The sequence below is a fragment of the Equus quagga genome, chromosome 4, assembly GCF_021613505.1.
Source record: "Equus quagga isolate Etosha38 chromosome 4, UCLA_HA_Equagga_1.0, whole genome shotgun sequence".
In the NCBI taxonomy this organism is placed as follows: domain Eukaryota; kingdom Metazoa; phylum Chordata; class Mammalia; order Perissodactyla; family Equidae; genus Equus; species Equus quagga.
In genome coordinates, this window is record NC_060270.1 from 114,085,586 (window position 1) to 114,229,764 (window position 144,179).

The following is a 144,179-nucleotide window of genomic DNA, read 5'->3' on the forward strand; positions in this document are numbered from 1 at the left end:
TGAGGGAGTATTCTGGGCTGGGGACATAAGGTTCATTGCATATGAGTGGGGCTTAAGGTGAATGCAGAGAAGAGGAACAAGGCCCGAGCACCCTGGGGTTAAAAGGTCTCTGAGAAGGAATAAACTTTTAGAGAAAGAGAATATCAGGTTCTTCTCAGATGATAAATGCCCTGACGGAAAAAACCGTATCAGGTGATGTTACATAATGAAAGATAGGTAAGAACAAGCAAATTATGAACATAATTTAAAGATAGAATTTATTCTCTGATGGTTTACTCATGCAAACTGCACATAAAAGAAAATAGTACAGTTTGTGTAACATTGCAAATATAAGGACTCAAAATGCTAGGTACAGAAGTAGTGTGACATTCTGAAAGTCAAAATGGAATTTGTGTTTATACAACTAATAATGATTTTTATTTGCTGAGTACAGACTGATTTACAATGAAAGTTTTGCTAACCTTGGTAAGCTCATTGACCGTTTACATGACTTCTTACATCTATGTAGTTTTATTTTACAGTTGCAAGAATTCCTGTTACCAAAGAACTTTAACTTGCATAAATAATAAAATGAAAGAAAAATGCACTGAAGGACTTAGCAGAGTCAAAAATTGAGGCTTTTCCTAACCCATCCAAACTACAATAAAAAATAGTCTTCTTGCAGAATTCGTATTTTGTGCCTTTGAGATCAACTCCTTAGCATAACTATGGCAAAATCATGATTAGAAATTGATTACTTTAAAATTATAAAATCAGTTAAAAAAATTTTAGAATAGAATTATCAACTAAAAATGCTTTCATTTTTAATAAGCCAAACAATAAAATTCCTATTATTTTCATACTTAAAAGTCCTGAAATGTCATTTGTATAATTTGAATGTTTCCCAGGTTGGAACTTAGGCAGGTGGGATATATCCTTGAATTATCAAGGATATTCCATATAGGTTTTTAAATGTCAGTCTCATTAGGAGATGGCACTGAGACTTTAGCAAATAGTGTAGTATGGATGCAGAACAAACTACACAACTTATTATAAATGCGTTACAGATATTTACATAATGGAATCCTGCTTGAATGCCAGAAGTTGCTACTGGGTAGGACTCATAACTATTTTACAAAGTTTTCTTACACACATCTACTACTTTATTTTTAACAATTTAGTCTATTTTAAAATATTGTACTGTATTTTGAACATAATTGCTGAATAAAAATAGATAATGGCACATTAGAAAACTCAGTATCCCACAGATGATTGGATAATGAGAAAAGTGTACCTACAATCATCTCATCAGAAACAAACTACATCATGGAATGTTAGTTCTCCAAGCCTGCACAGTAATGACATTTTAAATTGCAATCATCTATTGGCCAGCATCACACTGAAGGCATCTTAAACATTCAAGCAAAGATTGCTGGCATAAACTATTGAAAGACACACACACACACACGCACACATACATTCTCTCTCATTCATTCTTGCTTCCCACATTATAATTACATTGTTCTAAAGATAGATACTGATTTTTTTCCCACGAGAAACGTTATCAAAATTTGCTACTAAAAGATGACAGTGCTTTCACAAGAATAAGTACAAGTTAGCTTGCAAGTACAAGACAATGGGGGTAAACAGTCTTAAATTTTCTAAGTAGTAATTTTTAGGCTTTTCTGGCAACCATACCATACTTGATTATGCATAAACTTCTCAGTTTGTAACCTGAAATCTGCAAAAAAACAAAAAACAACCTAATTTCAAAAAATTATTAGATATCTGATAACCCTGTATCATACATTATATAATTTCGTATTAGCCTCAAAACATAGGGTTTAAAATACTGAATTCAAGACTTGAAAAATAGTCATTTTTGAAATGATAAAGGATTTCAAAATTCATGTCTACTTAAAATCTTAAGAGAAAATGCACTAGTAATGATCTTGATTTCGTTTAAGAGTGTGCATAAAAGCACTGTATGTCATTTACCATGTTTCACTCACATAAAAAGTGTTCTCTAATGTTCTTCCTTTTGCATTATGTGCAAAATAAAACGCAAAAAGATTAAAAGCAAATTTCTATCTTTCTCTGGCTAGTGCTTTATGACCTTGTTAACATTACAAAGTCAACAGGGACTACGCAAAACTTTGGTTTAAACGATATAACAATACTACCATCACAGTTGAGGGTTAAGAGGTGGTCAAAAGAAATGGAAGTGGGAAAAGAGATTCAGTAACACCCCCATTTATTAAAACACCACCAAATTAAAAGTGAAATAAACCACAATGAATTATAATACAATTTACACATTGAGCACAGAAAAATTATAACAATCTAACAATATTTATAAAAAAAAAAGCAAAATCAGTCTTTTTCCAGAGACTAAAAACTGTTGTTCAGTCTGATCATCAACTGCTGCTACACCAACTTTAGAGCCAAATTTAATTTCAAGTAAAAAAAAAAAATTTACAACCACAGATTTCGCATAAATGGAAACTGGTCTTTCCTTGATTTCCCTTTGAAGTCACTAATGAGTATCTAAGACTGCTGCACCGCAGGGTTTTAATCAGCTTCCGGAGGGCTGCGACTGGGAGGGAGGGGCCATAACAACCTGCGGGAGCGCCGGCTCTGTACTCTGGTCCGCCATCTGGGTGAGGACTGACGTGGCCACAGCTTCTGCCTTGGAGGTTGAACTGACGCCATTGGATGTGCTGACAGAACTATGCTGTATCGCTTCAGCGTGGGGACTACTCGGCACTGACAGGTCTTCTGAACTGTCATCTTTATCAGCAGCTGAGCGGAAAAAAGAAAAATTACTCAGTTTCTTAAAATATCTGTAAGAATGTATCAGTAGGTTGAAGTCAATATAGAGAGTAAAAAGAGGGCATTTTACAAAATCAGTTATTTAGATAAATGAGTATGACTGGAACTGAGGAACTGAGAGGTGGCTCTAAGTCCTGAAGTAGGCAATTTTACCCTCAACAGCTCCAATGAAGGCACAACCATGCACATGGAAACATCAGCGTGCTCAGTGCCTCACAAAATATGGCTGAAGAAATATTTGCTAAATAGTGTTAAGAAAGAAAATGGGTAGGAATTTGGGAGATAGCTTCTTATAAATATAACAAAACACTTATCAAACAACCCATTTAACAAAACCAGTCTCTTTGCCTACATGCCATTCTTATTAAAAGATAAAAAAATGTGTAAGCACATGCATAAACAAAATGAATTCTTACATACAAATTATATCTTCAAATTATTCCCTCTGCATTTTCCAGAACTATATTCTGGCTGACTTTCCCTCTACTGCAGCAATGGATGATTACAACACCTGATTCTAATGATGTACACACAGGAGAATAAGCAATATTTAGACTCTAAATGCCACCAGCTGTTATAGTTGCATGAATTAATTGGGATTCAAATAAAAATCCATATAAAACTCTAGACACTGCAATTGAAAAGATATTCAGGAAAGGGCATTCTAAATATTTATGAAAATAAATCTACCAATTTTTAGGCGTGAACAATGAATCTTCTGCATCTTAACAGAATAGAATCCAGTAATTTCATTTAGTGAACAATCTGACATTCACAACACACACACACAGTTATAGTGTTCGTAAGATACGAGACACAATGGCATGAACACCTGTGAACCCAGCCCCCAACTTGAGAAGACTGCCAATGACACTGATGCCTCCTGGAAGCTCCTCTCCTCACCAAAGCTAATCACCATTCTGATATTTCTTTAACCATTCTCTGGTTTTTTTCTTTGAAGTTTTACCAAATAGATATGTATCCTAAACAATATCATTTAGCTTATTTTTTAACATTCTAAAAACAGTACCATACTGGATGTATTCTTTTGCGCCTTCCTTTTTTCACTTGGCATTAAAATAATTTTTACTTAGTGTTTAGAAGTGACAATAAGCAGGCTTTCTATCAAATCTGAGAATGCATACTGGCCTGCTTACTGATGGCTAAGTGCCTACTCTGAGAGTCAATTATTAAAAGACTGTGGACTCCATGAAGCAGGACTTATCCTATGAATTGAATTGTAGAAGATGAAGGGGGAGGACCCTGGCAAACACGACTTTAGCTCAAATAAAATTCCTCATTTTGAGGGTTTTCTGAAATATAGTAGTTCTTACAGAATTTTGACACATTTGCCTCAAATGCATGCATGTTTTAAAATATATTAATGAGATAGAATTCCATCTTCTCTATCAATCTGCTACAAATGCAAAACCACACCCCTGGATAAAAATTTGACCTCAAGATATAACAAAAAAAACCCCTCAATCAGTAATCCTTTTAAAATTATATAAAGGAAAAAGAATACTTTTCTGATCAAGCAATACTGAATGTTATAAAATATTTACAATTCAGTTAAATATCCAATACAACAGTTATATGTTCAAAGAAAACACTGGCAATGAGAGATTAACTGGAAAAAATACTAAAAAGCAGTCTTTATTTCACCACTGTTCTTCAAGAGGACAACAAACTGACCTTTCTCTCAATGTGAAGTTCTATAGCTACACCAGCTTTCAAAAATAAAAAGGCTGATCTGTGATGAGTAGTATAAGGAAATGTAAATATATAGTTGAGGCAATGAAACACTAAATTTGTAAGGGACAAATCTTTAGGCTGTACAAAGAATCAGGTACTCATAAATTATGTAACTAGAAATTTCACATATAAAATACTTTTATAATGTGATATATCCACACCTACGTCCACTTCTAGAAGGTGAGGGGAGAAAAATTACTAGTATAATCACAAGCACTAGAAAGAAAGAAGAGATCTTACGGCACTCAAAGAGCCCTTTTCAGCCCTACTTAAGCTGAAAGAAACCAGCTGTTTGACAATTCCCTCTCTCTGAAGTTCCCTACCTATGTTTATACATATTTTCATTAATGAAAATATAAAGCTCTCAATTACATTTAGAGCCCAAGAAGCTTTCATTCTCACTTATGATTACAGAAATGACTATAATAATATAGTTTTAATTACGCCCAGCAATCTAGAGAATATGAATTAATGGCAACAAAATCACTCTTGTGCTTTATTCTTCATGGAGCCCAAACATTAAAAAAGTGTTTGCATTTTCATTCATATTTTATACGATTTGACTGTTAAGGTGACTATTTGTCATGGTTTTCCTATGACTCAGGGGATTCCTAGGATGAAAGACTTTCAGTGTTAAAATTAGGGTTTCAGTGAAACCCTAAGATGGTGTGACTTTATACTGTCACCTTTACCAGCAAGATTTTGTAATAACCTTTAATTTCTACTAAACCTTAGTTTCCTTTCACAAATGTTTTGAAAGAGTCAACCAGTATTATAGCTTACTACTATTAGCAATTGCTGTGTGCTGTAACATGATGAATAGTGTTAGGTATCTGTGAATTTCCCCATATTTTCTCCAAGGTTTAAATATTCACTTAGTCAATCTCTATATTTATCTTTCCTGTTAAACAACAAAGAAGTCAGTATTTTTCCAAAGACTTCAAATTTGGAAATAGAAATTACTTGAAAATTTCTACAAAATCCAATTATCTCCCAAAAGTCCAATTAATTCCCAAAAGAGAATTAATTTTATGCTAGTCAGTCAATTTGATTATCTAGATGACTAGACAGGAAAAAAGGTAGGAATAGTTCCAAACCCCCAAAATGTCTAATTCATTTCTTGCAGTCTCACAATCTAGTATAATATATATATTCACTAAACACTTATTAATCTAGATTTTCAGTTTATTTAAACCCATACATCTATGCACTTAAAAAATATACATTATTGCTTAAAATGAAAAATTGGCTTGCATTTGCTGAGCATACACTGCCTCGATAATAGAAATAAAATTGTTGGAATTATCCAATGATTATACAAGATTAAAAAATTGCAGATAATTTTTAATTAAATGCAACTTAAGAGTTAATATTCCTTCTAATTTTATAGACTCAACTGTATGTTTCCTTTTGAAGCTATCAAAATTCAAGAGAGCTCTCTTGTTAAGAAAATCATGTATGCATAATGCTAGACTCAGTAGCTTCTATAGGAAATTACGTTGTTAAGTCAGATGGGAGCCATAATGGCCTCATCCCTGCAGCAATCATTGTTAATACGAACCCCAAACATATTTCTATACGGTTCCAATTTACTCCACAATGTGTTTCACTATCTTGTCAAAATGACTAGATATCAAAGGACTGAGATTTATTTGCTCAAAACTGACAAAAATCAATGTTCTAAATATATATGGCAATAGAGAGTTGCTAAATCTACTGAATCTTTTAAATTAAAAAATATTGCCCATTCTGATGAAACTGCTTACAATGGCTACAAGTAAAGATGGTGGCCATTAAGTTTTATTGTGAGCACCTGAGGAACTGTTTGCATCCAATAGAAAACGTTTCTTTCTTTTGAATTACTGACACTGGCAAATTAAAATGAAGTGGATACATATGGTTGAAACAATCTTCACATTTACAAATATCCTGAAATATCACTAAATCATAAAAATGAAAGCTGTGGGTTATATATTATGAATGTTGCCTAATGCATTCCCAGCTCTGTTATTTGTTACAAATTTGTGTACGATGGACAAAATTGGCCATTTATTCAAGAGTAACAGCTGCTTCCAACATTGTGCATCTTATCAAAAAAGAAGGACATTACAAGAAGGAAAAAGCACAATTAACCTCTAAAATGCTGAAAAGAGAAGAATCTCATTTTGGGGGGAAACCATTTAAAGGAAACTTACAAGCAGATAATTTAAATACTCTTCTATTTTAGCATTTTTATGACTAACTAGAAGACTCAACATAAAGGTTTACAACAATAAAAAAAATTGCACAATGCTGATATCTAAGAAAAAATAATAGGATCTGATCCTTAAACAGACACTATATATTATTAAGTGAAGACACTTGATTTAAAAAAACTCATTACCAATTGGAGGCTAGAAAAGAAGCAGTGTTTCACCTGTCAATTTAAGATAAAGTGTTATTCTGGGAAGATAAAATATCATCAGTACTTACAGTATATTTTAAATTATTAACTAACCCATTTTGTTGATTTATAGTAATCCCTAGAAAAAAGCTAGAAATAGGAAAATTCAAAAACTCTCTAGATTCTAAGAAGCATACCCCCTATTCCACAGTAACCTTGCAGAAGTTCTGATATTTAATATTAAATATTAGAACTGCAGTCTCTGTTTCTTTAATGGTAGCTTGGATCATTCGGGCAGTATTTCACTGCTGTAGCCTGAGGCTATAGGTAATGGAACATTACTCACTATGATAGCCAGATTTCTTCTGCATGGCGGTTACAGGGCAATCTTTATGAGCCAGAAGAAGCTGTTTCAGCTGTGCCACTTCATTTCTCAGCAGGGTGACTTCACTCTGGAGAAGAAACAACTTATGTACCTTACCAGCTTCACACTAAACGTTTCTTACTGTTTAAAACAAGCGAAGATTAAGATATGAAAATCAAACATCTATAACAGAATATGAGGGAATAAACAAAATATGCTGCTTAAATATGTTTAAGCCATACACAATAGTTTTTATATTTTAGCATTTGTTAAAAAACTGCAACTTTTATAAAAATTTAAGAGATAACACCATGACTGGATAGCATATTTCAAAGTTTTCCCATTACCATTTGCCTTTGGACTGCTTATATATTACAGGTTTCCTGCCAAAGGTTTTTTCATTTTACATACGTTACCTGGTCTTTTGATTATTTGAAAAATTACAAACATCAAGGCAGTCAGGATAAATTTTCACTGACTCTATTTACTTGAAAATGAAAAATTTATCCTGGAAACTCAAGCAAGTTTCTAGAAACTAGGAAAACCTCCATAACGGAAACCACAATAACCAAAGAATAATGGATACCTAAATGCATTGCAAGACACTGTGTTGGACATGGAAACAATGACAGGAGATGTAATATCTAAATAGCTTTGTTGCCTTTGACCTAGGCAATCTGTATACATCTAAATTTAAATCTGACAAATAAATGGTGATTTGTTCTACCCTTTATTATAGAATGAGCACTTCGGCCTTTGTTTTGGATGCATTAATCTGGTAGATTCTATGTAAAAGGTCCAAATTGAGAGAGTCCAACTAATTCCTTTGAGTCATCCCCAAATATTAAAGACACAAATTAGTGATTATTACCAATACTCAAGAGTTAGAAATAACATGAATTTAATAAATTGCTAACAAAAAAATCTTAATTTACAAACACCTCTACTTATTTGGACTTACTTTAACCTTTACTCAGACTTCATCCATGAACTCAAAATTAAATGAAGAAATACAGCAAACACCTGTATATAAAAGCTCAGGCACTTCATTTTCCAGCCCTCAGTCTCTTAACCAGAAAGCTGAATGTAAAATAATTCAGCAGAATAGGCTCATCAGGTTCCCTTAAGTGACCAATGACAGAAACATAAAAATCAAAAGAATAAAAGTTAAGCAATCTAAAGGTAAGTGTTGGGGCAAACAGTTCCTCACACACTGACACCAACGAATGGCAACGCTGTATTAAAGCACACAGAAACTGACACTCACAGTAACTCTTAACTGTTAATGAAAAGGGTAAACTGTGTTTAAAACGTTGCACTTGAGACAAGAATGGGAGTATAGTGATCAAAATACAAAAAAGAAAATATAAAAGTTTTGCTTTAAAAATAAAGTCTTATCTCGAAAATACATTTCTATGGAATACTGCTGTCATTAGTCTCAATACTGCTAATTATAGCTGTTTATTAATGACACTACTAAAGAGAAACCATATTATGAATAATCCAATATACATTATCCAAAAAAGTTTCTCCCTCTTTCTGCCTCAGTAGCTTGATTTTGAGATTCACTTCTACAAGTTTCTCTCATTAATTTCTGTAATATGAAATAGGGCTAGATATGTATTTTTAGTCAAGAATACACAATCTCTTATAATCTGCTACCTGTGACCACCCTTCACATTAGTCTGAATCTATGAAATAACATATAATCGTTTTGACATATAAAAATAGAAATTTTGTATGGCTAAATACATAATGTCTCTACCTAGAAAAGTTTTCCCCTCCTTTTTGCCTTGCTAATTATTTTACTCATCTTTAAGAGTTAACTTAGTACGGTACAAATCTGCATAGGAAGACAAGTTAGGTGTCCATTTCTGTGGTCCCACAGCCATAAATACAGTCATGAGTCGCTTAATGATGGGGATACTTTCTGAGAGATGCATCCTCAGGCAATCTCGTTGTTTTAAGAACATCAGAGTGTACTTACATAAACCTAGATGGTACAGCATACTACACACCCAGGCTCTATGGTACTAGTCTTACGGGACCACCATCCTATATCCGGTCCATCACTGACAGAAACATCATTATGCCACACATGACTGTATATGTGTGTTGTGTTTACTAGTTTGCCACCTCTGCCAGATTGGGAATTTCTCAAGGGCAAGGATTATCTTGCTCTTTGTATCCCCAAGGCATAGCACACAGCCTGGCGTAGACTGAGTACATGATAATATTTTAGAGAGGATCATGGTAATTCTATGTCCAGGGGGTGAAAAACACCAAAGAAGGTGAAATGAAATAGCTTAAATAATATAAACCTGGTCAGGTCCTAATTTCACTATTTATGCCCAAAACCTCACCAACATAGCTACACTGTTAATCTTCTGAGTCATGAATTGAAAACTGGCATATTTTACAGCATCATCTCAATTACAGAATTTAAAAACTCAAACTGTCTTCTTTCCTAAATACACTAGACATTCACCATAAACCATATTATGAAATAAATGTATAGGATAATATTCCTGAAAGAAGTTATGACTTGATTATCTAATTGATACAAAACAGTTGATTTAAATAATTCTGAGGATTAACAATTAAAACAATATTCTTATGCACTCAAAATTAAATATATATATATATTCAAAATCTCTGTTTAAGGCAGATTTGCAACTGATGAATGGAATATCAATTTCTGTATTTCAAACTTAACAGTTGGTGGTATTATGGCTGTTCATCTAATTGGAATGCCCCGTCCATTAACAAATGAACAAATGTGAAGAAGCCACTAGCTAACAATGGGTAAGGACCATTAACAACTGATGAGGTAAGGCATTCGATTCCTGTTACAAAACCTATATTTGTGTTAACTGAATTTTAATCGGAATCACATTCAACAGAGCAAACAACTGAAAAGACCAGGAAGAGAGAAGAAAATTAAAAATAAAAGCTTTTGAACATTTTAATGTAATTTACATTTACCTAAAAGATGTAATACACAAGTATGCTGTTCTTTATCCAAAATTCAAATAATCAAATTTTCCCCTAACAAATTCAAGCTATGCTCAATACAAATTCAGTCCAATCTTTTATATCATCCTGATCTAAAATGTTTTACAACGATAAAAGATTTTCTTAATGATGATCTTGATGCTCAAAAATGATTTCTGATTGAAAAGTTAAATTAATAGTTTGTATTGTTACTATATCCTAACATTCAATTTCTTTAGAGCTGGTACCAGCATTAGACTGGAAGCAGCAAATGGGACGTCATTACTAGCAAGGAATTGGGACTGAGACAAATAATGCAAAGCAAATGTAGTTGGAGTGCTGACTGGGAATTAGAGTGGGCCAAGCTTTGAAGGAAGTGGATTTAGAGGAGCTAGAGAGCCCTAAGTGTAAGTATATGCTACTGGTCAAGAACAGGTCGAGTAGGGGCTGGCCTGGTGGCGCAGCAATTAAGTTCACATGTTCCGCTTTGGTGGCCCAGGGTTCGCCGGTTCGGATCCCGGGTGTGGACATGGCACCGCTTGGCAAGCAATGCTGTGGTAGGCGTCCCACATAGAAAGTGGAGGAAGATGGGCACAGATGTTAGTTTAGGGCCAGTCTTCCTCAGTAAAAAGAGAAGGACTGGCAGCAGATGTTGGCTCAGGGCTAATCTTCCTCAAAAAAAAAGAACTGGTCAGTAGAGGTTGACAACAGGAGGCTCATGGAGGTAAAGATTATATACAACTGGATTAGGCAGAAGAGGTTAAAGCCCAGCGTTTTTTAAGACATTTATGATAAATGTAGTAAAATTTGACAAATTAATCCAAACATTCAAGAACTACAGTCACATACCCATATGTAAAAAGGAAAGGACTTAAACGATAGGCATGACTATACTAACAACCAGTGGTTGTATAAATCATGACTTTAATTCTGAGATTTTTCTAGGAAGGTCAGAAAACAGGTAGAATCAGAGAGGAAGGCCTACATACGTATAATAAGAGGCCTGAAGAGTCTATACAGAGACCTTAGAATGAAAAAAAAAAAGCAGTTAACAGGGGGCTGGCCCCGTGGCCGAGTGGTTAAGTTCGCGCGCTCCGCTGCAGGCGGCCCAGTGTTTCGTTAGTTCGAATCCTGGGCGCGGACATGGCACTGCTCATCAGACCACGCTGAGGCAGCGTCCCACATGCCACAACTAGAAGAACCCACAACGAAGAATACACAACTATGTACCGGGGGGCTTTGGGGAGAAAAAGGAAAAAATAAAATCTTTTAAAAAAAAAAAAGCAGTTAACAGATATATATATAACTTGTATTTATTTGTATATAAGTAATTTGTATTTAAATACATAAAACCAGTTTGCTTAAGCCAAAGTGAATCTGAAGGGGATAAATGTTAAGCCATAAACGGATTTAATACTAAATGAAAAAAGAATTATTTATACCTCTACCATCTACTCTGTGGATTATTTTAGAGTGAACATTAATTGGATTCAGCCTCCAAAGCCCATCTACTATTTGTTAGCATATTTGTAGAATATGTTAATTATCTTCCTGAGTCATTCTGAAGATGAAATAAGGGACACGAAAACATTTTGAAAATGTAGAAGTTCCACTCTAGAATATCTAAGAAATTATTGATTTTTTTTTTTTTTTTTGCAAAGTAAAGTGTATTTGGTAAGATAAAGGAGACTCAGAAAAAAATTATTATTCCGGTTTCAAATAAAATGTAAATTGGGGCTGGTTCTGTGGCCTAGTGGTTAAGTTTGCCCCACTCTGCTTCAGCACTCCGGGGTTGGTTCCTGGGCACAGACCTACACCAATTGTCGGTGGCCATGTTGTGGTGGTGACCCACATACAAAATAGAGGAAGCTGGCACAGATACTAGCTCAGGGCAAATTTTCGTCAGCAAAAAAATAAAATAAAATAAAAAATAAAATGTAAATTATTTTGGCATTGTCTGTACCATTGCTCTACTCTATTTGTTTGCCACTCAAAGGTTAATTACATACTAATGAACAATAATATTTTTTTACAGTTTATTTGAAGCAGATCATATTGATAAAATCATGACAGAATAGTCAATTGATCAATCAATCAAAACTTTTCATTGATATTTGGCCATAGATTGATGACCAAGTATAACATAAATTTATAATCTTTTGACGAAATTTCTAGTTCAGCCACTACCCCCAAAATTAAAGAAATAATTTTGGATAGTTTCTTCTTTGGGGAATTTCTCATTGCTAATATTTCATGTTTAGTCTTCACAAAAATCAATGAGTAAGTATCAAGATTCCCACCAGACAGTTCCAAGGGTTGTCATGGATGCAAACCTTAATCTGAGAACAACACAGTTCTTTAATTTATGTCTGTAACAATAGAAAAAAAGAGGACAAAGTTCTTAATATTTTGGAAATACTTTGCAAAATGAATGGGAATGACCCTTTTCCTATTCTCATATTTAATTACTTGTTTCATGTCTGTCTCCTCTGCTAGACCTCAAATTCTCTAAGTACAAGGACAATGTCTTTTTCACTGTTATAACCCCTGTGTCTAATAACATGCCCTGCACACAAGAGATGCTTAGTGACAGAATGAATAATAAATAACTAGCATTTGCAGAGTGTAGTTACAACACACTTTTCTGTACCCTCTCTCATTTGATCTTCATAAGAGTGCTTATTCTATGAGTGTGACAGATGGGGAAGTAAAGACTCAGAAAGATTCTTAGTAAAGGCTAGTAAAAAGAAGCACCAGGTCTCAAACTCATAATAAAAAGCATGAAGGAGGCCAGCCCCAAGGCCTAGTGGTTAAGTTCAGCATGCTCTGCTCTGGTGGCCTGGGTTTAGTTCCTAGGTGTGGACCTATGCCACTTGTCGGCGGCCATGCTGTGGCAGCAACCCACCTACAAAATAGAGGAAGACTGACACAATGTTAGCTCAGGGTGAATCTTCCTCAGGGGGAAAAAAAAAGAGGTAAAAGGTGGCATCATTATTACCCTTTTTCTCCTCTAGAACATACTTAAAAACTCCAGAGCAAAAAAGGAAGACAGTTATATCATAGAATAATATTTTTTTAAGAAATTAAAACAAACAGGTATTATATAGCATCTTCCAACTGTTGCTATTCCTTTCTATTTCAAGTGATAAATATTGAAATAAAATATTGTTAGGTACCAGGAATAAAAGATTTGATCCTATTCCTTTAAATCCTATTCCCTAATGGACCAATAAATAAAACCTTTTCCATATCATTAACCTATGAGTGAAAACTCTTTATGTATCCAGCTATCAAGATTGCTTCCATTAATTTATTGAGCTTCCACTCTACATACATTTTGCAATATCTAAATTTTAAAAGCAAAATCCACAACAAAATCTCCAAATTTTATCCACAGAGTAATTATTAAGGCCCTACTGTTAGCAAAGAGAAGAGTCTACCTTTGTTCATAAAGTTAACATGCTGAAATTGTAAACTGAAAACTAACCTCCAAAATGAGTGGAACTGAAAGACAAAGCCATAAAGAGGTTAAAACCATTTCAAGTAAAAGACAACAAAGTCATATATTGCCTTTAAAAATATAGCAGTATCCAATTCTAGATTACCATAAATGTCTATAACACAATTTGAAGAAATTGCTCTTTTAGCAATGATTTTAGAAAGCTAAAATATAATTAAATTCAGTGAGTGGGGCAATAAGGTTGAAAATTAATATTTTCTTTAAGCCTAATATACATTTGGTAAAACTATGAGCAGTCACACCTCAACGCTCGTTAAACCTTTTATTGTATATAAGTAACCATGGGTCATTACTGCCCACTACACTGATCAGCTAAGCCTGTATGTCACGTGAAGGATTATTAAGGAAATGTAGAACTGATGAATGTTTTCACATAAAGCACAGTTTAATTATTTCTTTGACATTCAATTTTCTTTACAAGTCATCCTGTTCTTCACAGTTAATGGTTTTGCTGTTGGCAGACTGAAAGAAATTTTTTCTTCCTGAATCTACTATAAGCAAGTTAACTCTTCACACTCTGAAAACTAGAACCTGTCACTTACTTTTTAAAAACTGTTTTTATTTTACTCGACAAACTAAACAAAAAATAAAAATCATATATCCACTTGAAACAATAGAGAAAGTCAGAGTGAAGTACTCTTTCTTCCCAAACCATCCATGCTTCCCAAAACACTCTTCACCACTGTTACATCCTGGTACATCAATTCCTAAGATTTTACCTATATTTAGGGATTCATTTCTGTGCCGATTTGCATAGCTACACATTTATCCATTTAACTATAAACCTTTTATTAATGAAAAAGAATTATACTGTACATTTAAGTATGCAACTAACTTTTGAGTAATTTATTGATGTGAAAGTCCCATAATACAGAATTAACCATTTTAACGTGAACAACTCAGTGGTGTTTAGTACATTTACAATGTTGTGAAATCACCTTCCTCAATCTAGTTATAAAACACTTCTGTCACTCCAAATAAAACCCCTCACTCATTAACCAGTTTCTCCTTATTTCTTCCTCCCTGCAGTCCCAGCAACCATCAATTTGCATTTTGTCTCTGTGGTTTTATCTGTTCTAGATATTTCATATAAACGGAATCATATAATATGTGACTCTCTGTCTGGCTTCTCTCACTTAACCATAACATTATGAGGTTCATCCACACTGTAGCATGTACTTTCACGCCTTTTTATCACTGAATAATATTCCACAGTATGTATGTACCATAATTTATCTGTTCATCCATTGATGGACCTTTTCCCTGTTTCCAGCAACTTTTTTTGCCCATAACAATATATTACAGACATTTTCCCAGGTTAATACATACAGATAGACATTTTTTTTTTCCTTTTTGAAGAAATATTTTAAAAATCCCTGGTACATCATTTCACCTATCTCCATATTTTGGTATGCATCTCTAAAACTAAGAATATTTTCTTAACTAACCATGATGCCATCATCACTCAGTTTTTATTAAAAATACATATGTTACTTGTTCTATTTGTAATTTGAGGTATTAACTAAAATTATATTCAACTTTAGAGCTTAATTTAGTGATTTCTTGAATTTGTCTTCTATTTAAAAGTTTCATGTTTTGAAATTGATGTTAGCTGACTTTTACCTAGATGATAAATCTTGCCTTTATTCCTCCAATCAAGAAATTTCTAGCCAGGGGCGGGCCCAGTGGCGCAGCGGTTGGGTATGCATGTTCCGCTTCAGCAGCCTGGGGTTCGCCGGTTTGGATCCCGGGTGCGGACATGGCACCACTTGGCAAGCCATGCTGTGGTAGGAGTCCCACATATAAAGTAGAGGAAGATGGGCACGGATGTTAGCTCAGGGCCAATCTTTCTCAGAAAAAAGAGGAGGATTGGCAGATGTTAGTTCAGGGCTAATCTTCCTCGAAAAAAGAAAAAAAAAAAAAGAAATTCCTACCCAAATTAGGAAATAGAAAAATGTAACACATTTTACAATAATGACATTTTAACCATAGTTTAATTTGTATGGTGGAAAAAACATAAGGCTAATGAAGTAAAGATTATGTTTATTTTGAATATTGAATTTTCCAAAGTTTTCTGAAATAATAAAGTACTATTGCTATTAATAATGGTGACCAGGGCTTCAGTATAATTAAGCCAACAGCAATATCTCATTAAAAGCTGTTAATATTGTTATAACTTGGGTCAAAGCAGAAAACTGGCCCAACCTAAAGTCTCAGAATACCTTGTAAATGATACCATATATTTACATACCACTTTTTAGTTTTCAAACATTTTTACTTCTTAAAAAAGTCATGATAAGCCAAATTACAAAGGAAAAATACTGATAAATTTATCCTACTAAAATTAAAAATTTATGTATTTAAAAATACTTGCATTCATTCTAATTCAACTGAGTTATGCAATAAGCCAGAGAAGTAGGACCAGCAGGTGTTATCTCTATCCTGTGGGTGAAACAATCAAGGCTAACAAAGAATGATATGTTTACTGTCATACTACTATAAAAGAGCCAAGTCCTTTGGAAGAATGATTTTGTTAGGAACAGAAAAGAAAAAAATAGATACCTAATCACTTTGTTAATGTAATATGAATATTTGAAAATTTAAACAGTAAGAGTTAATATTCTAACAGAGAGACCTGGTAAAGAATAGCCATTTTTATAGTATATAATCTTTTTCATTTTGTTTAAGTGGAAAAAATTCAGAAGTTTTTTCTAAAAAATTATGAAAATAGTTCTTGAATAAGAATTCATTTATCAGCTGATAACTGTATTATAATATTTCTTAACATACCTAAGTATATAAGTATATTTGAAGTCTCTGTGATATGGTAAATCATATTTAAATTAATGATTAAAAATAAGTTGTGCCAGACAATTTATTTGTTCTAAAGCTAACCTGTCAATATTCAAAGCACAAGATAGAGTTTTATAAGATATCTGTCTCACATATGAAAAAATTTAAGTTATAAAAATCTACATTAAGTTAAATGCTATGCCTGATGCCAAAAACTGTTTTCTAAGCATTTACAGACATTTATATAGGTGACATCTTTAAAGATGGATTTAGGAAGACAGCAAGTCTCATCATCAATTATGATTATTAACTGGGAAAGAATAACTCAGAAAATTGACCAATAACAACTTGAAGATATTAACATCAATCTTACTAGTTGGCGCTCATCAATTGGTAGTTTAGAAGATTTTACTGGAGAATATTCACAACATTAAAAAAACCTAACAAAAACAAAAGGAAGGAAGAAAAAACAGAAAGAAGGAAACAGACTTGGTGCTGCCCGATACCATCATTGGAAATCTCACAAAAGCTTGAATGGGAAGATTTAAAACCTTTATACCCATGAGATTCCTAAGAAATGTATCTAAGGCACATTGGCAGGGCAGTATGAAATGATTTCTACTGCCACTGGCCATATTGTACCTGTTCTCTGGATAATTAGAGTCCTTCAGTTTCCAAAGCTGTCAATGTGGCATCTTTCACGAGCACTATATTCACTTCAAATAAAACAAACAAAACAAAACAAAATTTGTAATTCAAAAAACAAAAGAACTTAAAAACAAAAACTGTTACTGAAGCAACTTTATAGTTGTGATACAAACAAAAAGTAACTAAGTGAAATACCAGTGATATTTTTAATTTTAAGATTCTTTCTTTGAACTTTATATCACAATTTTATAAAGTTTAAGCCAGGTAGTTTAGGTACTTTTGTACTACACGAGTAAACACATATTTAAAATTTCTTCATTCTATGAGTGTTGAAAGTTTTATATTACTTCATCTCAATATTCAAATAGGTTTATAAAACTATGCTTCACTAAAGATTCCATACACACCCAATATTATGTCCTAAAATATCTGGATAGCTAACTAGAAAGACAGGGAAGAGCCTATTTCACAATTATTAAAAATAAATAAATAAAACAAAATTAACATATATGTACCATACCTGCAGTTGACCATTTAATGAACTCAAGTCTTCTGCTTTCTTCTCTAAAGACTGAACCCAGACTTTCCTTTTTTGTCGGCATCTTGAAGCTGCTGCTCTGTTTCGCTCCAGAAACTTCCTCCTTTTTTCATCAGGATCTTCATTAGCTGCTCTTCTTCGACGACCACTTGTATTTTGGGTCTGTGGAGCTGTGTGAGCTGGAGAAGCCTAGAATAAACACAATGGGAGCTTCTTACATTTGTATCTCGTGAAGGCACATGGGCAGTGCAGGTGGCAGAAGGAGAGAACTACTGTTTTCTAAGTCAGCACTGTATATATCAATATTCTGGGGCAATGTGAAAATCACTCTGTGGTTTAACAAATTCCTTGAAATAAATGAGCATTGCCAAAACAAGATTCTCACTAATTCACTATCATAGTGAACATATTTTTTAAAGTTTATATAATATTTTCCTTTATACAGAAGTAAGAAATTGAAAATGCAATACAAATGATCATGTATATATCATATTTTTCAAGTGTACTTTTCAACAAACACCATATTATTCAATCCTTTGAAAACTAATTATAAGGTATTAAAGTAAAAAATTTAATAACTTACTTAAATTCACTATGGGAAACCATGTTTTCTATGCTATTTTTGAAATAAAAAATAGCATTAATCTGTAAATTTTCTTTAAAAATTGGTTTCTCTAAAATTAAGGAGGGAAAGTATGTACATACTTAGGTAAACTCAGCTTTTCTTCAGTTTTTGAAATTTAGGGTCAGTCGTTTTCTAAGGGTCAGGTTCATGTAATTATCAGTGCTCATTTTTCTGATGGGTAGAATCCCACAGGACTCCAGATCTTCACTTTAATTGGTCCCCCCACCCCTCAATGGAATGGCCTGGTTATCTCAGATCAGCCAGAGGCAAAAACCTTCAGCCACTAGTGATACTGTCTAGCGCCTAGGACTAAAGCACAGTAAGTCTCTTCAAGCCTCTCACAAATCCCAAAACTGTGCCACAGAACACCTGAATATGGGAGACAGGAAATGAACCCTCAGAAATAGTGCAAAGGAAACAGTACTTTATGGCCATAGGCACTTGATCCAAAGAAGCAGCCTGAAAACAATATTTTATCTATAATTAATTATATTTTTAAATGGTGTGAACAAAGAAAACTTCTATCTTCTCTTAATATAATAAGCAAAAGTCTTATATATAAGCTCAAGATAAGTTCTGTAGGGAAATCACCAAACTAGTTCTCACTCTAAAAAATACAGTTATCGTTTAATATTTTCCAAATAATTAGCAATAAAAATTATGTTATTTCATTTATACTTTAATTGTAATAAAGATCAATTATTAAATTATATTTTCTTTTCTTCATTCTCTTTACTTACTGATAATAGTAGGTTTTTTTCTTTAATTCATTTGGCTGAATAGCAGAGAATAATTTTTTTTAAACTGACAACTCAGTTATTATAGCAAATGCTAAGCACAAGTATTAGAAGCAAAAACTATTACAGTTATTATTTGTATATTTTAACTCCTAATAAGGATTTGAGGCTATTTAGCAGCATACATTCCTCCTTCCATTAATTCACTCATTCCACTTCATTAAAAAAATATAGAACTAGTCTAGAAACTAGAGATACAGCAGTGAACAAACAGATAAAGTCCTGGCCGCATGGAGCTTCCATCCAATACAATAAAATATAAAGATAAAAAATTAGATCCAGGGAAACTACAGTCAGTATGAGAAAACAAATTATATTCATTTCTTTTAAATAAACTTTTAAAGATGTAAAAAGCATGCTTAGCCTACAGACCATACACAAAAACAGCCATGGCATTTGGCCTGTGAGCCAGTTTGCTAACCCCTGAGTTATGACATTAAAACACACTCACTCACTCACTTTTTCTCTCTTGGTCCCAAAGTAAGGCTGTTTAGTGGATGATAACCACAATTACATTCCACTTTATCTTAAGTTTTGTAAAGATAAAATACAGTTATCTAAATACCTATGCTTAGGAGGCAATTTAAAATTTCCTGTTTACATGTGTTTATTTAATTGGAAAGTTTTGCTTTTTAATGCCAATGCTAATATTTTTTAAGTAGAGAAGACAAAAGGTCTAGATAGAGTTCTGAAACATTCAACCGAAATATAGTAATCCTTTACTGCAGAAATATACTGTAGACACAGAAATGTCAATCATCTAACAGGCAGTCACAAACTAGAGACAAGTGCAAAGGGGCTCTAGTATAGCAGCTGCTATAAAGCATATCTACTCCTTTTGTGATGTTTCACAGATTTTAATCCAAGAACCATTTGATTCCTGTTAGTAATGTAATACATATATACATTAGTTGTTGAATACAAAAACAACAAAAATGCTTTATTTAAAAAGTATTGATGGATACTGTGCCACGTCAGACCAACATACGGAGACACCCACAGAAACACTTACATGGTGTCTGAGCAGTAACAACTGCTCGACTATTCATTTTTTAATTATTTTAATTAATTTATTTATATCAAAAAATAGAAATATCAATGCTTTTACACTGAACTACATTTTCCTAAGGCTTTTGAAATAACAGTATGACCAGAAATAATTTTGTTCAAAGTATATGAAGTAGTCATTTAAGTTACACTGTATTTGTTTTTTTAAGGATGATAACAGAGTGTTGAACGATAAAAGCAACACACATACCGGAGTTTCTGTAGTGGATGTGGCTGGCTGTTGTAATGACTGTGGTCGAGATTCCTCTGACTGAGTCCTAACCAATCCACTACTATGACCTTTGACAGCATCACCATTGGTAACTGGAGGATGTTGCTGAGTCAAAGCAGCTTTTAATCTCTGAAATGCAAACATGAATTGAAAAAAAGCTCCCTGATTTCCACCCAAATCCAACTCCCAACATACTCTTTGGTTAACCAAAAAAGATATTTGTTAAGGAATGCATAAATACATTTGGTTTTAAAATTAGTTTTCATTTATCATATTCCATTGCATTCCTAAGATCATTATAAATACCATTAAGACAGACAATAGGACCTTTGGAAAGCTTCCCCGCTTTTGTCGTTTTATCTAGTACTACTAGAGGATTCTATACTTTGTTGTATCTAATCAATTCTGAGAAAAGAGTGAAAAATAAAAATACTGTTGACTAAAAATAACTAGCTTTGCTCAACTAAAATAAGTAACACAAGTTAATTACGTACACTTTCATCTATTTTCTTCCACCCCATCCCTATATCCCATATCCCAATCTTCTCAGGCTCTGCCTAGATCCTTAAACCTAAATCTCTTCTTTTCCAGATTTGGGCCCATACAATCTCTGACTGCAGGTGAAAAGGACCTCAGGGACTCTGAGAGACCTGGGACTATCATTGTTGCTATTGTTCTTAATAATTGAGATGTAGTCCTTGAGCCCCAAATAAAGGGTTTTTTTTTTTTTTTTTTTTTTTGGTGAGGAAGATAGGCCCTGAGCTAACATCTACTACCAATCTTCCTCTTTTTGCTTGAGCAAGATTGTCCCTGAACTAACATCTGTGCCAATCTTGCTCTATTTTTTTGTAGGTGGGATGCTGTTACAGCATGGCTTAATGAGCAGTGTGTAGGTCCACATGCAGGATCCAAACCTGTGAACCCCTGGCCGCTGAAGTGGAGTGCGCGAACTTAACCACCATACCACCAGGCTGGCCCACCAAATAAAGTTTTATCATAAAGTTTGATGCAAAGATATGTCTATTACATTTTCCTCAGATCCACATTCAGGTGCATATTTGAGGGAAGGAGGCTAAAATATCGATATGAGGACTGTGTTGCAGTCTATTCAGTCCTCCCCAAACTTCCTAGTAGTAAATAACTGCCTGGCTGTTACATGTTAAAAACAGATTCTTGGAAACCTTTACTCTCTTCCTTCCCTGGATATAACAGAAAGGGGTAGGTAAGAGAGAAGAGCTTTTAAGAAAAGTCCTCAAATGTTTCTAGTACAATTGCTTTCATTCACTCCATCTAAGAACAATTTAGAAAATTTTACAACTATTAAAAATTTGTAATTTCCCTATTTTCATCTATGCATATCTTCTTACAGTCTGTAAGTGATCCACATCCCTTGAAAACTGAAGCATATATGAATAGGTCACCAAAATTTCCACCAAGGCAATGATTATACCTGGACTAGTGTTAGTGGACATTCTCTCTCTACCGCTAATCGTTGTAGATTCTGGGTATGATTTTAAAAACAAAGTAAGTAGTTAAAAAAAGGTTTTATTGAGGTATAAGTTATATACAGTAAAATGACTTTTTAGTGTACAGTTCTATGAGTTTTAACAAGCACATACAGTCATGCAACCACCCCGACTACCAGGATACAGAACGGCTCTATTATCCCCCAAATTTCCTCATGCTCCTTTCCTATAACACTCTCCTCCCACCCCCAACCCCTGGAAACCATTAATCTGTTTCCTGATCCCAAAAGTTGTGCCTTCTCCAGAATATCATATAAATAGAATCATACAGTGTATATAGCCTTTCGAATCTGGCTTCTTTAGCATAATGCACTTGCGATCCATTGTGTCATTATCAGTAGTTTATCAATGAGTTTCTAACAGGACAGCATCTCTGTTTTACAGATTAGGAAACCAGAGCTCATTTGCCCAAGGTCACACAGCCATTAAGCTAGTTCAAATCCTGGATGTGAATCTGGATCTCTTTAATTTCGAACTGTATGATTTTTCCCTGGCATCACGTTACATACATTATCCTACCAAAAAACACAAGAAAAGGTCAAGAAAGATAATCTGAGGCTGGATGGCTTAATGATTCAAAAGACAATCATAAAAGATTAGGAATGCCAAGTCTGATACTGCATCTGCTAAGGCCAGGTCACCCCAGGATCAGGTACGTTCTTCCCCTCTTTTTTGGCAGAACAGTTCTTTATGAATTGCAAACAGCACCACAGTATGTAAAGTCCTAGTATCGTCACTGATTAGTATACAGAATGTATACTGTATACAGATTAGTATACAGAATGTATACAGCTGAGAAGACACTTTATGTTCAGACTCTACCTCAAAGTAAGTGTGTAACTCTAAACAAATCATTTAATCTCTGAATCTCAGTTTCCTTATCTGTAAAACTGGGAATAATGATAACTTCCTTGTAGGGTTGAGGTAAAGATTAAATATAATATGCAGAACTTCCTAAATCAGAAAAGCATTTTTCAAATGTTAGCTTCCGTATTTCTTCAAAAATAGCAATTGAGGTCTCTATTTTCCTAGCACAGGTATGGAAGTGGGGATGTCAAAGAATCAGGAGAGTTCCTACACTTTTGTATTTTCAAAATGTACTTAGGAAAAACATATACTTAGGGGTCATCCTAAGTGCTGGTTCAGCCTGAGACATTTTATTACGTAAAATATGTTCTCAAGACTATGTCATACACTGCATCTTTCAGAATCCAGATAAGATTCCTAGTTCCTTCCTTTTTTTCTTCTTTCTTTTTTAAACAAGCAGAAATAACCACATTAGTAGCTAAGACACAAGAAACTGAGACACTCCTAACTGACGGGATAACGTGGAAGAGGATGGATTAGAACTAAAGTCAGGTAAGTGACCAAAGCAGTAGTTGGCTGTAATCAGGGAGGAATACTTAAGCTAAATGGTCAAAGAACTGAAAGTAGAAAGACCGGAATTTGAAAGTGTGGGTCATTTAAACAGAACAAAAGAGGAGATTCTGGGGAGGTGGTCTGTCTGCATAATTCTATCTTTTAAAGACAGAATGTGAGATATCAAAATACAACCAACAGTATCCAGTCTGTTAGGTTAGGGCTTTCACTTCTGGATATAAAATGTGCATAAGTAAAAGTATCGGTTGAGATGTGAAGCTTGATAAATTATGTTTTGGTAAACCATTTTTAAGTCCTTAGGTGAAAAACATCATAGAATGGAAGAGCATTTAAAGTTTTATAGTGAAGAGCTTAACTCTTAGAATTAATGAAATACAGTAACTACACATAGGGGAGTCTGAAGTACATAAACATCACTCTCTTGAATAATCTTTAGTAGGGCAAGTTACTACCTTATAGAGCACTTAAAAGCAGCATCAGTATTCATTCATTATCCTCTCTTGACTGCCCTAGGGTATACAGTACTCATCCAGTGAGGAAACTCCAATGTGCTCCATGCTGTTACATTGATTACAATGGATCTGACTTGGAAAGTGTGCCACTGGGTACAAAACGTAAGAAAAAGATTTTTAAGGGTTAATTAACACTGCTCTGAACTGCAGACTTTTTCTTTTTAAACAGCAATAAAAATACATGTATATTAAAAAAATAGAATGGATTAGGTGAAAAAAGTTGTCACTAAATATGATTCATATAAATTTTACAATTAATATGAGGATATCTATAATCTACCCGTATATAATTGTTAGAGACATTTTAAAGAAGGACAAATAGTTTGATTCAAAAAATTAACAAAAACATAAAAATATAACGAATATTTATTTTACAATAAAATTTGGAAGCTAGCAGAGATGCTGGAAATCAATTACTAGTCCAATCACCATCTTACAGATGAAGAAACTAAGGCCCAAAGAGTGAAGTTTCTTCCCAAAATCATAGAGTGAGTTAGAGGCAGAGCTAGGAAGAGAAATTCTGTTGACTCCTAATTCACTGACCATATTATAAAGAGTTTTATCAAGCTAGAGTTTTTGTCTAGTATATTAGTAATCAATAAGAGTATCAGACATTGGTGAGCCCATTATTAAAATCAAAATTTCTATCAAGAGAGAAATTTAATGGAAGTGAATAAAGATTGAGTATGCAGAGGAATTACATAAGATTTAAAAGGTCTCGGGGCCGGCCCGGTGGCGCAGAGGTTAAGTTCGCACGTTCTGCTTCTTGGCGGCCTGGGGTTTGCCGGTTCGGATCCCGGGTGCAGACATGGCACTGCTTGGCAAGAGCCATGCTGTGGTAGGCGTCCCACGCATAAAGTAGAGGAAGATGGGCATGGATGTTAGCTCAGAGGCAGTCTTCCCAGCAAAAAGAGGAGGACTGGCAGTAGTTAGCTCAGGGATAATCTTTCTCAAAAAAAAAAAAAAGTCTATATTCTCCAACATGTACAATAAAACCTAGACATAATTTTAATTTTAAAATAAAGGTATACATTATTTGAAAGAGAAGAAACCTTTGTTTTCTTTATTACTATAAAATCTTTATTACTATATTTCTAAGCAGTCTAATGTTTAGAGTTAATTTTCAGCAATGTAAAATTCAACTACCATCTTGAAAACCTTTTTTCTTAGAGATATAGAATGTGTCAATTAATTAAAGGGTGAATAGTTTGTTGTGTTGACCAATCTGACATACGCATTTTAAGAGGTAATCTGCTAAAAATAATTTGCTATTCAAATTCTATGTTGTATGTTGCACCCTTGAAAACAAATTTCATCACATCTGTCAGAACTTAGTAGGAACAAACTACTCCATCATAGTTCAAAGAAAAAACATAATGTTCTCTAGAAACAATTTATGAAAAAGTCAGATCCATATTTCATATGTGCCACAAAAGCTCATCAGAGTAATAACCCTCCTTCTCCTGGGTGTTATCTTACCATCTGCTGCTCTATTACTTATCTTTATTTTGCAACTAATTAACAGCATAATCTTCTAAATTCAGCAAGTTAATTATCATTATTGTGGTCTTTGCAGCATCATCAGTCCTCATGAAGTCTTGTCTCCCCACCCCCAGAGAACATAGGAAAATGAAGTAGGTTGGAAGAGAGTCTGTTTCTTTGGAGCGGGCTCATTAGGTGTTCGCTGATTAGCTTGGCATGCAGAGGCAGGTCAGAAGAATTCTGCTGAACATGAGGTTCCACGCAGGGCTCAACTAAGTTAATGTAGGTTTCTGAACATTTGCCAAGATGCCCTCTGTCAGCTCTCAGTTGAAACCCCCTGCAGAAAACCTACTGGCTACCCACTGTGTACAAAGCTATTTCTCAGTTTGTCACACAAGTATTAAAGGAATGATTCTGGAGAATACTACTTAAATACTTCACTAAATCTTCTTAAACAAAACTCCTAGATGATTAACATTTTCTTATTCAGAAGAGTTATTTTTTAATGACAAATATTACATAAGAAAATTGTATTATTAGAAGAGCACCACAGATAACAAATATCTACGGTTTATGTTCTTAATGACAAACAGAACCCCTAAACCTATATTTGGTGAGATCTAGTGCAATGTTGTAGAAAATAGTAAGTGCTAGGAATTTGTGATTAGTATTAAAAAGTACTAGATAATACTGTATTTGTGTACCCCCACCTACACTTTTTTTAACCACCTTCTTACTTTTCCAAAGACAAAGTTCTTAAAAAAAACCTTGCTCTGAAGAAATTTCTTCAGCAAAAAGAAGGATCTTATTTCAATATTTATAGTAGATGCAAATACAGCGCATCTTCCTGTAAGGACTGGACATCTGAAAATCAGGCCACTACAAAAGTATCCTTGCAGGGGCCAGCCCAGCGGCTCAGTGGTTAAGTTCGCACGTTCCGCTTCATGGCGGCCCAGGGTTCACCAGTTCGGATCCCGGGTGTGGACATGGCACCACAAGGCAAGCCATGCTGTGGCAGGTGTCCCACATAGAAAGAGGAGGAAGATAGGCACGGATGTTAGCTCAGGGCCAGTCCTCCTCAGCAAAAAGAGGAGGATTGGCAGCAGATGTTAGCTCAGGGCTAATCGTCCTCAAAAAAAAAAATTAAAAAAAAATTTGTAAATAGAAATTTATAGCTTTAAATGCTTATATTAGAAAGGCAAAGAGATTTAAATCAATGATTAAGCTTCTACCTTAAGAAACTAAAAAAGATAAGCAAATTAAACCCAATTAAGTAGGAGAAAGGAAATAGTAAAGATAAAAGTAGCAATCAATGATAGTACAAATACACCATTAAGAAAAATAAAGGCAAGCTACAGATTGAGAAAATATTTGTAAGATATATAAATATATAACAAAAAATTTGTAGCTAGTGTGTGTATACACACACACACAAACATATATATAAAGAATTCCTGGGGCCAGACCAGTGGCGCAGTCCTTAAGTGCGCACGTTCCACTTTGGTGGCCCTGGGGTTCGCAGGTTTGGATCCTGGGTGCGGACATGGCACCTCTTGGCATGCCATGCTGTGGCAGGTGTCCCACATATAAAGTAGAGGAAGATGGGCATGGATGTTAGCTCAGGGCCAGTCTTCCTCAGCAAAAAGAGGAGGATTGGCAGCAGTTAGCTCAGGGCTAATCCTCCTCGAAAAAAAAAAAAGAATTCCTACAACATAATAATAAAAGACTAGTAACCCAATTTAAAAAATGGGCAAAAGATACCACAGAAAATGTCTGGCCAAACTGGAAATGCAAATTAAAACCACAAGATACTGCTACACACTCCTAGAATGTCTATAATGAAAAAGATAGACAAAACCAAATGCGGGTAAAAATGTGGGAACAACTGAAATTCTCATACACTGCTGGTGGGAAAGTAACCTCTGGCAAAAGATCTGGAAGTTTCTAATAAGTTAAATGCATATCTACCCTCTGACTCAGCAATTCTATGCTTTGGTGGACAGACCAAATGGAAATATACGTCTACAAAAAGAGTTATACAAGAATGTGTATAGTAGCTTTATTTACAATAGCTAAACACTGAAAACCATTCAAATGTCCATCAACAGGAGAATGGATAAAGAAATTGTATATGCACACAATGGAATACTACTCAGCAACAAAAAGAGGCAAACTATAATACACTCAGCTACCTGGACAAATCTCACAGACATATGCTTAGCTGCACACAAGAGTATATACTGATTCCATTTATATAAAGTTCTAGAACTAACTGCTGATAACAAATATCAGAACATTTGGGGGAGGTGGACTGATTGGGAAGGGAAATAAACTTTCGGGAAAGATGGTAATATTCTATACCATAACAGGGGTGTGAGTTACATGAATGCACTTATTTATCAAAACTATACAGTTAAAATTGGTCCTTTGCAGTCTATGTAAATTTTACATTAAGAAAGGCCTATTAGAGCCACCCTGATGGCCTAACAGTTAAAGTTCAGCATGCTCTGCTTCAGCAGCCCAGGTTCAGTTCCCGGACACGGAACCACACCACTTGTCTGTTAGTAGCCATGCTATGGTGGTGGTTCACAAAGAACTAGAATAACTTACAACAATACACAACTACGTACTGGGGCTTTGTAGTGGGAGGGAGGTAGAAGATTGGCAAACATGTTAGCTTAGGGCAAATCTTCCTCTGCAAAAAAAAAAAAAAGACTTCAAAACAGGCCTCTTAAAAAATAACTGAGTGGGGGTAGGGAGTGGTCTGAAGTATAGACAAACTAAGGAATGGCAGTTATATTGCTAATAATTTAAGATGAGTGATGAGTACATGGGGGTTCATTACACTACCCTGTTTACTTTGTACATGTGTGAAATTTTCCATAATGAAAAGTCAAAAAAAAGAAAAAAGGAAATAGACTAATTTCCGAGTCTTTATTTAATTAAAAACAGGACAATCTTATTTACTACCCAATTAAAATAGGTAATCAGCTAAAGATGGCTATTTTACATAAGCAAAATTCTAACAAGAAACTTCACTGGATTGTTAAATTTAAGCGGGGCAATCTGTGACTCCCCATACTATGCTTTGGGCCTTCAACAATGACTGTTTTTCATAAATAAATTTGTGAAAGTTACAGCTTTGGTATTTTTTAAGATACAAGCATACAAAACACTTATTCTTATTAATTTCCTGGTGAGCTTAAAGAAAAAAAGTTATTCAGAGAAGTGTTAAATTTAATAGTTTCTACAAATACGGCCTACCTCTTGTAGTCAAAAGTAGTTCTTTAAATCTGATTTGTTCCTTTTGAATTCTCTTGTAGGAAAAAAGTCCACTGGATATGTAAAAATATTTCTAGTTGCAGTGTGCAACAAGAGGATCTCTTTAATTCCTATTTCTATTCTACTCAATTCTAACTGAATTTTTCATTAACACAGTATGTTTAAAGTAGACGAATAAAAACCCTTCCCAGTGAAGCTCTTCTGCTATCAAGTGAAAAAGATTCATCTTAATATTTCCAAAGCTTTGACCTAAATATGCTGTTATGAGAAACATTCCCCTCAGGTTTTCAAGGTGTCTCACCACCATCAATAACCAGCTAAGTTTTATACTCCTCAACCAAGTGCTGTTCATTCAGACGGTGCGTAAGTTTTACTGTTAAAAAAAAAGTTACCACATGTCAATTTCAGATTGACTATTTGCACTAATGTAGAATAGCATTAAAAAATTTAAAGCCTTGTAATATATAATGGGTTTTATGTGTACAAACTTATATTGTTAGTATACTGCCTAGCACAGAACTAAAATACATAATAGGTGTCTAATAACTATCTATTGATTTCCTAAGGATACATTCATTAAATGAAGTTAAGAAGAATTAGCCCTGAAGTGTGTTAGACTGCAGAAGGGAGAACTGCACTGATTAAAAAAAAGAATGGGGACTGGCCCAGTGGTGCAGAGGTTAAGTTCGCACATTCCACTTCGCTGGCCCAGGGTTCGCCAGTTTGGATCCTGGGTATGGACATGGCACCGCTTGGCAAGCCATGCAGTGGCAGGCGTCCCACATATAAAATAGAGGAAGATGGGCATGGATGTTCGCTGAGGGCCAGTCTTCCTCAGCAAAAAGAGGAGGATGGGCAGCAGATGTTAGCTCAGAGCTAATCTTCCTCAAAAAAAAAAAAAAAAGGCAGTAGCAGATTCAGGTCTTCTACCAAAAAAATTCTCGTTTACAGGATTTGGGACTAAAAGAGACCCCAGAAATCAAAGTTTAATCCCTTTATTTTACAGATGAGGAAACTGAGACTCAGAAAAGTTAAAGTGGCTTGATTAAGGGTAGTGAATAGCAGAGTTAGGCTTAAAATTAAAAATACATGTCTCCTGAATCCTAATCTGTAGTTTATCCCTTAAATAATGCCAATTTCTTAGTGTCTGAAACACAACTCAAAAATATGGTTTTCCTTTAAATACTCCATGCAATGTTTACTAACTTTTACACTATATCAGAATTCTTGTTAATACTGTTCTAATTTGTATCACTGTTAAACCACTCATTATATCAGGACTGCCTTTAGTGGATTACATCTAGTTTCAGCTGTAATATTCCCAGCCTCCACCAGGAGGAGAGTTTGTTTAAAAAGGCAAAGCCAAAAACCAGACAAACCAACGACACGAACTAGAACTTTACTCCCAATCCATCCATTTATTTTAAAGTAACACTACTATTCACTGTGTTAATGGAAGCTTCTCTTTTTCAAATTTTCTGGTTCTTCTATAGTGTAGAACAGTATATAACTTTATAAAATGTGATCTAAATTTTGTGCATTTGAAGCAGGCTTTAATGGAAAAAACTAAAAATAGGCTCAAGGAATGTACAGAACAAATAAAATCTTGCTTACCATTTTTGCTTCTGACTGTACTGGTTGAGGGGAGGAAGGACCTGGAATTCCTGGAACACTAGGCACCATGGTGACTGGTCGAACAAGCTTTGCAAAATATATTGAAAAACAATTGCTAGAGAATATATTCAAAATGAGATTTGCACTTTATTTGCACAATGGCTGCTATGATAATTTGAGACTTCAGAATCAGAAAAACTGTATTTCTACCCTGAACCCTTATTGATCTTACACCCTGATTTATCCTTCAAAACCTGTCAATTTCTCCATGACACTGGCTTCCCTAATCTTCAATTTTCACAATTTCTTTTTCTAATGTTTCCTTCTTATAGAAATCCATAATATTCAAAGTGATTGAGGCAAAATTTCTCACAGATCCGTCACCCTTCCATTTTGAATGTGAAAGGAAAGAATGTCAAAACTTGTGACAACTAGGCATAAAAAATAATTTCAACAATGAATTTTGCTTTCCTAAAATATATATACATATAAAATTTCTAAACTATATAAATAAAAGTTCTCGGATATATTAGTATACTGTATAATAACAAAGAAAGAACCTGATTACCTCTAATAATAATAATCTAGAACACATTTTTCCATTTTGTTTTTTGCCTTTTTTTTAAACCTAATATCAACACTAAATGATTCATTTTTGTATAACTAAGGTATATCTCTTCTTTCATTTCAGTTTCTTTCATCACAGTTACATGTAACAGGATAACCGTATAATCTCAAATATAGGGCAAGAAGGTTTCCTCTTTCAAAAATATCCTAAGAAGTAGTTACCTTATATTTATCACCTTATATATAAGAGCCCTTATAGAGTCTCTCAAATAATGCATTTTGAACAGCAAAGCTCTGTTTGAAGAAGATACATTATTTTGAAATTATTTAATCAATGCTAATTTTGGATATTTAGAAAGGTCATTTGGAAGAATTGGTTAATAAAAAAAGCAAACAATTTTAGTAATATTCCTGGGGGTATAATCTCACACCAAAAGAGTTGGATGTTACTCTAAGTAGGCTTTTAAAAATAACTTTTAAAAGCTATACAATAAATTATTATATTGTATTGATCAGAAATATCTGTCTAGAAGGTAAAAGAAGAAATTATCTTTTTATTGTATGAATGAATATTAGCATTTGGGTTAAGATTTCCAAGAAGAAAATAATAGATTCAAAAAGTGTTATATTCAAATTAGGCGAAAACGAAAATGTGTTTTGGAAAACCGTGCTAGATGTCTTAAAAAGTGGTTCTAATGATGAAATCTTGAATGTTGAAGACACAGTTGATGAGTTAGAATAAAACTTTTATAAAATGTGAGAATACGAAAAAAGCATTATTTCTAACTTACATTATTCAAAAGAATGTGGTTTTAAATAGCCACTGTATTATTAAATATATAAATAGATATTTAACTATCGTCTATGTCTTTCAAAATGTATATATTTAACAAGTCCCTCAAAAAACTTTTCTTTTGGATCTTCCTTCCTGATTTATCCTTCAAAAGTTGTCAATTTTGCTGAGACACTTGTATTAGGAAAGTGGAGAACTCTCTACTGTTTTAAACTGTTCAGATTTTCATGTTTGCGCCAGCAAGGAATTCTGTAAACCCAAGTTGATCATAAAAGTTCACAGACAGTGTTTATGAACAACTTCTACAATAAGTGAAACATGGAGTAACCTGACAAGTATTTTAGGACAAATATCTTCATAAAGAATAGAAATCTGTGTTAACATTCAAATTCTACAAATCCAAATTGAAATGAATTGAACAAGGAATAAAGTTAATACTAAAAATATAAGGAAAATAATTAAGATTTTTGGAGGATGGAAAAATGTTTTCTATCCAGTTATGTTTGCCTTGAACGCTCTATGCTATCACTAAACGTCACTGAGTAAATACTACCCACCACTAATAAGTATTATGCTGAATTCAGTTTCATAAACCAATCAAGCAGCCACGAGTGTATTTTCTGACTACAGAGATCAGTTTTTCTATAAAGAAAAGATTTAAATAACCTAAATTGCAAACTTACTGGGACTGCAGCTGGAACATGCACATTAGAACTTGTAATTGACGCAGGAATAGCAACAGGCATAGTTTGTCCATTAGGCAGATGTAATAGAAGAGGGAATGGGCCTGGTACAGGACTAAGAAAAACAAAAGAAGGGAAATTTTAAAAATCCATATCAATCATCTCTAAAAAATATAAGAGTACTTTTATTCCTATTACCATAACATTTAAAAATAAATTTTCTAAACACTGCAAAGCAAATTGCAAAATTTAATAATTTTTAATTGTGTCCTAAATGCAGAATGTACAGAGCGGTGTGAAAAAAACAGTGAAAAAATGGAAAAAGTTATGGATTTACTTAGGACAATCTCCAATATGTTAAATAAGAAAAATTCTCACCAAAAAGCTCTTGAGAGCTACCTATGAGAACTGAAAGAAATGCCATCTGGTGATGGAGTAATTTTATGTTTTGTGTGAAATAGCATGAAAATGAGAAACCATCTTAAATTCACATCCTATTAGTTGATTTGTTTTTAAAATTAAGTTCTAGATATTTACTTTCTAATCTATTAGATAATACTTATATTTAAAAAAAAAGACTACCCAAGAACTTTTTCCAAAATTCAAAGCAAGTAGAATATGATTTACATACACACACACAAGGCCACAATTTGAATAATGAAATGTCTTAGGAAAAATCATGACAGGAAAACTTAACAATTCATAAACAGTTCAATGATTGGCCCAAATCACTTACACAATTGGCCTGTTGGAGGACGGTGCTTGGGTGATTACGGTACTTGAGGTTGGTGAAGGTACTGCCTGCTGAATAATTACGCTTGAGTCAGAACTTGTAAGCAGCACATTGGGAACCTGTAATGATGCGGGACGAACAATAGCTGATGTGGGCTGTGCGGTTTGCACCAATGGTACTTCCTGTTTAATAACGAGATAGACAAAGGGTGGAATTTTAAAATGCAAGTCAAGTCAAGTACCTTAGTGAACATATACACTTCTAAAAGCATCCGTAGGATAATATTAACACTCCCCCCAAAGTAAATTAATATCTAAAGTTATTTAAAAGAAAATTTTTGAAGCAACTGTAAAATTTCAAATGCAATGTTCATATTTTAATTTAAAAACATCTGAGTGATTTTTTTCAGTACAATTTGTTTTCCTATCAATCCAGAAATAAGTTAGACTGGCAACTTGGCTATGATTCCATGAGAATTTCAGTAAAAATATAATCCATTTTCATGGAATCATAGCACTTAAAATTCAAAGTGGATTGCCCAGTCTTACTCCATCATTATTCTCTAAGAAGGGGAAAGAGGTACAGGGAGACTGTATTATGGTTGATATAAATTCAGTAATACAAATGTTTAAAAAACTTTTAAAGCAATAGAAGTGTTCGCTAATCTCAGGTAGCTACCCCTCCATTACCAACAATTTCTCAGTACCAAAAGACCAAGTAATACTGATAACTTGAATGAAAAATAAATAATTACTGGAGTGAGATCTTTCCAAATTAAAAGAAAACAGAGAATTTGTGAATTACCCAAGACCTTAAAGATGGTCTTTTCCCCAGTTTTACAGAATAGTAAACAAAGAGTCAAGGGCCTTACTCAGAACTCCTTTACTAGTCAGTATAAAACCTGGGTCTACCATGTTCCTTGAATTGGCCTTACTGATGCTGCTTATTATCAAAATCTTATTAAGCAACATAGGAAGAAAGATAAACTAGTATTATTAGAACTTGATTTATTTAACAAGCTGGAGAATTTATAACATGCTCTCAAGAACTAATGGGAAGAGAGAGACAATAAACAAGTAAAACAAACAAGAACATTTCAGATTGTAACATGTTATAGAGTAGTAGAACAACATAATGAATCTTGAAAGATTCACTGAGGGAAGGTTGGAGTTGGCTACTTTAGACAGCACAGTGAGGTAAGGGGAGGTTCTTTGCAAAAATGGCATTTGAACTGATACTGAAAGGATCAGGAGGAAAGCATTCCAGGGACAAGGAAGCAATCCACAGAGTAATGGTCTTTGAGGCAGGAAAAAGCTTGGAATATTTGAAGAACACACCAAGAGTGGCATGAGGTGAGGCTGGATGGGTAGGTAAGTTCAGATCAATGAGGGCTTATGGAAAGAGTGTGAGATATCTTAAATGCAATGGCAAACCACTGAAGGATTTTAAGCAGAGAAGTGATATAACGTATTAAAAATAAAACCATCTATGAAAAATAGATTGGAGATGGAAGTAGAAACTCCAGTTAGAAAGTAACTGTTAGGGCCGGCCTGGGGGCGCAGCTGTTAAGTTCGCACGTGCTGCTTCTTGGCGGCCCAGGGTTCGCCGGTTTGGATCCTGGGTGCGGACATGGCACTGCTTGGCAAAAGCCATGCTGTGGTAAGCGTCCCACGTATAAAGTAGAAGAAGATGGGCATGGACGTTAGCTCAGGGCCAGTCCTCCTCAGCAAAAAAGGGAGGATTGGCAGTAGTTAGCTCAGGGCTAATCTTCCTCAAAAAAATTTAAAAAATAAAAAAAAGAAACTGTTAATGATCCAAGTAAAAGATGATGATGGCTTGGACTAAAGTGGTGACACCGAAGACAAAGGAGAATATATTCAGGAAGCAGGTCTGATAAAATTTGCTATTGGTTTCACTATGAAGGAAAAGAAAGAATTAAGGTTTCTTGGCTTGAGCAACTAGATGGATGGAGAGAAAATTTACTGAGCTAGGGAAAACTGTGGAAAGAATCAGGGGCTCTGATCTAGACATATTAAGTTTAAGATGTCTATTACACATAGAAAAGGAAATGTCAAGATGAAGTTGGATATGAATACGGAAATTCAGCAGATATCTAAGTTGATATAAATTTAAGAATCATTCATATGCAGACAGTTTCTAAAGTTATGGGCCTGGATGAGATCACCTAAGAAGAAAATCGAGAAAAAGAAGAGAAGGGGGCCCAGAACTGACTTTTTACAATTTGGCAAGACTATGCCCTGCCCAGGGGGAGCTAATGACTGAGAAATGCAGGAAGAAAGAATGCCTCTCAAAGAGGCTAATGCAGCAATGAACAGGGAAAAACTTGACTGTGAAGGGACTGAAATGCTCCATAGGAAAAAAGATACTCATATCAAAGATTTAACAGCATTTACAAAAACTGTGCTAATGTGGAAACAACCTTTAGGATAATAAAATACATTAAGATAATGGTAAAATAAAGTGCAACCATTAAAAATTATGATTTTGGAAACTTTCTAATGACATAGAAAAAGGTTCATTAAGGCCAAATGTCTAAAGCACAGTATAAAAGGATCTTTGTATTTTTCTGTGTATCCATCTATCTTTCTATGTAACTATTCACTTACAAACATTTACTTGTATTATAAATGTGTGCACATACCTAGGAGAAATGTTTCAAAATATTAGTAATTCTTATCACTCAATTACGGGATAACAGGTGATTTTGGTTTTCTTCCTTGTATTTTTATATTCTTAAAGTTTTTATAATGAGAATGCATTTTTGTAATCAGAAAATGAAAAAAAAAACCCACAAAATATATGCCTAGGTAAAAAGTTGCTTTGCTGCCTTACTTCTAGCTCCTCTGCCACGGCACAAGTCTATTAATTAGGTTATGGTTTTAGAATAACATATTCTCCAAAAGAACACTGTCACTGCCTCTTTATATCCATTATCTCTTTACTATACCCCACATGGTGTCCCCAAATAAATGTGTTCATTATATGTGCTTATGAATGAAAAGTGATCAAGAAGTACCTATAATAATGGTTATTCAACACACATGATAGCCCAGGTGGCACCAGGTTACCAGGATAATCAAGATCCAGGAATAAGGCCCTAAACCACCTACAAGAGGCCTGTATTAAGACAGTATCATCATCTTAGTTGCTGCTACCGAAGATCAATTGCTGAGAACGAGTAACTATTCCCTTAACCTTTTAAAAGCCTAAATAATCTTTGTTTAAACCATTTTTAATTGTAAAAATTCTTAATTAAGCCGACACTGTATAAAAGTAGTTAAAAATACCAAACCCAGAAAAATTAAGTTAAACTTATATAGCCTTTTAAAGTAACAGTTTTATCTAAAATGACTGCTATTCTCCTCTACCATTTTTCTGTGTGAAATAAAAAGCTAATTATCTATAAAGGTGGAGTCTTCTTTTCCTGAAATTTCTGTGAGTTTTCACAAGCTTTCATAAATAAGACTATTACAATCTGACACTGAATTATGTACAATTTATTATATTAACATTTTATGGAGATCAAATATTAAACTTTACTTGGGGTGCTGATTTTTTCCACTTAGTTTGTGTTTCTACCATAAATATAAATTTCGAACCTTTTCATCACTGGTGGTCGACTCTGGGTGAGGTAAAGGACTATCCTGGTGAGTTGTTTCTACAACAGAGGGCTCCTCAATTTTGCTTCTTATGATGGGTGTTGCAAGAGGGGATAAATCTAGAGGCATCTAAAACACAAACATTAAAGAAAGTGTTAGGAGTTCAAAAATAGCCAATTAGTATATCTAAAATAAGAAAGCAGGAAGTGTGAACTATGATTATTGTTCTGTCTGAAGTACTCTTTTTTAACTTTATGGTTAACAACCTACTTTTTTAATGTCATCTTCTGAGGCTTTCTTGAATTCATTTTCAAATGGACTTGCCAACTCATTAAACAAACCCACTTCTTCACAGTTTTTTAAGAATCTTGTTGGTGTTGGGGTCTGATCTGAAATAAATGTCAAGAAGTAATCACATAGATTTAAATATACAGAACTCTAAAATATAGCTAGTAAATTAACAAACTAACAGGGCTGGTTCAGTCAGCTGTTAATTCTCTCTTTGGAAAGACCTCTTCCTTTAAAGTAAACAAAATTGGTTAAGTTTTTGTTGCAGTTCAAGATTATTTCCTCCAAATTTATGAATCATAAAAGTATGAAAGAAGTCTCTCTTGTTCTTAGCCCACACCTTCTGTCTCAGTAGACTGACATAAGCATCCTCTACTCAGGGATCAACTATTACCATTATATAACACAGTAAAAATTTTTAAAAATTTACATAATTAAAAATTACAACTATTTAAAATACATGCAATTTGGGGAAAACTAGGACAAGAGCATGTATATTTGCTCTAACTTGGCCCTGCTGCTAGTGTTCATAATCTATTATGAGAGCAAGCTTAAGATAAAACAGAATCTTCAGTAGGTATATCAAAAAACTATGAAGAAAAGAAAGAAGGTTAAAACAAGAGCCCTAAAGACAAAAACAAACCAAAACAAATCCCTCCTTATTACTATCCATTGAAGCTAATTTTCTATTTTAATGCATTTTTCCAGCTTGGTATGAGGGGCTATACAAGAGTTCATATCTATGGAATGTTCTAATAATTTCTAAGCAGCAGAGAAATAGTCAACGCTATTTTCTCACACCTTGAAACATTTTAACTATACTTGAATATGTACTCATGCTATGTGCACACATGTATTGGTTACAGTACAAATGGCAGTTAAGGTCCATGTTGAATGAAAAACAGCAAATTTATGAATTTTGCCTGTTTAGTCTTACTATTTTCAAGGCTATTTATTCATACTGATCACAGAGTTGGCAGGATATTCAAATTCTATTCACATTTTATATATTTTAGGGCATCAATTTTATAGGTTATATCAGGGATCCAGCCTAAGCTAAATGAAAGTATAAGGATGACTCCTAGTTTAAGATAAAATACTCAAAAAGTCCTTTTTGTTGTTTTTTTTGAGGAAGATTAGCCCTGAGCTCACATCTGCTGCCAATCCTCTTCTTTTTTTGCTGGGGAAGCCTGGCCCTGAGCGAACATCCGTGCCCATCTTCCTCTACTTTATATGTGGGATGCCTAGCACAGCATGGCTTGCCAAGCGGTGCCATGTCCACACTCAGGATCCGAACCGGCAAACCCTGGGCCGCCGAAGCAGAACACGTGAACTTAACTGCTGCACCACTGGGCTGGCCCCCAAAAAATCTTTTGTGAAATTAAAATTAATATATTTATTAACTACTGTGTCCCCAGAATGGGCATTACTTACTGTTTTATCTTTGCTCCCCGCTCCCCCATACCCAGAGTACTCCTATGCTCACTACATACAAATATATTTAACACTAAAAGGACAATAGGCCTATCTCAGATACTATTAGTATTATCAGAATTACTGAAGGGACTCTATTGTGTCATCATTTTACCTATTATGCAGTCTGCAACATACACACCCCTACCCTCAAAAAGATTTCCCAAATCATACTATAGCAAGGGCCCAGCATACAAATATTAGCTTAGGTCCATCATGACTGAATTAGTAAACTGAGTATAAATATGACTCTCCTGTTCACACCCAAAGGGTTTGTCTATCTAAGTTCAACAGAAGGCTCCTAATTTGTGTTAAAAGGAGAGAATAGTCTTAAAAATAAAATGCATATGCATAAATCACTTTTATCAGTGACTACTGGAATAATCGGGCTTCAGAAGAGAAAAGTCAATACAAGCACAATCGTTTAAACATGCAGATGGCTTACGGCCATTGATTATCAAATATATACCACACATATCATGCATTATGTTTATACAGTAATGCTAAACTATTCATTTCAACATATGTTAGCAAAAAGATGGTCAAGTGTTGTGTTCAAATGTGTTCTATTTTTCTTTGTATTAAATGTAAATAGTAACATAAATTCTAGAAATCAATCTCAAAACAATTTTGAGTTAAAAAGTTACAGAGAGAGATACTGCTCTAAGGCAGTAAGTTTCAGAAAAGCAAAGACCTTCACGCTCAAGAGAGTGAAACTTCCAGGCTGTTGTTATTTCGCTTGTATTTTATTGTTTGGTTCTAGCTCTTAATAGCAGATGTACAATACTCTAAAGAAATGCATACTTCACTCTTCTCTGCCTCCTTATACTTATGGAACTGAAAACAGATCGAATGTTCCCCTAAATTTTTCCTAAGTAAATTGTTTTTGATAAATTACCAACATTTTGCTACCTCCAACTTTTTCATTACAAAAATTTTGATACTGAAATACAGGAAGAATCATTTAATATCTGCTTCATTATCTCTCCAAAGTACTGCATATGACAATTTGATCTCTATGTTGGGCAATAATTTAAAAGTATTAATAGTACTCAATATTCAGGTATAATCCCAGACTAACAAATAGTATAACCTAAGCTTTACAAAAGAAGAATTTAAGGGTAATTTCAACATTTATGATATGTAAATCTGTGGTTACAACAGAAAAAGGTCTGAAATTTATACATATTAAATTTTATATTAAACTTTGTTTTCTTATCTCAATACTTATAAAATATACACATGCAGTGAAATTATATATATTATGTATGTATACATATACACAGATGTGTGTATATATATTTACAAAGCAAAAAAGGGGCAGCTAATACAGCATGAAAGGATAATAAAACCAATGCATGAATTGAGTTTCTCTTTTCATATACTGTAAAAGATAATTATCTGCTTAGGTGATACCGTATGTTCATAAGATCAAAAACATCCCCTTACTGAGATTATTTTACGAACACAAATGTTTAGTCCAAAAAGAAATATAAACAAAGTCCTACTGAACAAGTCTGCTAATTGCTCTTTCTCCAACGGGAGGAGCTTGATCATTTTCTGTTTCACACAGCATTGTAAACCAGGTGTAAACAGCTAAAAGAAACACTGACTAAACATCACATTAATTCAAATATCAGTTAAATAAAAGCTTTGGAGATGGTATGAATGCTCCCAGGAGTCTAATTAACTTACACAAAATTAACATTGAAATCTATATTTGAAAGCTACACAAAATATTTAACTGAAATGAATGGTCAGAAGGAAACATGAAAATGTAATGGGTAAAATACATGTTGCCAACATTTACTGTAAACGAAGTAATTGGAATATCACCAGACTATATTATTTACAGAGAATACACAAAAATTGTGCACATTCCAGGTGAAATATGTATATAAGCTATTAATAAAAGCATATACTAACCAGCCACAATGACACTGTCATTACGTGCTGGACCAAATTTCAGTGTCATCTCATGTTTATGTTTATGGACAGCCAAATGATCCTCGTTGGTAAAACGCTGTGGCAAAAAGTTTTAAAATATAGTTAAGATTTTCAATTTGATCAAGTAAGTAAAATGATAAGGAAATTCATTTCCACAACATGTAAAACCACCATTAACAATGAAATAGCAGTTAGTTAACTATAAAAGATCTATTGTTAGCACAGACTGACATACTAGATTTCAAATAATCATACAGAAACCCAATTACTCAAGAATAAGCAATACTGACATATTACTATGTCACGTAACTCATTTGAGAGCATTTAAAAACAAAATTTGAGGCAAAGAAACTTCATATAAATTTCATTTGGACACTAAAAATAGACCACTATTAATTTTTGTCATATCATAGTAGAAATATATACTCTATGGTATAATGACTTCTGAAGAAAGTACTGTATTTATATAGACTTCAGATTACTTACCCACATCTAAAATGAGAATTTTCTTATAAAAATATTAATCCTGGACAAATTAAGAAGTAAATCAGGGTCTTTATGTTACCACATAAAAAGAGAATGTCTCTGTTATAATCCAGTGAAGAAATAGCAACCAATACAATATCAAAGCAGTTCATTTTAAAATAAAATAAAATTTTAAACTTACAGTGATTTTTTTTCACTTTGTTTCACCATAGCTCTTATAAAAAAAATAAAGCAAAATTATTTTTAAAGCTACAAATAATTTGGACAGGTCCTGCACGGCAAAGGTGACATTTATGATTACAAGATCATAAACACATTGTTTAACTATTTCTGGACTGTATCTGGACATCAACCTTTATGAAGGTGCTCCTTATCAAGCAATATTTACACTGAAAATAGGGAGCACTTACTTTTTGTTACTTCACAGCAATAATTATAAAATGCCAAATTAAGAGATCTAAACTCACTCTCTAGTCAATAACCTTATAAATGGGGATGTTAAAATTATATATATTTGAACTTGGTTCCCCTAAACCATTAAAATGGACTCCTTCTCTTGTGGAAATATCACTCCTGGACAAAATAAGAAGTAAATTAGGATCTTTATGTTACCACATAAAGAAAGAATACCTCTGTCATAATCCAGCAAAGAAACAACCACCAATTACAAGGCAGTTAATTATAGAATAATCCCCCTCACTCAAGTGTTATCTTCCTATTGCTTTATCATTATAAGAATCCCTCTCAAGTTTGGAGGAATAAGAAGTAGCTGTCCTTTGACAGACTGCTGAATAACAAAGCTCTTGGAGAATGAACATATCCGCAGAGTCTACTGGCATTATTTCACTATTTTTTACTTTGCATTACAGTTTTAAATGAACATGTCCTACATTCCAGACTAAAAGTATCTAAGTTCCAAAGAACCTAACAATGTGGCTTCTCCATAGAAGACAATCATTAAGCATTTGGGAATAAATGCATTTTGGTTGAGGTCCTAGATTTAAAATGGCAAAGTCAGCATAATTAACAGGTAAGAACTTGGAAAGTTATATCCCATATCTACCCATATCCTCTGTTTGGATTGGTTTGACCACAAATATCCAAATCAAAGAGCAACTACCTATAGAATAAATAACATTATGTTTTGTACAAAACATGTGAAAATGGCACCAAGATTGATTTTAAGGGAAAAGGAGAGCTAAAAGGACTCTAAAAAACATTTAGGATCATGTGAATATTAAAAGGAGAAATGCAAGGAATATGAATTTACGAAGTTTCATGTAGGATCTAGACATCAAATTTACGTAAATGTTATTTATACAAGAATTCTTGATAACGTAATGATACTATTTATATACATGGATAAAATACACTCAAATTGGCACTTGATACAGGTGAGTTTAACCTTGGCTATCATCTGAGAAAATTTATTTACCTCTAACTGGAAACTTAAAAAGACAGTGACAAAACGCAATCCTGTTAAAAGGTAGTCACCAAGAGAAGAGAGAGATATATATATGAATGAATAAAAGAAATGCATTCTTTTTTTCAACAAATACTTCTAAAATAGCTACTACGTGCTAAGTTAAAATTTTTGAAGAATCTATTTGAATTGCTTTCCTCGCCAAATTAAAAAGTTTATTCTAAAAACAAACTTTGTAGAAAAATTATGCTACTGCTAGCAATAAAAATATATTGAATTCATATAATTTCTTTCTTCCAGGCAATTGAGAGTCCAACTCCAGTGCAAAATGTTGTAGATGTGCCCAGTATTTTTTTTTAAAGATTTTATTTTACCTTTTTCTCCCCAAATCCCCCCAGTACATAGTTGTATATTTTAGTTGTGGGTTGTTCTAGTCGTGGCATGTGGGATGCCACCTAAGCGTGGCCTGATGAGCAGTGCCATGTCCGCACCCAGGATTCGAACTAGCGAAACCCTGGGCCACCGAAGCGGAGCGCGCGAACTTAACCACTCGGCTGTGGGGCTGGCCCTGTGCCCAGTATTTTTTAAACAAGACATTGAGCATATAGCTGAATAAACAATGGGAAAGGCAGTACAGAAAGGTAGGCGAGGATAACCATCTCCCTCAGATGGTTAAAAAGGAAGGGTTACCTGACAGATGGGAGAGAGGTGAATCAGTTGCTTCTATAATAAATTAATTTAAGCTCTGATAACTGAAAAATCTGTGTTGCCAAGGCTGAACACTCACCAGAATTAACTTCCTAAGACATAAGTCATTTTGCATGCATTCACATCCATGACTTAGACTATTACGCCCATTTAACAGATTAAATAGGTACAACTAAGTTATAAAGCCATCAGGCCAATAGCTCATTTTACTACTTCTTTCACTAGTTGAAGGATACTATTTGACATCAGGAAGTTACTGATTAATACACATGTATACACTTTCACTCACACACCTTCACTGAAACTATACTAAAGAAAATGAATCTTTATCTCCTTTATAAAACAGCTTATAATGTACAAACATTCTACTAAAGAAACAATTCTCAATGAACGCATCACCAAAAGCAAAGATGTTATCAATGAAATAGAAGAATTCCAATGTTAAATGAATCTTTCACTTAATTATCTCATTTTGTCTTTTACTGAATTCAACAAAACATCACTTTAAAACAAATGAAATTCACAGAACTCTTCTGTGAAATACCTAATAGTGACAGAGGCATATAAAAAATAGATGTAAGGGGGCCGGCCCCGTGGCTGAGTGGTTAAGTTCACGACCTCTGCTTCAGCAGCCCAGGGTTTCGCCAGTTCAGATCCCGGGCGAGGACATGGCACCGCTCATCAGGCCATGTTGAGGCAGCATCCCACATGACACGACTCGAAGGACCCACAACTAAAAATATACAACTATGTACCGGGGGACTTTGGGGAGAAAAAGGAAAAATAAAATCTTAAAAAAACAAAAAATAGATTTAATAAGCAAGAGTCAACAGTTAAAATTCTTTGCATTGATTTTTATAGGTTTCTCTCTGAAATGACATCATAAACAAAATATATTTTAGATTTTAAAAATTCATTTTAAATTTTAAATTTAACTAAGTCCATTAAGTGTGTTGAAGCTAAAATTCAAATTTGGAAAAATGTCATCAATTGCTTATGATAAAAAATAATTTGCACTACCACCACTGAACTGGTGCTTCTAAAATCAATTTTTTTTTTAGGAAGATTAGCCCTGAGCTACCTACTGCCAATCCTCCTCTTTTTGCTGAGGAAGCCTGGCCCTGAGCTAACATCCATGCCCATCTTCTTCTACTTTATACATGGGACACCTACCACAGCATGGCTTGTCAAGCGGTGCCATGTCCGCAGCCGGGATCCGAACTGTCGAACCCTGGGCAGCCAAGAAGCGGAATGTGAGAACTTAACCGCTGCGCCACCGGGCCGGCCCCTAAAATCAATTCTAATTAGATCTTTTGAATTCCTCAGCAATACTATTTGACTTCAAAGAGACTACACCATTTCTGTTCTTAGTAAGATTTAACAAATGGATAATGCTGATATTAGCCAGGTTATTATTTTGGTCAGTAACTGTTACAAGGTATTATTATAATATAGAGATTATTTTAAGTGTCTTAGGGAACAAATATCGGCCAAAAAATAGTAATAATACTCAGGATTAGAGTGTTCATGATGAAAACAGTATTTAAACTATTAGTGAGAATAAAGTATAGGTTTAGCCTTTAAAAAATAATATGGCAAAATGCACAAAGAATCTTAAAAATATGTATACATTTTGACTGGGTAATTCTATTTCTAAAAATATGTTTGAGGAATTAATTAGAGAGCATATAAAGGATTATGTAGATGGATATTCAGCACAAATGTTGCTTATAATACTGGAATTAATTTAAAAGCTCATAATAGAGGAATGGGCAAATAAATTATGGGACATGTTCTAGCAATACTATACTACATAGCAGCTTAAACCCATGTGTTCAATTAACACACAAAATGTTCACGATACATATAATATCATCTGCATACAAAGAGACTACAAAACTATATGTGCATATGGTCCCAATTTTGTTTTAAAAATAAAAGGTGGGAGGGGGCCGGCCTGGTGGTGCAGCGGTTAAGTGCGCACATTCCACTTCTCGGAGGCCCTGGGTTCCCCAGTTCAGATCCCGAGTGCGGACATGGCACCGCCTGGCAAAAAGCCATGCTGTGGTAGGCATCCCACATATAAAGTAGAGGAAGATGGGCACAGATGTTAGCTCAGGGCCAGTTTTCCTCAGCAAAAAGAGGAGGATTGGCAGTAGTTAGCTCAGGGTTAATCTTCCTAAAAAATAAATAAATAAAAGGTGGGAAGGATTTAGGAAATGCACCAAATGTTAACAGAAGTCCTCTATGGATTTTATTTTGTCCTTTTAAAGTAGTCAAGATTTTCTGATGCTTTTTTAATTAAGAGGAAATAAAAACTTTTATATACAAATACAAAGACCCGTATTCAAATATATCTTGAAGTCTGAACATTCAATTTAGAGATGTTGCATTATACACGTAATACAAGAGTAGGCTTGGGTTCAAATTTATCTCCAATACCTGCTGGTTCTGTGACTCAGGGAAATTCAGTCATATGTTTAAGTTCAACTGCTCACCTGTAAAATGAGGCCAGTAGCACACATTTCATAGGGTTGTTGCGAGGATTAAATGACATAATCCACGTAAGCTTCCTTAGCACAGTGACTGGCTAAGTTAAAAAACATTATCATTATAATTGTTTTTATTACTATGACAGATATTATATGAACCTTTAATTCCTCAAATCCTTTTTGAAACAAGTTGGGGTACAGATAAATAATAGACATGGTATACACTTGATAAATATTTGAAAGTTCTATTTGGTGGTTCATAGGTAATTCTGTGTGTATTTTTGGGGTAGAGTTTTTTGTTGTTATTGTTTTGAACAAACTTTTAGTTTGGAATACCCTTACATTTACAGAAAAGTTGCAAAGATAGTACAGAGAGTTCCTACACACTCCTTTCTCAGTTTCAGTCCCCCCTAATGTTCTCATCTTAGATTACTCTCACCTTACATTTGGTACATTTATCAAAACTAAGAAACCAACATTGATACATTACTATTAACTAAATTCCACATTTTAGTAACTTTGTTCCAAACTTTAAAAGTATTACCCTAGCTTAACCAGACTCAGCCTCCAAAAGACTTTTTGCCAGGTCCCCAAATTCAAAATCAACTCTGAAAACTATGGTAAAGACTGCTTGCTATCCCTCAATATCTATAACCCTTCTCCTTCAATAAAAGAAATGAACTTTAGGTGAGCATTTGGCTGCCCAGAACAAAGACCACATTTTCTAGCTTCCTTTGCAGTTTAGGTGGCCATGTGATCGAGTTCTAGCCAAAAGGAATGAAAGAAAATTATCTGCATTACTTCCAGTTTATGCTCCTAACATGTCAGGGGTGTGTGTACTCTGCTTTGCTTGCCCTTCTCCCTCCTTTGTTGCTGGAGTGAGGATTTGATGGCAGGAGCTGGAACAGCCCATCCTGGACTAATGGAAGTCGCATGTTGAGGACAGCAGAGCCAGCCAGCTCTGGAACTCCTACTTACCGGCTGTTACATAAAAACAAAGTGTTCAATCTATTGTTAGGTTGAATCTTTGTCTTAACCTGCATCCTAAGTAATACAAGAAGCTAAAAATTTGCCATCCCTAAGGCTATTTAAAACAATGGGCCACCACATGTAAGCTAATTTCTTCTGCACAGCAGGATAAACGGAAATGTAGGGTTTTTTTGTTCTTGTGAGGAATACTGGCTCTGAGCTAACATCTGTTACCAATCTTCCTCTTTCTGCTTGAGGAAGATTGTTGCTGGGCTAACATCTGTGCCAATCTTGCTCTGTTTTATGTGAGATGCTGCCACAGCGTAGCTTGACAAGCGGTGTCAGGTCTGTGCCCGGGATCCAAACCTGCAAACCCTGGGCAGGCAAAGCAGAGTATGCGAACTTAACCACTATGCCACTGGGCCAGCCCCAGAAATGTCGTTTTTTAGTGGTGACTATATCAAAGGAAATATGTTTGTATGTCAAGCTTTGATAAGCTTTCTTTTCTCTATCCAAATGTCCTACATCTCTTCCCCACTTTTCAGTCTCAGCTATTATGGATGGACTGTCCATGGTCCTATCTAAGGCCAGTCCCTTCACTTGAGCACTGGATCCCATTCTCTCTTATCTACGTAAGAACCCCATTCCTGTAACAGTCCCCCTCTCTGAAATGTGAAATACGCTGTGACGTCCCCACCTTAAAACACAAAACAAATAAAAAAGCTCCATCTTCAATCTTCCGCCAGCAATATTTTACTGTTCCCTTTAAGCTATACTCTGAGAAAGAGGTATCTTATAATGTCTCTGCTTCTGGTTCTCCCCACTTACTCTTCAGACTACTCTAATAACATGGTTGTCACTGCTCCTTCACTGAAGCTACTCTTATCAACGTGTCTAATAATCTCCATTATTTCTAAATCCAGTAGTAAATACTGAATCCTCACCTTATCCTATCAACTCCAAGACTACATTGTTCCCTCTACTTTGAAATGCTTTTGCTATTTGACTTCAGGACACAATTTTCTTCATTGTCTCAGCCTCCTATGCTACACCCTCCCCCTCCTTCTGACTTTTAAACACTGGAGTGCCTTAAAGCTTAGTTCTCACCCTACTTTATCCATACGACTTAAATATAGAAGTAAAACTAAGCAAATATGGGAATTACAGGTTATTAAACAAAATGGATAACAAACTTTGACAGTGTCAAAGTTAACAGAATAATTATCAGATATCAAGAGATGAGAAAGAAGAGGTATGAGGAAGTATGAATGTTAATCCTTCTCACAATAGGGAGTCTAAAAAACAATTCTAATTTTTTAATATTTTTCATAATTTTTTAATACTAGAGAAGTCTTTTAAAAAACAATCTCTCTTATAACACACATACACACATATACTCTGACACTCAGCAATAAGTTTCTTTTTATCCCGTTTAAGTAAATTTAAATATAATGCTTTTTATTAAAAATGGCATGCGTATTAGTAAGGAGTCAACCATAAGACAACAGAAACTATTCTAGCTTTTAAGCAGAAAAGAAGGTTGACAAGCAATTAGGGGCTTGTTTGAGACTGAGTTTCCAAGAATGAGTCCTAGAACAACATGGCAAAACTTGTCATTGTCCAAGGGCTGGCTCTAGAAACATTTTATATTAGCTGTAATGCAGGGATTACAGAATCATGTTGTGTCTGTTCAGTCCACTCTGGCAAAATGGATGACTTGAGAAATACCCTTCTCTCTCCATTGAACTCTGTACCAAATCCAAGGAGTAAATGTGATTTACCAGAATGAGTAAATCTGGTTGGTGGAACCTAAAATCATATCGAGAATTCTGGTTGCAAAGGATTTTGAGAATTGTAGTTTTTAGCTTTCTTGAATTTACAGAAAAAGGTGTATCAAATATATTTTCAAAATATATGTCAAATCACTCTATTTCTCTGTATGTCCACTGTTACCACCTAGTAAAGCCACCATTATCTCTCACCGGACTGCTGTCAGTCTCTACTCTCTCAGCAAGCGCTTTTCACCACTCTGTGAATAAACCCCAAACACCTTATCAGTCTACAAAGCTCTACAGGGTATGGATTCTTTTCTTCTACCTTTCTGACCACATATCTTACCCTTATCCTCATTGATCACTATATGATCCAGCCACAATAGGTGTCTTCCTGTTTTGTTTTGTTTTTTTTAAATTTAATTGATTTTTCTCCCCAAATCCCCCTAGTACATAGTTGCATCTTTTTAGTTGTGAGTCTTTCTAGTTGTGGCATGTCGGATGCCGCCTCAACATGGCCTGGTGAGCGGTGCCATGTCTGCGCCCAGGATTTGAACTGGCAAAACCCTGAGCCGCCAAAGCGGAGTGCGCGAACTTAACCACTCGGCCACAGGGCCGGCCCCGTCTTTCTGTTTTTAAACACACCAAATCCATTCCCTCCCTAGAGCCTTTATATTTGCTGTTCCTTCAGTCTGGAAAACTTCCCCCAAGGGTTTGCTCCCAAATTTTCATGTCTTTATTCAAATGTCACCTTATCAGAGAGGCATTCCCTGACCAACCTATCTAAAATAGCACCAACCCCAGTAACTCCTATCTTTACCCTGATCAACATCATTAGATACCATGTAAATCAAGATCATAATGAGATACCACTACACCCTCCCCAGAATGACTAAAATTAAAAGGCTATCCAAAACAATCTTGAAAAGGGAGAACTAAATTAGAAAACTTACCCTACCTGACTGGAGGGCTTACTGTAAAGTTAAAGCAATCAAGACAGTGTGGTACTGGCATAAAAATTGAAAGACTGATGAAAGGAACAGAACAGAAAGCTCAGAAACAGACCTAGACATATACAGTCATTTGATTTTCAATAAAGGAGCTAAAGTAATTTAATAGAGGAAAAAAAAATCTTTTAAACAAATGATGCTGGAACATATGAAAACCCATATGGAAAAAAGTGAGCTTCAACTCCTACCTCACACCATATACAAAAATTATTTCAAGATGCACAGAGACCTAAATGTATAATCAAACTTTCAGAGAAAAAAGGAGGATATCTTTGTGACTTAAGGGTAGGCAAGGCTTTTAGATAAATAACAGAAAGCAAAACCATAGAAGACAAAAAAATTAACACATTAGACTTTGTCAAAATTAGAAACACCTGTTCATCAAAAGATATTATTATGAAAATTAAGATGCAAACCACAAACTGGAAGAAAATACTTGACAATGGAGTGGTATCCAGGATACATAAAGAACTCATACAACTCAATAATTAAAAGACAACCCAATTTTTAAAACAGGCAAAAGATTTGAAAAGATATTTCACAAAAAATATGGTATACAAATGAAAGTGCTCATTTTTTCATTACTCAAAGAAATGTAAATTCAAACCACATTACCTATCAGTATACACACAATGAACATGGCTAAAAGTCAAGGACTGACAACACCAAATGTCAGCAAGGACATGGCACAACAAGACCTCTTATACACTGTTCATGTGAATGTTAAGTGGTACATCTGTTTTGGAAAGCAGTTTGGCAATTTCCTGAAAAGTAAATATATAAATATTATATGTTCCCACTATCATACTCCTAGGTATTTACCCAAGAGAGGAGAAAGCACGCATCCATACAAAGACTTATACACAAATATTCACATCGGCTTTATTTGTAATAACTAAAAACTGGAAATAAGCCAAATGTTTATAATTGTAGAATGAAGAAATATTACTCCCTCAAGGAAAAGGAATTAACTACTGATCATATAACATGGAGAAATTATACATTAATTATGTGGAATGAAAGAAGTCAGACAAAAGTATACACTGTATATTCCATCTATATAAAACTCTAGAAAATGCAAAATAATCTATAGGGATAGAAGGCAGACCAATGGTTAACGGGGCGGGAGAGGTAAGAGGGTGGGATAACAAATGGGAATGAGGCAACTTTTGGGGTGATGAATACATTCGCTATCTTAATTGTGGTGAGGTTTTCTGGATATATACATGTTAACATGCATCAAACTATACACTATAAGTATGTGCAGTTTATTGTATACCAATTATACCTCAATTTAAAATATCAACTAAAGGAAACAAACAAGAACCAAAGAAACACTTTAATGCTTATTTATGATTTATAGTTGTATATTTACATTCTCTGTAATTTCACTACACATTAAATTTATTCTTTCATTCCTTAATGTCTATAGTTAGTTTAAGACTAGACTAATGATAATAGCAACGATTAATAATTTAATGGCCTATTAAAAAATGCTGAAATATTATTTTCTGAAATAACACTGAAACATTATTTTCTGAAAATGTTTCCACACATGCTCTGTATTAACCATGTTAGACTCAAGAACACTAATATATTAGTAATATTCTCGGAGGTAAATATTAGTTAAATTTCATAAGAGTTCAGCAAGTAAATAATTTTCATACAAGATAATGTATATTTGATTTCCACTTAGGCAGTTTACAGTGATTTTCAACCAATAAAGGTCAAATGAAAATGCTTTTAAACCCTGAATTTGTCCAGGTTTTCCATCTTTCCATTAAAAGACATTTTTTTTCCATATTAGATTGTGTTTTTCAAAACTCAGATACACTATTGAGGAAAAAGAATTATTTCCCCAAATTTTTCTGGGTTATTTTCATTCTAACTCCAAAACTGTACAAAACATTGTAAGAGAATCCTTTTAATGATAACATAAATTGTCAGTGTTTCTAATAAATGTGAATATACAAAATGATTTAAAGTAATTTATCTATTACCTGGCCACATCCAGGGGCAGTGCATAGAAAGGGTTTGTCATCACTCATATTCCACAGGTCCTTGTATTGCCTATAATAAAATATTAAAAGATGGCTAAATGTTTTACAGTACAGATTTTTAAATAAAGAATAAAAATGTAGTATTATTTGATTTTTCACTAAGCTTATTACCTTTTCTATTTGAATGTGAAATAAAATACTTTTACTGACATTTTAACCCTATCTGCCATCTTCTTATTATGAGCAGACAAATAAATGTAACATGCAGATTTTACACTATAGAAAAAAAGGTTGAGAACTCTGGTCTATCAGGCTAAATCTTTCCTATTCAACAGCCTAAGTGCAGAAAGAATGAAATAATTAGAAAATCACTACTTTAACCTCCAATGAAATAATGGATCTAGGTAACTATCAATGTCTGATAAAACCATCAGGAGAAAAGGTGATGGAACTTTATAATGGTTGGATCAGGCTGACACCACCCCGAACTCCCAGGTCAGTCTTAAATTAACATCACTAAAAGAGGGACAAATAGACATTTTGTTCCTCCTGATATGATGCAACAGACAGCACATGAAGTATTCTTGGGGAGTAAAAAATAAAACCTGAATCTAATCCAGTCTCTTTAGATCCAACTACAGGAAACACAGGAGATAGAAAAATACGTCAAACAACACTACCAGAACGCAATCAGCCAGATTTTACAGGACAAAAAACCTGGTCTCTTCAACAAATAAACATCATGGGGAATAAAAGAGAGGAGGTAGGGGAATTATTTTAGATTAAAAGAGGTTTTACTAACCAAACGCAATATGTGGACCTTTTTGGATCCTGATTTGAACAGAACAACTAAAAAAGACATTTTTTAGTCAAGAACTATTTTTTCTACTTTTTGATTTAGACTTTAAGTTCCCAATCATTCCTGCCATCAACTTGTAAGTTTTAACTTTATTTTGGCCTTCTTTCTAGAAATTATATACAAGCATATTGGATTCAACTAAAAATTCTGTAACACTGTTGCTTTCCCAACATTAGCCTGTTAACCCTTCAGAGCAATGTTTCCCAAAGCATTTTCAACAGGGATGACAATGGCTATTATAGAAAAAAGGTATGTGGCCAAAGAAATTTAGGAAATGCTGGAGTACTTTATTTTGTAGGACTTTTCAGAGCCTTTCACATGTTCAAGTGAAATGATTACCAGAGCACCTAGAACATGGCATTTTTTGCCACATCCATTTCTTATTTGAACCTTTTTTTCATGCAACATGTGATCTCACAGAACAGCAACATCAATACTAGTCAGAATTATTTGGAACTCATTTTAGGGGAAACCAAAACCCTAAAATATGTTTATGTTTGTCACAGTTAAGTGTATTTTGATGCTCTATTTGTTAATTTAAAAATGCAATAGGAGTATCAGCTAAACCACATACTAGATAAGTGTCTTCTTATCTATGGAAAAAAACACTGAAATATTTATCTGGAAACAACCTGGGAAAATTTTTATAATCTAAACTATGAAAAATAGCTAGAAATACCAAATATTGCATACATACCTGGCAGAATTCACACGTAACTTGAATTTCATAAGTCGAACAACTTATCACGTCCTCTTTTTCATTGCAAGGATACTGAAAAACAAAGTGGTTTCACGCTGTTAAAAATAGTTTTGAAACATTTCTTGAAACAGTAGAAAATAAAAACACTCAAATAATTACACTTTCTGTAACACTACTGTCATCCAAAAACCCAGTCACTATTAAGAATCTTTCTAATAGATAGAGTACTGCTCCTGAAAACAAATACCCATACAAATGCCTTAAAGATAGGTATTAATATATCTAACTCCACCACAAAAATGGTAAAGAAGAAACATTTAATTCAGCCCATAGTCTGTGGCTGAAGAGCAGCCATTAAAAGACTAACTTATTAAGCCTAATGAGAAAGATGATAATTAGTGTTTCAAAATATCTGTTCAGAAAGCTTTTAATTTTTTTAAATGTAGTCACTAGTGGTCCGATTCTCTGCCTAATTCATTAAAATCTATCTGTCCCATAATGCAGTTGATCTATATAAGCAACTCCCTCTTCCCTAACATTGTAACTTATTGAATATCAGCTTAAGGACAAGTACAACATACCAAAACTATCCAGGCCAGTGGCCCATTTTTAAAACTCTGCTAATACTTCATCTTACATTCACTGAACCCCCACTAGTGGCGAATGAAGTAACTATACACTAATCCAAATAAGCCAATGGTGCATAGGGAAAAATTTTCTTTTTCATAATTTTGCTGATAAATATGTGAAGAATGTCTTGCTCAGAAAAAAACAGATAATTCCTGTGGGGAAATGTGTAAATAACCACAGTTCTGAGTCCTGCAGTCAAGGGTGATCTGGTATAGGAGAAAGGAAGAACAAAGTATTTTCCTTGGCCCCAGGCAAAACTTGTTACCTGGTAGGATTCCATTTTTCCATTGACATCCAACTTTACCATGCTGTCTGTGAGAGGAGGGAAAAGAACACTAGAATAATCCAAAGTAAACCTATGAAAGTTATGCTTCTGTCATTACCAGCAGAATGTGAGCTCAATGAGGGCAAGGATCTTATCTTTGGGTTAACTACCTAAAACAGTGCCTAGCTCATAGTATAATTTACTTATTAAATATTAAGGAATGAATAAACAGATGCATGATATGAACAAGTCAAAAAAGTTTGGTTCACTTTAACTCAAAAAGCTCTTCTAAAAGTAATAAGAAAACGCACTTCATTTTGCTTGGAAAAATCAAAGCAATATTTGAACTCAGTTAAGTCCAAGAAACATTTAAACACCAAATATATGCCAAGATACAAAGATGAAAAAACAAACAGTCCATGTACTGGAGAAACTTTCAGTCTAGCAGAAGAAAGAGGAACACAGAAATATAATTTCAATTCTTTTGGTAAGAATAAGAGTTAAAATACTAGAACAATATAGAGGTAGTGCAGAAACCAATCCAATAGTTCTAGAAATGCTTTCTGAGGGAGTTAACCCTTGGTACCCTTCTCTCTCACTTTTCCCACTCCCCCACTCCTACAACTGTCCCGTTCCTCTACAAAAGACGTTCCTTACCTACACATAAGCCTATTTCCTAGTCAACCAATAGAAATTCCCATTCCTTATTACTATTTTCTAATACCTTAGCTGAGGTAGCTGTAATTATAACAGTTGAAGGACCTTGAGACATAAATGATGATAATTCCTCTGGGAGGCTTAAATACTAACTCTTTGTGAATCTGACGGAATCTCAAGCCTCTAAATGCAGGGTTATCTCCCTTTTACAACAAGGTTGGAATTACGCTCACAGGGAAAGGAGGCTTTGTTCAACTATAAATTGGGGAAGTCAATGACTGCAGATAGAGAACTGTTAATATACCACACCACTCTCTGGTGGAGAGATCTTCCTACCAGTACAGGTTGGAAAATCACTCTCACAAAGAGTACACAGGAGGTTCCAGACAAAATTTAAAAGAAGTCAGCTTCTTTGGTTTCTCTACTCTCTCTCAACTCTTCTTCTAACACTTCTTTATCTTCCTTGCTCTCATGATCTAGTATCAAAGTCTCCCCTTTTCTTCTTTCAAGCAACAGATATTTGAGTGTCTACTTCGTGCTTGGCACTATGCCAGATGCTAGGGATGCAGTGGTGAATTAAGATAGATACCCGCCCTCAAGAAGCTTCCAGGAGAGTGAGGGAACTTACACTAGCAAATCAAGCATCTAGCTCAGAGACCCTCTTTCCAGTTTCCTAAGACAATTCCACATATAAACATGTATATGCTGCTCACATTTTCTATTTCATTGCTATAAGGCATTTTATTTTAGAACCCCAAACTTGGTTAAAGGTATACTTTGAATTTGGTTTGTTAGAACACTACCAGAGCAATTTTTACTGTTAGGTATCCCATACAAATGATCAATCTTACATAATTCTAAAAAATTGTTAAAGCTGAAGTTTTAACTGGGGTTCAGAAGGAGGTCATTGTTATTTCTTGATAATATGAACTAAATTACACCTACTGAACTAAGACATTGTAAGGAACTTTAAATTAGCTGCTAGAAAAACATGGAACAGCAAAACAACAAAATAGCAGTCATCCAAAATGCCACTATTCAGAGATAACTATTTAACATTCCAGAGTACATATTCCAGTCTTATCAATGTATAGAGCTACATAACTTTAAAAACTATAAAAACAGTATAACAACTTCCTTTCAAATGCAATTATCTAAATTCTACCACATCATTAAATAGCAATATCACTAAATATTACATGTCATATTTTTCTTCTGGGAAAGATTTGCCTTGAGCTAACATCTGTTGCCAATCTTCCTCTGGTTTTTCCTTTTTTTTTTTCCCCTTGCCAAACCCCAGTAATACTTGTATATTGTAGTTGTCAAGTCTTTCTAGTTCTTCTATGGGAGAAGCCACCACAGCATGGCTACTGATAGACAAGTGGTATGGTTCCACCCCTGGGAACCAAACTTGGGCTGCCGAACTGGAGCGTCCCAAACTTTAATTGCTATGCCATCAGGGCTGGCTCTCTATTAGTGAATTTTTATCATCAATGAATATCCTTAATGACAAACCTTTGTGCAATATCTGTTATAATTTCCACAGGATTAATTTCTAGAAGTGAAATTGCTATGTCAAAGTGAAGCCATATTTTTAAGGCTTTTGATTTATATTGCTAAACTGCCCTCCAATACATAGTATTGATTTCTACTTTACCAGCAGTGTACAAAAAGAACTCATTTCTCAGTATCCACACCAACAGTGAAAATTATTTCTTAAAATTTTTATCAGATTAATGAAAAAAACTAATTTTAAAGTTGCATATCTTGACATACTCTTGAGGCTAAACTTTTTCATATACATAATGGTCATCTGTAGTTAACTATAAAATGCTTCCTTTTCCCATTCTTAAAAAAATAAGACGTTTGTTCAAAATTCTTCCTCTTGAATATACATCACAAGCTCTTTCTTATGACACGAATTTCTGATCATGTACCTCATTGTGTGCCTGATCTAATGCTAACTACTCAACCTACAAATGAGGTCCCAAAGGGTGAAATGACTTACTCAAGTTAAAAAATGGGACAACATGGGGTTGGCCCCATGGCCAAGCAGTTAAAGTTCCGTGCGTTCTGCTTCAGTGGCCCGGGTTCGCAGGTTCGGATCCCAGGTGCAGACCTACTCCACTCATCTGCCATGCTGTGGAGGCATCCCACATACAAAAAAATAGAGGAAGATTGGCACAGACGTTAGCTCAGGGCTAATCTTCCTCAAGCTGAAAAAAAAAAAGAGGAAGATTGCCAACAGATGTTAGCTCAGGGCAAATCTTCCTCACCAAAAAAAAAAAGAAAAGAAAAAAATGGGACATTTCTACTGCTATATTGTGCCTACCAGCTGGTATGCCTTGCTATATTATGCATATCAACTATTATGCATTGTCATTCTATGCCTACCAATTATACAGAAATTTTATGTAAACCCACTTTTTCCAAAAATAGTATAGAAAGACTCTTTTGGGACTTCTAAAGTTATTCAACAGACCCATTATCAAATAAAATCACACATGATACAACATGCCAATAAGCAAATAATAAAGAAGAACCCTTAAAAAAAGATGAATAGAAGAAAATGGGAGAAATTAACTAGCAAATCATTTCTTATAACTTAAAATTAATATAAAAGCCCAGCTTCCAGAAAAAAAAAGACATCCTTATATATATATAAGGGTGTTTTCATGGGAGGCAGCTTACACAGGTTATGGGGTGGCGGAGGGGGGAGTGGGCAGACCAGTGGAGAGTGTCAGAGCCCGGGCAGGTGAGAAGGTGTCCATGGTGAGGAGAGGGGTTGGGCTGGAGGTGAGTCTGAGTTGGGTGAGGAAAGTCTATGTGTGGAGGGGGGAGGTGGCCTGATGTGGAATGTCAATGCCCAAGCAGGGTGAGGAGGCATCCACGTGAGGTAAGGGATAGAGATGGTACCAGTCCAGCATAGGATATCAGAGCCTAAGCAGGAGGACATCTACTTGAGGAGGAGGAGAGGGCCTAGTGGCCACAAGCAATTCATTAGATACACACACAGGGATTGACAGAACAAGTAAATATTTCAAGAATGTGGTGGGTGAAGGTAAATTTACACTATAGGTGAAAGTAATTATAGAGAATGAACCCTGGTATTAGACAAGATTTGGAGTTATTAGTGTGAACTCATGACTTTCTTTTTTTTTTTTTAAGATTTTATTTTTTTCCTTTTTCTCCCCAAAGCCCCCCAGTACACAGTTGTATATTGTTCGTTGTAGGTCCTTCCAGTTATGGCACGCGGGACACTCCCTCAGCGTGCTTGATGAGCAGTGCCATGTCCGCGCCCAGGATTCGAACCAACGAAACACTGGGCCACCTGCAGCAGAGGGCGCGAACTTAACCACTCGGCCACGGGGCCAGCCCCTCATGACTTTCAATATAGATATAAAGACACATATGCATGTATGTTCATATATTTCCCTAGCTGTGTCCACTGAGAGGGCCTGGGAACACTTATACCCCAATAGCAATAAGCCCATTTAGCACCCAGATGGTGATGCCTAAATACCGTTCTCTACCAAAAGAAACCTGGGTTCTTTCAAGAATTGTCTGATTCCAATTCCCCGCTGGGGCGGGGAAAGTACAGCTGGGCCTTGAAGATCTTGTGTAAGAAAGTAAAGAAATACTTACTTAAGGATTTGGCCAGAAAGTGACAGATGTTAGCTCAGTGACAATCATCCTCAAGGAGAAAGAAGAAGACTGGCAACAAATGTTAGCTCAGGGCCAATCTTCCTCACCAAAAAAAAGTCAGGGATATCTCTAGATTCTAAGATGTGAAGCTGTCTTCTAATTAATTCGTTATAGAACTATAAATGTTGTAATCTCTTACCTTTAAAGCAGGTACTCAAGTTTCAAAGCAGATTTCTAAGATACGGATAATACTAAATGTTAATGTTACATACAATTTACAGCATTCCCAAACATTTCTAGTAGAAATAATTTATTTCATGGAAATTATTTGGAAAACATTTTGTTGCCTATTTTGTACCTGACATCATATTAAGAATAAGATATAGTGGTCCCTGCCCTCAAAATCAGATTAGTAAGAAAGACAAGTAAGTGAAAATAACAATACTAATTCAGTGATATACATAAAATAATAAAGATATAACAGGCACAATGGGAACACAGAGGAATAAGGAGTATACTGGAGCCGGTCATCTCTCCTCAGCACCCATACTCCCCTCTTAGAAAGCCTGACTGCCAGGAAAGGGCAATCCTATATATCCATGACCCTGACATATCTGCCTCAGGTGAATCGAGAGAGACACCTGACCAAGTTAAGCCAACCAGATTACTTCCTTAGGAAATCTGTAAAATGAAAAATAATCAGCCAAATAGAGGTGGGCACTAGAGATTCAAAATCATACTCAGGACTGGTGGATATTTTCTGTCATGTTTATACTGATAATAAATTAATGAAAGCCAGAATTGAGTACGTACAAAAAAACAAGAGATGAGAAACCATACAGTCAAGAGGAAGGAAAGTAGCTTCTGTGGTGCCTAACTAAGCTTTCTGTGGCTGCATTACGTGAGTCTTCTGTATGCTGAGTACGAGATTTTTTTTTTTAAACTTTATCTGATTAAGTTTCTATCCCCTAACTAAGACAAGTACCTAGCAACCCTGGAGAGAGGGTCTAGGAAGGCTACTGAAGGAATAATGCCTGAGCTTAGTATTCTTAAAGGAAGAGGTATCAGTCAGCTAAGGATGATGTTCTGGGCAGAGGAGACAGCATGTAGAAGCACAATAAAGCAAAGTACACTGAGGGATCCCTAAGAACTTCTGATGGATGAATCATGGGATACAAAGTTGGAAAGGAAGAGAGGTGAGGTCAGAGAGAGAAGCAAATCTGGAGAGGCCTTTAAAACTCTGGCAAGGAGTTTGGATTCCACCCTCCCCCATCTCACTCCCACCCTGAGTTTACAAACTGTGGCGCTGCGCCAAAATGTTGAGCTAAGAAAGTTTTTCACATTTTTAAATGGCTGTGGAGGGGAGGAGAAGAAATAGCAGCAGCAACAGAGACCATATGTGGCCCACACAAAGCCTAAAATATTTACTATCCAGCCCTTTAAAGAAAAAGTTTGCCTAACGCTACCACAAAAAATGGCAAGATTTTAATTAGGTGGATTGCACAATCAAAGGAGCATTTTTGCAAGATCACTAACAGAAGTGTGGAGGATGGATTAAAGAGGGCAACGCTATGCAGAAGAAAACCAGTACAAGCTACTGCTAAGTCCAGGAAAGAGAATGATGGTTTGCACTCAAACCATTCAGTGCCAGTCAAAATGAGAGGAAAGAACCAGTTATGAAAATAATGTTCTTAGGATAAGGCCTCAAATCCGCAACACTGTCTCCAGACCCCTGGAGAGACTGACCTGTGTCTCGTACTCCAAGCTAAGAAGCTACCCCTTGATCTCTTGGATCTACTTATACAAGCTTTTAGTCAGCTCCCTCTCTCAGCAGAACGCTCTCACTTTCTGCTTGCCTACCTCTTAGTTAACACTAATCAGACTTACCTCTGATCTCCCTCCGTCCACTATCCTCCTATCCTGAAACTCAGATCTCTTATTTACTTAGTCATTCAGTCAATAAACACTTATTGAGTATGTGCAAGAGGGTAGGAATTGTGCTAGATCCGAGGGACAATGATACTGTCCTTCTGGAATTTACATTTTATGGAAAATACTTCTAACCAAATCAGTGGACTTGAACATTTAAGCATCAAGTAGCTCAAAGTTATTTAATGTATATATCAGTGTGTAAGAAAAAATTACAAGTGTTGCCACCCTTTCCTCATTAAACCTGCTTAAAAATTCTTACTTTTTCAAATAGATATGTACATTTAAATTATTTTCCAAAACTTTGTCATTATTTGAGTAACTGTACATTTACACATAGTTTCTCTTGATCTAAACCTCCAGATTCAGGTACAACAGCATAGGCCAATTTGCCTGTGTATCTTGATATATCTGACAAAGTCTATCACTAGACCACCATGTTTTGAAAGATTTTATATGCCACACCACATTTACTAAATCAGTATCTTCCTTCCAGTTTTAGAAGCTGTATCCCCAAACTGTAAATGGCCTGAGACCAGAAACCATTGTACTTCGTTATCTTTAACATCAGTACAATGTGGCTAGCACATAGTAGATGTTCAATAAAGGTACATTTGAGGCGCTATATAACTTTCTATTAATGTTTCTGATCAGCACGAAATAATCATGGTACTATACTTACTTGATGCAATTCAGTCCAAAAGCAAATAAATTTGACACTTCAGTTAGCTTGTACAGCCTTAGAGGGGAGAATACTTTCTGTCCAAAATATTTTTGCAATACCGAAAATACCTCAAGGATTACCTTCTGTTACTATCCTTATAAAATCCTAGAGAACTGGTACTTTCACATAGGGACTCTTTGCTATAGAGGATTCCCTAACCAGGTAAATTTAGGAGCTTCCAGGTTAAACAAAATTTAATACTTTCACATAAGTCTTCAGTGTGCTTTTAGATGCTGATATGCACTGTAGCTCCAGAAGGACATTTCCATATTTGCTGAAGCTCAGAACTTTTTTCCCCCTAAACACTATCAATACCGTAGGACAGTAGCATTCTGAGGACTACAGTCTGGAAACATCTATTGAATTCAGTCATATTTGAGAGACAACCACAAAATAAAAAGACCACTTTTCCATTAAAAGCTTAAAATCTCTTACCTTTCTAGCTGGTGGGCCATGAGCTTTATTCACTCTGCTGCCAGGAATCCCTCAGCTCTAATCAAGTAAGCAGTGTCGCTGAAGTTCCCATCTAAGTATCCCTAGGGCAAAGGAGAGGCAGAAGAGTGAACTCGTTACTGTGCAAGATCTAAAGAAACAGCCTCATGCAGTTCAACTCCATTATAAAATTTTTGAAATGTTTTATATTTAAAAATGCATGTGAATTGTGCCTTCCATTCCATAATTTTTTAATATAAAAACTAAGGTTCTCTCTAAAATCTTCAATGCTCCAGGATTAAGTTTATCCTGTGGCCTCCCAGAACTTCTGGCACACTGCCACCTATGAGAGGTATAACAGTCTCAAGGACAGAAGTTCAGCAATGCAGTCTTGGTGAAAAGAGAAAAACAAAGCTTTTTACCATAATAGAAGGGATAGGTAGTCACAGATGACAGACGAAAAGGCAGTGCTGAATCTGAGCATCAAAATTCTCAGAGTGAAGATTAATAGTTTTTCTTCTTATTTGGAAACAGCTTGACTTTTTTATATCTGTATCAGTTAGGATTAGGTTCAGCCATAAATGACAGAAAACTCAAAATAACAAAGGCTTAAATGATTCAGAGGTTTATTTCTCACGTAAAGGTAGACAGTGCAGAACCATGATGATTAGGAACCCAGGCTCATTCTGTTGTGTCGTTTTGCCATCTTCAATACACAGCATCCCCTTCGTGGTTTAAAATAAAGTCTAGTTATCACATCTGCTAATCAGACAGAAGGAAAAGAATGGGGAGATGAGCGAGAGCCTCCCATTAAAGAAACTTTTGAGAAATCTCAGAGGAAACTTCTATTTACATTCCACAGGCCAGAACTTAAGTTAGATGGCCATAGCTAGCAGGGAAGCTGGGAAATATATTCTTTATTTCACCACATGCTCAGCTAAAAATTGGAGCATCTACAATAAGGAAAAAGAAGAGAATGAATATTGGTGGACAATTAGTTGTTTCTGTCATCACACTCATTTCATTCTAAAATGTAAGATGGTTGGATACTCTGTAGAGACGCCTTAACAGTCTTCAGACATAAGCTTTCAAAAGCAGAAAGTCCTGCCAGTGGCCAAAGAGCAAAACCAACGTTCATAAGAACTTGTCTAAATGTGCAAGGCCAATCTGTAGGTGACGGAAGAAGCGGGGAAAATTCTGAAGACCAGAATAACAATGCAAGAGTAAAGAAACAACCTAAATAGTCGTAGTTTGGGAGGATAAACTCACAAAGCAGTCCACAAAACTTAGAAATGATTACAGGAGACCACTATGTAATAGAGTGCCCAAGGTGAGATTGGGTGCGACCTGCGCACAGGGCCAAGTTACCAACTGCATTAGGAAAAGGCAGTGATCCCAGGAGCAAGATGTTAAAAGGGAAAGCAGACTTTGCTCTACCATTATTTGAGGGCAGAGCTCCCATTATTAGACCATGTAAAAACTTGGAGGATTTCCCTATTACACAGATTGTTGGAAATAAGGGTTGTACTTTATGCTGAATGAGGTTGGCTAAAACAGCCTTAATATGTTTAAAACTTTTATGTGAACACCAAAAGATAGAAAGACTTGCTTCAATGCTGGCAACAAAATTCTGTTTTATAATCAGACTGTTCCTTAAAGGGAAAGAGACAGCTATACAAATGCAAAATGGGGACTATAAATGGAGCAGCAACTCAAAGGACAAAGGGCTCTGTGTGATAATGTAAAGGTTCACATCTTCTAGGTAGAGACAAATTTCTGCAAATTGTTCCTTCCAAGAAAATGTTTAAGTATGACTTCAGATTTTCTTATGGAGTGTTTGTCTTATCTCAGCAGTTGCTCACAAAAGACCAGTAACTAACATCCTAGAAAACAGCAAGATGGACTTCTGGTCTTCACTTCAAGTGAAAGACAACAAAATTAAGCTAGCCAGCTGCACCTGGCCTATACAACTTATGTTTTACACATGTAATGTTAAAATAATCATCCAGAGTTTGAAAGACATTAAAAACAATGTTTACCTTTTTTGTAACTTGAAAGGCACAGATGTCAGGAACCTCTCCTTTATCATTACTACCCTACCTTAGCCACTGCATATGTATTTCTTACATTTGGATTTAATTAACCTGTGGGTGAGAGATAGGACCTCTGCTGAAGAGAGCAAATACTGCTAATGGCAAGTATTCTGGAAAAGGGCAGATAATGTGCCAGGAAACAGAGCCCCAAAAGTAGACGTTAGTGTGAGAAAGGAATTAATTCTCCTTTGGACATGGACTCAGAAGAGTCTAACATACCCAAGGGCAATCCTAGATAGTAGAGAGAAGATGGCTTCTGGCCTTGTGGGGGGACAGGAGCTACGCAGGAGGCAGACACTCTTTCCAGGCAGCAGGGCTCAAAGACGCGTATGTATTGCTGAAGGTACACTAAGACTTTCCAAGGGACATCTGAACTTAGGGATAAATTTCCAGAAAACCAATTTCCAAATCTTCAACTTCTCTCTGTCTGCTTTCCTAAAAATGATCTGCCTACTTTCCCTAGGCCCTCATTGTTTCACATTTCAAAAGAAACCCATACTTCTCACCCATACCAAATCTTATTACAATGCATTGCCCCAGTTTGTAAAAACCTCCATGGAACAAAACAAGGGGATAATTTAAAATCACAGTGTCTTGAAGCCTCCACTAATCAAGGCACCATTAAACCTCAGGCTTGTGTCTTTCCCTGTCTTATAAATATTTCTGTTAAGTAAAGCATGGCTTTAAGAATGGTGTTTTGGTGGTCGGCCCAGTGGCATAGTTATGGTTAAGTCCATGTGCTCCGCTTCCAGAGCCCAGGGTTGACAGGTTCGGATCCTGGGCATGGACCTAAATGCTGCTCATTAAACCATGCTGTGGTGGCGACCCACATACAAAATGGCACATTAGTGCAGCAACAATCTTTCTCAAGCAAAAAGAGGAAGATTGGCAACAGATATTACTAGGTCAGGGCAAATCTTCCTAACCACAAAAAAAAGGGTGTTTTCCCCTGTGTTTAGGAATGTTCTGAATTCAGATATATTGCAGTGTGATGACAGGAGCAATAAAAACTTTCATTTAATGATTGCCTCTTCCATTCTCAAAATATTGTCCAAAAATGCATTGTCCTGAGAAGGAGCTCCATGAGAACAAAGCAAAGAGGAAATCATTAAGAAAGTGAAAAGTTTGGGGCTGGCCCAGTGGCTCAGCGGTTAAGTTTGCACATTCCACTTTGGTGGCCCAGGCAGGGTTTGGCCAGTTTGGATCCTGGGTGTGGACCTACGTACCACTTGGCAAGCTATGCTGTGGCAGGTGTCCATATAAAACAGAGGAAGATGGGCACGGATGTTAGCTCAGGGTCAGTCTTCCTCAGCAAAAAAAAAAAAAAAAGAGGAGGATTAGCAACAGATGTTAGCTCAGGGCTAACCTTCCTCAAAAAAAAAAAAAAGAAACTGAAAAGTTCAATTTATACTTGTTGCAGGGAAGTATGGTAAGGTGATCAATAAAATACTTTAAAACATTAAAATATACTGGATTCAAATAAAATTATGTTGGAGAAGTGGAAATTAATATAACAAATAAATAAGAAAAAGAAACAATGAAAATTTCCAACTGTTAAAGATGAATTAAAGTTTGCCTTTTTTTTTCCTTAGGAAGATTTGCCCTGAGCTAACATCCATTGCCAATCCTCCTCTTTTTTACTTGAGGAAGATTAGCCTTGAGCTAACATCTGTGCCAATCTTCCTCTATTTTTTGTAAGTGGGACAACTCCACAGCAGTGGAGTAGGTCTATGCCCGGGATCTGGACCCATGAACCCAGGCTGCTGAAGTGGAGCGTACAGAACTTTAACCACTCAGCCACAGGGCCAGGCCTTAAAGTTTGGGTTTTTTTTTTTATTTATTTTTTATTTTTTTCCTCTTTCTCCCCCAAGCTCCCCAGTACATAGTTGCATATTCTTCGTTGTGGGTCTTTCTAGTTGTGGTATGGGGGACGCTGCCTCAGCGTGGTTTGATGAGCAGTGCCATCTCCATGCCCAGGATTCGAACCAACGAAACACTGGGCCGCCTGCAGTGGAGCGCGCGAACTTAACCACTGGGCCACGGGGCCAGCCCCTTAAAGTTTGTTTTTTAAAACCAATGATGGTATCAAACCACTGTGGAAATTAGGTACTTATAAAAGAATGGTGTCAATATCTAGAAAAGCCAGAAATTATACCTTTTTCAAGTATTTAAACTTGTGATGAAAAATTTTAGGAATCAACTTAGAAAGGTGCAAGGGTACATAGTTTATCAAATTTCTTTTCAGTAGTATATATGAGTGTAGTAAGCGGAATGGACCCCAAAGATGTCCATCCTCTAATCCCTGGAACCTGTGAATAAGTTAGGTTACATGGCAAAATGGACTCTGTGGATATAAAAAGATTACAGATCCCAAAATAGGAAGATTATCCTGCGTTATCCAGGTGGCCCAATCTAATTATACAAGCATTTAAGAGCAGAGAACTTTCTCCATCTGGAGTTCAGAGATTCAGCAGAGGCAGAAGTCACAGAGATTAGAAACATGAGAAAGACCTGAACTGCCATTACTGGAGGGGGAAGCATTGAAAGCATTTCAGCTTTTAGGAGCAAATATCAGCCCTGATAGTCAGCAAAGAAAGAGGGACCTCCGTCCTACAACAGCATTCAGCCAACAATCTGAATGAACTTGGAAGCGGTTCCTCCCCAGAGACTCCAAAAAAGGAATGCACCTCTGCCAACATATTGCTTTTGGCTTTGTAAGACCCTAAGCAGAGGACCCACCTGAGCCCACCTGAACTTCTGACCTACAAAAAACTGTAAGATAAATCTGTGTTGTTTTAAGATGCAATGTATATGGTAATTTGTGATGCAGAAATAGAAAATTAGAGTGAGCAAAAATGTTAAGGTACCAAGGAGGACAGGCTTGTGTCCCAAGGTTTCTAGGGCAGCAGTACCTTATGGATAGAGAGTTTTCTCTGTGCCATAATTTCTTTCTTAGATCTTGGTCAAGCACCACAAAATGCAAGCAATGATCCTAGAGCTCACTTTGGGAACAGCAATATGGTCACTGCAACAAACTTAAACCTAAGAGTTTGAAAATCTGTAGCATTTAGCCAGTAGGACTTCATTCCCCTTTCAAAGTTAAAGTATCTTTACGTTTCTATATCAGAAAATTTTTAAATGGTATGATTTCACTACTATCCTCTCCAGTAAGAAACAATATACTAGTTTCAGTGATGTCAAAAAAAAATGAATACATGTAAAATACGTAACAGTGCATGGCACCCATACAGTATCCATTATGTTTATTAGAAGTTTTACTTTGACTTTAAATGTATGTTTTCCTAATCCTCAACTAATCCTAATCTTACTACTTTCTTTATTTTTAAGGCTGGAAACTGAGAACTACATATTTAGTTTAACTTTTAGACAGAATATTTTTACATTAATCTTTAACTGAGGAATTTGATGTTATCCCATAAGGTTATTTGGTACATAAAGTTTAGTTCATCAATGTAAAGAAATCAAACTCCTCAGAAGCGAGAAAAATATAAACCCAGCTTTAACGACGGACGCAGCAGTTTTTAATTTTTTACCTCTCACAGGAGACATGACAGATGTCCTTCCTTCACACATATCTCAACTCCTCAGTATATTAAAGTCTTAATGAAACTACTCAAAGCTGATGGGACACATAAAGAACATCACAGACTTTTCTCAATACTGTATTCATGAAAGAACACTATGACTACATGCATAGTGATATTGGTCCATTATTTCAAAATATTCTTTAATAAAAATATCAGTAGTTCTTTTTTCTTTTCTTTTCTTTTTTTTTTTGGTGAGGAAGATTTGACCCGAGCAAACATCCATTGCCAATGTTCTTCTTTTTTGGCTTGAGGAAGATTAGCCCTGAGCTAACATCTGTGCTAGTCTTCCTCTACTTTGTATGTTGGATGCCCCCACAGAAGGGCTGATGAGTGCAGTAGGTCCACGCCCAGGATCCAAACCCATGAACCCGGGCCACCAAAGGGGAATGCACAGAACTTTAACCACTAGGCCACAGGGCTAGCCCCCTAGTAGTCCAATTTTTAAGTTAAACTTCACTTTTTAAGTGATTCTTTATTATTCCCAGACCTTTAATCTCTAGGTGATGTAACATAAGCAAGTTCCTGTTTTATAGTTTAAAATTACAAAAGAATAACATTAGAAATATATAAATACAAAGAACTTACAGATTAATAGCTATGAATATGAACAGTGCTAATGCAAGTTTACTAATAACATCATTTTAGATTCAGTAATTGTATCTGTTATATGAAATAACGTCCATAGCATTATTTTTGCTCAAGGTAGACGTATAAAATGTACTTATCATTGTTTTTCTTTTTTTTTTTTACTAAAAACTTACCTTTTGCAAATGTAAAAAGAAAACAGAAATAGAAATTGACAACTCACCAAGAATTACAATAATTCAGTCATTACTGCTATTAAGAGTACATCAATAATAATTTCTCATTATAAAGAAGGCACGAATAAGATAGGGTAAAGATTACGTATAATTCCCATTTACAAGACTCATAAGCTCACCTCTCTCTTTTTCTCTCAAAGTACGTCAAAATTCAAGCAAGTGAAAGAGATATTATGACAGGAATAACCCTCAACCCAACATCCATATTTCAACAATCATTAACACCTGCCTTGGGGCCAGCCCGTGGCCGAGTGGTTCAATTCATGCACTCCACTTTGACACTCAGGGTGTGCCGGTTCAGATTCTGGGCGTGGACCTATGCACCATGCATCAAGCCAAGCTATGGTGGCATCTCACATAGAAGAACTAGAATGAGTTAGAACCAGGATATACAACTATGTACCAGGACTTTGAGGAGGAGAAAAAAAAAAAAAAAAGGAAGATTGGCAAGAGATGCTAGCTCAGGGCCAATCTTTCTCACCAAAAAAAGCATACCTTTAAGAAAAAGAAAAACCAACTTTCCTTACAAATGATACAAGACACCAGTGAATTTCAACACTGTGGTTGAGAACTGATGATGGGGTTATATTAGTTGAATAGTTAGTAAAAAATTCAAAAGAATAAACATTAGAAATGTGGTCTTTTGATTTACACATCATCTCATCCACTATAGAGAGGAAGTAATGAAAGGTTTCACCAAAATGTTCATAGTGGTATTGGTGGAATACAAGAAAATGACAACTGGATTTTATGGTAATCAAAGTATCACAATTTTATCAGTTCAAAATAGAGATATGCTATACTGCATGAGTTTTATATAGAAAAAGTCTGACTTGGGGAGAAGGGGTGTATATATGGAAGAAAAAATAAGAGATATTGCCTCACAGGGATTTATGAAAATTCTAAGGTACTAAGTTCCAGCTCAAATTTTAAGTTTCCAGGGAAAACTCAACTTTATCGTCAAAGCTACCAAATAGATGGTTGATGTACTGCCTTCAAGCCACATCACATGCATGCCTGGAGGTGCTGTGCTAGATGACTGTTATTTCTGAATGAACTTTCACAATAATAATTACCACACCATATAGTGAGTACTCATTAAGTTTCTGAGACTGTTTTAAGCATTGTACATACATTAATTATTTGAACATCCACAACAAGGCTCTGAGTTAAGTATTATTATCCTTAAAGATAAGGAAATGAGGCACAGAGAAGTTATATTATTTGCCCATGGTGACACAGATAACAAGTGGTAGACCCATGACAATCCAGTTCCTAAGAACTACCCTAAAACATTGATTATATACTTACTATGTGCCAGAAGACGGTATAGAGGAAACAAAAATTCAGTCAATTTGGCTATCACATACACATTCTTTATTTCAAAGGTTACCTATATGGAAATAAACGTCAGTATGAATCTTATTAACTCATAAATCTACAGTTCAGAAAGTAGCTCTTATACTAAAACAAACTAGCAAAAGACATCCAATGTGTAAACTATGTAAATCTGCATAAAATTTAAGGATTATTGTTATTAGATTGTCAAAAGTTCCAGTAATCTTTAAGAGAAACAGTCAGTGAAATGACACAAAGTATAAAATACATAGTTATCTGTCCCAGCACACAGATTACTGGCAGACAGATAACTACAGACTGATACAGTCAACTAAATAAAACTGCTAAATATGCAAATTATTCCCATTAACAATTCCTAATTAAATAATCCTACTTTAATAAGCACAACTCCAAAGTTGGTAAAATTACGACAAAGTTGGTGCATCTGTATTTTGATGATGGTGTAAACTTGCTCAACTCTTTGGGGAGGCAAAAATTTTGCAACTGTGAAAACATTTATATCCTTTGGCCTGGTAATTTCATTTGATGTTAGTATCCTATGGAAACAAATCAAAATAAGAAAAAAGATACACGCACAGATATACTCAATTCAATGTTAAAACAGGCAGAAACTGAAAACAATTATTTTCCTGTTGGGGCATTTAAAATTGAGGAAATTTTTATAGTCATTTTGTAAACTATCATGTATGCACCCATTAAATATTACAAAGGTTGGATAACACAGGAAATTGCTAATGCCATAAAAGTAAAATAAAACTGTATCTACCATATAATTATGTAAAAGCTATAACATATATGCACAAGTTAGAAGACAACAAAAATAATAAAAACAATTATTTGTTAGTAGGGGAAATTTGGAGTTGATTTCTAGTAACACTATTCTAATGTGTTCATAAGTGAAAGGAAACACAGTAGCCCAAACAGTAGAATTAGAAAAAACAAAGCTATAAAATTGGGATGACAAAGGTTTAGGTTCAGTTAGGCAACCTAAGGAACTCATAGGAACATATTTATAAATTTAAGGTTATAATATAGACAAAGGTAACGACATACTACCAAAATAACGAAAATATACTTGGTATTTTGCCACTTGGCTCTTGCCAATTACAATCATTCCACCCTGTCTTTCCCTACTATCTCGCTGAGAGTCTCTGTGGTAATAAGCTACTACTACTGTTGGGAGTGTTTTCTATTCCTTGGCTATGAAGACAGAAAAAACGGTTGAGAACCACTATCTTTGTTAAGATACAGAATGCAGACACGGGTGAATAGGCCTAGCCTCAAAAGCATTGTTTATTTACATCCCTTTTTGTTGCAAAAAATGTTTTTAATCACTTTACTACCTCTGCCAAAATATCAAGAAGAAAAAAAAAAGCCTCACTAAACATAACACATAAAATATAAATGAATATACCAGTTAAAAAGAATAAATGAAAATAGCAGATTTAATAACTATCTGTATCTAAAAGTGTACAATTATAATGATATATATTTATAATAATATATGTAAACTAATTCTTATTGTTGGCCTTAAAGATCCACAAACTTTCCAAAATTTCTGTGAAACTATACCTTACTCTAAATTTTTAACCTTGACCTTAAGAAATAGAACAAAAGAAATAAAATGTTTTGTGGGGTTTTCCCCTATATATAAACAGGTGAATATTATCACTACTACCTCCTCATTAAAAATTACATTAAGAGAATGTACAGCAATTTAGAAACATTCTTAGCCTCAAGGAACAGGTGTGAGTATAAGACAAACACAGAAATACCAAGTTAAACTACTGACTATAACAATGCACATTTGTTTTTTTACAGTACATTTTACATACATAGAATAGAATAACAAGTACTGTATGTATTGATTTTTATAAGGATCAGCCGAATATCCAATTATTATTATTTAACGGGTTTTAAACAAGAGACGTTCTTGTGAAAATTTGGTTTTAAACAGGGAGATTTCAACTACTTTTTCTTCTCTAAGGACATTACGGTAAGAATACCAAAGAGAAAGAAGTGCCAGCTTAGAGACATATTTCATATTGGAAGGAAGAGCTTGAAGACAAAATGACTGGAAATAGCATTTATGGTGGGATTGTTTACCTAACAATTTAATTTACCAGCACAGAACACATAAATCATTAAAACCTAACTTTTCCAAAATACAAAAATTTAGATGATTTGTTGAGTTACTGCTAATTATACGTAGTAGATGTTTGATGTACAGCATATTATTTTTTTAAGTGATATTCATATAGCTTCCAAATACTAAGTAGCAATAAAAAGCATCCTTCCAAATTATTTGTTAAAGACCTAACATACTCATTTCTACCGTTACCTTAGTTTAAAAATATGAAACAAATACTCCAAGTAAAACAGTAAATGCAGGAATTTCTGAATTACATATAGATTATGATATAGTGCCCCCAAATTTCCAAACATTCTAATAAAGAATTTAAAAAAGAAGTTCCAGGAAATGCAATCAGATCTACACAAGGAATTATGTACCTTAAAAACACACATACAAAAGCCCCTGAAAGCTCCTGCCTTACTCATAATTAATATACAAATCCTACATTCTAAATTACCACAATATTATACTTTACTAATTAAAACTGAATGGCAGTAGCATCCTCTAAAGCAAGATGAAACATGTCTTAGGCATGCAGCATACACACCAGCGTAAATTTGGAAAAATCTTATAAATTACAAAGACTAAGATTCTTAATTGTTACTCATTTATCGATGGCCTTAAATATCCATGCACTTGCTCAATTCTGTTTCTTGATCTGCAGAAGGACGTCTCTATTTTTTGAGCATACTTTACAACGATGTTCCGGCAGTTTTGAAAAAAGCGTTTAGAGTGGATTCCTTAAGTCAGTGTAACAAATTTAATTACAACATATAATTGCTACTTTCTGAGTCTTTCAGGGCACTTAACCTTGTAGGGCTGACTTTTTAACAAGCTTCTCACCTTCAGAGTTTTGGTACAACAGACCAAGGATACACAGCTATTTAAAGATTATGCCTAGAAACGCTAATACTGACAATGCCGGCGGTTATGAATTTCTTCAAATAGGACAAAAAAGTGTGCTCAGAGGAACAGATTTTGTTCTGACTTCAAATTTATACATTAAATGTATGCATTGTTACCGTCTCCGTAATTTGAAATTCCTAAGAAATCGTAACTTTCACATTACGATTTAGGGATTAGTCAATAGGTCTAAAGTCCATCAGGAGTAATCCCTTTTACTCCATCTTATTCACAGTAGTTTTGCTCTTGGCCTCAAAGGTTTTCAGACTCCTCATTAAGCAAAGACAATTTCATACTACCTAACGGCACAAAAATAGTCCCCAGCTCCTCCGCCCTCTCATTTCCAGCGTCGGTTCAACGAGCGAACAGAGAAAACATACACACACCCTCGGCCCTAGTCCCTAAGACATTAATAAAAAGCAGAGATTATCTCCCTACAGTAGGTCTGCAGTCCACCCAGGAAGGTAAAAAACGGGGGGAAAACCGAAATCAATCTGCACCCACACCTCAGCCCCGCCCCACGGGGATAAAGTGGGGGTGGCAGGAGTGTGAGGGGGCAGAAAGGAGAGAAAAGACCGAGACTTCCAGCTCCCAGCTTCTCCACACCATTTGTTCCATCACGTTCCACCGCAGCCAGAGACCCTGACCCTATTTCCAGCCGCGCCTCCGGATCCTCCTCCCCGCCACCATCACACACACACACACAGTCCCCAAGCTCTGAGTGCCGGGTGGGGAGCTCAGAGCCGGCCCTCTTCCTGCTCAATCCAAGGACTGAGAGGGTCTCCCTGTACCCTCGGCGGATCGACATGTGCCCCAGGGACCTCTGAACTGACCGGAGCGGGGAAGATAAATCGGGGGGAGGGGTCTAAGAGGAGCCGTTATTCCCTTTTCCTCTCCGTTAGGAAAGCGCGCGAGCGGGAAGGGGCCGGAACAACGAGCGCGTTACCTAACGGTCCAGCGCGGCCGGTCGGGCTCCCGAAGCCGAACGCCGCGCGGGCCGGTGAAGTGGCAGCCCAACCACAGTCGCCTCGAGGGTTAGGCACCGAGGCAGGCGCGCCCGAGGTGATGGGAAGCGGGGGGTGGGGACTATGGTGAGCGACGTCGCCATGTTAGCGCCTTCTTTCTCTGTATCCCTATGGTCTCCAGTCCTGCGGCCCTCTCCCCATGACCACTCACCTCGCCAGGTCACTAGTTCATGCTTCTTTCGGTCTCCGAGGAGGCCAGAGCTCAGCCGTGTTTACAAACTACCCCTGGAGGAAAGGGCTGAACCGCACTTTAAAGGCCACGGGCTCCCACAGGCTTCCGTCCTCTCTCGCGAGATCGGACTGACAACCCTTCTCCCCGCCCCACTCCCGGCATCCCCCCTTTCTTCTTGCGTCCCTTCCCTACACGCACACGCCCCTTCTTGCCTTCCTTCAGACAGAGCGCCTCCGGGTCAAGCTGTTCCGTCAGACTTAAAGGAGGGGGCAGGACTTCAGGAGGGCGGGGATGCAGGGGGCGGGAACCAAAGGACACTCGGCGTTGGTGATTGGACAAGGTCCCGAAGGGCGGGAAGCAGTTCTGGAGGGGGCGGGACCAGAGAGTAAATAAGAGGTGTCTCCGTAACTCAAGACCTGCGGAAGCGTGTGATTGGCAGCGGCTGGAGGCGGGCGCGGATGCCCGGCGCTGGAGCAGGTGGATGTTGAGGTCGCCGGAAGGGGTTGACGGTGTGCGGGGAGGTAAAGTCAACTCTAGAAAGGCTGCGAGTGGCGGGAGAGAAAGCGGGAAGGGTCCTCCCAGCCCCGCCCTGGGAACTCGGTATTTCCATTGCTGTCACTTCCCGGCCCTGGGTGGGAAGAAGGGTAAAGCGTAGGGAGTCGCGTGCCTAAACCCACCTTCTGGCTAACACTGCAGCCTGAAAAGGGGAGCTTCTGTTAAGATGAGGTTTGGGAGAGGCCGAATTTGCCGGAAATAATCCGCCAACCGCCTTACACGCCCAAAGCGGGAAAGCAAGATAAATCAGTTCTGAAAAGAAAAAGGCCTTACTCTGAATGACATTTGTTCGAATTTTCCTAGGCTGTAAGTGGACTGATCCTTCTGGCTTCTAAACGCCTAGAACAGGATATGATATTGGCATATAATTATGTTCTAAGTAACTTATCAAAAGGAAATACAATGCCTTCCACTGTATCACGGAATTTAAAATAGTGCAAGGCTTGTTTATAAGAAAATCTTCCATATTATGGTGAATCCTATTTTATCAATTTTCCTTTACTTAGTAGTTATAGATTTAAAAAATATCAATTTTAGTAGAAATAATTTCAAACCTTTAAAACATCAACAACTCCGTATTAACATTTTAGAGAGGACAAAGGACACCAAATTAGAATATGGCATAGAAATGGCAGTCTTTCCACAATGTTATCCTACTGCTTAATAGGTCGGTGCAATGCCAAAGAAATGTCTGTCAAGCTTTGAAAGTAGTTCATTGAAAAAAGGAGGAGAGGGGGAGTTCATTTGGTTAATTTAACATGAGGGACAAAAAAGACCTTATTTACTACTCTGCAATTGACACAGATACACCCCTAAAAACACAGAAAGAAGTACATTGCTGGAAATGTTTCTTCTTAATGTTGCTCTGTAATTCTCTATACAACTTAAATATTTCAGTGTTAAGTGTAGGGATATTGATTGTTCAATAAATACACATCGGCACAAGTTGAAAAGCATGATCAGAGGCCTCTGAAAATTTGCATTAACTATTAAAAAAAAGTTTTTTCAGTGCCTTGTTTTTCCATTTACTAAGTGTTGATTTCTAGTCTATAACAAAATTACGAATAAAGTTTGTGTATTAACATAAAATGCACTCCCAAACATTATCTCCAAACCACAGTGAAACTGAAATTGTTGGAAGATTATCGGGGATAGTATTTGAGAGTTAATGAACCTGTAGTTCAATAATGGTATCTGGCATAAAAATGAAATTGTAATAGCACTGGACCTTTTAACAGGCTTCTGGCCTGTATACATGTATGTGAGCCAACTCACTCCTCTTTAAAACTAATTTCATTGCTCCAGAGACCTGAAAGAAGCCAAATATTAACAGTTTACTTCTCAAATTAAAATGAAAGTACTATCCCTATATAATATTAATAACAGTGCAGTAGTGTTAGTGTAGTGTAGCACTAATTATTTAGCAATAATTATTAAAACCTCAGCAGCTCAGATTAATGATGATGAGCATGGTGATGGACAAAATGTGCGACTGACAGATCACAAATTGTTAGGTCTAGAATACATTCACTAAAATGGTGCTTCTCTCCATCCCCTACCAGGTCTACTGTGAGAAACAGAACTATAAATGTTGTGGCATTTAAAATTAGAGTAGATTTTTTAAAATAATTATTTTCCATTCCCTTGTGTTAAAAATTTGAAAGTCTTTTCTCCGATCTTGATTCAACTGGCAGTCGGTTTGGTTTTAAATTTCTCCTCCTCATCCCTACTTCTCCAGTCTGTTGTCAAGTATGTAGTAATTATCTCCATAATGCACTAGAGGAATACATTATTTTAAAGAAAGTCTTTCAGGAGTCCTTTTAGATGAAAGAAGAATCATTTAGTAATATGAACAGTACTCTGATCTGTTGTGAGAATGCAATTTTAGCTAATTTTCTAAAAAGATGATATACCTAAAATGAGAAAATATAAAGGGGATTAGGGGAAAAAACAGGTGGAGAGGAAGAAAATCTATTATATATGCATGTTGGCAGCCTGTCAGTTAGCAAAGGGTCTCACTTTATCTACATATTTCTGGTTCCACAATAGTTCCTTTACTGTAACTTTTCTCAAATGAAGAAAACATTCAGTGTAACCAAATGAATGTCGTTACTATTTCAGTTCTGATCCTGTGAGCTTGTCTCACTATTTATCCATATCTTCATAAAATGCTTTGCTTTTCAATTTTTTTCCCCTGGCTTCCAAATTCCTCAATATCCCCAAGAGCCCTAAGGTTCTCTAGAATCTTCTCTTTTGAAATGCAGGAAACTTCTTCTGGACCACTTCTTTGCCTGTCTTATTGTTTCAAACATGCATGTACCCAACATTTGTTGTTAGTGCCATTGAGTCGATTCTGACTCCTAGTGACCCTGTGTACAGCAGAGCGGAACCCTGTCCAGTTTTTTTGCGCCCTCCTCTCACCTTTTGGCACTGTATCAGACAATGCTCTGCTGCTGTTCATAGTTTTCATGGACAGTTTTTTTGAAGTGGGTGGCCAAGGCCTTCGTCCTAGTCTGTCTTAGTCTGGAAGCTCTGCTGCAACCTGTCCACCATGGTTGCCCCAGGTATTTGAAATACTGGTGGCGTAGCTTTTAGCGTCACAGCAACATGCAGCCGCCACAGTGACAGACAGGTGGTGTGGTTCCCTGACTGGGAAACAAACCCAGGTCTTGACAATGAGAGTGCCAAATCATAACCACTAGACCATTAGGGCTGGTGCTACCCAACTTACTCATAAGAATATTAGTGAGGGGGGCTGGCCCCGTGGCCGAGTGGTTAAGTTCGCGCGCTCCGCTGCAGGCGGCCCAGTGTTTCGTTAGTTCGAATCCTGGGCGCGGACATGGCACTGCTCATCAAACCACGCTGAGGCAGCGTCCCACATGCCACAACTAGAAGAACCCACAACGAAGAATACACAACTATGTACCGGGGGGCTGTGGGGAGAAAAAGGAAAAAATAAAATCTTAAAAAAAAAAAAAAAAAAAAGAATATTAGTGAGGATCTGGTGAACTGCCTTTAAGAAGCCAGCATGACTTCTGAATAAAACTGATATTCCTTAGATATGAGGCTATTTGAAAAAAACTCATTTCTATCGAATAAGTGTCCATTACTAAATACTACAAGAAGCAATGATGGCCTCTAAGTGCTCTCAAAACCTTCCAAATGCCACAGAATGTGGTATTTCCACTTTGTTTAGAAGCATTATGTGGTTGTTAATCCATCAATCTGTTATTGCTCATAAAAATTCTACTTAAACCCTGCTCAAATGTATATATATAAAAATGGAGTGAAACGGGAAGATTTAATATATCAGACATAGCTTCTGTTTGTCTGTAGCTAAACAAAACAGTATACTCCAGAGCATCCCTATCTCTATCTCTAAAGAGGCAGATAAATGCTTTGAGCTGTCCTTTACATACAAGTCTTGAAGGAATAATGCGGGACTGTCCTGCATCTGAGAGACTAAGCCAACCTATGTAGCTATTTGAGGAAGCAAACCCTGGGCCTCTCCCATAAGAGGAGAGAGCCTGGAATCTCCATGGCTGGGGAGTGCTGACTAAATGCTTTTTGTTGAAAAGTAGCCATTGCCAACAACCGTGGGTCCTCTTAGGAGTCTCTGCCAAGATCACTTGTAAGATGCTGGCTCATGCTAATAGGTGGAACAATCAAAAGCCTTTGGATTTATGAGTCCCTGTTGATCTTAGGTCAGTTCCTCCCTTCAATATTTAAGCTCCCCTGAGAAAGAAGCTCTAAGTTACTAAACATCTAAGAGGAGATAGATTACTTGCATCATCCAGGAGAAAGAAGTGCAGAGTCTCACCAGGAACCTGGGCCAATTTTTAGAGATTATAAATAGATTGATAGCTGAAAGGATGTGACCTAGGGAGATATGGTTACCCTCAATTTACAAAATTGACATTTCTATATAGTAAGTGAAATGTCACATTGAGCACGTTTTCTCACTGAGAGATTATACCAGTGGTTCTCAAACTTTTGGGACCCTATACCCCACAACAACATGTCAACACAACATTCTTTGAAAAATAACTGTATTTTCCAAAACGAAAATAGAAGAATGGCATTGTTTTCATTTTGGTAAATCACAATGTCAAGCTTAACAGAATATAGTTGCGTTCTTGTATCTGCTTCTGCATTTGATCTGTTGCAATATGTTGTTTTGGTTGAAGTATATGGTGAAAATCTAGCCTCACACAACTATGTACATGGAAAAGGGAGAACCTCATGAACCCCCTGAAAGGCTCTTGGGGCCCTCAGAGGTCTCAGACCACACTTTGAGAATCAACAAATTAGCAATACATTCCAATAGGAAGGAGAAAAAATGTCTCCCAATGAATGAGTTGACAGCTTCTTGAAAGATAAGGAGTGTGAGTCACGGCATACTGGAAATTATGGTATCCTAGTACAGTACTTCTCACAGTTTATGGTATATACAAATCACCTGGGATCCTTGTAAAATTCAGATTCTGATTCAGAAGATGTGGTACAAGGCTCCAGAATCTATAGTTCTAACAAACGCCCAGGTGATGCTAATGCTGCTGATCCACAGACCCACAGACCTCACTTTCAGTAGCAATGCTCTAGTACATTATGATATACACAACACCAGAAAGCCTGGAGGAGCACACACAAGTGAGCTGGGGTAGAGGGAGGGAGAGTAGGATAGGGATGGTTGAAGGGAATAGAGAAGTATAAATAAACTCATGCTGTCTACTTTTTAAAAAATCTATAAAAATGATGCTATTGTTGTCTTATAAATCTTACACTATGACAAGTTTTGGCTACTACTTATTAACTATCTCTACATCAAAACAAGCTGAGGCATAATGTTGCTATTGGCAGAGACAGAATCCAACTGCCATGTTTGTTGAGGCAGAAGAGGATGGTACTAGACTTGAAAAAAATTGTAATTTTTGCCCCTAATAATATAAAGAATTGGGCAAGTAATTGATGGGCTATGTATTTGAGTCTTAAGTCCATAGTGATATCAGCAGAGTAATACCGTGAAATTACTAAATTAATATATGCTCAGCATGTAGAGAATTCAACAACTCATTTATAATTTCATGTGTAGAAATCATATAATATTTTTAAAAGCTTTGCAGAGGATAGTACTGCAACAATACAAACTTTTCCTCTCCTAAACACTAAGCACCCAAACCAATCCATATTGGTTAAAATTACCTAATAGAATTTAAAACTTACAGCAGAAGGATGAGTATAGTTTATTTGGTTCTCAAATGTTACTTGCCTACAATTCTTCCTTAAACTTAACTTCAATGACATTCATTTCTACTCAACTTAAGCTGTTTAGCAATTTGACCACAAATTTTCATCATTCTTTGGACCTACCTTACCTCTAAAATCTTGAACTCTGAAATTCTTTAAATTTCTTGTCTATTTTCTAGCGCTTGCTGAAATGGATCTTCGTTCGGCCTTATTGCAACCTCTGGGACCTTTATCCCTCTCACTTTAAAAAAAATAAATTTGATAAAATACGTACACATGGGCTAGCCCTGTGGCGCAGTGGTTAAGTTTGCACGTTCTACTTTGGCGGCCCGGGGTTCGCCGGTTCGGATCCCGGGTGCTGGCATGGCACGGCTTGGCAAGCCATGCTGTGGCAGGCATCCCACATAGAAAGTAGAGGAAGATGGGCACGGATGTTAGCTCAGGCCAGTCTTCCTCAGCAAAAAGAGGAGGATTGGTATCAGTGAGCTCAGGGCTAATCTTCCTCAAAAAAAAACAAAAACAAAAAGATACACATAACATAAAATCTACCATCTTAACAATTTTAAGTGTACATTTCAGTGATATTAAATACATTCATAATGTTGCAACCATCACCACCATCCATCCCCATAATTCACCTTGTAAAACTGAAACTCTATACCCATTAAACTATAACCCTCCTCGATTCCCCCACCTCAGCCCCTAGCAAACCACGATTCAACTTTTTGTCTCTCTGATTTTGACTACTCTAAGTACCTCATATAAGTGGAATCATAGGCATTTGTCCTTTTGTGACAGGCTTATATTTCACTTAGCCTAATGTCCATAGGGTTCATTCGTGTTGCAGCATGTGTCAGAATTTCTTTCCTTTCTAAGGCTGAAAAATATTCTATTGTATGTATATACCACACTTTGCTTATCCGTTCATCCATCAGTGGACACTTGGGTTACTTCCATATTTTAGCTACTATGAATAATGATGCTATGAACATGAGCGTACAAACGTCTCTTCAAGATTTTGCTTTCAATTCTTTTGTATATACACCCAGAAGTGGAACTGCTGGATCATATGGTAATTCTATTTTTAATTTTTTGAGGAACCACCATAATGTTTTCCACAGCAGCTGTACCATTTTATATTCCTACCAACAGTGCACAAGGGTTCCAGTTTCTCCATATCCTTGCCAACATTTTCTGTTTTTCATTTTTTTGATAGTAGCCATCCTAGTGTTTGTGAAGTGGTATCTCTTTGTAGATTTAATTTGCATTTCCGTAATGATTAGCGATGTTGAGCGTCTTTTCATGTGCTTGTTGTCCATTTGAATATCTTCTTTGGAGAAACGTCTAGGTCTTTTGAACATTTTAAAAATGAGTTGTTTTTTTGTTGTTGAGTTTTAGGAGTTCTCTATATATTCTGGATATTAATCCCTTATCAGATACATGATTTGTAAATATTTTCTCCCATTCTGTGTGTTGCCTTTTTACTATGTTGATAGCATCTTTTATGGCACAAAATTTTTAAATTTTCATGATGTCCAATTTGTCTATTTTTTCTTTTGTTGCTTGTGCCTTTTGTGTCATATGCAAGAAACCATTGCCAAATCCAATGTCCTACAGCTTTTGCCCCATTTTCTTCTAAGAGCTTTGTAGTTTTAGATCTTACATTTAAGTCTTTGATCCATTCTGAGTTAATTTTTGCATATGGTGTTAGATAAGGGTCTAACTTCATTCTTTTGCATGTGGATATCCAGTTTCCCCAGCACCATTTACTGAAAAGATTGTCCTTCCCCATTGAATGGTCTTGGCACTGTCAAAAATTACTTGACCATATATGTGAGGGTTTATTTATGGGCTTTCTAGTTTATTCCATTGGTCTATTATGTCTATCTTTATGCCAGTACCACACTGTTTTGATTACTGTAGCTTTGTAGTAAGTTTTGAAATCAGGAAGTTCATACAGCATTTTTTTATTTTCTCCACAGCTTCCTTTAGTTCTTTGATCATGGTTAAAATGGTTGTTTCAAAGTTTTAATTTAGTAGATGTGCCATCAGCTCTTTTTCAGGGACAGATTTTTTTTTTTTCCTTTGAATGAACTATACTCTCGTTTCTTTGAATGCTTTGTGATATTTTGTTGAGAACTGGACATTTGGATCTAATAATGTGGTATCTCTGGAAATCAGATTCTCCTCCTTCCTCAAGGTTTGCTGGTTTTTTTGTTTGTTTGTTTGTTTTTTAATTGTTGTAGGCCATCTCTATGCCAAGGATCAGCGGGACATGTAAACTTAAGGTCTTCTCAGGTCTTTTCTGAGCCTGCACCTTTCCGTGGGCCTGAGTGGCCCGAGTCTAATTTTCTCTGTGTATGCAGTTGCTTTTGAATGTCCTGGTGTGTAATGTCTGGCTCCCAAAAGAGGAAAAACAGAAAAATGAAGGGGGGAAAAATGGGTGCAAGCTCTTTAAATTCCCTGGAAGTCACTTCAGCTGGAGATGGGCTTGCAACAATGAGGGGAGGTGCAACAACAATGGCTGCCCTCCTCTTCATCTACACCTTTGTAATCAGAAGCAGCAATCAGCGATCAGAGCTCAGATCCCCAATATTTGGAGGACACTGTTCTTTTTGCCCACCCTGGCTCTTGCAAGCTGTGTGCAAGCTGTTCCAGGAACACCTGCACAGCTGTCTGCCCCGGAACTAGGGCTGCAGGATGGTAGCTGCTACTCTACTAAGAGCTAAAATTGACTGAAATTAGCCTTCAATAGACTCCAGAGTTCCAAAATAGTTACATTAGACAGATCCTGACAGTGCAATTGTTGTCTAGGTGGGAAGAGGGATTCCTGGTGCTTCCTACTCTGCCATCTTCCCAGAATCCTCTTGACCTCACCCCCAGCCTTATTAGAATTTGTCACCCCTATTTCGGCTTTACTTGTTCCTTACCCAGTTTGAAGCTCATAGGTCAGTCTGTTGAACAATGTACTTACCCACTGTCTGATTAGAGTCCCCTTGACCTCTGTCATCTCTTGCCTGATAACCCTCACTACTCTTTACATCAGTTTATGTTAACAATCTTTCCAACACTGCTGGAGTCACAAAACTAGGTCAATGAGGCTGGCTACAAATTCATGTTATCTCCCTGAAGGGGGGTCCTTACTGCTGCTCTGCACTTCTTTTATTCACATCTACTCCATACCATACGCCATACTTTTCATCTCATTTCAAGCCCATAAGTCTCTCTGTAAGATTATGCTTCAATCTTGTATTTAAAATTCTGTAACAAAACAACATAATCATTTCCCTGAAATCAGCTTTTTGTCATCCCTAACATAATCATACTAAAAATCAAAGCATGGGCTTTGGAATCGAGGAAGATCTGAATCTGGATCCTGACTTTGCCACTTAACGACTATGTGATTTGGGGGAATGGTTTAACTCCTCGAGTCTACTTTTCTCTGCATCTTGGAAACTAATCCCAATTTTGCCGGGTTGTCATGCTGGTTAAATGACAGTATATATAATGTCCCCAAGACAGGGAATGGCACTTACTTAATGCACACACCCTCTCCTCCCCAACCTCATTCCCAAGATGTAGACATTAAATCCTACTGATACCACTTTTCTAGACTCTTTAAAAATACTCATTGCCATCATCCTAGACTGGGTCCTCATTACCTCTCAGCAAATCTACTATAGCAACCACTGATCATTACTAGCTCTGGTCCATCCTACGCACTTACATTAACCTTTCTAAAACATAGCTCTAAACCTTGGATGGCTGGTTGTGGTCACAAGTAAAACCCACACTCTTACATTTGCTAGAATACATACTTTGCCCCAGGTTACCTTGCGGCCTTATCTCACGTTACTTCCCTCCTATACCCAGGCAGTTCTTTGCTTCTCAAGTATCTTTCCTCATGCAATTCACTAACCAAGATAGTACTCCCTTCCAAGTAAAATAGCCTGTGATTATACTCGGAAGTTATACTGATTTTCTAAAGAATTTTTTTGCTCAGGAACTTGGAGGCCAGGCAGCCACAGTGCAGATATTTCCTTTTCATTCTCACGGATTTGTTCAGCTGCAGGCATGTCTTGAAAGAAACCTGTTTCAGAGTCAATGTTTCATGCCTCTTCAACAACCATACCAGCACTAAGAATAGGACGTTTTTACCCTAAATTGATTTTATTTAAAACGAACTTGGAACAGAGGTCTAATCTAAATATTTCCCTAGGATTTTAAAAATTTGCTATGATTTTATACTATGTACTTTGAGTTAATAGTACTTCTTTTTAAATTGTAGTAAAATAATCACCTCCCCTACCTCTGACCCCCATTTAACAAGCTTCAATTCCTAAAAAGCTGACGTGATTTATTTTTAGATCCAGCTGTGGAACACCAGCCAAGTTAGTCTTGGAAGGTGATTCTGTTTCTTACTATTGTAATTCATGTTATCCCTTAAAAACACAAAACGATCTTGAGCAATTAACTATCTTGGTTTAATTAATCATATTTCATAGAACTCAAAACACTCAAATATTTCACCTTTATATGAATAAACAAAAGCCCTATAATTTACAATGTGCAGAACACTATATAAAAGAATGTCCATAAAAATTACATTAGAATCTTTTTCATCAGTGAGGCAACTGCTGTAGTTTCCTCTGACTTGTACAGCAACTGCCCGAATGCATGTTCTTCTTTGTGATGATCTAAATTTAGGTAGGTACAAATCACAGCAAAAATTAAAGTTTTCATCTTTAATGAAATGACTTTGGAAATAACGTACATTTCCATGACACCAGTACTACAGTTTTCGGAGTCACAGTAAGATACACAGAATTACATCCGTAATTAATATGAATGCCAACATTTCTGCAGTAATTTCTGTTACATGGCAAACAAAATCAAGAAAGCAACCATCAAACAAAAGAGACCCATAGCTTCAGACAAGGCAAATCCCAGGATGGCATAGGAGAACAGCTGCTGCTTCAGTGAAGGGTTTCTAAAAGAGATACAACACATATAATCGTTACTTTGCAATATTATTTGAATTTAACATGTTTGGTTAATGTTAAAGAATCAGATTACTAGTGTGAGGGTCTTTGTAAACTGAAAGTTCTGGAAGAGTATTTGCCTAGATCTCTGTTGGTTTTGCCTTTGACATTCTCTTCTCCTCAATCCTAATCATATGGAGAAAAGGGAGGGAGCTGTCTCTGCATATCAGTATAAACAGTCTTTATCCATTTTGAGGGCTTCTGACATTCTCCTCATCCTTGTGAATGTTCTGTACTTTCTAAGATCTGATAGTTTAGAAATAAGGTCTTGAATAATAAATGGAAATTGATACTTTTGAAGAATGTATTCTGTTAATTATATTCCCAATATAGTTTAATAGTTAAGAGTGCAGACTGAAGTCAAACTGAGTTAAAATTTGTTTTCTTACACTTACTAGCTATGACCTTGGGCAAGCAGTGTGACTTGTGTCTCGAGTCTTTCATGGGTAAACTGGATGTTATCTCCAAGGAGTGCTGAGGAGTAAGTGAGATAATGCATGCAAAGCCCTCAAAATATAATGCAAGACACACGGGAGGTACTTAATACAAAGTAGCTATTATTATTTCACTAGTTTTCTAAGTTTCCAACTCTTCCAAGCGTGCTTATTGGGCAATAGAAATTACCTGGCATAACCAATGATAAGGCTGCCAAAGACTGTTCCAATACCAGCACCAGAACCAGCCACTCCTACTGTTGCAGCACCTGCACCAATAAATTTGGCAGCAGTATCGATGTCTCTGCTGATTGCACTGGTCTGAAACTCCCTTTGGATTAGCTGAGACATGCCATTCTGGGCCCCATTAAATACCGTAGAGCCCTAGAGAAGAGGAAATAAAGGCAAAGGTCAAATCAGTAGTCACAGTTAGCTATTTTAATTACCATGCTGTCAAAATGATACCTACTTCTCTACTTTGTGGCTGAGTTTGAATAGGAGGTGGTGTGGCACAACAGAAAAATCAAGAATAATTCCAATCTTGTAGAATAGGAATAACAATATCTCCACCCTATAAGGTTGTTGAAAATTAAGAAACAGTGTATGTGCATATGCTTTTTAATTAGAGCAGAGCTTTCAACAACTGTTGCTATTATAATCTTAAATATTGGCAACCCCAAACCATATACTTTATATACACACTGACCATATTTCTTAGGCAACTCAGGTGAATAAGTTTTAGATACAGAAGTATCCTTCATTAGCTCATCCTCTTCATGTTTTTTGGATTAAAGGGTGGAAAGGATTGACCTCAAACCATTCATTAATTTTTTCCCCTTCACTTTAATCAAAACATAAGACTGGGTAGTATTACTTAATTTTTTTTATTACTACTATTACCTCTCCACTCCTAGCCTCTGGTCGAGATAATACTGATGCAGAAATTGGTCTGTATGCAACTCTGGATCCAGCTCGGATCTATTAATGAAAAAAAGATTTCATGTATTAAGAATACAGATAAGACTTCAATGACCCTTCTTGCACCATGAATTCTAAAAAAGCAAACAGCAAAAATGAATCTGAAAGTTCACGACTTTTCTGCATTTTACTCTTATCTTGGCTACTTCGACATTTTCAATATATGAAGCAATTTTAATAGTTTAAAATTGCTAATGAAATTTTAAAATTTGCCTCATAATCTACTTGTAGTGCTCTGAACAAAAGTTCTAAGAACAATTAGTTTAAAAGAATAAATACTGCTTTTAAAATTTCAATTATGGTGCCACAATTCAGATCAGAAAAACGGTAAAGACTCCACATTCTTTGGTAAGTTTAAGTGGACCAACAAGTAAGTACCAGGAGTGTCACTATACATGTCTCTCATTTAAAATAGTCCATCAGTTAATATGAGCCGCCAACATTTTCAAGAGATTGCTATTTATCCATTAATCATAAAACTAAAAAGCAGTTTAAGCAATCCTGCATCAGTGCGAGAATAATCGGTGAAATACTCTGACCATAAGGACATATTCCAGTCCAGCTTCTCTGCCCTTGAGTGTCCACTGAACTAAGGTCACAGAAAATCCCTTCAGAACCAAGACCTGATTCTCTAAGACAAATCCCCCGGATCTTCACTTGATCTAAAGCCTCCAAAACGGTTATGGAAACGACCAGAGGCAGGAAGACGACTTTCGGCTGCTCCACCACCTTCCTCCGCCCACACGGGGTAAGGCAAAGTCCCTCCCTCCGCAGCAGCAAGTTTGACCTAGAGATAGGCAGCGGAGAGCGCTGCTGCGGTGAACTAGGCCTCGGCGGCCCCCGACATCCTTCACAGCACCCCAACCTTCGCGTGCATCCCAACCCAACAGCAGGACCGCGGACATGCGCGAGCGGGCCACTCCGGGACCAGAGGCAAGGAGGTTTGACCTACGCCGAGTGGGGCCTGACAGCTAGGCCTCGGCTACTCTCCACCGCCCTTATGGAGGGAGGAGTGGAGTGCGATGCCCCAGGATTAAGAAGAAAGGAAGACAAGGATCCAGGTTCAGGAGCGAGGGGAGAGCTGTCCGAGAGGGCGGCGGGCCCCGCCCGGAGACGCCCCATTCAACAACGTGGACGCTCCAGGCCCCAGGGTACGGCCCACAGTCCCCCGGCCCAGCCCGGGCTACGCACCAGAGCTGGGGTGCAGGCGAGCTTGGCGCAGGCGAACATCTTACACGCTGGGGGGCGGCGCGGCTAGAGGACTAAGTGACAGTCGACGTGGGCTCCTCTCCCGCTTCCTCTCTGCGGAGGCAAAGAGGCTTAAGGTCAAGCGCCCTCCCAGGGCCTGCCCTTGCCACCCAGGTCCCGCCGGCTCCCAGGCACGCCGTCAGCTTGGGCCCCGCGCCCAGTGAGGCGCCCGTAGAATGAATGGGTCCCCGCGGGACGCTGCTCCGCCCGGGCCAGGCCCGCTCCCGAGTCCTCCGCTTACCTTCCCGCGAGGCGGCAGCGGCGGCACCGGCGGCGGCAGAGGTCGAAGGAGTGGGGCTGGGCGCGCAGGCGCAGTCGGCTCTTATCCGCGCCGCGGCGCCCGGATGGAGAAGGCGGGGAAACGGGTGCAGGAGGGAAAACGTTCAAGGTCACTTTGTAACAACTTTATTGGTAACCAGTTGGGAAGGACAAGAACACCCACCCGGTGATGGGCTGGCGGGCAGGGGTGGTAAAGGAGGGACAAAACGAAGAAATTGAAGACTAGCCCCGGCAAAGAGAACTGAACAGGTTGTTTCGTCTTTGATCTGAGCTGGCCGGAGGATAGTGCGACTTGCAGTTGACACCTTCTTGTGCGATCTGGCCCTTTTATCAGTTGCTACTTCTCTTTAGTAGGGGAGCTCCCTTCCTAGTCATTCTCTTCTGTGAAATAGGACTCGGGTGGGGTGGAGGGGGAGAGGGGGGAGTCGAGGAAGGGAACAGAGGGCGTGGTGTTCATTGACTACTTGACAGAAGAAATTAGGGTTCCCAGCGAACTGAATACATTTATTTAAAGAAATCTGGAAAAGGATTCCAGAAGTATGGCTAATCCTATGTGTGAAAGAGAGCCTGACCTAGAAGTACTGGGACAAAGGAATGAGCAAATGAATAGATCTAAGAGTTTTGTGACTTTGGGCACAAAGTTGCCTCTTGGTAAAGTGAGGGAGGTCAGTTTTTCTTCTAGCTCTATGACTGGAAGAATTAAGGGATTGTAACTTACAGTATTTCATGTAGGGCCTGGGACTAAAGAAAGTCTGAATATTTTTAAAACCCATCCAATTTTAACACCTGTTCTTGGTAACTTTGGACAAATCATTTTCTCCAGATGAATACAAAAATGTCTCAGAAAGATGACTCTTAGTTATCTTCTGGTAAATCCTTGAATCTTGTAAATTTGACTTACTAGTTCTAACAAATGGCTAGTGGAACTGACACAAGTCAACATAAAAGATTAAACATCTAGTCTGCCCAGCTGAAGGGATGGCTGGGGACTGAAATCCAGCCCACTCAGCCTAGAGCCCTGGCATGGGACAACATCGACCCAGAGGATCACCCTTTTTCTAGTTAGCACAAAGGTACAGTACCATCTAGCAGCCACCCTGGGGAGAAGCCCTCAGAACTAAAACTTGAAGAATCAATAAGAATTTGTCACTGATCCAACTTCGAATGCAAATGGTTCAAAATCACATGAAAGCTAATAATTTTAGGCTTAGTCTTTAGCTTGTAAAATAGATAATTCACATGTATAGTTCAAAGAGAGATTATTAGTGTATTTTTCTCAAGTACTCAGTTCTTACCTGAAGTATGTGGTGTCCTGTGATGTCAAAAGTAGAGTAAACAATAGTTTAGATCAGTCTTATGATCTGTCATCTCTAAGCTGGAGACCCAGGAAAGCTGGTGGTGTATTTCAGTTGCATTTCAAAGGCCTGAGAACCAGGGAGGCCAGTGGTGCAATTCCCAGTCTGAGGGCCAGAGAAGGTGAGATGAGATGTCCTAGCTCTATGGTGAGACCGGAAAAAAGGGATGAATTTTTTCTTCCTTTGCCTTTTGTTCTATTCAGGCTCTCAATGGATTGCATGATGCCCACCCACACTGGGGAGGGCAATCTATTTTACTGAGTCCACTGATTCATATGCTAATCTCATCCAAAAACACCTTCACAGACACACCCAGAAATAATGTTTAATCTAGGCACCCCCATGGCCAGTCAAGTTGACACATAAAATTAACCATCATATGCCCTATACTTTAATAATAGATCCTTTTAAGTGAAAAATTGTTCTAAATGGATTTGTGTATGGAGATGGTTTAAGGGAAATTCCTATCTCTTCAGCCATAAATTAGTAACAGTAACTGTTGAGGAGGAGGGGGTGGAGGCAGGAGACAAGCCAGGATCCCTAACAAGGTCACTTCCATGGTGCACAGGGGCTAGTTGCCTATGGCAGGGAGAGGAGCAGTCTGAGTTCAGGCCCTGCACTGTCAACATGTCAGTAAGCAGGTGAACTGGCCTAGAAGAGGAGAGATTAGGTTCTTTGTGAGTTCTACCAGTTAGTGTTTACATATTTATGAAAAATATTAGATGTTCAAAGAACAGATGTTCTGTCTTTGAGAATGGTGTGTGTGTGTGTGTGTGTGTGTGTGTGTGTGTGTAACAGAGAAAGAAACAGAGAAAGACAGAGAGACAGCGGCAGACAGAGAGAAAGAGACAGAGAAAGACCTGTATATATATATATAGAGAGAGAGAGAGAGAGAGGGAGGGAAAGGATCCAATAATTATTTGCTGGAGGAAGAATGCCTAAAGAACAAGAAAGCATATCCACCTTATTCAGGCTGGAGGCTAGAAACTGGACTTAGGGTTCTAAAGCACAGCCTAGACTGTTCTGTTGAGGGCTTGACCATGGCCACGTCTCCAAGGTGGCCTCTGGTTAGATTTGCTCAGATTTTGCATCCAAAGACACTGATAGATGGAGGGGAGTGGGTCTTGAGTGACAACAACTCATGTTGATAGGTGGTGGATATTTATTCTGAGGAAGTTTGAAGAAAAAAAGGCACCTTCTGAGAGGTGTAATGTGAGATCATAAAGATGAATAGGGGACTTCTTGCGAGGTATTTACTCCTGTCTGTGTTTTATGTCAGACTGGAGACAGTCATGTTAAGTTAGGAGACATCATAGGTATCTGATAAGCCTGGATGATTATGGCAGGGGGAAGAAAGGAATGGGGCAGTCAAGAGAAATGTGAGAAATCCTTTTCAAGTATAGCTGTGACAATCCCTGCTGTCCTGTATGCCCCTTTACAAGGTGACTTAGCCACTCATCTCATCAAGCAGTAGCATCTGCTTCCCTTCCCCTTAAATCTGGGCCGACCCTGTGACTTGCTTTAACCAAGAGAATCCATTGGAAGTGACACTGTGTGACTTCTGGGCTAGGCCTTAAGAGGTCTCATGGCTCTCATTCTCTACTTTTTGGAAATCAGCCACCATATCAAGGAAGAGTTAGACTACTGAATGATAAGAAACCACGTGGACAGAAAAAAGCCTCATGAAAAGGGATAGATTCAACTGACCCATTAGTTTTTTCCTTTTCCCTGCCTGGAATATGGACCCAGTGTCTGGAGATAAAGAAGCAGTCTTACACCATGGGTACAGAAGCCACACATTAAGGATGGAGAAGCTGGAATCTAAAAGGAGCCTGAGTTCTTAACTTTTTTTTGAGTAGCTACAGCAGCTCTTAACTGCCTATTTATGGGTTTCATATTATATAAGAAAATAAATTTCTATTTGGTTAAGCCACTGAGGTCAGTTTCCTGTTATATGCATCTGGACACAACACAAACTGATACATAATTTTGTATATCTACACCTCTGAAGCTTTTTGGTCTTTGGGCTGTGATTGCAACAGAAATGGCCTTTCTCTCACAGAATTTACATAAATTTACATCTATCTTTTTTTTCTTATTCTGCGGTATATCTGCTAAGGGACTAACCAGGAGGCAGAAATCGTGTCAGTAATTTAAACAGGGAAAATTTAATATAAAGATTTTTAACCAGTAAAAGGTGTCTAACAAAAAGAAGAGTGGAGTGGACTCTAAGGGATACAGAAGTAGCCACTGTAGGAATAGCTACTCCCCTTGGCTGAGGAAGAATTAACAGCAAGGAAGAACTTAGAAATTTAGAGGAGAGGGCGTGGCTGCCACAGGAACCTACAGTCCACCTGTGGTGAAGAAACTTGCTGGAGGCACAGGCCGCAAGTGAACCATGAGGACTGCTGAGGTGAACACCACCAGGCTTCTCCTGCGAACCAATCCACTAGCTCTGTGTGGAAACAGTACACCAGAAGAAGGGAAAATCGTTTCCTCCTGCTCTGGTCTCACACTGTCTTTCCATTGCCCTCCATTGGCAAAGCCTAACATTTTGCCAGTTGTCATGCAGAAATACCTACAGGGTCCAGCTCTAGAATAGTTATACAAGGCAAAGAAGGATGGATTTCTAGCTGAGAAGTCCTAAGTCAATAACTGGCACCGATGGTAAGATGCTCGAGGGCAGTTATTAGGTCTAATTCATATTTATGTCTTCCATAGCGCCTAACATAAAGTGTTAAACATAGTAGTTGCTCAATGAGTTTTGCTCAATAATAAATATGGGGCTTAGTATGTACAAAGTAATTTGCAATAGCTTTATTCTTCTCTCTTAACTAAGATTTTAGTCTCTGAACAAATAAGAATGACCTCTAGAATGTCTTTTTCTTTCTAGTATTGCAAAATTCAAACTTAGAGAACTCAAGGAACATTTTTTGATTTGTGGCAAGAGTTTGTTCAAACAAACATTTTTGTGTGCCTTTGAAGGGTTCTGTGTTTATACCTCATGTGCCTAAAGAATTCACTAAAAAACCGAAACATTAAGGCCTTTTATCGATTCCTTCTGTGATGTAATAGAATATTGGCAAAGCTAGGAAGATAAGCTGAAGCAGGTAGGCCCTAGGCTGAGTTGTGAAGTAGGCAATATCTGTCTGCATTTACCCTTTCACTTTTTTTTTCAATGCCTTTGGTCCATCCTCAGGCAACTTGCTCTCCCTGCAGCCACCTGGTATCTTCCTGGTGTCTGGCGACTATATAAGGCTCTCCATGGTAGCACCTACTGAATCTGTCTTGCTCCAGGCAGTGTCCACCTTCTGAACTCTTATCCATGTAAAATCTTAATCTCTTAGTGCTTGCTTCAGCAGCACCCATGCCAAAATTGTAATGATGCAAAGAAGATTAGTATGGTACCTATGTGAGGATGATACACAAATTCATCAAGTATTCCATATTTTTATAGTATACTACCGTTTATCTAAGAAGTAGGGGGAGAGATATGAATGGATCTAAGTGGATAGAATTACAAAAGTATTTCCTATATTTAAAAACTAGAAGGTTCGTAGATGGTTACCTATGGGGGAAGGAATAAGTTGGAGGGAACAAAAATAGAAGCCAGACTTCTTTGAATATATTTTGCTTTGTAGATTTGAATTTGGAACCATGCAAACCATTTATAAGGGTAAAATTTTTTAAACTCTCTAAAAATTGAAAGGAAACGAACAAATGAATTTAACTGTATCTAGTTGGTAGCATAATTTCATGGGGTAAATACAAATAGTCTCTATCAGTGGATAAAAGACGACTCCTTGATTGCTCTGCTTCATGTGCATTGGCCTCTTTGCTATTCTTCCAACATGCCAACCATATTCCACCTCATAGAGCTGCACTTTTTTGTTCCTTTAGCTTGGAATACCTTTCCCATGGATATACACTTGGCTATTCCTACACTTCATTCAAGTCTTTGCTCATGTCACCTCTTAAGAGAGGCCTTCCTGGATCTCTTACATATCTTTACATTTCTTCACAGCACTTATTGCTACCTGGCATTATTTATTGCTTGTTTGTTTGTCTCTTGTTTTAGGCGATAAGTCCATGAGGGCAGAGACTTTGTTTTATTCATTACTGTATCCATATAGTCTAGAACATACTTGGCCCATTAATAGGCCCTCGATAAATTTTTGAGCAATGAGGTTGGAGAAGGAAGAGAGAAACTTAACTTTTTCTTCACACACCTCTGTATTATTTGATATGTTAACATAAGCATGAGTAACTTAAAAATTTAAAAAACCAATATGTTAGGAAAGTTTTAACAATTCACAATAATTATAAAATTTACTAGATTATCCCTTCTGTGGTACTTGCATTAATTAAACCAAAGGGAAGCATTATTAAATGTTGAATTTCAGTTCTTGGTGATGGACTTAGATGTACTTCTAAGCAGTAGCCCTACCCAATACTTTTCAAATTATATGCAAAGTCTAATGTATCTGTGGCAAGGCTATCCCTGTTTTGAAGCATCGTGTGTGTGTGTGTGTCTGTGTGTGTATGTGTATACCTTCTTGTCTGTATATTGGTGGAGTTTCTTGTATGTGATAGGAAGATGTATGTCAATTTCAGCTATTTTTAAGATAATCAGTTGCAAGTAAGTCCTTATTCTGCTTCAAGAAATTATATCCATCCTTATTCAGTGGACCCAGATATTCAACTCATGGTTAAGAGATAAGGAATTTCACAACACTAACAAAATGTTTGAAAGGATTCTTGCTTATCAAATTTTCTGTTACTTTAGCCCCACTGAGGGCTTTAAGGGTCAAATTCCTAAGCCTAGAGCTTGTGATATACGAAGGTCTTACATCAATTTAAGGAATCATAGGGTTTCCATATGGTACAAGTGCACCATGCTGAGTAAAGCTTTATTTTCTTTCCGCATTTGGATCATCATGGCTCTATGGAGAAATAATATGGTTACACAGTATGAATTGCTCTTTCCTTAGCCACCTCCTACATCATTGATCTTAGTCAATTATTGCATTAGTTTGTTCAGATGAATAGTCCCAGACTTTTGCTTACCTGTCTCACCTTTCTAAGAATGTCTGATCAATGGACTTTGATACTGAGTTTCCTGTGTTGTGTCCCTAAGCCAGGGAACCTGTCTTAAAGTAGTGATAACTATGTAGTAATTTTAAGGGAAGTATGGTTTTCAGAGGCAAAACATCAAGGAGACACATTCTACAAAATTAGGTCTGTAAGTGGAAGACTTAAGGTTCGTTTAAGCCTGAAGGATTAGAGTGCTTGCTGAAATTGCCTCTCTTGATTTGAACTAAAGGAGAGCACAAGCAAAATATGCAAGTTTTAAATGTAAAAACTTTGTATTTGAACTTGAGGTAGAAAACACGGTCAGACGAACACTCACAATCAATAACTAGAGGAAAGCAAAGCACAGTTCGTAGTAGATGCTTCAATTTAGAGGGTCCCCGTCCCCTCGTTGTGATGAGAACATTCCAGTTTGGAAAGCTACACGTGGGAAAGCACTTGTTTCATCTGGTGATATTTTTGCGTGGTCTTGTGCAATCATAGAAGGCTGTCAATGATTTCGGGAGGCTGGGCATTTGTTCGTGGTAGGCACATGTTATTTAATTGCAGATTCTATCAGTTGTTCAAGGCTGTTCTTTGGTCAGATTCCATCTGCCTTTCTTGACCATTTAAGGGAGTCCTGTCAACTCGTTCTACCAAAAAAACTCCTTCCAGCACAGAAGCACAAGCAGATCCCCTGTAGGAGAATAGCCTTAAAGGACCAGGGAAACTTTTTAAAAGCCCCCTGTTCTATTGTATCTTTAAAAAAAACATGCAGTGTTTACATTAGATTCTTTGTAGAGATTTAGATAACTTAAAATGCTTTAAATTACCAATAAAATTGCTTAATTTTCCTATTTTCCTTCAGTAAAGCTGATGTACCAGGAGGTAGGTAATGTATTTCTATAGTTTTGTTCACTTCTTACCCCACCATTGCTTACTTCAAGAGTTCAGGGACCTCAGTTTTAGGGAGAAGGACTTCTTGTCAGACCTTCCTCTTTCTGGTCTGCTCATCCCATAGCCTCTGGCTAATAGAGGGTACATTAATATACAACAATATGGACAGCGGGTAGATAGTTCATCTTTCTGAAAACTTACTAGACTATGGCAAATTGTATACAAATCCTTTTCTTAAGATCTTAACAACCTTAATTTCTCAAGAGTTAACTTTAATCAAATGCTTTCCGCCGTCCCATTTCATCTTTTAAACTCTTGGCTGAAAACATTCCATTACTGTTTTTTACATTACATCCTTATATCTGATCAGCATCAGTTAACATCCTCAGATCACACAACATGCTGAGAGTTCTGGGGAATGAACTGGAAGGGAGGGACCAGGTACAAGGAGTTCAAGGTAAGCTCAGGGCCACAAGTGATAGCTTCTTCCCCATAGAAAGGCTGTGGCTTCTTCAGATAAGTTTTGGAAGGTACTTTTGTTAGGCAGAATAACAACCTTACTCAAAGATATCCATGTCCTAATCGCCAGATCTTGCGAATATGCTACCTTACACGGCAAAAGGGACTTTGTAGATGTGATTAAGTTAAGGATTTTGAGATGAAGAGATTATCCTGGATGATCTGGGTGGACACGATGTAATCACCGGGGTTCTTATAAGTGAAAGAGGGAGGCTGGAGGGTCAGAGTCAGAGAAGGAGATGTAATGATGAAAGCAGAGTCAGAGTGGTACAGCACAAGAAAGACTCTACTGGCCATTTCTAAGATATGGAAGAAGGACACCAGCCAAAGAATGCAGGCGGACTCCAGAATCTGGAAAGGCAAGGGAATGGATTCTCTCCTAGAGCTTCCAGAATGAATGCAGCCCTGTCAACACCTTGATTTTAGCTCAGTGAGACCCATTGCAGACATCTGTCCTCCAAAGCTGCAACGTAATAAATTTGTGTTGTTTTAAGCCACCCAGTTTGTGATAATTTGTTACAGCAGCAGTAGGAAACTAGCAAAGTAGTGAGACTCTTGTCTGATTCCAGGCATGGATAATTAGTCTGGAAGTATGAATCAGAGATGGCATGGGGACTTGATTTTGGAATTCAGGCAGCTAAGGTGCCCAGGGTTGTGTGGGATGGGTCGTTCATTATGCATCTTAGTTTAGTACAAGACCAGGGAGATGAGCAGCAGGGGTGTGCTCTGACAAATGATGGCATGATCTCCAAGAACATGGTAGTATACCAGCCAGCTGGCTAGGTGATAGGACCAGGCCCATCTTGGGCGCTAAAAAATTGGGAGAACAGGAAAAAACCCAGATACCTAGGGCCGACCACATGGCCGAGTGGTTAGAGTTCCCCGTGCTTCACTTTGGTGGGCCGGGTTCACAGGTTTGGATCCCGGGTGTGGACCTACTCCACTCATCAGCCATGCCGTGGAGGCATCCCATATATAAAGTAGAGGAAGATTGGCACAGATGTTAGCTCAGGGCTAATCTTCCTCAAGCAAAAAAAAAGAAGAGGATTGGCAACGTATGTTAGCTCAGGGTGAATCTTTCTCACACACATGTACACACAAACAAAACAGCCCAGGTACCCACAAAACCGTACAGAAGTGTATCAGAAGGGAAGACTGAGATCTCTGGGTATGCAGGTACAGGAAGCTGATATATAATAGTGCTGCTAAAATGCTCTTGAGCATAAAGTAATAGAATGTTTTCTGAACCTCACTGACTTCTAGAAGAAGAGCTAGAAATATCTTTCCAGATGGCCTCCAAGTTGCTCTTAGGGTAGAAAACCCTGTAGGAAGAGGGCAGCTAGAGGAGAGTCATCAATAATAGGGCATTGGCCAGAGAGGGAATAGAGTGAGGGCCAGGAAATGTGAAGCAGGGTCAGTTCAATGATAAGTCAGTTTCATTGGACGGTAAGAGTCATAGGCATCCGGAGTTGCACTTCTTGACTATTCAGGGGTCTTGTCCAGGTGGTACAATCTAGGGTGTAAATCTAGACACATTCCTTTCTTTTCTTCTCCCACTGAAACCACTCTGTTTAGGCCAATATCTTCTAGTATTAGTCTATCCTTATTTAGTCTACTTATCTTCTCTCTTCTCCTTCAGATTCACTTATCATTTGTTCATTCCTTCAACAAGCATTTTATTCATTTATTATATACAATTGTGAGACTGCTTTCAAAAGATATTTCTTTGGTGAAAACTTTAGAATAAAATGTATACTAATTGATATAAAATTAAAATCCCCTTTCTTTTTTTCTGTCCCCCTGCTGCTTTGCTGTTAAAATCTTCTGATCTAGCCAAAATGGTCCACTTTCCATCCTCCAAACAATCACTGCCTGAGAGCCTCTTTGTAATTCTGGCTGCTTTGCTCTGGCAAAGCTCACAGGGGCCTCTGAGTCTTCAGTTACCTCTTACATATATAAGCAAAACATATGCCACCCAAATACAGCTGAAGATTAAAAATGAAATAAATCAGGGGGTGGGCGGGTGGAAAGTTAAGAATTAGGACCGAGTCTTCTTAAATGTCTCTATTTGCTGTTGCTGCTGCCTGATTATCTGGACAAACAGCATTACCCTGGAGATCTGCTAATTCCTTCCCACACTACAGTTCTCCTGCCTTAGAGTTTTTATTTAATTTGGATTCTAGCCTGCCAGAATATTGACCCTTGGCTTACTTGTCGCATGCTTTGACATCAAACCAACTTTCTCTTAAAAACAAATGGGAAAAAAAACCCCCACCAAAATTATCTTTTAAAAATTATATAAGTAATGTATGAATATGGGCTTATAAATAATTTAAACAACATAAAATTATATAGAGCAAAAACTATAACTGTTGCGTATCCTCCTCCCCAATATTGTTTTCCTTGCCAGGAGTAATCACTGTGAACAGTGTAGTGTGTATCTTTCTACACTTTCACTATGAAAGTAATCTTTCTAGATTTTTCATTATGTTTTTATGTGAAAATGTATGAATATAGTGTTTAGTTTTCTTAAATAGAATTTATATCTTTTTTCAACAAATAGTGCTGGGAAAACTGGATGTATAATGCAAAATAGTTGGACCCTTTCCTTATACCATATGCAAAAATTAACCCAAAATCGATCAAAGACCTAAATGTAAGATTTAAATTTATAAAACTCTTAGGAGAAAACATAGGGGAAAATCTTCATGACATTGGATTTTGCAATGATATTTTGGATATGACAACAAAAGCACAGGCAGCAAAAGAAAAAACAGATAAATTGAACTTCTTCAAGATTAAAAACCTTGTGCATCAAAGGACACTATGAAGAGAAGGAAAAGACACCCCCGTGGAATGGGAGGAAATATTACAAATCATATATCTGATAAGGGATTAATATCCAGAATATATAAAGAACTCCTAAATGAAACAACAAAACCCCCGAACAACCCAATTCAAAAACGGACAAAGGAATCAAGTAGATGTTTCTCCAAAGATACACAAATGGCCAATAAGCACGTGAAAAGATGCACAACACCACTAGTCATTAGTGCAGTGCAAATCGAAACCACAGTAAGATGCCACTTCACACCCATTAGAATGGCTATTATAAAAAAAAAAAAAAGAACTGTTGGTGAGGATGTAGAGAAAGTGGAATTCTTGTGCTTGCTAATGGGAATGTACAATGGTGTAGCTGCTGTTGAAAACATTGTGATGGTTATTCAAAAAGTTAAATATAGAATTACTATATGATCTAGCAGCTCCACTTCTAGGTAACATACACAAAAGAACTGAAAACAGGGATTCAAACAGACAGTTGTAACACCAATGTTCACAGCAGCATTATTCACAGCAGCCACAAGGTGGAAGCAACACAAATGTCCATCAATAAATGAACAGATAAGCAAAATGTGGTATATACATACAATGGAATATTATTCAGCCTTAACAGGGAATGAAGTTCTAATACACGGATGAACCTTAAAAACATTATGCTAAGTGAAATAAGCCAGATGCAAGAGGATAAATATTGTGTGATTCTACTTATATGATGTGCTTAGAAAAGGCACATTCATAGAGACAGAAGGCAGAATAGAGGCTACCGGGGGCTGAGGGGAGGAGCAATGGGGACTTTAATAGAGTTTCTGTATGAGATGCTGAAAAAGTTCTGGAAATGGATACTGATGCTTGTTGCACAACATGTGAATGTACTTAATGTCACTGAACTTTACACTTAAAATGATTAAAGTGGAAATTTTGTATTGTATATATTTTACTGTAATAAAAGAATAAAAAATACCTTGATAATTCAACAAATAGGTATTAGTAACATTTCAATTTCAGTAAGCAGATAGCTACTTCAATCCTTTAAAAATAATGTTTAAAATTTTATAGTGGAAATTTCATATATTCAAAAGTGAAGGGAATAGTATATTAAATTCCCACCCATCACCCAGCTTCAACAGTTATCAACACATGGTAAGTCTTATTTCTTCTATTCTCTCTCGTTCACTTCTTTCCCCCCTGCCTCATGTTTTTTTGAAACAAATTCCAGAAGTCATAATATTTAAATTATGAATGTTTACGTATGAATCTCTATAAGGACTGTTTTCTGAGAAACATAACCACAATACCATTATCACACCTAAAATACTTTACAACGATTCCTTAATATTATCAAATATGCAGCCAGTGTTCAAATATCCCTGATTGTCTCATAATATTTTGTAACAGTTGGCTTGTTGAACTTGAGAATCTGTACAAGTTCTGCACATTGTTAGTTGCATGTCTTTTAAGTATCTTTTAACCTATAAATTCTCCCTCACTCTTCTTTCAGACTTAATAGCTGAAGAAACTCAATTGTTTTGTCATGTAGAGTTTTCCTGCATCCTGGATGTTGCCAATTTTATCCTCATAATGTCATTTAACATGTTCATCTGAACTCTGTATTTCCTATAAATTGGTAGACAGATCTAGAGGGTTGGTCAGCTTTTTTTTTCTTCTTCTTCTTAAAATCTCCTGTACAGGTGGTTTTGTGTATTTCCTGTGTGTACCATTTAGGAGGCACATAATGTCTGGTTGTCTTTTTTCTCATATTAAAGTTGATCAATGAGGTCAGCCTGATTCATCCATTATAAAGTTCCCTCTCAGCTTTTTACTTAATGATTTTAGTGGTCATTGATGATTATTTCTTAGATTTATTATTTCATTAGGATAGAAATATGGTGAAATTCCTCTTCTGTCATTTCTTCTTTATTTATTATCTAGAATTATTCTACAAAGAAGAACTTTCCCATGGCAACTGTTTTTTTGTTAACCTGTATTAGAGTTAGGACAGAAAAGGCAAGATAAATTGTTGATTCTTTCCATTTATTTACCAGTTTTCAGGATAATAAGTCATATGTAATTTCAAACCATCAGGAAATGAGTACAGAATGATTTATCTTTAAGTAGGTGATATATCTTTAAGTAAATTTGGATGATTTTCTGTCTTTGAAAGAAGCCTGGACTAGATAATCTCTAAGATCCCTTTGAGCTCTTTTTTTTTTTGGTGAGAAAGATTAGCCCTGAGCTAACATCCATGCCAATCTTCCTCCAGTTTGTATGTGGGACGCTGCCACAGCATGGCTTGATGAGCAGTGTATAGGTTTGTGCCCAGCATCTGAACCTATGAACCCTGGGCCACCAAAGCAGAGCATGTGCACCTAACCATTATGCCACTGGGCCAACCCCCCTTAGAGCTCTTATAGCTCATAATTTTTCTTGCTCATGAAAAACATTTATGTTTAATTCTCAGTTTCAAAAAGAATTAGTTAATAAATTCTGATGTTCTTTAGAGTAGACATTCCTTTAACATATAGCATGCTTTCTTTGCCAAATAATTTTCAATAGTTTTGTGGATTTGTCTCAAAGTACTGGATAGTTAGGTAATCTTTTTTTCAGGGACTGCTTCATTATCTTTTTAAATTTTTTAAGTATAAAAATTTTTAAGCCTATATTTTTAGACTTTAAATATTAAACAAAACACCTCACAAGAATAATTCAGAGAACTACTGTTTATCTTTTACCTTGATTCACCAGTTGTTACCATTTTCTACACTTTTTTCGTATTCTCTCTCTCTCGTTCTCTCTGTACACACACACACATATGTATGTATGTATGACACATAGACATCTGTCTTCTATCTATATATTATCTATACACATATGCACACAGACATATTATGCATATTTTTGTTTATTTTTTTCTAAACCATTTGAGAATAGGTTGCATGCATTCATGCCTCAATATTTCTATGTGTATTTCCTAAGAACAAGAAAATTCTCTCTATACAAATATTGAATCATTATGTTGTACACCTGAAACTAATATAATGTTATATGTCAATTATACTTCAGTAAAAAAGGATTCTCTTACATAATCACAGTACAGTTGTAAAATTCAGGAAATTTAACATTGATAAAATATTTTTATTCAGACTACAGTCTACATTGCAGCTTCGTCAGTTGTCCCAATAAGGTCCTCTATAAATTTTTTTCACTCTAATATAAGATCCAGTCCAAAATCACATATTGCATTTAGTTGTTGTGTCTCTTAGTCTATTATAATCTAGAACATTTCCTTGGTTCTTCTTTGTCTCTCATGACATTGACATTTTTGAGGCAAACAAGTCAACCTCATTCTTTGTCACTGCTAGAATCATATACATTACTCAGTTCTCGGTTGTAAGTAACAGAAATTGCCTATGGCTGAGTTAAGCAGAAACAGAATTTATTGAAAAGGTATTGAGTAGCTCCTAGAACTTCAATATATCTCAGTAAATGCATTTTATTTTGTGCATGTATCAAACAATATTGTTTTCAAACAAAAATGATAAATGATATTTATTAAGCATTTATATTCTGGGCACTATCCCTATTACATCACATATATTGTCTTATCCAAAACATAGCCCTATGAGGTAAATACTCTTCCAAATTCTCCTAAATCCCGTTTTAAAAATGAGACAATTGTGGATTAGGAAGGTTAAGTGAATTGCCCAAAGTTACACAACTAGTAAGGGGCTGAGAGTTCAAAGTCAAGTTTTGTCTGACACTAAAGTCTATCCTTTTTCTAGTCCACACTTCTATATGGCAGCATAACTTGAAAACTTTCCTGTAAGATATTTGCTAGAAAATAAATGATCTGTGATAACCTGAAACACTAAGTATTGTTTCAGTTGACATTATAGAATAAGAGACATATGCTGAAAAAATACACTCTTTCTTAGCTCTTTTTCATTTTGAAAAACACTTCACAGACATGACCTAATGCTGGAGGAGCTGGCCAGAAAATCCTCAGCATGCACATCAAAATGTACCCACTTGGGGGCACCCACAATGCAGCTTTTCTGCCTGTTCTGCCCAGAAGCTTCAAGCCCGGCAGAGCTGGAGTTGAGCCAGCTGAGTTCAGTCAGCTCTACAGGACTCAGCCAGCCAGATCTGATGTCTCAGGGAACAGCCTCCTGTATCTCCAAGTTTGGGAAATATCTTACTTAGTATGTTGCCCACACAATAAACCAATTTGTGCTATTTAAAACATTAATAATTACTGCATTTCCTACAGGCCAAATTATATTATTAGGATTTAATGACCAAGAACTAAAAATAATTTGCTGATTACAAGTGATATATTTGTCCAAAGGAGTTTTTGGATTAAATTAGGAACATCATAACCAGCATGGGTAAAAATGTGCCATAAAATCAAGCTATGCGTTTTGAATTGCCTTAGTCACCTGAGGCAAGCTCTCTGCTATGGGTGTATATATGTTGGTGGTCCCTAGAGCAAGGAAGTCTTCTCCAGGTACTGCTGCTGATGTAATCTCTAAGTCAGTCATTTGGTTTTCAGCTACATCAGATAGTAGAGATGCTCCTGAAATATACTGATGTCAAAGATGTCATTGACCCAGATGTAGTTGCTGTGGCTCTGTCTAGAAAGGGGTTATTATTCTAGAGCATAAGGAAAGAAGATATGGAAAATGAGGTTGTACTGGACGTAACTATCACAGTGTATTTTATACCTACCATCTCTGCTAAAGAGGCAGGTGAAGGTGGCCATGTATTGTACCACATAAATCCGCCTTTCATATGGCTGATTGCACTAGAGGGAGCCAAAATATAGACTGGAGAGCAGCTTATGGGGTGGACTGGCTTAAAAAGCTCTAGTTAAAGAAGGACAACCAGAGGCTGGCGCCATGGCCGAGTTTGCACACTCCGCTTTGGTGGCCCAGGGTTTCACTGGTTCGGATCCTGGGTGCAGACCCAGCACCGCTCATCAAGCCATGCTGAGGTGGCATCCCACATAGCACAACCAGAATGACCTACAACTAGAATGTACAACTATGTGCTGGGGGCTTTGGGGAGAAGAAGAAGAAGAAGAAAAAACAATTGGCAACAGAAGTTAGCTCAGGTGCCAATCTTTAAAAAAAAAAAAAAAAAGAGGGACAACCAGATCAATCATATGCTCACTCATGGGAACCTGATTTGGGAAACAGAATATGAGGTGGGTGACAGCAGGAACTGATATGAAAGGATGCATAGAGGGGGTATTATGTATATTACAGGCCAAGATGAAAGCTGGGTTGCAAGGAAGCTAAACTGTGAAGAAGGTGAGCAGTAATTCAGCAGAAGCTATGAGAGGGAAAAAAGATAGAGAAGAGGGTGCCAGTCTTCAGCAGAGAAGTAGCAAGAAGACATGAGAGAAGAAGCAGAGACAGGGAGAGGCTGAGATGTGTTAGTGAGGGAGCACTTGAGAGAAGAGTCACAGCTCTTGCTCCTGAGGGTCCTTGCATACAGTTGTAGCTTCTGTTCCAGTCTGGTCCCTGTTCATTGATTGCCACGTGCTCCTGGCTCCATCCTGAGTCTTACAATAAACAGCCATTACTTGTAGAAACTTGAGTGAATATCTGTTCCCCTCCAACCAAAGTAACTAATTAGAATTGGAGTAATATGAGAGAATAATATTACTGCTTACTTTTTCCAGAGTCTTTTTGAAAAAATTGTGGTAAAATATAGCTAACATAAAATTTACCACTTTAACCATTTTTAAGTGTACAGTTCGGGGGCATTAAGTCATTCACATTCTTGTGCAACTATCACCAGTATCCATCTCAATTTTATCATCACCATTAGAACTTTATCATCATCTCAAACTCTGTACCCATTAAACTATAACTCCCCACATCCCCTCTCTGCAGTCCCTGGCAACCACTATGTCTCTGTGAATTTGTGCAGAGTCCTTTCTGAATGAATACTATTGGTATTAAGTGGTTAAGATATTATTTATACAGCAAACCTGTGAGTGACAAAGCCACTGCCTAGAGTTTTGTGGGAGCTGGAGTTATCCCAAATAGCCTGGAAAGTGTAGACTATTTATTGTGTGCAATCAACTGCAGAAGGAATACAAACCAGACAGGAAACCAAACCTGAATGGGAGGCCCCAAGGGAGTCTGAGATGTTGAGCTATGGGCTTTTGCCATGTTCTAGCAAAGGGGTTGCTGTGTTCAGAGGAACACTTTCTTGATGTGTGAAGTAATATGACCCTATCTGTGGGGAGGAAAGACTAAGATCTGGGAAGAAAGGAAGCCAAGGAAATTGTGGGTTAAGGTCTGCCATCTTTATACGGCTAGAATAGAATTATTATAGCAATTTGACTCCTGAAGCCAGTACTTTGGAAATATCTTTCTAAGAGGCTTCAAGGTGTCATAGAATATATAATTTGCCAGTGGTCATCCTGGACCCTCACCACTGAGGAGATAAGAGTAAACTTAGCTTTATGGGGCAAGGGTTTGGGGGAATGACCTGACCAGTGTCCAAGGAAGTTGGAACAGAAGTCCAAACACAAAATCCAAATTAAGGTATCAGATAAGGTGAGCTGGGATCCTGCAGCAAGATTCTCTGAGCAGTAGCTGTGCTGGTGATACTTACTCAGCAGGTGACATCATTTTGATTGAGATGAAAACAGGATACCAGACAGCATATGGGGATCAGGGACATGGTCCAGACCCTGGGAAAAATAGATTGACCAGGACTAAGTGGATTAATAGAGTCCCAGCCAAGAAACACATTCAAGGCAGGGCTAGACCATTGAATAAACCAGGACTGGTGTCAAAAGCCCACTCCTACCAATTGAATTTCTGTGATAGAGATTCACGTAGAAGGCTACTATTCCTCCCTTCCAGGTAAGACTGATGAAAAGAGAGAGAAGCACCACTTAAACATAGTCAGGTTTTGGTTCTCTTTAGCATGTTAGTGGGGTGAGACTGAGCCAGAAGGTTGAACATGTTAGCTGCCTACTTCCGGTCTTGAACATGCAAGAACAGACAGTGTGACAACCAGTGTCTTGCTGTAGAGTCTGGAGAAGTTCCATGGCCTTATTGACCAATCCTCTCTTTCAGACCATTCCAAGTAAGGCTAAGTGGGCACTGTCTTGAAAACATGTAACTTCCCTACTTCAGAGACCGTCAGCAAACTCTGGACATGGAACTATTGTGTTTGATCAGGGCATTCTTGCTGAAAGCTGACCTGGGAGGTGAAGTTGTGGCACTGACCACTGGAATTCCATGTTATTCAACATACTTTGCCCATCCCTTTATGTGTCACTCAGATCCTCCTTTAATGGATCTTATTAACCCAGCTGTTAGGAGTGTTGTCAGCAGACAGCCTTCAGCTGTCAGCCCCATCAGGAATTACTTAACCAAGGAGAATGGCCTTACCCAAAGACATACCCTTTCCAGGACAGCCTGTATCCAATGATTGATCGATGAGGAAAACAAAGACAATGACATCTCAGCCCGACCTGAGACAACTTTGAAGGGCCATTCTAGTTCCACTACTTCCCATGGAGTCAGCTGAGGCAGCTTGATTTCTCCCTCTGCCCAATTTTGTTTCTGTCCCTGCTGTGGTCAATGTTTGTGTCTTCCCAAAATTTATGTGTTGAAATCCTAACCTCCAAAGGTCATAGTATTAGTAGTTGGGGCTTTTGGGAGGTCATGAGGGTGGAGCCCTCATTAATAGGATTAATGCTTTTATGAGAGACCCTAGAGAGCTCCCTAGCCCCTTCTGCCATGTGATGACACAGCAGGAAGGTGCCAGCTATGAACCAGGAGGAAGGTCCTCACCAGAAAATGTGACCCTGCTGGTGCCTTGAGCTTGGACTTCCCACCTCCGGAACTGTGAGAAGTAAATTTCTTTTGTTTATAAGCTACCCAGTTGTTATTGCCCTTCCTTCCACAGGTGTTCATCTCAAGGGTATTCCTTTATAAATATCCTTGCCGTGGCCTCAGTTTATACTTTGGTGCTCATTCTTAGTTCTTGCTCTCAAGTCCCAGTTCTGGTGACCTGTCATGCCCCAGTCATCACACTGAAGCCTGGTCCTATTCTGACCTTGTTTTCAATGTGGGTGCTATTGCCATTTTGGTTTCCATTCATTTGAGGAAATTTAGCAACAGTGGCTAAATTCCAGTAGCATTGCTTAGCCGTGTACAGCCAGAAATGTTTCCAAACACCCCCTTGCTTGTTGTTCCACAAGCAGGTCAGTACGCCTTCCTAGGGCCCAGCAGCTTTGTCCTGAGCTCAGCCTGGAACCTCGTTGTCTGAGGGCAAAGCATGCCTCACCGTTTCCTTGGACTCTGCTGTGCCCAGTTCTGTTCATCTATTAGAATGGGTGAATGGCCATTCCTGCAGTAGGTCCATCTATCAGAACCAGGGGAGACTAAGACAAGGGAAATGAGGTTGAGGGCCTGCCATTGTGTAACATGTCCACACAATGTCATCATTAGATATAACCTCTGTTAATAAGAATAGAGACCACTTCATCACGGCTTGCTATGTGCTTCCATACATTAGTCCATTTAATTTTCGTAACAACTCTATGGGATAGGCACTATTATTTCTCCATTTTATAGGTTGGGAAATTGAGGTACACTGTTAAATTACTTGCCCAAGGTCACACAGCTGGTAGGTGACAGAACTGAGATTCCAGCACAGGAAGCTAAGTCCAGTTACTTCTCACCTCACATTGTTTCTTCTCAGTGTTAAGTTGAATCTCAATGGAGTCGATAGAAGTACAAAGGGCCATCATCATCATCTTACAATAGGTTAGTTGCTAAAAATTGAAGGGAAACCAAATATTTGTTTGTCATCTCATTTTCTATAGAATTATGTTAAGATTTCATCCATGAGCCTGAGTTTTCATCAATTCAGAGCTTCTCAACGTGAATTTGGTGTGTGTGAGATCCTGATCTCTTGCACTCAGGGTGGCCAGGGAGTCAGCAACCTCTCACATTCACTCGATTGGGACGTTCAAATATCATCATGTTTACATGTACCCTGATGAAATGGCGGTGAAAGAGCAGCAATGAACGGATATTTCAAATTTTCTTGCTCTTGCCTTCTTAGTCAAATACTTACATTAATACTAAATATGCTGGGTAAGTTTGAGGCTGAAAGCTGTTTTTCTTTTGCTTTTTATGATCTCGATTTAGACTGTTTGAAGTTAAATTTTCTGATATCAGATCTCTTCCTGGCTGGGAAGAAGGTGAAGTTTCAGTATTTGAGAGACAGAGAGGAGTGAGATACCACTAGATAGAGTTTCGGGATGTTACATTAGAAGATGTCAAGATGTCATTGAGATTAACAGAACACCCTGAAATCAGGAGCAAATAAACATGGCGCTCTGAGAGAGGGTGATCTTGAAGCTAAGTGACTCAGAGCACACAGGGCTTTGCCAAAAGCCACGGATTACATAAACTTTATCTTATCTAAGGGCTTAAAAAAGTGATTGACCAATCAAAGAATTATTGAAGCAAAGATCTATACAAATGTTCTTTCAGTAGAGACATCTGCATTTGTGAAGGTCTGAAGTATTTCTTCTCAAAGCTTGGGGGAGCTATTCTGAGTGGTTAGTGTTTCTCCAACTTTGCTGCACATTAGACTCACCTGGGAGATTTTAAAACTCTTGTGGCCCAGGCTGCACCCTATGCCAATTAAGTCAGAATCTCTGGGCCTGAGACATAGCCATCAGTATGAAAAAAAAATTTCTTACGTAATTCAAACACTTGAGAATGTGGCTTAGAGTAGTGTTTCTCAAACTTGAGCTGTATTAGAATCACCTGCAGGGCTTGTTAAAGCACAGATGGCTGCATCCCACCCCCAGAGTTTCTGATTCAATAGGTCTGGGGTGGGGCCTGAGAATTTTCATTTCTAGCATTCTCCCAAATAGCGCCAACACTGCTGGTCCACCAAACCACACTCTGAGAACTACTGGTTTGGAGAATTATTTACATATTCATTAATGCCATTTGAAGACGTGTAAGTCATAAATTTTTTGCTGGGTAGCTTAAGTAGATGCAACATCCTTGGAAAGGAATCTAACCACAGTTGTGAGATTACTACACACACTGGTTCTTTGGCAGGGTTACATTCATGCCCATCTGTTGGGCTGGCAGCATGCCCACGGAGAATGTGCTCTGCCAATTTCAGCAGGGCATAGGTGTGAACCAACCACGGTTGTGGAGGGGCAGCTTTCATCACGCAGCAAGCGCCATTTCTTAGGCCAGGTAATCCTGCTGTTTGCAAACAGCTCCAGTCTGAGGCCACATGCTTTCTTACATCTGTAGATGCTTGAGGACATGATTAAAAAATAAATAATCAACAAATGGTTGATTACATTTCTCCCTCAATCTGCCCTAGCATTGTAATTGGGCATGTAGAGAAACACTCTCTTCAGTGAGCTGGAACCATTCCTAAGGACTCTACCTATGGAATGCTTTAAAACTCTCTGCACTTACTCGCTTGTAGATGTCATTACTGGTTTTTTTTGCTTTCTTTATATTTATTTCTTTAAGTTTTTCTTTATTTAAATTTTAAAACATTTCTCTATATGTTGTTGCTTTATTTTAGTTTAGGCTTTCACTTTGTTTCTGAGCTAGGTATTTTTTTCCTTTTTATAACCAGTTTTCTGAAGTCTCTGATTTGACTTTTAAAATATGGAGAGTCCTATTATAAAGTTAGACTGGGAGTGGGAGAGTTTCTGCTACAGAATTCCAATTACGTTATAAATCAATTATATTGATTATGAATCAAAGTATATACATTATTTTATTTGTTCCACAATCAAACCTGGGCTACGAGATCTTGAAACATTTTTAGATTAAAACATTAGTTTTTAGATTAAAAGTTCTTTGAGCTATTTCAAACACATAAGTAAAAAGTAAAATAATAAAGAAAGAAATCCACTGATTTGTAAGAAACAAACCCATTGATTTACAAGACCTGCAAAATATTATTTTCTTTTAAGAAAGCATACTGATTATGCTGGGGTTATACAAGGGAATTTGGGGCTGGAAGAATGGATGGGCAAGGAAAAATGAAAAGAGACAGCTTTCTTCCTCTACTATGGTTGGATTTTATATTGTGCTAAATGGGCTTGAAAGAGGAGTCAGAGGTTTGAAGCATTATGTATCCCAAATTCCAGGGAAAGGAACCTCTAGCTGTAGGATCTAGAGCCCGACTGAATAATGAATTGTGACTATGGAAAATCACTTTTATCAATTGTCCCACTTGGTTGAATAAGGAAAGTCATAGTTAAAAGTGGATTTAGAAACGATAGAGAATCAGCTAACATTCCTTATTAGCCTCTAAAACCCTTGAAAGTGTCTAGAAGTCTCCTTCAGAATTTCCACAGAAGTCTGTATTGAACATCTCTCTAACTTCTGTACACAAGTACTTTCTCTTGAAGGCAAGTTTTCAAGTTAGATTAAGGAAAAAAATGTTTTATAATTAAATGTAATTTTCTTTATTAGTAATAATTATTTTTCAAGAAAAAGTGTTTATTCCTTTTTATTTTCAAGATTGGATTTGTGGCTGTACTCAAATAGGATTTGGGGAATGAGGCTATGACTCATCTAGCATATACATCATTCCTTAGAAAATGTGACGCAGGGGCCGGCCTGGTGGTGCAGTGGTTAAGTTCGCACACTATGTTTTGGTGGCCCAGGGTTCGCCGGCCAGATCCCGGACATAGACCTATGCACTGTTTATCAAGCCATGCTGTGGCAGGCATCCCACATATAAAGTAGAGGAAGATGGGCACAGATGTTAGCTCAGGGCCAATCTTCCTTAGTAAAAAGAGGAGGATTGGTATCAGATGTTAGCTCAGGGTTAATCTTCCTCAAAAAAAGAATAAAATGTGATGCAAGAGTGGATCACAAATCTTAGAAATGGACAAAGAGCTTGGGAAGGCAACTTATTTTCTAAGTAGGAGGACAGTTTCTTTGGGATATGGCAGAAGTGCAGGTCAGCCCTCACGGCTTTGAATTTCACTGCTTGAGATTCAAATTCCAGGAGGCAAGATCCTAATTGGCCCAGTTTGTGTCACAGTCCCTACCCGTCTTGATCTCATTGGCAGATTAGGTTGGGGTCACCTTGTTTGACAATTTCACCAGAAATACTTTTTTTCAAAAGAAGGTGAAACAGATGCCTGAGAGATAGAAATGGCAGATGTCAATTATACTCCAGGAAAGAAAAATAAAAGAGGTGTTTGGATGCAACTTACGGATCAAAAATCAAACTTGGTCAGAGGTCATGAGAAAACAATTGAAGAAAATCACGTGTGGATTATCCTCAAGTAGCACGGAATTTGACTTCCTTTTGCAATTAACATGTCGACCTCTACTTCCTTCTTGAAATGGGCTTTCTGCTCCCCAGACCTATGGGAGTTTTTCTGTTATAACCTCCTTTTCTCAGTGCCCAACCCTGGCCCCTTGTCCTCTGCCCTCTCCTTAAATGCTCATGTTCTCCTACTTTCCCTCCTTGGCCCTGTTCTCTTTTCACTCAGCTCATCTCTCTGAAGAGTCTCATTCATATCTCAAGTTTTTTTGGTCCATTATATGCCAATAAACTAATAAGACAACTTAGCACAAACTTCTTTCCTGAGCTTGTGACCCATATACTCAAGAGCAAACTGAGCCATAGTCCCCACCCATCCCCACACAAACTTTTTTCTTATCATTTTTCCTTGTCTCAGCAATGGTCCCAGCATGTATTTAGTCACTCAAATCTAGAGCATGAGTCATTCTAGACTTCCTCCTTATAGCTAATTAATTCTCATCTTTGGTGATATTCCTCCCTAAATATATTTTTGGTTTCCTCATTCTTCTCCATATCACAATCTCCAGTCAGGAACCTGTCATCTCTTGTCTAAATAATTTTCAGCAGGCTCTTAACTGGCCTTCCCTTCTCCATGTCATCCTCTCTAATCCACTCTCTGTACTTCTGGAGTGATCCTTCCATAACTTACATTAAAATGCTTAAATCTTGATTAAAACCCTTCAAAAGTTCTTCATGACCTTTGAGATTGGTAGTCCGTTCTTCTGCCTTAATAAATTTAAGAGGATTGAAATCATATAAGATAGGTTCTCAAATATCTATGGAATTAAATTAAAAATCAACAATTGAAGGAAATTTAGGAAATTCACAAATATCCGGAAATTAAATTATACGCTCCTAAATAACCAAAGGGTCAAAGAAGAAATCACAAAGAAAATTAAAAAATAGTTGAGATGAATGAGAATGAAAGCACAAATACAAAATGTATGGGATACAGCTAATATGGTGCTTAGTGGGAAATTAATAGCTGTAAATGCCTATATTAAAGAAGAAGAAAGATCTCAATAAATAACCTAAATTCACACTTTAAGACACTGAAAAGAAGAAACTAAACTCAAAGCAAGGAGAAGGAAAGAAACAATAAAGATTAGGGCAAAAATAAATGAAATAGAGAATGGAAAAACAATAGAGGAAAGCAATGAATTGCAAAGTTCGTTCTTTGAAATGATCAACAAAATTGATAATCTTTTAGCTAAACTAATCATGAAGAAAAGGAAAAAGGAGAAGACTCAGCTTACTAAAATCAGGGATGAAAGAGGGAATGTAACTACTGACTTAAAAAATCAAAAGGATCGTAAGGAAATACCATGAACAATCATATGCCAACAAAATATGTAACCTAAGTGAAATGCACAAATTCCAAGAAAGAGACAAACTATTAAAACAGACTCAAGGAGAAATAGAAAACCTGAATAGACTTATAACAAGTAGAGAGACTGAATCAGTAATCAAAAAAAACTTCCTACAAAGAAAAGCCAAGGACCGGATGGTTTCACTGATGAATTCTGTCAAATATTTAAAGAAGAATTAGCACCAATCCTTTACCAACTCTTCCAAAAAACAGAAGTGGAGAGGATACTTCCTAACTCATTCTATAAGGCCAGTATTACCCACGTGCCGAAACCAGACAAAGACATCACAAGAAAACTATTGCCCAATAACTCTTACGGATATAGATGCAAAATTCCTCAACAAAAAACTAGCCAACTCAATCCAACAACATATAAAAGGAATTAAATAGGATTCATCTCAGGAATGCAGGGTTGGTTTAACATATAAAAATCAATAAATATAATACACAATATTAATAGAATAAAGGACAAAAACCACATGATTATCTCAATAGTCATAGAAAAAGCATTTGACAAATTCTAACAACTTTTCATGACAAAAACACTCAAGAAACTAGGAATAGAAGGAAACTTCTTCAATCTGGTAAAAGGTATCTAAGAAAAACCCACAACTACATCATAGTTAGTGATGAAAGACTGAATGTTTTCCTCCTAAGATCAGAAATAAGACAAAGATGTCTGTTCTCATCCCTTCTATTTAACATTGTACTAGAGGTTCTAGCTAAGGCAGTTAGGCAAGACAAGGAAATGAGAGCCATCCAGACGGGAAAGGAAGAAGTAAAAGTATCTCAATTTGTACGTGATGTGATCTTGTATATAAAAAATCCTATGGGATCCACTAAAAAGTTATTAGAACTAATGAATGAATTCAACAAGTTACAAGGTACAAGATCAATATACAAAATCAGTTTTATTTCATGCCCTAACAATGAACATTCTGAAAATGAAGTTAAGAAAACAATTTCATTTATAATGGCATCAAATATAGAATAGTAAAAATAAATTTAACAAAAGAAATGTCAGATTTGCACAATGAAAACCACAAAACATTGTTGAAAGAAATTAAAGCCTATTTAAATAAATAGAAAGACATCCACGCTCATGGATTGGAAGACTTACTATTGTTAAGATGGCAATACTCCCCAAATTGATGTCCAGATTCAACACAATCCGTGTAAAAATTCCAGCGAACTTTTTGCAGTAATTGACAATCTGATCCTAAAATTCATATGAAAATGCAAGAGATTCAGAACAACCAAAGCAATTTTAAAAAATAGGAATAAAGTTGGAAGTTTCACACTTCCCAGTTTCAAATCTACAGTAATCAAGACATTATAGTGCCAACATAATGATAGACATATAGATCAGTGGAATAGAAGTGAGAATTCAGAAAGAAATTTGTCAGTTATGGTCAGTTCATGTTTTGGCAAGGGTGACCACACAATTCAATGGGGAAAGAATATTATTGTTGACAAATGGTGCTGGGACAACTGGGTATTCACATGCAAAAAAATAAATTTGGATCCATATCTCACACCATACACAAAATTTAACTCAAAATAGATAAAAAACCTAGATAGAAGAGAGAAAACTATAAAACTCTTAGGAAAAAAAACATAGGCATATATCTTTGTGACTTTAAATTAGTAAAGAGTTTCTTAGATATTACACCAAAGCCCAAGTAACGAGAGAAAAAAGAAGTAAATTAGGGGCTGGCTCCGTGCCCGAGTGGTTAAGTTCCCAGGCTCCTCTGCGGTGGCCCAGGGTTCGGATCCTGGGCGCGGACATGGCACCGCTTGTCAGGCCACGTTGAGGTGGCGTCCCACATCCCACAACTAGAAGGACATGCAGCTAAGATATACAACTGTGTACAGGGCAGGGTTGGGGAGATAAAGCAGAAAAAAAAAAAAAGATTGGCAACAGTTGTTAGCCCAGGTGCCAATCCTTAAAAGAAAAAAAAAGGAAGATTGGCAACAGTTGTTAGCCCAGGTGCCAATCTTTAAAAAAACAAACAAAAAAAGAAGTAAATTGGACTTCATCAAAATTAAAACCTTTTCTGTTTTGAAGGGCACTATCAAAAACTGAAAAGACAGCCCACAGAATGGAAGAACGTTTGCAAATCATAGATCTGATAAGGGTCGAGAATATAACAAGAACTCATAACTCAAGAACAAAAAGACAAATAGCACAATTAAAAATTGGCGAAGGTTTGGAATAGACATTGCTGCAAAGAAGATATACAAATGGCCAATAAGCACATGAAACGATGCTAAGCATCATTAGCCGTTAGGGAAATGAGAATCAAAACCACAGTGGGATACCACTTGTTGTAGGTTGAATTGTGTCACCCAAAAAGATATGTTGAAGTCCTAACTCTGACAGCTGTGAATATGGTCTTATTTGGACATAGTGTCTTTGCAGATGTAGTCAAGACGAGGTCATACAGGATTAGGGTGGCTTCTAATCCAATATGGTTGAAGAAGAGATACAGGGGAGAATTCCACCTGATAACAGAATAAGAGGTTGAAATGATGCATCTACAAGCTAAGGAATGTTAAAGATTGCTGGCAACACAAGAAACCAGGAAAGGTATGGAACAGATTTTCTCTTAGAGCCTTTAGAGAGAGCATGACCTTGCCGATACTTTGATTTCAGACTTCTAGCCCAAAACTATGAAAGAATAAATTTCTGTCGTTTTAAGTTACCAAGTTTGTGGCAATTTGAACCCTCAAATATTGCTGGTGGGAACATAAAATGGTGCAGCCACTTTGGAAGACAGTTTGACAGTTCCTCAAAAAGTAAACATAAGGTTACCATCTAACCCAGAAATTCCACTTCTAAGTATATATTCAAGAGAAATGAAAACATATCCACATAAAAACTTGTACATGAATGTTTATAGCAGCATTCTTAATAATAGCCAAAAAGTGGGAACAACCCAAATGTCCATGCACTGATGACTGGATCAACAAAAGGTGATGTATCCATACAATGGAATATCACTTGGCAATGAAAAGGAACGAAGTACTGACCCATGCTACAAAATGGATGAACCTTACAAACATGCTAAATGAAAGAACCACAAAAGACCGCATACTCTATGATTCCTTTAATATTAAATGTCTAGAATAGGCAAATTTGTGGAGGTAGAAAGTAGGTTAGTGAATTGCTTAGGCCTGGTGATAGGGGATGGGAAATGACTGCTAATGGTGGTGTATTTCATTTGAGGCTGATGAAATGTTCTAAAATTAGATACTGATGATGGTTTCACAACTTTGTGACTATACTAAAAACTACTGAAGTGTACCCTTTAAATGGATCAATTTTATGATATGTGAATTATATCCCAATAAAGCTACTAAAAAAGAATCCATTCTTCTGTGGGTGCTTTTCATTTTAGCTGTGCTTCACTTTGCTGTTTCCCACCTCTGAAATCCTATACATGGTGTGCCTGGAATGTTCTTCTCAATTTTGTCTCCTGATAATCCCTATTTATTCTTCAAAACTCAGCTTACACATCACCTCTTCTCTGAAGCTTCTGTCCTCACAGGAAAGTAAGCACTTCTCTGTGTTTCTATTTTTTTAAAAATTGAGATATAATTGACATATAACATTATATTACTTTCAGGTGTACAACATATTGATTCAATATTTGTCTCTGTGCAAATGATCACCACAATAAGTCTAGTTAACATCCATCACCATACATAATCACACATTTTTTTTTTACCTGTGATAAGAACTTTTAAGATCTACTCTTAGTAACTTTCAAGTATACAATACAGTATTATTAACTGTACTTGCCATATTGCACCTTAAATCCTCATGACTTATTTATTTTATAATTGGAAGTTTATACCTTTTGACCCCCTTTACTCGTTTCAGGCTCCACCGCCCCCCCTCCCACCCCCGTCCCCCGCCAGCAAGCTCTGGCAACTACCGATCTGTTCTCTGCATCTATGAGTTTGGTTTTCTTTTCTTTTCTTTTTTTTTTTTAGATTCCACGTATAAGTGAGATCATATGGTATTTGACTTATTTCACTTAGCATAGTGCCCTCAAGGTGTTGCCTCTTGATGTGGTACTGGTGGGGACAGTTGTACATTTCTCGCTGTGTTGCCACTCTGCGTTTTCTTTTTGCTTTGATTTCTCCTGTAGGTTGTGTTCCTCTGAGGATGAGGAATGTATCTTACCACATCCGCGTCTATCCTCAGTGCTCATCTCTGTGCCTGGCACATAGCAGGCCATCAGTAAGCGCTTGCTAAATCCAACTGAATAATTTGAAAGCATATGGAACAAAGCTCAGGAATGAACAGCAAAGAAAGGATTACATAAGGTTGTGGTCATAAACAGCATTTCCTAATTAGACGGCGAAGAATGTGGTAATAACATGGCATTTGAGGCACCTATGGTTATAAAAGCTCTCAAATTTATCCTTTTATTACCCTGGCTATATTTCCAAAAGCCAGCTGGCTTTTTAGCTTTCATCCCTTCTTTTCTCCTACTCTCTTTCCTTGCTTCCCTCCCCTCCTTCCTTTTCGTTCCTGGGTCAGCATATGCATGTTTTCTCCTATTAAATTTTTTTTAACTTTCCATTTTAACATAATTTCAGTCTTGCAAAAATCATTCAAAGAATTCTCATATGCCCTTCACCCAGTTTCCCAAATGTTAACATCTTACAAAACGACAGTATGATGCTCAAAACCAGGAAATTACTTTTTATGCAATACTATTAACTAACGTACTGACCTTATTCAGATTTTGCCAATTGTCCCATTAATGTTCCTTTTCTGGTCCAGGATCCAATACAGGTTAGTTTCATGCCTTCTTAATCTCCCCTAATCTGGGACAATTTCTCAGTTTTTCATGACCTTGACACTTTGACCGAGCACAGGGCAATTGTTTTGAAGAATGTCCCTTAATTTAACAAATGCGTAGTGGATACTTACTTTTTGTAGGCACTGTGCTGGTCTCTGGGATGCCTTAGTCCAGATGCAGTCTTTGTCCCCAGGAAGCTGGTTTTCTAGTGAAGGGAAGCAGAGATGCACAAATTAACAGGTAATTACGATACAGTGCAATAAATGCTGTAACAGAGGTAAACACTGAATATGGAGAAGATATTAGAAGGGAAAACTAGTTATATCTTGGGGGACTTGGAAAGACTTCTTGCAAGATATGATATCTAAACCAAGAGCAGAAGGATGAGGAGGTGAGCCAGGCAGAAGGTGGGGGCCCTAGAGAGAAGAGCGTTCCAGGCAAAATTTAATCCATCAAGTATAGCAGAACACTGCCGTCATTTTAAGGAATAACCTAAATACTCCTTGTAAAAATCTTTATAATCAGGACCACATTTGAACATGTTGAAGAAATCTGCTTTGACCTTTTCTGTCTTGTCAGAATTCATTTAAAAACCCTTGACATTCTGGCATTCATCCTTGTACTTTGGCAATTTCAGAAGTTCTGGTGATAAAATTGACTTTAAGAAGCACAATAAATGTGAAGCTAAAGAAAAAAAAGATTTTTATTGAGGTGAATTAATACAAGTAAATTCTGAAGTACATGAGCCTCTGAAGAGAATGATTAAGGATGGTATAAAAAGAAATTAATTTATCAGAGTGACGCTGGCCTTGGTCATCACCGAGAAGCAATCACATAAATGTCATCATAAAGTTAGACAAAACCATGCAATTGTGTAAGCTTTTTGTATCTTGTAATACCCATCAGGAATAGTTCCCATTTGAACACAAGGGGTTCGTGTAAGAGAGAGCTGGCCAGGCTCATTAAAGCTGGACATCCACAGGTTGACTTATGAACTGCAGTCTATCATCACTCAGGTTCAAGTGTTTTTGGTTGGGAACTTTGAATAAAATTCTTGGCTGTGATTTAGAAACAAACTATTGAAGGATGAGGCTATAGGCAAATGTGTACCCAGAGTAGACCTCCTCCTCCTCTTCCATCTTCTTTTTTGTTCTCTACATTCCCTTCTGGGAACAGCCTTTGCCCACCTTGTCTCACCTGCCAAAACTTGGCCAATCATAATTCTTCATTTCTTTGGCCACTATGATTGGCTCAAAGAGTGGGAACAATACTTCAGCAGGGCCAATGAGAGGCTTTTGCTGGGATATTTCAAACTGAATCTAGAAAGAGAAGGATCATTCCTCTCTAGTTGTGGAGGTAAGCAGAAAGGAGTCTGGAAGCCATGACTAATCACGAATCCTCTCTATGTCGAAAAACGTCTGCAGCAGATGTGTGAGAAAAACAGAGAAAAGAGGCTGAGGAAGAGCTCTGGTGGCATTGGCTGCAACATCCTTTTTTTATATTCTTTATTCTCTGTTTTCTTTTATTTATTTCTTAACAGCTTTATTGGGATATAATTCACATACCATACAATTCTCTCATTCAAAGTGTACAATTTGATAGTTTTTAGTATATTCACGGAGTTGTGTAGCTATCACCAGTCAATTTTAATGTAAGATTTTATCTCTGGACTCTCAATTCTATTCTATTTGATTTATATGTCTATCCTTATGTGTATTTCTCTTTTGCACTGTTTTACTGATACAGAATTTACACCATCTATTTCTATTGGTTATCTTTGAAATTTTATTATACCCATGTAACTGAACAAAGCCCAAAGTTACACAATATCTTAATTCCACTTGAAATAAATACAAGTCCATAGAGCTATTTAACTTGGATCACACCCTTTCCCCTTCTGACTTATGGACAATTGTCCAACACAGGTTTCCCCCACCATCTGAAAGTTTGCTTTACACAACGTCGCTTTTAGAAAGCCCTACATTAGTACCTGTTTTTGCTAACGAAAAAAATCAGAAGAAGATTTCGCTTTTATGGAGAAAGGTGAAAAGCAAAAATAGTGTTCAGTGCCTGTTTTGCAGTGAGCCATTATAGAGGCCAAGCAGGCGAGCACACTGTTGTATTTCAAACCTTCCACATCAGCCACACCAACCACATCAGCCACAGCAGACAACAAACCCTGACTTCGACGCTGAGGCAGGCAGACACAGAAGAAGGTGTAGACGTTGGTGACCTGCCTGCCCTGATGGACTCAGAGGTGATTAATAGATGACTCTCTTCCTCTCCTCCACTCCGGTCTCCTGTACCTTCCACCACCACCAAGGACTCAGTCTAACACAGCATCACCACCACCACCTCTCAGCCTTCCAGTGTGCTCGCTGTCTTCTCGATTCTGGCAAGTGAAACTACACTGTGCACACATTATTTCTACTTTATATAGGCTGAGTGTTTATCATATCATTCCTGCTTTTACTATATGTTAGCCTTATTTTAGGTTTTATGTGTTATCTGACATGATTTGGTAGGTTATTTTTTGGGCCTGAGAACTCTCAACAATTTTTTCCATATAAATTAACGGTAATTGCTTCCTTACTTTATGCCATTTTGGTTTACAGAGGATTTCACAAGAACACTCTACTTCCAGATAGTGGGGGGAAAGGGCTGCCTTAGTTTTGTCTTTTTCTTTTTCCATCCTCACAAGCTAGATATTCTTCTTGTTATTATTCATACAGATAGTGATTGTGTACATCATTACCATTTTATTTCCTTACTATTCCTTCTCATATCTCAGATCATAATTCTAGAGTCATTTTCATTGTTCCTGAAGTATCTCTTTTGGAAGTTCTTTTAGGGCAGGTCTGAAGGTAGTAAACTCTCCTAGTTTGTACTTAAATAAAATTGTCATTATTTCAGTCTCATTCTTGAAAGATAATTTTGTAGGATACACAATTCCAGATTGAGATTTGTTTTCTCTCACTTTATTTGAGAGAAATACTGCTCCTGACTTTCATTACAGATATTGAGAAATCAACCAATGGTTTAATGGTCATTCTTTTGTAAATTATTTCTTTTTACTCTTGGATTGATTTTAAGATCTTTGTCTTTGCTGTTTTGCGTTTTTACATAAGCCCAAGCATGAATATTTTTTATTTATGCTTCAATTCCAGAAAAATTGCAGCCACTGTTTCTCCAAAGATTTCTTCTCTGCTTCTCTTTAATCTTTTCTGCTGGGACTCCAATTAAACACCGAGACATACCTCACACCATACACAAAAATAGTTTGGATTAAAATTAAATGTAAAAGCCAAATTTTAAAAAAATTTTAGGAAAATATCTTTATGACTTTGGAGTAAGGAAGGATTTCGGAAACAAGATGTAATAAAGCACACTCTTAAAGGAAAATATGAATGAATCCAGCTACATTTGGTTAAAAAACATCTGGTCAAAAATGAACACCATTAGAAATATAAAAAGAGTTTTTTGTTTGGCATCATTAGGAACTTGTGATTTTTAACATATCAGTTGTGTTTCAATCCTTTAATTGCTTTTTTCTTCTGAATGCTCAAGTAACCCTATTTTGGTCTGTGGAAAGCTCTTTGAGTTGGCTCCTGAGCACTGCTGATGCTACTCTAGCAGACTTTGCAGCTTCCTCGCTTTCAGTTATGATGTGTAGATTCATTCTATGTATTTCCTGTTCCAGATCAAGAGATAGCCATTTCTCCACGGATCCTTAGTTTATTTAGTGGAAAACAGTAGTTGGAGTCCACAACCTGTTCCCCTCTGTAGGAGTCTAGGGAACTAATTTATGATATTGTAAACTGTTAAAGAGAAATTAGCATTTATCTTGCTTTTTCTAAATGAACTGTACCTGAAGGTATCCATAGTTCATAAGGGGAAGTTTTTGTGTTTGTTTGTTCTGTTTCTTATTTTTTAATAGAAGTATTCCAACTAATAAATAAAGGTGGACTGGTATCATTAGAATATCACCATTTTGCAACTCCTATTGAATTAATGAAACTAGACAATGATCATCGCAAAAGGAGAGACAGCTAGACATTATGTACCTCTGGATGGAATTACACTACATCATCAGTGAAGTAATCTTGCCAAAAATATTGCAGTTGAGTCTATTCAAGTGTCTCAATATAACTACCAAAATTTGATGCTGCTGCTATTTCTAGGCCTATAGACATTACTGCCTCCAGAAATTGTACGTAGGTGCTGTTGCTGCTGCTGCCTTCACTATAGGGGTTCCCCTTGGTCCCCATGTTTTAGGAACTCTGCAAGATAAAAACCTGACTACTTCAACAATAACAAAAACATTTCCAAAAAATAAAAAAGAGAGAGAGATGGAGGGGTAACCTACAGATTAAAATCTACTTAAAAGATATATCAACCAATTGTAATGCTTATTGAATATTGATTATCGGATATTGATTGTAATTGATTATTTGGATATTGACTCAAACAAACAAACTAAAAACATTTGTAAAGCACTTGGGGAAATTTGAACACTGACTGGATAATTTGACAATACTAAGGCATTGTTTTTTACATATTATTAGGTTGATGATGGCATTATGGTTCTGGTTTTACAAAGAGTTCTTTTCCTCAGAGATTCACACTGAAATATCTGTGCAGAAAGTGATATAATATCTGGGAATTGTCTTCTAAATAATCTAGTGCTGGGGAGTGCGGGTTGGTTATGTAGATGAAACAAGATCAACGAGCTGAGTGATGGCTACACTGAGATTCACTATATTATTCTATTTTGTGTATGCTTGAAGATTTCCTAATAAGATACTTTTTTAAAATTGAAAAGATAATCCACGACCTGGGAAGAGATATATTTAATGCCTAGAACTTTAAAAAAATGGAATATATAAAAAGAAGCCCTTAATATCAATAGGAAAAAGGCCAAAAATCCAACTTAAAAATTGGGCAAAGGATAGGAATAGGCAGTTTATAGAACAAGCTCTAATGACTATGAAACATATTAAGGGATGCTCAGCTTTACCGTTAATCAAGAGAATGCAAATTAAAACCACATTGAGATATCTTTGCACAACCATTAGTTTGGCAAACATTAAGATGCTAGATGACACGACATGTTGGAAACTATGTGGAGAAATGGGAACCGTTAAAATTTTTATATCCACTGTGGAGACTGGATCAGAGCTGGTAAGTCTGCAGATTTGCATATCTCCCAGAAATGAAAAGTTATAAGACACTTGTCTTCCTAGCCTTCCATAAAGATGAGATGCAGGTGTTAGACCCAGTCTGCCAAACAGATACATTGGCTCCAAACTTTGAATCTGAAGATGGCATTAAAAAGTCCTACTTTTTTTTTTAGTAAAGGTGATAGTGGCGATGGCACCTACGTACAATTTCTTGAGGCAACGACTATAGTCCTAGAAAGAGCACGAATATTGAGCATGCATCATTTTGTAAATAAAGGGGCAGTAGCTGCCTTTAAGCAGAGCAGCATTGTCCTCGTTAGATCAGTTCCATGGTATGATATTAAGCAGTTTATCTTCAAGTTGGTTCTCAAGCCCTTCCTGAGATTCTGTAAGCTATCCAACATCCTTTAAAAAATTATTTTTCTTGTTTAAGTGATCCATAATGGCTTTCTGCTGCTCATAACTAAGAATCTTGACTGACATGGAGAGCAATTTGGCAATATCTATTGAAATTGAGGCTATGCATACACTACAACTCAGCAATGCCACGACTGCGTTGTCTAGTAGGAGGACTGTGTCCTCCAATATACTAGCCACTAGTCACATGTGGCTACTGAACACTTGAAATGTGTTATGGCTAGTGTGACTGAGCAATTAAAATTTTAATTTTATTTGATTTATTACTTTTAATTAATTTAATTGATTTTAAAATTAATTTAAATTTAAGTTGCCACATGTGGCTACTGGCTACTTTATTGAACAACACAACTCTAGCAAAATGCTGCCCATGTGCGCAAAGATACTCAGTGCAGCAATATTTGCAACAATAAAAAATCGGAAACAATCCATAGTTACACAAATACCATAAAGCAGTCAAAACTAGGAAATTGAGTTTCTATTATCAACATGGATAAACCTATAGACCTCAATTTGGAGGGAAAATGCAAGCTATATTATGATAGATACAATGTAGTACCACTGTATGTAAAGTTTAAGAAATACAGAATTATTCTTTATATTTTTTATTGATTTAAAAATGTGAGAAAAATTTAAAAAACACAAAAGGGAAGGTTTCACACTAAATTCAGGAGCATGTTCCCTCTGGTAAGGGAAGAGAGAGAATTGGAGGTCTTTAACTGTATACATTCTAGGATTTGCTAAAGCTTGGGCAAGCATCATTAATTAGTTGTATTATTAGAATTTTTATTAATATCTGAATGTTTCTAATCAACTATGAAATATTAAAATATTAAGAAATTTATATATACATGTATACCTTTAATGCATTGAGTAACAGACTAGCCTGCCTCTTCAGTCTCCTTTTATTCCAGTGATCATAAAGATTATCTGTTCTCCCAAATCCATTCTCCTCTTCTTCCATAGTAACGGAGATGTGCCTAGGATGAGAATGCCCATTTCCCAGGCTCCCTTGCAGGTAGGTGTGCATGTGTGGCTCAACTCTTGCCGATGGAAGGTGGGTGGAAGTGAGGTGAGCAAATTGCCTCTAACAAATTTCTTGCCCCAAACTTCCAGGCTTCCACCCTCCAGATGGCTTGAAGAGCAACAACCAAGATGGCCTTGGAAGCCACATGTGGAAGAGGGAGTGCTGTCAGCCTCAGTCTCTGAATGGCTGTGTGGAACAGAGCTGTCCACCTACCCATGACATTTACCTGAGAGAGAAATAAGTTTCCTTGTTTCTCGAGTCTTACTATTGTCGAGTCTCATTATGGCAGCTCCTTCAGATATGTAATCAGCTTTCATTTTTTTCACTTACTCTGTCCCAAGTTATTTTTCTGATACCTGCATTGTTCATGGTGTTTACTAAAATAAGGGATTAGGGGTAAGCATAAAATAATATTAATTTTCACTCCTATTTAGGAAATACATATAGAAAGTATGATAAGTTTTTATAACTGCTAGATATAGGATAGTGAGTAGAAGATAATACAAATTACATTTTCATAGCAGTTATAATTTACTAAGAATTTCACATTTGGCACCTGTGAGCCTGCCTCTAGTTTCGACCTCTCATTCACAGATAAAGAAACCACAGCCCGAAGTTGTTGTACTTGACTAAATTCACACCATGAGTTAGTGGCAGAACCTTCTGGTTTATTCTCACTCCATTCCTCACCTCCTCCCATTGCCTCCCTAGCTTGGAAGGGAACTTGGAGAGAAAATGGTTGATGTATGATGCTTGAATTCTACCCACAGTAATTTATTGAAACATCAGGACAAGATACACACACTCCTGGGAATTTATAAATCTGGGCCACTCTGAATGTTCTCTTCCACACAAAGTGTTGGAGTAAACTTCTCAGAGCTAGTTAGTTTTGAGGCACAGTAATAAGTCTGAATATGAATTCTGGTGCGCTGATTCCGAGGTGCAAGTGGTATTCTTCACATTGGGAGATGAGAATTCACTTTCTATAAGGCAACGTGTCTTTGACTTTCCCCCTGAAGTTCCTCAGTGACAAAAACAGTGAACAGCTCTTTGTGTGAGGCGACAGGTGAGAGAAGGGTTCTGGGTATAAAATCTAAAGCTCCTTCCTCAAGAACAAAATTTCTTCAAAGGAATGTATTTTATATTTAAAATTCATGCTGATTTTTGCATGCTATTCCACAACATGGCTTTATTGGTTTTAATAGAAAAAGAATCTTTCAAATCATCAGTTAAATTTCTGAATTCCCTCTTCAAAATCTCTGTGGGAAGTTGCTGCCTTATTTATCCTGTGTACAGATAGACTTCCTCATGTCCACAAGGTCACAAGTCTCCCATTTTATAGTCATAGCTAAGATATTGGGCACAAGAGTAATTAACGCTCTTCATTTCAGAGTATCATCTCTCCTCCACACCCCTGAGGTTCAGGTCAAAGTCGCCTAGAATTCAAATCTTCCTGCAGGGGCTGTTTAAAGACTGGGACTAACTGTATTCCCATGAGAGCCTAGAGACTTTTTTTTGGAGGGAGTGGCGGAGCAGGGGGTCACTTACTCTTTGTGTAGAATATGGACAATAGAATACTAGTGCTAAAAGGATGCATACACAGCATCGATTCTTAGATAAATAAACAAAAACCCAGATAGATTATGGTTCTTGCCCCAAATTAAAAATCTGACCAAATATTAACACATTTTCCTCCTTGATTAATAGCTGGTTGGGATATCTTTTGCCCACGTTCTAGATTACTACCAGCTATAGAATGTATAGTGGCCATCAGCTGCTTCCCAAATTGCCAAGAAGTTGTTGAACATTCGTACTTTCTTAACTCTTCAAGTACAAATGAGATACACATTTTGGTAGATGATTTTAGAATCCTTTCGCATTTGAAATGCTATTTAAAATCAACGTCATTTTAAGCAATGTTCAGCAACAACACCAAACAGCATTCCTGAATCATAAGAAGAAACTAATTATTTAAGTAGAAATAACATGCAATGCCATAATTCAAAGGCCTAGAGCAGGGGTTGGCAAACTTTTTCTGTAAAAGGCCAGATGGTAAATATTTTAGGCTTTGCAGGTCATATAGTCTCTGTTAAAACTACTTAACAATGCCATTGTAGTGTGAAAGCAGCCATAAAAAATATGCAAAAGAATGAGCATGACTATGTTTCAATAAAACATTATTTACAAAAACAGGCAGCGTGCAGAATTTGGCCTTCAGGCTGCAGTTTGCAGACTCCTGCCCTAGAGTCCTGTGTTTTATAGGCTTTAAACGGTGTGTGTATATAAAGTTACCCAGAATGCTTGCTCTGAAAATGCTGCTAATCTTTTGTTTGGTTAGTTTTATTTATTTTTTAAATAGCTCCTACATATTTTAATAAATCGAATGTAAATCTAAGTGACAGGATACTTCCAGAGATGTGTGCATGGCCTGGCAAGAGTCATGTAATATGACTCATCTCAGTTACCTCATCTATAAAATGGCATATAATATAATCCTTATTTAGTTGCTATTTCTGAACTAGCTAGCTCAGGAATGATAGTAGGACGCACTGAAGACAAAAAGGGCATATTATTTATTTAGAGATGAATTTGTTATATCTGTCTGCCTCTTTATTTTGTTCCTTAAGAATGCCAAGTTTCTATCCCAGCCTCTTGTGTGGTCTTCTGTGAGTTATCTCAGCTTCTTTATCTGAATCATAAAGAATGATGCTTACCCACATCTTGTGGATATGGCAAGGAAAGCACTATGGATGCCAAATGTCATCTATCTAGCACTCACTGCTATTGGAGCTGGACATGTCCACACACTTTAATTGTAGCATACTGATGACTGCCAGGCCTCACAGTCTTGTGGCTTTCCATCAAACAACCTGAGAAGGGAGATAAAAAGGGAAGAAAACCAACAAAACAGAAAAGGAAAGACGATAAAACATAAGGATAAAGGCTGAGTGGATAATGGCAGGCAACATCTTTAGGTACCATGAAAAGTATTAAGCCAATGCGTTTGTTGAATTCATTTTGTTGGTGGTCACTTTGTGTTCATTCTGAACATCCAGCAGTTAGCTAAGTAAACACACATGACTGATGAAAGAAGAAAGGGAACTATTTTTACGGGGGCCATTAAACTTTAACTACCATCTGGCATGGAATGATTAGAGAAGATCAAAATTAAGGCAGTCAACACAAATGCTGTGTGAATACCTCAGGGAATTAACGTGGATAAAGACAGTGAACTTGTGGTTAAATAAAGAGACAGACATAAGAGGGAAGTGGTGAACACATCCTTTATAGCTTTGGACCTCATGGTCACATTCATTGCCAAAGGAGCTCAAAGAGGGGAGAAATAACAAGGAGGCCATGAGAAAATCTGAAACACCTGGAAATAATCAGATGCTCTGCACCAATCATAAAAAAGAAAGTTAAAGAACTACACAGGACCACATCATTTGGGCTTCCTCCCTACCCAGGAAGGAAATGTTTATAGGAGAGGTGTGTTGAAATTGGCAGATAGTTAATATTCAGATTGGCCTACTATTTAAAAGTAGGAAATGGTTGTATATACTGCTGGGAAAAAACATTAGGAACTACATCCTTGTGAACACTAAAACCTCCGTAATTTCTGGGAATCACTGTTTGCCCACTAATTGAACAGTCACCCATCAGGTAGTTTGAGAGAGAGTAGAAAAAGGGAAGTTGGGCCTTATTCTTTCAGGGTGCGTCTCTATCTTCCGTCAGTGGATGGCACAGTACTGAACCCTAGGGCAGCTTCTCCCCATTGAAAGTACGCATAAAAGATTCTTGGAGAAAGCTACTTGTTTTGTTTTGTAGCTTGTTTCTGTATTTAGATGGACTTAGAAGGCCAACCTTTAAACATCTGAATGAGGGACCATGTCACACACGATAGCTGTGCTGGGTGGGCCCCTTAGCCTGCTCTCAGTTCTGAAATAAGAAGCTCCATCTGGGGAAGGTCCAGGGCCTTGAACTTTGATTACTAGAGTGATCAAGACGGTTTTGGAACAAACACACCGAAGCTAGTCAGTCCCTGGCGTCAAAATGGAAATATCCTGAGGCAAAAGAAAGGAAGGATGTGTCACCTGAGGCAGTGTTTATGAAAATTCATGATGCATATTTTTTTTCTCTCTCTCTGATTTCTCCTTATTTAAGGACTTTATATCAGGTAGCGTGCAAAGTGCATTTCCACACCTTATCTCATTTAATTGTCAATGCAATCCTATGAGGTATGAATCATGACCTCCATCATACAGAGGAGAAAACTGAGAACCAAGACATAGAGAGGTTAAATAACTGGTCCCAGGATAAGGCCACATGGGTAGTCAGTGTTGGAGTCAGAATTCTTACTTTTTGCACGTTATTGCTCTTATGCTCTTACCTACCGTGAAATAATCTCCCTCCTACCGTGAAATAATCTCCCTCTTACCGCTCTACTGGTGCCAAAGTTCTCACACCAGTTCTCCAGCATGATGACCTCCACACTTTCCCCTTCTTGAATGAGGCCAGGCCCAACTTCCTGTTAGGGTCAGAGGGTTAAAAATAGTGGACACAGCCTAGTAAAGTGTCGGAGCAAGCCTGCTCGGATCCCCTGCACCCAGGCGGACAGAGCCTGGGGGTTCTGGACCAGTCATCACCACGCACCTGGGCTACTATATTTGGGCCAGACCCCTTCAAGGGATTTTGAAAAGAAAATCAATGCGAAATAAAGCAACTGAATTTTTTTCAAGCTTTGAACAATATTTGGTATAGCCTGGTGAAGGTATATAAGCACATTTTCCTTGTTTCTTGTTTTTAGAGTGAAATATTTTAAAGTGAAATTCTATTTTAATTAAAATTCAAATAATGGCATGACTCATGCACAGATACCCAATGTGCAAGAAAATGCAGTGTTAAAAGTAAGAAAATTCAAAGGTGTGCCAGAAACCTCATCATTAACGCACTTCCTTCTGCCTTTGTACTTCTGGAATCTCTAAACATCTGGTGATTTTACCATCAGGAAACGGTGCAGTGTCCATCTGTTAAATCAGGCTTTGGCTTCATTCACCTGGGAGGAGCAGCCAGATGTGGGCGTCCTTTATATAATTAATGATTTCAGTCTTCCCTTTGTACATGCCCTGTGAGGGCACAGTCAGGGGTTCAGTCTATAAATCACTAAAAAATTAAAAATTCATATTTTCCTTTAGGCATAATGAAGAAGCAGAACACTTTTTTTTTTAGTCAGAGCATAAATCATTAGAATCTATTTAAATTTTTGCCACCAGAAGATTTTTAACTGCTTTGTTTCTTTGACAGAAAAACCGTTGTACACATTAACTTAACACACAAAAAATGTTTCTGGCTGCTCAGGCAGTGGATGTGAAGTGGATCGCGCAAACATGTTCCCTGGATCTCTCCCTGTGGCAGTCTATGAGATCTTTACAACTCATTTATAAATAGCTTCATACGAAGTTTCAGTCCACAGTCTTTCCTATCCCATCACAGTTATTAATCATGCCCACATGTTAGAATGTCCCTGTGACAAAGCACCGACTTCAGTTACTGTCGGGGGCCTGAGACAGCGTGGCCTAATGATGACAAGCCCAGGCTCTGTCCATTATGACACTGTGACCTTTGGTGAGTTGCTCAGTCTCTCCAACCCTCATTTCCTCCTCTGTAAAGTGGGGACAGTGATACTAATAGTCCCTACTTACAGAGCTGTGTTCAGAATTAAATGTGACCAGGTATGTGACTGGACCTGACACTTAGTCAGAACTCAGCAAAGTTAGCAATTATCAAATGCTTATAGACACTGCGAGCAAACTACTTATAAAAAGATTTCTCAGGAAAATTGAGTGGAAATTACAGAGATTTCCCATATAAACCTTGTTCCTATAGTTGCGCAGCCCCCCCCCCCATTATCAATATCCCTCACCCGAGAGGTACATTTGTTACAGCTGATGAACCTACACTGACACAGCATTATCACCCAAAGTCCATAGTTTACATTAGGGCTCACTCTTGGTGTTGTATATTCTATGGGTTTGGCAAAATGCATAGTGACATGTATCCACCACTATAGTATCATATAGAGTAGTTTCACTGCCCTAAAAATCCTCTATGTTCTGCCTAATCATCTCTCCCTCCTCCCTAACCCTGGCAACCACTGATCTTTTTACTGCCTCCATAATTTTGCCTTTTTCAGAACTTCCTATAGTTGGAATTAAACAGTATTTAGCCTTTAGAGATTGGTTTGTTTCACTTAGCAATATACATTTAAGTTTCCTCCATGTCTTTTTATGGCTTGATACCCCATTTCTTTTTAGCGCTGAATAATATTCCATTGTCTGGATGTACCACAGTTTATTGATGCATTCACCTACTAAAGGGCATCTTGGTTGCTCTCAAGTTCTAGCAATTATGAATAAAGCTGCTATAAACATCCGTGTGCAGGTATTTGTGTGGACGTAAGTTTTCAATTCATTTGGGTAAATACCAAGGTGTACGATGGCTGGATAAATGTTTAGTTTTGTTTGAATCTGCCGAACTGTCTCCGAAAGTGGCTGTGTCATTTTGCATTCCCACAGCAATGAATGAGAGTTCTGCTCGGTTTTGCTGTGAGCCTAAAACTACTCTACAAAATAAAGTCTATTAGAGACTTAAAAAAGAAAAAGCCTTTCTCTTGACAAAATGGCTTCTGTCACCATCTGGATTAGTAGTCCTATGATCACGGACATAGCCAGTCTAATCTTTCAAAATTTCTGGTTCTCCGAATTAAATGCACAGGAAGATAATTATGCCTGTGAAATCTAGAGGTATTAATTTCAAGAAATGTCACCATGTCACCATCTTCTCAGCAGCTATTTACTGAGAGCCTCCTACATGCCAGATTTGTACCAGAGGCTGAGACACATGGGGTAGGTCAAGACAGGAAAGGAGCATTGGGTACTTCCCAACCTTCACCGTTGGAACTGTGAGATATCAATGAGAATCAATCCACGCTGCTTCCAACCTCTGAGAAGCATAGAAACTGGGTAGTGAACATCTTGCCTAAAACCAACATGAAAAATGTGATAAGCCACCAGTTTTTCTTACCTTAGCTTGTGTTGCATTGATTACTGTCATATGGCCCTGGGGACGTACCTCACTGGGTGGTTGGCCTTAAGCGTGTGCTCTTTTCCTCTTCGTCTAACTGTGGTCAATCCCACTCTTGCCTTCTTCCTGCTCTTGCCTCTGCCTGGGGCACAACTGGGACACTTGCCATCATTTTCCAGTGTCCACAGGGCGAAGTTAAGAGTTTTTAAGAGTTAGTGTGGGAACCTCTCTACATTTCCCTTTTTCCAGACCACTCCCCTGCCTCCCCATCCCTTCTCCCATCCTTACTTCTTGTACCTCCAGCTCCTTCTAGTGGTTCAGAGTCCCATCACTTCTCACCGTTCTTTCTCTCCAATCCCTTCGGTGGTGCCTACCACTTGTATTTTAGAGCTTAGGAGCTCCAACTCCTTCTCCCTGACAGGGAAATAGAAGGGAAAAGACAGAGTCCCTGATCCCTTCTGGGGCTGTAGCCAGAGAAAATGCATCCCTATCTCTGCTCTATTATCTGAACTCGTGTTCCAAGAAAGATTAAGCCAAGTGGTGGTTATTTTCTGCGGCATTTGTTGATTCCATTTTCCAACTGCATTTGATGTTAAAGAAAATTCTGTGGCTGACCTGAGGCATACTGATTCACAAGTCAACATTAGAAATGTGGCTCTTCATTAAAAAGGAATACAAGTGCTGGGGAATAGAACTAGAACCTGATTAATTGGCTATTCACCAACAGTATTTTAATCCTGATTTTTCTGGATATAGCTATATTGGTGGGATCTTCATTTGATCTGACTTATATTTTATCAGTCTAATAACATATTGCTTTTATAGAGGGTTCTATAATTAGCACTAGATTCAAACATCTCCAGACCATGAATTAGCTGTTCTCTTTGCATGTGAGTCAGTTGAGGGGGAACAGATGCAGAGAAAAATCTAAATATTGGCTACTGTGAGTTTAGGGTCCTGTGCGACTATACGCTCCTTTGATTCTCTCTTATGATTAGGCCATAGATCCTTTTTGGAGAGCTTTCCAGATGCTCTTCAAGCTATTGCTAATCCAATATTCCCAAATCCAGAATTTCATTTTTTCCTCCCTGAAATCAGGCCAAATTTATTTCTGTATACTTAGCTAAAAACTGAACATGAATTAAAGTACTAAGAAAGAACATGGAGAATGTTAGTCAGAATAGTGTTTATATTTCTCTATTGTAAAGAATAATCATTTGCAGACAAGGACACACCAATATCTTAATTATAAATATTAGTGAGTGAAAATATTAGTTGATCGTGACATATTTTATGATTTCATGATGTAAAATTCAAATGTACTATTATTAAATGACAAATATTGACTCATAAAATATAATTCAGGTCTAAAGAACAATTCATCAAAACTAGAAGCAGATTTTTAAATAAGATAGGAATTCATATTTGAAATATTTTTTTCTCCATTTATATGTATACCGAGATGGTAATGTAAAATGCATCCTATTAGAAATAAAAAACACTACTACCAGGATGGCATTGAACATACTTTGAATTGTTAGGGCTTTGGTTTATTTTTCATATATTTAGTAGACTATTCATTTTCTGGCAAAACCAGCTTCTACTCCAAGATGTAAAAGAGAAAGCAAGAAAGTGATTGGGACTTATTTAAACAAGATAATTTCTATGTCTTAACAAGTTTATAAACAGAGATATCAACGATTTTAAAAAAAGAGATTTTATGAGTCATAAGAAGGTGCTACTTTATGGAAAATGATAATAACAATGTAATTTATTGGGCTCCTACTCTCTGCCAGGCATGGTGTCAGATGCTTTATATTCATTAATTTTATCATCTAATCCTCAATATAACTCTTCAAGGTTGGCAAATTTCTCCAGAAAAACCGATGCTCAGGAAAATTAAACAATTGGATATAGCTTATAAATGCTACACAAAGTTTGATTAGCAGCACAGTGCTTACTCGCCTTGGAATTTTCCTTCCATCTGCATTTGCAGCTTCTCTTGAAGTCAAAATGAAGAGAACGCCTCCAGCAGCACGGCCCATTGCAAATGCCTCCTTACTTGTCTTCCTGGTTCCAATATTAGCAACCTTCAGTCCATTTAGCACACGGTAGTTGGAGAGAGATCTTTTAAACACGTGTTACACCCCTGCTTAAAACCCTTCAAAAGCTTCTCATAGCACTTCAGAAAACCCAAATTAATGAGCCCTATATGATCTGACCCCAGCCCCTCTCCAATACGATTAACCCCCACTGCCCTGTCCTGCTCTGCCTAGCCACACTGGCCTTCTGTGGGTCCTGAAAACAGCCAGGAATCCTTGAGCACTTTCCTACTGCTCATTCCTGGAAAGTTCTGGGCACTTCTCACTTTGCAGATTGTGGCTTAAATATCACCCCAGAGAGGCCCTCTCTGTTTGACTATCACTGCCCCCTACTCATTTACTTCACAGTGTGCATCATAACTTGTGGTTGCATATTTATTTGCTTATAGTTGGTCTCTTGCACATTGTCACCTACACAAGGGCAGAGAGTACATTAGAACATGTGGCCTAACTTGATGGGGGACACTGAATGAATTCTTAAACTTTATTCTGGAAAACAACCCACAAAACAGACCCAGATGAAGCTGGACTTCACAGAATGGCTGTATGACTTAACAAACTAATTGCTGGGTAGTATATCTAGATGTTTTTATTCATTATATGTTTCATGATTAAAAACTCACTATTTTAAAAAGTTAGGGAACTGGGTGCCGAATGTCTTATGCTAACTTTCTCTTAGCCCTGTCTGTGCCTCAGGGGCCCAAAGCTGTGACAAAAAAGCGTTCTGCATAGAACATTTACACGCTTGATGTAGTACATGGCAGTTGCGAAGGCAGAAAGCCAGAGGTAATGAGCACTGTGAGAATTATGTGCGGATCTTCTCTGCAGCACTTCCCGACTGTAATTGAACTGTCCCCTCCTGATCCTTCAGGTGCTATCAGGATGATTTTCTGCAGACTTCAAGAAAATCCCTGAAGGGCCAAAGACACTTTCTTGGTGTTACAGTCCTTATTTCAAGTGAAGCTAAATGTTTGACTCCTAAGTATTTTAATAAGTTTCAAGAAAAAAGGAAATTCTGAGTTGAAACTCCTCTCCCCACCCCCAGCAAATACAAAACCTATAAGATTCACTTAAACAATAAGATCTGGAAGCTATGTCTCTGTTATAATCCACACTTGTCTCAGACATTCTAAGTCTATAGGCTTTTTTTTGGGGGGGGGGGGAGTGGATAGTAAATGGTTTCATTCTTTTGCAAGTGGTACCCCTAATACCAAGTATAGAGATCATTTCATGTTTGAGGCTTCGGCAAAGAGCCCAAGCACAAAATAAAGAGTGATAAAAATTCCTTCTCTCAGCTCTTGGAGTTGACTTAAGGAGAGTGAGGATACCTACCATCTGCCCTCGCTTTGCATTTTGGAGATCTAGCTTTTCAGTCTGTCTGCAATTTGTCTACTCTCTACGTCTACCAAAAAACATTACCTTTCTAAAGATAAACCTCACTAGAATATCCATTTACGTGCAAAATTCACTTATAAGAATAGCGGCTGCCATTTTCTGAGTTTTTACCATGCACCAAGCACTCTACAATGACTTCATTCATCCTTTCAGTTACTTGTTATTTTCATATGTTTAGTTATTCTAAAGAAATAGTTTCCAACCTATGGATCTTAGTTCCTAGGAGCCCTTGGAGTTACTGTAAAAGCTGTGTGAATGGATTCTGAGTTTGTGTCTCCCACATCTATGTACTGCTACTTTCCAAATATATGTAGGTATTGTGATTGATTAAATACGAGTTAATTTAAAGTTAAATGAATCACTAACGTGGCAGTAGCTCGTCCTCACTAGGTGGCTTCCTAATCAGCAGATAGTAAAAGTTCAAGGACTTCCAGCAAGGGATCCTAATACTTAAGAAGGTTGAGAACTCTGTTTCAAATGATCACTTCGGGATTCTCCAAATAATCACTAGAGATATTCAAATCTTCACTTGAAGTTCTCAAAGATATGCACTCAAAATTAAACATTTCTCTCATGACATTGTCTTTGTCGAATATTCCCATCTTTGTCGGGCTCAACATTTTGGGTGAGAACCAAAGAAACACAGGAACTGTGACTTCATCAAAGCAAGGTTATATTTTTGGAGAGAAAAATGGGACTTCAATTCAGTATTGAAAGGTCGATTGGCAGAAGATATTTGATACGGCTTTCGGTTTTAATCATGATTTATGGCTTTGGGAGGACACCTGGTCGCCAAGTATTTAACCCTGAGTGTCCATTTCTTGCTCTTGTCAGACTGCCTCAACATCAAAAGGAGAAAATCTTCCTTCACTCCCACCCCTGCTGGATGCTGCCCAGGAGGGGTAGGAACATAGCTTTCCTGTGCCAAGGTACAAGTAGAGCAGATGAACCTGCCGTGGAGACCCTGTAGAAGTGGCTCTCTGTGGACATGTGGATACCAGTTTCACGGGCTGCCAACTCTGGAAGCTCCCCTCCCTGGCTGGGCCCTCGTCGGGGCCTCTGAATCTAGGTTTGCACTCAGGCATGGAGAAAGAGACTGGTCCTCCCCTCCCGAGTGTCAATCTTCTCAGGGGTATCTCTCCGGGTTTGTGACAGCCCAGTCTGAGCCGAGTGGTGGAGTAAACACTCCTTATTCGAGTTAGCAGGCAATACAGGCTCTTCAGCTTATTATGCATTAGAGATTATAAAATGTACATTTTAATCCCACTCTCTGATATTATGACTAGACTAGATACGGATTTTTCTGTTTCACAATTTACAATTTTCCCTTTCTCTGGACCTCAGTGGTCATTTGATTTGTATCTGGTATATGTAAAGTTCTTTTTTTTCAGGAAGATTAGCCCTGAGCTAACTACTGCCAATCCTCCTCTTTTCCCTGAGGAAGACTGGCCCTGAGCTAACATCCATGCCCATCTTCTTCTACTTTATATGTGGAACACCTGCCACAGCATGGCTTGCCAAGTGGTGCCATGTCCGCACCTGGGATCTGAACCTGCGAACCCCGGGCCGCCAAGAAGTGGAACCTGTGAACTTAACAACTGCGCCACCGGGCCTGGCCCTAAAGTGCTGTTCTTAATGTCAGTATGCCCACCTCTGGCAATACTTTTCTTCCAGGGTAACCAAGCTTGTTGGAATGTATATAAAAATAAGAGTAAATAGACTATAAAAGAGGGACCAAGGAACTTTCTCACGAATAAAATGGGTAAACTTTAGCCTGATTTATTTTTATTTCTTAGATGTCTTTTCAGTTTTCTTCTGGTTCCTTGGTTGTTGTATTCTGAGGAATGAAGCAATCAGATATATGAGATACAGTTAAAGTGTTACTATAATTTTGAAAGCATAGTTCTATTTCCTCAATTGTTGACAAGATCAAGGAAATAATACAATTTTGTGCGTGTGTGTGTGAAGTCTAAAGGTCAGGAGGAACCAGCTTTCATTCCAATTAAGAGTTATTGGAGTAGAGTTTGTGGGGTAGAAGATGACAATTTCATCCATCTGTATTATCTAACACTGAAATGTAATTGAAATTGAGTTGATCTCATGGTAGGCTTTTGAGAAGCAAAACATTTGCTAATATTTCTATTCAGAAAAATAATACATATTATTTGCAATTGAATGGATTTTATAGTTGTTCGAACATAATAATTTCATATTTCTGGTCTTTATTCCTTACTTTAACATATAAGTAGCATGTATTCTACAATAAAATAAACTGACTTTTTGTTCACTGTGAATATCTCTTCTATAATAAAATAGGCTGATACGTTTTTGCATTTTTACTCAACTTGAAAAACAAGTCTAAATCTTTAGAACTGATTTCTGTACCAAAACATTTTTTAATGAAAAGTTGTCAGTTGTAATGGTTAACAAGGATAAAATTGCAGGTGTCTTTATGTTCCAGCATATAAGCTTAGGTTGAACGTTCTTACTGTCATGTCACTGCTCTTCCCTGTAACCTTGATAGATCACCCCTATAAATATCTCTTGGGGTGAAAAGTAATTTAATCTGTGGATCTGTATATTACCTCCTCATGAACATCCTATCAATTGTGCCAGAGTGCTTTCATGATATGCACTGAACTGAAACCGTCAAACCTATTTCACTGAGGATTGTTAGTTAGACCAGAATCTTTGGTCTCAACTCTGTCATTAAACTTTGCTAAAAGGTTGTTCACTTACGCACGGAAAAAAAGTAAAGTTCGTGATTTGGTTTCAAAAGACTCTCTGCATATAGGGCTGGGTGACTCCCGGGAACTGGAGCATTCGTTTGTTTTTATCTTGAGATTGACTCGATTAGAACCCAGATTGCAGTTCCATACAATGGCATAACTCTTACCACTTCCCAAATGATCTTGGAGCTCCAAGTTATGAGGACACGGTCTACCCTCTATGCACCATCATAGTGGATAATGTTAAAATGGTTCCTACCTCACCACTTCTCTTCTTTTCTTTCTTCTAATTCATTTCCAGGACCCTTAGTTGAAAAATTGTCTACTGCTCTCAGAAAATTTGGGTTCATTAGTTCGTAGTTTGAATAAGATATTGTGAAACATAAATATGGACAGTCCATTCAGGATAACATGAATAATAAAAAAGTTGATAATTTAAATAATTTTCATGATGCCTTTCTATTAATTGGTTCTCAAGAGAGAGGCCTTCAGGCCTCGTTGGAAGAGCCTGTTAAATGGGGATTAGAGTATCTGCTCTATCTTGAGGGTTGTTAGGATAAAATGTGATGATAAAGGTGAAAGTGCTTTTCAAAGTTAAAACTATATACATGAGTACTCAGTCTCAGAGGACAACAAGTTGAATATATTTTTTCCAATTTTTCATGTATTTTTATGTATTATGTTGAGATATTATGGCCCAGAAAGTAATTATTTTATCGGATGGTATAAAGGGTGTGTATTTACGTTGCATTGGAATTATACAGGGGAGGATGAAGTAGTCTGGGTAGCTACTAAATCTTTGCTATGTCTCTATTAAGCGTTCTGTTTCTGTTTATGTAAGCTGTTGGTAATCATTTGTATAAGTGATGTTGTAAATTACTCTGTATAACTCCGGCAAATATTTATTTTAAATACGAAATAGTTCAATTTTCTGTGATGAAAAGACTAATTAATTCAACCACAAAAATATCACTTAATCTTTAGTGGAAAAACTGGCTAGCTGTAAACCAAAACATTTGGTTTTATTGCATGAGTGTCCAACAGTAAATTTAGCTTTAATATAAATGGCAAAATTGTGGTAATAACGATACTAGCCTCATTCTTAAGCTCTCTGTGAATTTGTTGTCTCTCACTACCAGCAGAGGGAGCCCTGAGAATTAAATCGTGCCAAGATAGCTTTGTTAACTCGTGTGTGTGTACACATTTAGCTCATAATAAAGAAATAAAAATCATCACAGATTAATGGAAAGTCATAATTCTAGCATTAGGCTATAGATTAGCATTTGATTCCAGACTACCAATTATAATGAGCTTCAGTAGACTGGGAATGTCCATAGCCTGCCTCCACTCACCCTATCAAAGCATCAGCTGCAAACTTCCACCATCTAACAAAGTTCTGTATTAACATCACAATTCACAATCTACTTCACAGGACATCAGAAAGGATGCACCCCTCAAAACATAATTTTGTCAAATACACTGCAACAGTATTAAGAATTGCTCTCATTGACTGTACTGCCTCCACATGAAAACTGGAAAACACACACATATATTATGTAATCAGTTTTTCTTCATTTAAACGTATTTCATTATCTAAATTTTATCATTTCTTTTAATAGCAAAATAGATTGAAGTGTTCTGAATGGAAAATAATGAAGTCCCAGCATTTATGATTCAGCAAAAATCTTATTTATAGTATCCCATTGGAAAAAAAAGTTTTCCAAATTTCAGGAAAATTAACCTGTTTATCAGAGAGCACATTATCATTGCTTTATTTCCCTTAATTAGATGTAACAGTGCAATGTGATTGCATATTTTATGCACTTGTGACTAAAGGCACTTATTGAAAGTTGAGAATGCAATAACAGCATTTTGATATTCCATAGCATCTCATTTTAATAATAGTACTCTAATATTGGCAATAACTGCTAACGAGATATAAAAAATACACCTTCCTTGGAACCAAGAAATTTACAATCTTTGTCTTCAAGGAGCTTATCTATTACCGTTGGGAATCCAATAGGGATTGATTCCCTTCTTCATGCTAAGGAATTCACCTCAGCAAACATTTATTGAGTGTCTATTACAAGCCAGACACTGTGCTCAGTATGGAGGCACAAATGTGAATGTGACAGCGTGCCTGCTTGTAATCAAGAGGCTGAGGCTGACAAGCAAACCAAAGACTAGAAGGCAAGGTGGTACACACAGTCATAAAGGCAACACTCTGCTGGGCTTTAAGGTTACTGAAGGCAGGTAACATATCTAATCTTTGTAACCCCCAATAGTAAGCACAGTGTTTTGCATACAGTTAGTGCTCAATAAGTGAATTAATTAATTAACAATATGTGGAGTGTATTAGCAAGTATCTCCTTCATAAATAAGTTACTTTAATGTTTCCTACTACTTATTCCCATCACTCTGGTCCTCTTTTCTCTAGTTCTCACAACTTGTGGATAGCCATGCTTTCCTCTCATACAGCCTAGCAGTTGGGTCACATAATATTTGATGCTTGGTCATGTGCTAGTCCCTGGGCTTTTTATTTGCTATTCTCTATACTGTGATAGCTTGGAATACATGAGATGTCTGTAATAATAATAACCAAAAAAACACAACAAAGGCAGCAGCGATGAGCATTCTGCTAAGCACCATATATGCATTATCTCACTTGATCCTTAAAAGAGCGCTCATTATTCTATTTTCAGGAGAGAAATCTTATGCACAGGAAAATAACTTGCTTCAGGTCATAGGGCTGGTAAATAAATGGTGGTGCTCAGATTTGAATTCAGGACTCTCTGACATCAGACTTCCTGCTCTGAATGACTACAATACATTGTCTCTTTATATAGGTTGCTTAGAGGCAATTTGAATTTGTAGTGCAAATACTTTCTTGGAAGATGGTCTACTTCCTCCAAGAATATTATAAATAAATTGCTTTTAATGCCGTAAAATACATTTAAGCTTTTAAAATTATATTATGAACACAGTACAATATTTAGGTTGTAGAGTACAAATGAATAAACAACTGATGATGCTTTCTAAGCAACGTGTTTCTTTTAAAACTGAAGAATTAAGGGTTCAATTTCTATAATAGGCAAAACACCTTAAAATGTATCTTCAGATGCTCAACAGACCCCAAAAGACTCCCCAGACCTGGACCACAGTGCAGTATGCTGGGGAATGCTTAGCAGCTTTGTTCTCCCAACCAGACTCATTAGCAGCACCAGGCGGTAATAACTATCCAACTGATTCCTACTAGTAAAAAAATCTGCCTGAGGTCACCATGGACTCTTTCCCCCATTCTCTGCCTCATCTCTGACCTGATACGCTTTTGGAAAATAATTATGCATGGCAGGAAGTTGCCATACAACTGAGAAGGATCATTGTGTTGTGGGATTATATAGGATCTCAGATCAAATACTTTTTATTGTGAGAAGAATAAATTGGAAAACATGGTTTCCACCAGCCTGACACAGGGAAATCTACTTCTTGCCTTTTTTTCTTTCCTGTTTATTTCATCATTAAAGACCCAATAAAGGAAATTGTTTACCAATTTGGGAGAATGCTAGCATCGGTACTGAGCATTCAGCATAATCACGTAGATCCCAGAAACAAAAACAGCTCCAGGGTCTGTCCAAGCTAACTGGGATAAAGGAACGGATGTTTTAAAGCCGTCTCTTTTCACACATTATGTGTTGTTACTCATCAGGTAGAAATAGGAAGTAGTACATGAAGCAGTAAGTACTTTGTTAACCATGCTCTGCCTAGGAAGAATTTTCAATTAGCTAAATCTTGTTCCTGCTTCATTTTTTATTAAAAAGAAGAGGATAACAAGGGGAAATAAATCTGAGGATATGTTTTTAAAAAGCAACTTCCTGCTACCTTCCAAAGAACATGTAGTCAGCCAAACTCCTGGACTTGGACTATCCAATATTGTAGACGCTCGCTGCATGTGGCTATGCAGCACTTGCAGTGTGACTAGTTCGAACTGAGACACGCTGAAGCCTAAAATACATACTAGACGTTGGAAACTGAATGTGGATTACAAAGAAGATGAAATAACTCAGTAGTAATTTTTTATATTGATTACAGGTTGAAAAGATAATGTTTTAGAAATGTTGAGTTCAATAAAACATATAATTAAAATTAATCTCACCTATTTTGTTATTTTTTAAGAATGTGGCTACTAGAAGTTTTAAAGTTACATATATGACTTGTATTATGTTTCTATTGGACAGCACTGTCATTGGCTTTGGGACATCATTGCTCCCTGAGAACCAACTGACTGTGAATAACAGCAAGATCCTCAATTATGGAATTAAAACTTATTTCAAAATCCTTCTGAAAAGTATTTTAGAGAGATATATTAAGAGACTTAAACGTTTCCAATCTCTTTTAAGCAAGAATTTACATTTCTAGCCCTATGACCCAGCAATTTCATTCTTACATATATTCCCAAGAGAAATGAAAGCATATGTCCACACAGAAACTTCTACAAGAATGTTTATAGCAGCATTATTCACACTAGCCAAAAGGTGGAAACAACCCAATTGTTTATCAACTGGAGAATGGATAAACAAAATGTGGTATATCCGTACAATGGAATATTATTCATCTGTAAAAAGGAATGAAGTATGGATACATGGTACAACATGGATAAACCTTGAAAACATTATGCTAAGTGAAAGAAGCCAGTTACAAAAGACCACATACTACATGATTCCATTCATATGAAATGTCTAGAACAGGCAAATCTATAGAGACAGAAAGTACAGTAGTGTTGCCTAGGGTTAGTGGAAAGTGGGTGTTGGGTGAAGGGTAGGAAGGTGCTAGCTAAAGAGTATGGGGTTTGGGGGCCGGCCTGGTGGTGCAGCGGTTAAGTTCGCACATTCTGCTTTGGTGGCCCCGGGTTGCCAGTTCGGTTCCTGGGTGTGGACATGGCACTGCTTGGCAAGCCATGCTGTGGTGGGCATCCCACATATAAGGTGGAGGAAGATGGGCACGGATGTTAGCTCAGGGCCAGTCTTCCTCAGCAAAAAGGGGAGGATTGGTGGCAGATGTTAGCTCAGGGCTAATCTTCCTCACACACACACACAGACACACAAAATTAAATTAAGAGTATGGGGTTGCTAGGGGCTGGCCCTGCGGCCAAGTGATTAAGTTCCCACATACGTTCTGCTTCAGTGGCCCGGGGTTTGGCCGGTTTGGATCCTGGGCGTGGACGTAGCACTGCTTATCAAGCCATGCTGAAGCAGTGTCCCACTTAGCAGAACTAGAAGGACCTACAATGAGAATATACAACTATGTACTGGGTCGGGGGAGGGAGGGCCTTGGGAAAAAGAAGGAACAAAAAAGAAGATTGGCAACAGATGTCAGCTCAAGGCCAGTTGAAAAAAAAAAGGCTTAAAAAAAAAAGAGTACGGGATTTCTTTCTGGGGTAATGAAAATTGTAGTGATGGTTACACATATCTGTGAATACATAGAAAGCAAAAAAATGGTATACTTTACATGGTGAATTGTATGCTATGTGAATTATGCTCAATAAAAAGCTGTTAAAAAAAGAATTTCATTCCTAGGAAATGAAAGTTAAGAAAATTATTCTAAATAAATTAGAAAAACGCTTTTAGGCATTAAGTTTCATATTATTGCATTATATATAATAGTGAAAAATTAAAAACAACCCAAATGTCCAAATAGAGGAGTGGCTAAAATGATTCATGGCATTATCTCATCATGGAATGAAGATATTAAAATGATGAGTATAAGCAAACTCTTGTAAGAGTTTGCAATAATATGAGAAAATTCATGTCTTCTATGGTTAAGTGAAAAAAACCTATGATATACATAGTTTGCATAGAATCATAACAATAAAAAAATGCCTAGAAAAGAACTAGAAGTAAATATTAGTAATGTTCGGATTGTGGCGGATGTGAGAATTTTACCTCTTCATACTTTATTTTCCGTAATTATCAACTTTTTAATCAAAAATATTTTATTAAACATCCAATAAATGCTATTTTTTAAAAAGTTAATTTTTACACTTTAATTGCCAAGAAAGGAGAGTAGACTAATAATAGATTTTTATAAAATTCAGAAACGGAAGTTGGAACAAGGCAAAATTTCTGTTTGAAACCTTCAATAAACCTTCAGTTAACAAAAACATTCAATTAATTGAGCACCACTGTCTTTGATATACAAACATGAAGATAACACACCAAATCCAGGTAGTAGTTAAATTAGCTAAAAAGAATGGCGTGACAGCGTTGACTGTTATTTTACTCTGTTGATTGAGATGCTCAAACGCAACGACGTTTTACCCAGCCGTCATGTCCAGCTGGTATCCCTCTTCTTGCCAGAGATTTCTCAGATTCTAGTGGGCAAAATAGTTCTCACTTGGTCCTGTGTGAGTGGAGGGCATGGACTGGGTCTTACTCAATTTGTTCCTACTCAGCAGAAAGTTTTCCATACAGTAGGTAATGCTCAATACGTGATCACAACATTGGAGGGGCTGACGAGACAAAGGATGTTGAGCTTTTTTTTATCTCCTTTTGGTGATGTTTAGAGACTTTTTTCATATCCGTTGAGGATATTTGACTATTTCTAAAATAGAACTTTAGAGCTAAGAAAGAACTAGTCTAAACTTCTCATCTGTAGATGATGAACCCAAAGCCCAGTGGCGCTGAGGTCAGCCACACAGTTGGTCTTCAACAGAACCACAACTAAAACTCGGGCCATCTGGCTCTCAAGTCAAGTCACTACTCACTTTCCCCTGCCCATCTTGTGCTTCCATTGCCCGAAAGTTTCAGAACTGACTGTTTTGTATCCTTCTCACTGAGGCCCCTCAGGAAACATAAAAACAATCTCCTGTGGACTTCGCTACCCTCCCTAGCCTGTGCACTCAAGATTTTCATTGACACTGAATATTCCTTTTGTACTCAAGAGGGTGACTAGCTGTCCTGATCTGCCCGGGACTGAGTGGGTTCCCAGGACATAGGACTTGCAGTGCTAAAGGAGAGAGTCCCGGGCAAACTGGGAATATTGGTCACCTTAGTATGGGGCATTCTACTAAGCACTTTAATATATATACCTTATTTAAATGGTAGCCCTGCGAATAGGCTTATTGCCATTTTACAGATAAGGAATACTGAGGTTCAAAGGGGTTAAACGATTTGTCCAAGGACATGTAGCTTATAAATGGCAGAGCCAAGATTAAAGCCTAGATATGTTTAATTGTAAGCTTGTGATCTTTCCACTACTTTCCAATGGGGAAGGGTGGGTGCTTTACAGCTGTTAAAATCTGCACAGGGAAAGATAACCCTGTGACATACTTAGTCTAAAATTTGATTGTTTATAGGCCAGTTTCTTTGAGATCTTACTAATTTGCATGATTGACACATAAAGAGAAGAAAAGTAGCTGCTTAAAATGCATAAATTATTTGAAAGTGATAATGAACCAGGTAAAATTTAAATTATGCAGTCTCAATCCATTTATTCTTCCCTTCCTGGAGTGGGAGGTGGGGTGGATGAGAGACAAACATCACATTTATTTATGTGTCTGGGAAGAAATGAATCAAGTTAACTTTATTAAGCTGAAGTTTGAATCAAAGACAGTACACTGCAGTCAAACTTGTATAGAAAAACTAAGGAGAAATATTAATAGTTTGACAGTAGTTGGATTAGTAGTTTGATAAATTAGAGCCTGATTTTCTCCCTTTCTCTAATTCTGTGATTGATTTATTCTTTTCTTTCTTTGGGAAAAAGCAGTAATTATGATTAGATACTGTTTTTTGTTTTGTTTTATTGTGAGGAAGATTCGCCCTGAGCTAACATCCATTGCCAAACATCCTCTTTTTTCGCTTGAGGAAGATTTGCCCTGAGCTAACATCCATGCCATCTTCCTCTACTTTGTATGTGGGATGCCTCCACAGCACGGCTGATGAGTGGAGTAGGTCTGCACCCGGGATCCAAGCCCACAAACCCTGGGCTGCCAAAGCAAAGCACATGGAACTTTAACCACTTGGCCA

The 144,179-nt window shown here is 37.1% G+C and overlaps 2 protein-coding genes and 1 non-coding gene across 10 annotated transcripts; 1 reads left to right on the forward strand and 2 right to left on the reverse strand.

Moving 5' to 3' along the window:
* Positions 1–243: 243 nt before the first annotated feature.
* Positions 244–73,350, reverse strand: ATF2 (activating transcription factor 2). 8 transcript variants are annotated; one of them, XM_046658860.1, is made up of 17 exons: positions 73,203–73,350; positions 61,112–61,212; positions 58,223–58,257; positions 53,722–53,768; positions 52,824–52,898; positions 51,268–51,337; positions 40,387–40,483; positions 36,970–37,088; positions 36,700–36,828; positions 33,083–33,261; positions 32,347–32,461; positions 30,304–30,390; positions 20,487–20,636; positions 17,789–17,995; positions 7,296–7,401; positions 2,600–2,781; positions 244–1,720 (listed from the first exon to the last, which is right to left on the reverse strand). In XM_046658860.1, exons 5-17 carry the CDS (start codon positions 52,853–52,855, stop codon positions 1,655–1,657), a joined length of 1,539 nt encoding a protein of 512 aa, XP_046514816.1. In that variant the 5' UTR covers positions 52,856–52,898; positions 53,722–53,768; positions 58,223–58,257; positions 61,112–61,212; positions 73,203–73,350; the 3' UTR covers positions 244–1,654. The 8 variants fall into 8 exon arrangements, with proteins under 8 accessions (XP_046514816.1, XP_046514817.1, XP_046514815.1 ...); XM_046658861.1 differs by lacking the exon at positions 53,722–53,768 and adding an exon at positions 68,942–69,023; XM_046658859.1 differs by lacking the exon at positions 53,722–53,768.
* Positions 73,351–83,755: 10,405 nt separating this feature from the next.
* Positions 83,756–87,124, reverse strand: ATP5MC3 (ATP synthase membrane subunit c locus 3). The gene is made up of 5 exons (XM_046659668.1): positions 86,969–87,124; positions 86,671–86,781; positions 85,402–85,479; positions 84,692–84,885; positions 83,756–84,015 (listed from the first exon to the last, which is right to left on the reverse strand). Exons 2-5 carry the CDS (start codon positions 86,707–86,709, stop codon positions 83,901–83,903), a joined length of 426 nt encoding a protein of 141 aa, XP_046515624.1. The 5' UTR covers positions 86,710–86,781; positions 86,969–87,124; the 3' UTR covers positions 83,756–83,900.
* A 4,583-nt stretch (positions 87,125–91,707) lies between these two features.
* LOC124238782 (U6 spliceosomal RNA) lies at positions 91,708–91,814 on the forward strand. Its single transcript, XR_006888387.1, has one exon. It is a non-coding gene; the product is annotated as a U6 spliceosomal RNA (small nuclear RNA).
* The last annotated feature ends 52,365 nt before the right edge of the window (positions 91,815–144,179 follow it).

Coding starts and splice junctions, on each gene's coding strand:
- ATF2 (XM_046658857.1), bottom strand. CDS start 52,855: ATGAAATTCAAGTTACGTGTGAATTCTGCCAG. Junction 37,089..40,386: donor TGACAGTGTCATTGTGGCTG/GTTAGTATATGC, acceptor CATTTATTTCAG/ATCAGACCCCAACACCAACA. Junction 20,637..30,303: donor TACAGTCAGAAGCAAAAATG/GTAAGCAAGATT, acceptor TTTGCATTTCAG/AGATTAAAAGCTGCTTTGAC.
- ATP5MC3 (XM_046659668.1), bottom strand. CDS start 86,709: ATGTTCGCCTGCGCCAAGCTCGCCTGCACCCCAGCTCTG. Junction 84,886..85,401: donor CAGAGGCTAGGAGTGGAGAG/GTAATAGTAGTA, acceptor CCTCTTCTCTAG/GGCTCTACGGTATTTAATGG. Junction 84,016..84,691: donor CTTATCATTGGTTATGCCAG/GTAATTTCTATT, acceptor TATCTCTTTTAG/AAACCCTTCACTGAAGCAGC.